Genomic DNA, 116499 nt, shown 5'->3' on the forward strand with positions numbered 1-116499 from the left:
ATTGAAAATAAACATTATAGTGGACTTTAAGAAAATTTTAATGGTGAGTATTCTATAACCACTTTTTCCTATGGTGTGGTCCACCTAAGATTTGGATATTACTAATTTTTTGAATCCTGACCTAAAATGACGTGGCAAAATGGATGGACGATATGGATAAAAAATATACATCATAGTGGGGCCCACTCGGGTTTGATCAGATTGGATGGAGAATAAACGTTACCATGCGCCCTACGAATAACCGTGAAAATCATTATCTCTGTTGCTATTTTTGGTGTGGTCCAGATGATCTCTGGATATAATTCATTTTTTGGGTGGTGCTATAAAATGATCTCTGAAAATAGATGAACGGTGTAGATGTAATAAATACATCACTGTGGAGCCCATATAACTTTGTTCTCCTTTGAACCGTTCATACAACTCGGAGCTCAAGGAGTGGCAGGCTCGTCTTTGCGTGACACGTACCTACAGCAGTAAGCAGCTAGCTGCTGCAAATTAAAAAAAAAATGGGGAGAGAGGGAAACGAAAAGAAAAAAAGAGGGAAAGGGGGAAAGAAGAGATTGAGAGAGAGAGAGAGAGAGTGAGAGAGAGAGAGAGGAAGAAGAAGAAGAAGAAGAACAGGAAGAAGAGCTGCAGCCGCAGCAGGGCACAGCCGCAGCCGCAGCTGCTCGAGAAGAAGAAGAAGAAGAAGAAGAAGAAGAAGAAAGAGAAGAAGAAGAAGAAAAAAAAGGAAAAAAAGGTACATTGTTTTTGGGCCCGTCACAGCCGTTACGGGTCTGTAACGGCCGTTATGGCCCGTAACGTCCCCGTAACGGCCGTTACGGTCACAGAATTCCATAACGGCCGTTTCGACCCCGTATCGCGTAACGGGTCCCACCGTTACCGTTACGTATCGGCCGTTACGGCCGATACGTAACCGATTTGGGATACCCTGGCTCGCGCTGAAGATCCGCACAAAGGCCCGTCTTAAAACGCGAGAGCGTTACTAGAGGGTCTTCTCGGATATCACATCGCATCACATACTCTTCAAATTTAGCGATGTAGTCAGCGACAGGCATTGACCCTTGGCGTAAGGATTGCCATTGGTCAAGGAGCTTCTGACGGTATGAGAGAGGAAGGTACTTCTCCTTCAACTTCTCTTTCATCTCATACCAATGTGTGATAGGGGCTTTACCAACTCTATCTATCCTACGCTCGGTGTTAGTCTAGAAGAGCTTAGCTTGACCCACAAGCTTCATCTTAGCAAACCGCATTTGACGGTTTTCTGACATGCCATACCACTCAAAGTAGTGGTCCATGTCAGCAACCCAGTCAAGGAATGCCTTGGGATCCAAGCGCCCATCAAAACTTGGGGCCTCAACTCTCACACTCTTCATTGCACGCTCATCTGGATCATAGCGGTCTTGATGACCACATGTGGCTTGTGCCTCTCGCACCACACCACGACCGTTACCACGATCTCTATCCTCACTACCACCACGTGTGGCAGCGCGTTCTTCCATGATTCCTTCCACTTGGGAGTGCGCATCTTCCCCTACAGCGGGGTTTTCCTTTTGGGACGCCTCTAGTTGCTCCACCTTAGTCATGGTAATGGTAATTTAGTTCTCAAGGCGGGCAAACTCACGCCTTTGACCCGCTTCTAGGGCGGTTATCTTTTGTATCAATTGAACAAGTTGCTCAGATAACTGCTCGTTATTCAATTGAACAAGTCCGAAACCTCTACCTCTTCTCGTGGGCATACAATGAAGACTTGAACCAAACTCTACCAAACTAGACTACTAGGTGTTATGACTTTCAAGATGAATGCGATGAATGCAAAACTACTATGAACTGACACAATTAAGTTGAAACAGGAAACAACTCAAATCTGAAAATTTTCCAGATTAGGAACTTTCTAAAATTGGAAAGTTTCTAAAATTGAAAACTTTCTAAACCTGGAACTTTCCTAAGTTAAACGTAAAAATCAAAACCCTAATTTGATAACTCGATCTAAACAAAAACCATGCAAGCCTAGGCTTTGATACCAAATTTGATGCAGGACAGCCCTAATTACAATGCATGCTCATGGACATAATTAAACAGCGGAAATAAAAGGAATAAATGATCTAAAATTCTAACAGTAATCATCATAACTGAGAAAATCATAAATGAAACATACAATGGAGTGGGCCATCACTACAACCATGGATTATGGAATTCAATTACTACTTAGGTTGGATCCGGCGAGGGATGAGACCTCCCGATCTTGCATGGTCACACCCAATCGATCAATAAAGATCACTAGTTCGAAGAACCAAGAAGTTTCTCGGATTAGAGATTTGAGAATTTGGGGGTTTAGGGTTTAGATCGATTCTCAAGATTTTGATCGAAGAAGGATTAGCAAAAACTGGAAAATAGAAGGAAAAAAATTATTACCTTGAAGAAGTTGGAGGGGCACAAGAAGAAATTAGAAGAAGAAGATCAAGGGAAGAGAAGAAGCACCATTAGAGAGAAGAGAGGAAGGAGGCAACCAAAGGGTTTGCTTTTCATTATTCAATAGTTGAAATTCGAGTTTAAGGCTTTAGCCCACTTAAATAAGCAAATAAAGACATAAAATTACTAAAATACCCCTAGAATAAGCAAATAAAGTATAAAATTACTAAAAGACCCCTAACTAAGTCAAAAACGCGCAAATAACATAAGTACGAGAAAGTTTGGGTGCTCGGTCTTCTTTCTCCAATCTTCCTTCACATGTGTCTTCCCTGAGTGGGGTCTTCTATATGTCCAATCACATGTGAAAGGTCATCAGCTCCTCAATAGTCGCCTATCCATAAGGACGACACTTGTGGTTGGCGCTTTCTTCGTTGGTACACCTTGAATGCACTTGTGTCCGCATCAAATATGCTCCCTTTCATGATGTTTTTGGGCTTGGCTTATATGCACATTGATACCATTATCCAAATCCTTGACCAATAGAGCATAATTCAACTTGAAAAGACTCTCATCCCTGATCATGCAAGTGATAAGAGGTGGTAGCCAATAAATGTAAAAGGTGATCACGCCTCATCATGTAATCACATCCTGAAAATACCTTGGCACATGATTGGACTTAGGGTGCGAGTAGACTGGCATGTCGGCAAATAAAGGGAGTCAGAGCATCTTGATGAACAAAAGGGTTTGTCAATAAATCTCTAACATCCCTCTAGTGGGTATTTAACTTAACACAATGCACATGTCTCACTTAATCTCCATATAGTGGTACTATATTTCATCATGCTTTAATTCATTATTGAATGTTGGAATCTCATGTAATGTGAAAGGACAACATCTATTCCTTGACAAAACCTCCAAATTCAAATTTTGCTCCGAATTACTACACAATGAGCAATATCACTACCTTCTATGGATGAAAGAGCAGTAAAAGTTTGTTCCTAGCTAGACTAGGAGATAATCTCTCCATTCCATAAGGAAACAAAACTCATGGAAGGTTTCCCTCACTCCGATCATCTCCCCAGATAGGCTTGTTAAATGTCAGCACCTTCAACTAAATGTGTCAAAAACATTTCTTTCTTCTCTCTTAGAGTATTAACAACTTAGTTTGAAAACCTACCAATCGCTTAAGTTAGTGTTACTCGAGAATTATTTTGCATGTACACGATATATGGTGATGAAGTGCAAACTCAACAATCAAGAGACTAAATGTGTCAATTGCAAACTACAAAACAGACTATACCACTCAGCAAGGAACCTTTAACTTAATCAGCAAGGACTTCCGTAATTAGGGTGAAGCACGCACCAGCGAACCTTTAACTTACTCAACAAAGGCTTCCATACATAGGGATTTATATTAGCATGGAGTTTTGTAACCAAAATTACGCAAGAACTCTTAGATATCTTCGCCCTATGAGAGGTTTAAGAATTTCCTATAATAGTTGATAACACCTGAATATTGATGGGATTTTTCCTCCCAGGCTCGACCGGTTGAGAGCCTGGCTCGACTCGAACTCCAGCGACTTCGGGTTTAATTTTCTCCACGTTGCTCGACCGGTCGAGGGTCTACTCGACCAGTCGAGGACCCTGCTCGACCAGTCGAGGTTATGCAGATTCACTTCCACGATTTTGTGCGGATTGCGGAATTTTGAGGCGGTTTTCGCACTCATGCGAAAGAGAGTTTCCTAAACTATAAATAGGAGGTACCTAGGGCTTTCTAGGTAATGCAAGAGGGTTTCCTAAAGCTTTACAAGGATTTGTTAAAGGGTTTAGGGCTATCAAAGGTGTGTGTGTGTGTGAGAGAGAGAGACAGAGAGAGAGAGAGAGAGAGAGAGAGAGAGGAAGCTTGTGGAAAGGAGGTTATGCTCATATAGGTGATCTATTGTGCACTCGATATCTCAGCTCTTCTACGTCCTCATAATCGGTTAGATCTCTCCATTTTTCTTTATTCTCTTATTGTTTATCCACTCCTGCGTGAGTGAAAAAGGTTTGATCCAAACAGTGTGTGCTTTTAATGGGTTGTAACGTTCTACTTCATAATGGATTATTGCTCTGGACTAGGTCCCATGGTTTTTACCTCTTTAAGGGTTTTCCACATAAAAATATCTTGTGTTGTGTGGTTTGTGCTTTGATTTATTTCATTGCTCTATTATCCCATAATTCTAGTGTTTTTAGGAGGCTAGATCCTAAAGTTTTATGCAACGGCCCCCAACAAAGTGGTATCAGAGCGTCTAGGTTTATTGAACAAAGTGGGATCAGTTCTGAATTATGAAAGGTGGCTCATCAAGGATGATCAATTTCAATGGTTTAAACTGGACCATATGGAAGGCTAAGATGGAGGACTTGCTTTATTGCAAGGACTTGTATTCTCCAATTCAAAGCATATCAGCAAAGTCAAAGGATATGACAGATGATGATTGGAAGAAATTGGACTGGAAGGCGATGGGGTTTATTAGACAATGGTTGGACGATTCCATATTTCACCATATGTCTACGGAGACCTCAGCCGCTAACCTATGGCTGAAACTACAAGGGCTGCATGAGAGGAAGACAGCCGGCAATAAAATTTTCCTGATAAGATGACTTGTGAATCTCAAGTTCAAAGATGGTGGTTCTGTGGCTGAGCACATGAATGAGGTCAGCAATATTTTGAACCAACTCTCCGTTATGAAGATGGTCTTGGATGATGAATTACAAGCTTTACTATTGCTTAGCTCATTGCCTGATAGTTGGGAGACATTGGTGGTGTCTCTAAGTAACCCCGCGCCAGACGGAAAGGTATCCATGAAACAAGTAACTAGTTGTTTCTTCAATGAGGAGACAAGGAGGAAGTCTCAGGGGTCTACTCAGCAAGAGGCCCTTGTGACACAAGAACGGGGGAGAGGAAAGAACAGAAAGGGCGGGAAGGCCCGAGATAAATCAAGAGGCAAGTCAAGTACCAGGAAGGATGTTGAATGCTGGAATTGTAGCAAGAAGGGCCTCTATAAGCATGAATGTCGTAAGAATAAGAACGACAAGAAAGGAAAAGGAAAGGAGAAGGAAGATTAATCAGATTCCACTACGGTCGCTTCAGATGGCGACGTTGTAGTTATATTTTCTGCAGATCATGATGTTTGTCTCATGGCTACGAGTCAGGACACCGACCGGGTAATAGACTCGGGAGCTTCGTTTCATGCGACTCTACGTAGGGACTTCTTCACAAGCTAGAAGTCAGGTGACTATGGGACCGTGAAGATGGAAAATTCTGGCATATTGAAGATCATAGGGGTCGGTGATATTTATGTGAAGACCGATGTGGGCTGCACATTGGTTCTCAGGGATGTGAGGCATATCCCAAACCTTCGCCTCAACTTGATGTCAACGGGAAGGTTGGATGATGATGACTATGAAAGCTGATTTGTTGGTGGGCGCTGGAAGCTCATCAAGGGATCATTGATTGCGACCAGAGAAAAGAAGTGTTGCACCCTTTACAAGGCAAGTGTCAGTATGTGCAAGGGTGGGTTGAATGCAACGGAAGATTCAGCTATTGACATGTGGCACAGCCGTCTAGGTCATATGAGTGAAAAAGGGCTTCAGGTACTAGCGAGGAAGCGGCTCCTTCCAGACGTGACAGGTATACCTCTCAAAACCTGTATTGATGGTTTATCAGGGAAAGAGCATAGAGTTTCATTTGTTAAAACTGCTTCTCATGTTAATAAAGTGGGGCATTGTATTTTGTCACTTTTATAGATGATGCATCTAGGAGGGTTTGGGTTTATACTTTGAAATCCAAAGACGAGGTCTTTGGTATGTTTAAATGGTTTCATGATATGGTCGAAAGAGAGACAAGTAGATCATTAAAGTGCATTCGTACTGACAATGGTGGTGAATACATCGGTGACTTTCATAAGTATTGTAAGTCCTTGGGTATACGGCATGAACAGACGGTTCCTAAGACCCCCCAACATAATGGTATGGCTGAGCGAATGAATCGCACCATTATTGGGAGAATCAGATGCATGTTATCCCATGCGAAGTTGCCCAAGACGTTCTGGGGAAAAGCAATGCACACGGCAGTATATTTGATAAACAGGTCACCATCAACCCCGTTAAATGGAGAAGTACCCGAGAAGGTGTGGACTGGATAGGATCCATCTTACAGTCATCTCAAGGTGTTTAGATGCAGGGCATCCGTTCACGTACCAAAAGATGAGAGGTCCAAGCTCGATATGAAGATCAGGCAGTGTGTGTTCTTTGGGTACGATGATGAAAAGTTCGGTTACAGATTGTGAGATCCAACTGAGAAGAAGCTCGTCAGGAGCAGAGATGTGATTTTCTTTGAAGATCAGTGTATAAAAGACATTGGTAAGTCAGAGAAGAACTAGCCTAGTTCAGGTGAGCTAGAGGACATGGATCCAGTTATTCCTCCCGTGGTGCCTGATGACGGAGGAGTACAGCAAGGTGCAGAGGACGAGGGAGTTCCTACAGAAGATGGACCGGGGAGCAGCCTCTACTTGATCCACCTGTTGAGTCACAGGTGAGGAGGTCATCTAGTGACAAACAGCCGTCCAAGAGGTACTCACCGCATGAGTACATTATGCTTACTAATGGGGGAGAGCCAGAAGACTATTCTGAGGTCCTAGCCGACGAGCATAAGGGGGACTGGTTAAAAGCTATGCAAGAGGAGATGGAATCCTTGCATAAGAACCACACCTATAATATAGTGAAATTGCCTAAGGGCAAGAAAGCTCTGAGCAACAAGGGGGTGTTCAGAAAGAAGATTGAGCAGAAGAATTTACAGACGAGGTTCAAGACCAGACTTGTAGTGAAAGGGTTCGGTAAGAGGAAAGGTATAGACTTCGAGGAGATATTCTCACCAGTGGTGAAGATGACATCCATACGGGTGTTGCTTGGGTTGGCAGCTAGCATGGATCTGGAGATAAAGCAGTTAGATGTTAAAACTACTTTTCTCCATACTGACCTGGAAGAAGAGATCTACATGCACCAACCAGAGGGGTTCGAAGTCAAGGGCAAAGAGCATATGGTGTGTACATTGAGGAAGAGCTTGTATAGGCTGAAACAAGCTCCAAGGCAATGGTACAAGAAGTTCGACTCGTTCATGTTAAAGCATGGGTATGACAAAACAGATTCAGACCACTGTGTATTCACGCGTAAGTTTTCAGATGGTGATTTCTTAGTTCTGCTGTTATACATTGATGACATGCCCATCATGGGAAAAGACATCAAGAAGATCGACAGGCTGAAACAAGAGTTAGGTAAGTCGTTTACGATGAAAGACTTGGGCCAGGCTAAGCAGATCCTAGGAATGAAGATAACACGTGACAGCAACAGGAAGCTTTGGTTGTCACAAGAGCGGTATATTGAGAAAGTCCTAGAGTGGTTCAATATGAATGCAGCGAAGCCGGTTAGTACTCCACTGGATGGTCACTTCAGATTGAGTGACAGACTATCCCAAGACAAAGACAGAGGTGGATGAGATGTAGAAGATACCCTACGCATTAGTAGTAGGAAGTTTGATGTATGCTATGGTGTGTACACGCCCAGACATAACATATGCGGTTGGTGTTGTCAGCCGATACCTTGCCAATCCTGGCAAAGAGCATTGGGCAGCGGTGAACTGGATACTGCGGTATCTAAGAGGCCTATCCAGATTGAGCCTATGCTATGGTGATGGAAAACCTGCGTTAGAGGGCTACACAAATGCAGATATGGTAGGTGACATAGACTCCAAGAAGTCTACATCGGGGTTCATGTTCATGTTTGTAGGGGGAGTGATCTCTTGGCAGAGCAAGCTAGAGAAGGTCGTAGCATTGTTGACGACAGAGGCCGAGTACATTGTGGTCACAGAGGCATGTAAAGAGATGCTTTGGATGAAGAGGTTCCGACAGGAACTTAGCCTGAAGCAGGAATAGCACGTGGTCTATTGCGATAGTCAAAGTGCTATTAACTTGAGCAAGAATCCAAGTCAGCACTCCAAATCGAAGCACATAGAGATTTGGTATCATTGGATCAGAGATACTTTGGAACAGAGGGTGTTACAACTTGAGAAGGTCCACACGGACGATAATGGGTCAGATATGATGACCAAGGCATTGCTCAAGGGTAAGTTTGAGGTTTGTAGAAACGTGGCTGGCTTGAAGAAGGCGGATCTCTCCTAAGTTGGAAAGGGGGAGATTTGATGAGATTTTTCCTCCCAGGCTCGACCAGTCGAGAGCCTAGCTCGATTGGTGGAGGGTGAGGCTCGACTAGTTGAGGCCTGGTTCGACTTGAACTCCAGTGACTTCGGGTTTAATTTTCTCCGCACTGCTCTACCAGTCGAGGGGTCTGCTCGACCGGTCGAGGGTCCGCTCAACCAATCGATGTTATGCAGATTCACTTTCACGATTTTGTGTGGATTGCAGAATTTTGGGGCGGTTTTCACACCCATGCGAAAGGGAGTTTCCTAAACTATAAATAGGAGGTACCTAGGGCTTTCTGGATAAGGCAAGAGGGTTTCCTAAAGCTTTACAAAGGTTTGCTAAAAGGTTTAGGGCTATCAAAGGTGTGTGTGTGTGTGTGTGTGAGAGAGAGGAAGCTTGTGAAAGGGAGGTTATGCTCATATAGGTGATCTATTGTGCACTCAATATATCAACGCTTCTACGTCCTCGTAATCGGTTAGATCTCTTTGTTTTTCTTTATTCTCTTATCGTTTATCCGCACCTGCGTGAGTGAAAACCGTTTGATCCAAGTGGTATGTGCTTGTGATCGGTTGTAACGTTCTACTTCATAGTGGATTGTTACTCTGGACTAGATCCAGTGGTTTTTACCTCTTTGAGGGTTTTTCACGTAAAAATCTCTTATGTCGTGTGATTTGTGCTTTGATTTATTTCATTGCTTTATTATCCCATAATTCTGGTGCTTTTTGGGAGGCTAGATCCTAAGGTTTTGTGCAACGGCCCCCAACAAATATTCCATATTTATCTTCTCAATTACATTAGCTTTCCTGGTATTTAAGTGCTAAATTGATTCATTAACATATGTTTTCTATATATGAGGAGATTTTGAACCTAAAAAAGAATACATGCTTAAAAAGATAGATTAAAGCTAAAAATGAGATCAAGCTAAAGGTGATGAAGAATTAAAGAACAATATTGAAGATTTTAAGTGCCAAAGATCCAAGAAAATCGAGTACAAAGGATGGAGACAAGATTAAAAAATCACGCAGTGCATTAACAAAAGTAATAGATTGTTCAGGCTCACTTGAGGTTGGCTTAGGTGATGAAGAATTAAAGAACAATATTAAAGATTTTAAGTGCCAAAGATCTAAGAAAATCGAGTACAAAGGATGGGAGACAAGACTAAAAAAATCATGCAATGCATTAACAGAAATAATAGACTATTCAGCCTCACTAGAGGTTGGCTCTGTCCAACCGAATGTGCATAGAACAGTCTAATGATAAATTATGATTTTCGGAGTTAACTCAGCTCGACACTTAGGGCTGACCAAAGGTGCTTTCGGTGTCATCGAAGGGAGGTTCGGTGTGACCAAAAGAAGACAGACTTGAGAAGAAATTTGAGGAAATTTGGCTGCAACCGAGAGACCCATTCGATGCGACTGAAGGCTACAGTCGGTGCGACCGAAGTGTAACAAAAGTGCGGAATTCTAAAGTCGATTCCAAGTCGGTGCAAGTTTTTCCTATTTAAAGAGGTGTTTTAGACTTTCCTAAGTACGAATTATGGCTTGAAAGAGAGACTTAGGGGTGGCGGAGCTTCTACTGAGTTGTTCTTCTTCTTCAATCCTTCGGTTCTAGTTTGTCATTTATGTTTTTCTTTTGTTTTTGTTATAGGATATTAGTCATGCTAGGCAAATCTCTTAGCTAAGGCTAAGGGATGAAGCTTCTAGTTCAATTGCAGTATTTAGTTTCTTTGACTTAATAACATTGATTTGAATGATGATAATAGATTGAAATAGATTTGGATTTACTTTGAAGTCTTTTAGTTATTTATTTATGGATTTGTTGTGCACTAAAGGTATAATGAATGCTTTGATTTAACAATTGTTTAACATAAATTAAAGAATGATTCAATCTATATAATTGATTGATCTATTATCGCCTAAGGGTGCCTTAGATGCTTTTGATTTCCTGCGATTGAGATCTGCGTGCTTCATGAGAGAATCGTTCAATCAAAATCATATCTTATTGGTGTTGATGATTGGTTTAATAGAATTATCTTCCAATTGGATAGGATAAGACTTCGATTTGAATTGAGTTATAAAAATTGAATGAGTGAATGAGATATTGTGATTGCTATGAGTGGATTCTTGGATTCTTAGTCTTTTATTTATTATTAAATTTTTTTTTTTTACCTGTTTGCTGGATTAAAACCTAAACAACTCATTACCTTTAAATTAGTTCTAAGTTGTGTTCCCCATATCCTAAGGATTCGATCTTGGTCTCACCGAGTAAAACTACATCGCAACCCTGCACTTGGGGTTGTCAACCCTTGGGTTCAATCACGTTTTTGGCATCGTTTCCTGGGAGTGGTGTAAACACAATTAGGATTAGGTTTTCTATTTCGATTTCTATTTTAGGTTAGGTTTACCTATTTTTATGAATTTCTCTAACATAGGGTTTTTTAGTTCTAATTTCAAATTTTTTATAAGGTTTGTGCTATTTCAGATTTTCTAACACCACTAACATCTATTACTTATCTTTGTTTATAGGATCTTCAAGTCTACCTCTTCCCTACTAATTACATCTTTCCTTACTCCCTCTCCTTGCGGAATCACACAGATCTAGATTTAGGATAGTAATCCAAGAGCAACAAGCAATCACAAGAGAACATAAAGAATTAACATGGAAAACCCTTGCAGGAAAAAATCACGGCACAAAGCTACCGAATTCCACTATGAAAGCATATATTACTAAGAGAAAGGACTTACCCGATTCGAACAACCTCGAATCTCACCCTTGCTACACCCTTTAGAAACCCTAAAACCCTTTTAGGAACCCCTAGCCCTAGGAACCCTTATTTATAGTTTAGGAAACTCCCCTTCCGCATCTCTGGGAAACCGCCTTAAATTTATGCAATCCGCACAAAATCCATGCAGAATCTGCGTAACCCTCTCCTAGTCGAAGGAGGGCTTCGACCGGTCGAGCAGCGCGGAATAGCAAAATCAATAGCCTCTGGACTTCGAGTCGAGCGGTCGAGCAGCACATTTACAGATTTAAGACATCAATTTTCGACAATCTCCACCATATCTTCAATCTTCAACTGTGTAGCTTCTTAACCTCTTCTCTTATCTCTGCATTACATCATAGCTTCTTGTGCATACTACATCCTTCTTTTCTGCCATCGCTAAGCCTAGAAAAGTTGCACAGAACTTAAACTTCTCTATAAGAACAATCTATGTGACCATGTCTGCCGGATCAGAATCCACGTGCCCAACCACCTTGGCTCCTGTCTTCTCAAAAGGAAAGACGTAGTCTTCTTACCATCTCACCGCCACCTAATATTGCTTGCCAAGGTATTTGCTCACAATACTGATAGCCTATGAAATAACCGGTCTACCACAGACCATGGCATGCACTGCCAACCGCATTCGAATAAGGCTCATGAGATATATCCTGCTTTTCCTCATCTGTTTTGGGACATGTCCTGAGGAAAACTTGAGGAGATACGCGTAGGGAACGCTCTCCAGCTTTACATGGTCCATCACCTCCTTAATCAATACCTACCCAAGGTATTCTGTCTGAGATAACTAAAGCCTACTCCTCTTTCAGTCTCAATGCCAAGAACCATCTTTGCAGCCCCCCGATCCTTCATCTTGAATATCCCACTTAACCGAGTCTTCAGTACATTGATTTCAGATATGTCATAATTGGTGAACTACATGTCATTAACATACAATACCTAACCCACCGTGAATGAATCAAACAATTGCCTAAGCGACAAGTCATACCATGACCTCCTGCAAAGTCTTTTCTCAGCCCCTTTAACTTCAAACCGCTCTGGTTACTTCATGTAGATCTGCTCTTCCAATTTCCCATATAGAAGTACAGATTCTACATCCATCCTTCCAGCTTAAGATCACATTAGCCAACCAGCGCCAATCACGGATCTAATAAACACCTGCTATATCGTCGGCGCGAATATCTATGAGAAGTCAATCCCTTCTCTCTGATGAGCATAACCCTTCGCTACCAACCTCGCTCTGTATCTATGTTGTATCCTCATGAAGATCCACCTACATCCAACCGCTTTCTAGCTCACAGGAAGCTCCACCAGCTCCCATATGTCAGTCTGATACAACGAGTCCATCACATCGCCCATAGTCACCTTCCACTTCTCAGCGTCAGGCTCACCTAGAGTCATCTGAATAGAAGATAAATCCCCTGCGATATTGGAGTTGTCCATGTACCTCGCCGATATCCTGCGATTATGCCGTGTGATTCTTCTCACAGGTGGCTCCTCCACCTGCTCTGTATCCCTGTCCGCGCATCTCAGCCTTCATGCCCTGCCCGCTCTTGTGGCCATGCACATCATGTCACACACGTGCAGAGGTGGAATCCACTACAGCCATTGCAGCTCCACCTTTTGAAGTGCTCCCAATCAACCTGTACATGTTATCGAGTCATTGCGCTTTCATGATTACCCGTGCCCCCTTAGATACCTTAAGAGCACCATCAATACCTGTGAACTTACAACCCATTGCCTCAAGTACACCAAGAGAAATCAGATTCTTCTTCAAATCAGGAATATGTCTGACATTAGTCAAGGTACGCTCCACCCCATCAACCATCTTGATGCGCACCATGCCAACAGCCACAACAATTACAAGCAATGTCATTGCCTATAAATACCTGTCCACCATCGCACTCCTTGTAACTGGTGAACCAACTCCGATGAGGAGTCATGTGAAAAGATGCCCATGTCTAGCATCCACTCGTCCTTACGATCATTGCATGGCCGTCTGATCGCAGATACAGACAAAACATCACCATCACATCCACTCGATCCATCTGATGTGGCAGCATTAGCCTCCCTGTACGAAGCCTCATAATCTTCTCTCTTAGATTTAGGATTTGTACAATCCTTCTTCACACGTCCTTCCATCCCACAATTCCAATACTTTACCTTTCCTTTGCCCTTGCCCTTTGATTTGGACCTAGAACCTGTACCTTGTTCAGAATTCCTACCCAGTGTTCAAATTGTCGACGAAATGTCGATATTATCGGCGATAATATCGGTGTCGCTAGTCTAGCGATACCGAAACCCCAATTTTTCGTTTCTCTCCCTATTATCGGCGAAAAATCGGAGATATTGTCGATAATTTTGGATTATCGCCGAGAATATCGACCGTAGCCACCAACCACGCAGCCAACAGCCCATTTTTTCGATAAATAGGTAAAAATAAGGGGAAAAAAATAAAAAAATCGCTTTGATTTCGCTGTTTTTGTAAATGCGTGAGAGTGATAGCGAACCTGGTTAATCGAAACTCACAGCTCCGAAGAATGCCTCCTGTCGATCTTCGAACATTGCAAAGAGGTAAGAAAAACCACAAAATCCCCTTTCTCTTTTCCATTTGAAGCTTGAAATTTCGGCGAAAAATCAGCGATTTTAGGAATTTCCTCGCGATTTGGGAATAATATAGGGTTTCGAAACCCTCGCTCAAAAACCCCCTTTCTTCGGCAAGAATCCCTCGCGAACGACATTTCAGGGTTTTCTTCGTCTTTTTTTTTTTTTTTTTTTCTTTATTTCGGGCTTGATATGAGGACGCGGATTGGCTGGTGTACCTTACACCAGCAGTATCCCTGCTGTATTCACGTCAGCAAGTTAAGTGGGTCTGATGACGTGGTATGTGTTATCCAGACCGTTAATCCATTTGGCGAGCTCGTCGTAAGGAGTCAGAAGAAAAATGAGACAGATCTAACTATCAAGTGGACCACACTGCAAAAAGCAGTGGGAAATTGAACGTCTACCATTAAAACACGTTTTTGGGTCACGGAAGTTTTGGATCAATATGAAATTTGTTTTTCCTCTTCATTCATGTCTTTGTGACATTATGAACAGATTGGATGGATAATAAACGTTACGGTGGTCCCTATGAAGGTTTCAACGGTGTACATCAATCTTCCCGCAGTTTTGTGTGGTGGGGTCCACTAAAGCTTTGGATCTGCCTCATTCTCTACGTAATGCCTTAAAATAATATCTCCAAATGAATGGACGTTGTGGATACAACATGTACATCTTAGTAGGGTCCACGGAACTTGATGACGTGTAGCGAGTGTCCCTACGGCAGTATCTAATCCGGGTCCGGTTTTTACGCGGAAAGCACGTTGCGTACTGAGTTATACGCTCTAACCGTATAGAGTAAACTCTAGTAGGCCCACCGTGAATGCATCTAGTCCATCCACACCGTCCATCCGTTTTTTCATATTATTTTAGGGGTTGAGACCAAAATTTAAGCATACCCAAAGATCAAGTGGACCATACCATTGGAAACAGTTGGAATAACACTTCCACCATCGAAACATTTCTTGGGCCCACAGTGATGTTTATTTGTCATCCAACCTGTTCATGAGATCACACAGACATGGATGAAGGGAAAACACAAATACAAGCTTGATCCAAAACTTCCGTGGCCCCCAAGAAATTTTCAACAGTAGATGTTCAATTCACACTATTTCCCATTATGTGTTCCACTTGAGGTTTGGATATAGTTCATTTCTATGCTCAAGCCCAAAATTTATCTATTAAAATGGTTGGACGGAGTGGATAAAATACATAAATTATGGTGGACCCACAGAGTTTACACAGCACGCTTAACCTATTGAGTTACTCGGTACGCAATCGGCTCTTCCTTTTAACATAAGTGGTGTGTGAACGTCACCAAGTTCTGTGGACCCCACCATGATGTATGTGTTATATCCACATGGTCCATCCAATTAGCGAGACCATTTTAGGTAGTGAACCCAAAAATGAGGTAGATCCAAAGCTAGGGTGGACCACACTGCCAAGGCAATGGGGACAATGATTCCTACCGTTGAAACCTTCCTAGGCGCCATGGCCCACAGTGGTGCTTATTTGTCATCCAAGTCGTTCATAAGATCACACGGGGATGGATGAAAGTAAGATACAAAAATGACGTGGATCCAAAACTTTTGTGGCCCTAATAATTTTTCAATGGTAGGCATGTTCAATTCACATTGTTTCCTGTGGTGTGGTCCATTAAAGCATTGGATATGCTTCATCTTTGGGATCAAGCCTTAAAATTATCTTGTAAAATGGATGGATGGGGTGGATAAAATACATAAATCACAATGGGCTCCACACAGTGATAAGCGTACTGATTTATAGGGTGCGCGCGTGTCACTTGTTTGTATCCGTGGATTGATGGGTCAATGTTATGTGGGGCCATCATAATGATAAATATTTTATCAATGTTGTCCATTTATTTTGATAGATAATTTTAAGGCACGAGTCTAAAATGAGACAGATCTGCATGACTGCATCTCAGGTGGACCACACTAAAGGAAACAGTGGCGATTAAATGCTCACCATTAAAAACTTCATAGGCCATTGTAATGGTTTTTTTTTTCTTGCCATCCAACCTCATGATTAGGTTACACAGATCTTGATGAAGCGAAAACATTGTTTAGATTATGTTAAAATTTGCCACATGTACCATTTTCAAATGTTAGGTATCAAGCGTCATACACAGCCAAAGTATCAAATACCACACTGATTGGATAATCTAATCCATCCTTGATTTGGCATCTTTGAGTTCATTTACTTTTACATGTCTTAATTACTGTATACCAGCTGCATTTGTATTATATAAACTAATTTTGGTTACTATTTAAGTGATTTCTTATGACAACGCATACTTTTTGGCCCCCATTAAATGAAAATTTCTAATTTAATGCATTCTTTTTGCAAAATTTTCATTCCTAAATATGTAAATATGTGTATTTAGGCATGTCCTGAAGTTTCACTGAAAAATTCCATCATTTTCCCCATATTTCCCCCTTTTTCCCTGCATTTCCGATTATCGGCGATATTATCAGCGATAACGATATTATATCTTTATCTCCGGCCAGCGAAACTTGTAGCGATACCGACAACTCGAACACTGTTCCTACCCTTTATAAGCAGTGCCTCAGAAGATATCCCCGTGTCGACGTTAAGCTATCTCATAGCCTTCCCTTGAAGGGCTGAGATAACGGTGTCGACACTCAAGGTTTTATTCGTGGAGCACATTGTGTCCATGAATGACTTATACGACGCCAGAAGAGAATTCAGCAACATACAAGCTTATTCTTCATCTTTCATCACTTCATCCATATCCAGTAATTTGCAAACCAATTTATTAAAGTTGCTGTTATGAGCCTCCAGATCTCCACCCTCTGCCATCTTGAAGTTATACCACTGCCGCTTCAGTGTAGGTGATTTTTAGAAGATTTTTTCGCATAGACATCCTCTAACTTTGCCCATAACTTAGCTCCAGTTTTCTCCCTCATGACATTGTAGAGAACCTCATCCGTAAGACATAAATGGATCGATGATAAAGCCTTCTTATCAAGAGTATTCCATTCATCATTAGTCATAGTAGACTTTCGCTCTTCAAGAGCACCATCTTCGCCTTGCTTGATTAAGGAACTAATCATCTTGATGTTCCATAACTCAAAATTATTTTTCCTCGAGTACTTCTCAATATCATACCTAGTGCTTCACATTGATGCTAATCCCTCAAATTTAGATGTGTGCCCCAACGAATGCTTTGATACCACTTGTTGGGATTTGTGTTGCGGAATCACACAGATCTAGATCTAGGATAGTAATCCAAGAGCAACAAGCAATCACAAGAGAACACAAAGATTTAATGTGGAAAACCCTTGCGGGAAAAAACCATGGCACAAAGCGACAAAATTCCACTATGAAAGCATAAATTACAAAGCGAAATGACTTAACCGATTCGAACAACCTCGAATCTCACCCTTGCTACACCCTTTAGAAACCCTAAAACCCTTTAGGAACCTTTGGAACCCCTTTAGGAAGCTTTAGCATACCTTAGAATAGCCTTAGGGACCCTTATTTATAGCTTAGGAAACTCCCCTTCCGCATCGTTGCGAAACTCCCTCAAATTTACAGTCCTGACAAAATCTGCGCAGAATCTACGTAACCCTCGACTAGTTGAAGGAGGGCTTCGCTGGTCAAGCGGACCCTCGACCGGTCGATCAAGCCCCTTGACTGATCGAGCAGCGCGGAATAGTAAAATCAATGGCCTCTGGACTTCGAGTCGAGCGGGCCTCGACTGGTCGAGCAGCCCCCTCGACCGGTCGAGCAGTCCACTCGACCGATCGAGTAACACATTTACAAATTTAAGACATCAATTTTCAACACTTTCTTAATTGCTATAGGAGTTAGGACTTAGGGTGAGAATTAGGTTTTATGTGGTTCATGCCTAAGTGGGTAAGGGACCATACATTGAGACTTCTGAGCAAAGGAGGTTTGGTCGACAGGCTCGCAATCCATCGATTAGTTAGAAAACACCTAAAATACTCCTAAAACATCATATGAAAATACGGTTAAAACTGAACAATACTTTGATGAGAATCCTATGCATAACACACCATCAGTTATGATAGTGCGTGATGAGAATGAGGCACACCAAGTTCCACCTGTTCGGACCTTGCGTGATTATACACAACCAGCAACAACAAGTACCCCTCCTGCATGATTTACCCAACCAATGAAGGAAATGTGGACTTTAAACCAGGGGTGATCCAATTACTCCCTAAATTGTGGACTTGATTCAGAAAGTCCATACTCGCATAAAAAAGAGTTCAAAGGAATTATCGCAACCACACACTTTAACAGCATTCCTCCTGGTGTGATTAGACTAAAGTTATTTCCATTCTCTCTCATAGAGAAGGCCAAAGCATGGCTTCACTCCTTAAGACTGAGATCTATTGGCACATGGGTCGAGATAACCCAGGAGTTCCTTAAAAAGTTCTTCCCAGCTCATAAAACCAACACTCTCAGGGGTGAGATTATGAAATTCTCCCAAAAAGGAGATGAAAACTTTTTTCCAGTGTTGGGAATGGTTTAAGGATTTACTTCTCACTTGCCTACACCATAGCTATGAGATTTGGTAGGTGATTAGCTTTTTTATGATGGACTAAGCTCAAAGATGCATTAATTCATAAAGATGATGTGTAAGGAAGAATTTATGAGCAAGGATCCAGATGATGCTTGTGATTACCTTGACATGCTAGCTGAAAACACCCAATCATGGGACACATCCAACCAAGCTAGTAATCCCATGGTAATACCAAAAGGGAAGGGAATAAACATGCTCAAAGAGGAGGATAATGTTAGTGCAAGGTTGGCAGATCTCACAATGAAGATTGAGGCCTTGTAACTTAGGAAGGAAGCAATTCAACCCATTGAGGCCATTCAAACCGTATATGGTATTTGCGAGAGCGATGCTCAAATAACTTAGGATTGTCCTATAATCCCTACTTTTCAGAAGGTGTTGCATACTCAAGTGAATGCTATGAACGTGTATTAACACCCCTTCAGTGCACCAAATTCTAACACGTACACTCCCGATTGGCGGAATTATCCGAATTTCAATTTGAGGAATGGACTAATTGCAAATGCACCCAATAATATTCAAGGGCTATGTACTGGACCCCCACCGAAGAGAATCCTTGAGGATACATTGAATGCATTCATACAAAGGAAAACACAAGCTATCAATGAACTTAAAACTTCGGTTGCAAGAATTGAGACACAACTAAATTTTAGGGAGAAATGGACCTTTTCAACCCAAACCTCAGCCTAAGGGACAATTCAAGATAAGTGATCCCAATTCTTCAGCCCAATATGTGGAACATATTAAATCCATCATCACCCTGAGAAGTGGCAAAGAAATTAACAAGGAGATTCCTAAGAAGGTTGAGAAACCTGAGGAATCCAAAGATTCAAATGATGATGGTGAAACTAGCTATGCTCCATATGACAAAGAGCCAGAGCATGAGCCTATGCCTATGACCCCATTTCCCCAACGTCTTGCCTCATCAAAACGACTAAGTGGAAATATCTTCATTTGTGTTGAATTTTTGAACTTTTGACCTAAAAAAATTTCAAATTTTTTTAATTTTTTTTTAAAAAATTTTCTAAGAATTTAAGTGATTTAGAAGATAATCTAGATATTATAATGATAAGATACTTAATGCTGAAGATTTTTTAAGCCTAAATTTTAGTTATTTGATACATTTCAAAGTTAAGTCCGAAGTTATTAATCTTTAATTGAAAATTTAAACATTTATTAAGCCATGTAACTCACATGTCATATCTAGCTCACATTATTAAAGTCTTAAGTTTGATACTGAATTGTTAACTTGATTATTATTGATAATGATATGAACCAAACTTGGGGAATTTGTTCATCATGTTCAATAAAAAGAAGTGGAAAAAAATAAAAATAAAAAAATAATACCAATCTAAAAAAAATAGTTGTCGTCGAAAAGGGCTACCGATTAAAATTACATGAAAATTCAAAGAAAGAGAATTTTGAATGGATAGAAAGAAGAAAAAGCTTGATAATAGTGTGAAAGTCGTCGATGTAAAAATTGAAAGATGGATGAGTAGAGTGTTGAACTTTAAGACAAGTTTTGGTTTAAGCTTTGATTTTCCTAAATACTCTTTTGATTATCAATGTTATTATGAAAGTAGATAAATGAACTTTTGTTTGTGATAAGTCTAGATTTTATTGTGCACCCATGGAACTTAATGTTTAGAAATTTTCTAATTATAAATTAATGTTTTGAACTTAATTAGGATATTTACCATGTACTAGAGTTTAGGTGGAAGTGCTCTCCATTAATGTGCTTTGGATTTATATAATTTGGATTATTTTTAGAATTATTTGAATTTATAGGAAATTATTCATTTGATTTTGAGATATCATTCGCGTGTTTTGCTTAGGACTAGCAAAATGCTAGTTGGGGTGTGTGACAACTCCTAAATATTGAATATTTATCCTCTCAATTACATTAGCTTTCCTTATATTTAAGTGCTAAATTAATTCATTAATATATGTTTTCTACATGCGAGGAGATTTTAGACCTAAAGAAAAATATATACTTAAAAGGATAAATTAAAGCTCAAAAAGAGATCAAGCTGAAGGTGATGAAGAATTGGAGATTTGGAGAACAATATAGAAGATTTCAAGTGCTAAATATCCAAGAAAATCAAGCACAAAGGATGGAGAAAAGACCGGAAAAATTATGCAGTGCATTAACAGAAATAACAGACTACTCAGTCCCACCTGAGGTTGGCTCGGTCCAACCAAATGTGCACAGAACAGTCCAACAATGACTGTGATTTTCAGAGTTAATTCGGCCTGACACTTGGGTCCTACCGAATGTACATTCAATGCCACCGAAGGGAGGTTTAGTGTGACCTAAAGGAGATAGACTTCAAAAGAAATTTAAGAAAATTCGGTTATGACCGAGAGACCCATTCGGTGTCACCGAAGTGATGTTCGGTGTGACTAAAGGCTACAGTCAGTGCAACTGAAGCGTAACAAAAGTTTGGAATTTTGAAGTTAGTTCCAAGTCGGTATGAGTTTTTCCTATTCAAATGGGTGTTTTAGGCTTTCCTAAGTATGAATTAAGGCTTGGAAGAAAGAACTAGGGGTGGAGGAGCTTCCACGGAGTCGTCCTTCTTTTTCAATCCTTCAATTCTATAGTTTGTCGTTTATGTTTTACTTTTGTTTTTTGTTATAAGATATTAGCCATGCTAAGCTAATCTCTTAGCTAAGGCTAAGGAATAAAGCTTATAGTTGAATTACAATATTTAGTTTCTTTAATTCAATAACATTGGTTTGAATGATGATAGTAGATTGAAATAGATTTGGTTTACTTTGAAGTTTTTGAGTTGTTTATTTCTAAATTCGTTATGCACTGTGGGTACAATGAATGCTTTGATTTAACAATTGTTTAACCTGGATTAAAGACTGATTCAATCTGTATAATTGATTGGTCCATTGTCGCCTAAGGGTGCCTTGAATGCTTTTAATTCCTTGCAATTGAGATTCGAGTGCTTCATGAGAGAATTGTTTAATCGAAATTATATCTTTTTGGTGTTGATGATTGGTTTAATAGAATTATCTTCTGATTGGATAAGATGGGACTTCGATTCTAATTAAGTTATAAGAATTGAATCAATAAATAAGATATTATGATTGTTATGAGTGGATTCCTGGTTCTATAGTCTTTTATTTATTATTTTAAACCCTTTTTACCTATTAGTTGGATTAAAACCCATACAACCCATTACCTTTAGATTAATTCTAGGCTGTGTTCCCCATTCCCCGAGTATTTGATCTCAATCTCACTGAGTAAAACTACATCGTAACCCCACACTTGGGGTTGTCAACCCTTGGGTTTGATTAATAGTCCCTCGTGGTTTTAACTCTCAACTAAAAATTGACCTCTTGTACCTTTCGACTCAAGGTTTGACAAAAGTCAACTCCATCAGCTACGCCAATAATCCTATGTCATTTCCCTTGAATAAACCATTAGCAACATATAGGATAGAATTAGACAATGATTATTAAACCACTTAACTTATACTTAATTGCCCTAATTGTTAGACACATATGATTGCCCATGTCACACGTGCCATACATTGTTGGGCCCAATGGTTGGATGGTCGTGGTGTAGGGGTCCATCCCCTCATCTGTTTATATTAAGTCTTAATTATTGTTTGTAATATATTTTTTCTCTTTTAACCCTTGTCCCATGTTGGGTAGCTAGGTTTATATAGGGGTGTTCTTGTACATTGTTCCCTTTCTAAAGTTGATATGTATATATATATATATATATATATATATTGTTGCTTTATTTGAGAGTTTTGCATTAGGGAAAACATCACCAATCTAGAGTTTTGTTCTATGTGGTGATTTCTTCTTGTTTTCTCTGCAACCTATCACTAACTAGCTATTGGTCTACCTATCACTAACTAGCTACTGAAAAGACCAAATGAGGCGACTGTTAAGTAAGAAACACCGTATAGGATTGCTCTAGCCTATAGAAGTCCTAACTCGACATTACTGTGAGGTTAATGCATATTCATACCCTCCTCAAGATCAATAATGGTAAGAAAAGCATCCTTAGTTTTCATCTAGTGTAACTTTTAGTCCAAGTACACGGTTATGGACAATATGTATTATGTTGATATAGGATAATCACATCTTAAGAAAGAGCATATCTTCGTAACCCATACCCTGAATTTGAATGAACCTATTGCTATTAATCAGGCCTTGAATTTTGTCAACTAAACCATCTACCTTCTTTTTTTATCTTCAACAAGTTATTATTTTGTTTACACAGGGAAGGTGATTGACTGACTGCCGAACTGAATTTTCTACTTGGATGCAATCTAATAGTTTGTTGCGAATACTCATTGGAATTTTGAGTTTTAATGTAACACATTGAGAACGGTTCATTACTTACATGCATACGTACATATGTATAGATAGATAGGGAATGCTAATCTTCCCACTTTTATAAGGAGGTTAGCAACACCCTCAAAACTTTTAAATGATACGTGAGATGAGATGTCTGATTGTCAATTTGAACTTTCCTTCATACAACTAGGGGCATGGAGCAAAATTCCAGCCAATCGGATATCCTAACCATCTAACCAATAATACGATAAACATTAATGACATGAAAAATGAACGGTCAAGATTCAAGGAAGAGGTCCAATCATCCATCTTTATACATTAGGGCCCCACCATGGATAGCTTAGGCCTCTAAAGAAGCACTTTAATTTAATGATGCTAATCATTTGATCTATGGCTTATAAAAATCATGGATTAGAAATGCGAGTAAACTTGATAAAATCAATATTTCAAACCCATAGATCCTATCTCCATGCAGTGTTCGAAATATCGGTATCGCGCAATGTATCGCAACCTTGGGATACAGATACGTATCGGTTATCGCATGGGATATATCGTTTGTATCGCGTAGTTTATCGCACTTTTTGGGAAACATGGGGAAACATTGGCAAAACAGTTGATTTTTTTTTATGAAACTTCAGGAATTATTTTAAAAGACCTTAATACACACTTTTAAATCATAAAATCTCAAGAAAGAAGTGCACATAATAAATTTACCTTGTATAAGGTCCTAAGTTATGCGTTATCTGATTAAACTAAGGTAAATATATTCAAATATGATGCATAACATTTATAATTGTATAAAGATGTGTATGAAAACATAACCAATGCATTTAAAAGCAAAAGATACATTAGAAATTAGAAAACATACTTATCAATGATGTGTGTATTCAATATCCACCCCGTCCATCCGTTTTTCCATGTCATTTTAGGACATCATCCAAAAAATGAAGCAGATCCAATAATCAGGGGGACCATACCATAAGAAACAATGGTGATTGACCATTAGTGACCACAAAAGTTTTGGATCAAGCTGATAATTGTTTTTTACCTTCATTCAAACTTATGTGGACCACGCAAGTGAAAATAGTTGGAATTGATGCTATCGTCGAAAACAATAAGGCCCACCTTGATGCATGCACGACATATCTACATCGTCCATTGGTTTTGCAACCTAATTTTAAGGGTTGGCCTAAAAAATGAGACAGTTACAAATTTCAGGTAGATGTGTTCTACTCCACACAAAATAGTAGTTATTGACCATTAAAAATTGTGGGCCAAAAAATTTTCTCGATCAATCTGATATTTGTGTTTTCCTTTCATCCAAGTATGTGTGAACTTATCAATGGGTTGGATGGTCACAATGGACCTTAGGAAGTTTTCGATGGTGGGGCACACCTAAGTTTCCAGCGCGGGAACTTCCTGCAGAGACTTTTGCAGGAAATCCGCGTCCGTGAAGGAAACGGATTGGCTACTCCCCTGGTGGTCGGTGCTCTGTGGGCCCCACCATGATGTATGTGTTTCATCCATTCCGTTCATCCATTTTTAAATATCATTTTAGGTCTTTACCCCAAAAATGAGAGGGATATAAATCTCAGGTGGACCACACCACACGAAAACAATAGTGATTGGATATCCATCATTTAAATCCTCCTAAGGCCTACTATACTGTTTATTTGACATCCAATCTATTGATTAGGTCATAAAGACCCAGTTGAAGGGCAAAAACAAAGATCAACTTGATCCAATACTTTTATGGTCCCCAAAAAAATTTAATAGTCGAAGTTCATTCAGAACTGTTTCCTGTAATGTGGTCCACTTGAGACTGGGATATACCTCATTTTCTGTGTAACAACATAAATTGATCTAGAAAAATAGATGGACAGAATGGATGAAACACATACATCAAGATGGGGCCCACAGAGCGGCAGGGGGAGTAGCCAATCCGTTTCCGTCCATAAAGATGGTGCTGAGGATCCTCGAGCTGAGTTGTACAAATAGTTCAAAGGAGATCAAAGTTACATTGGCCCCAAAATAATGTACTTATTATATCCACACTGTTCATCCATTTGGAGAGATCATTTTAGATCATGAGCCCGAAAATGAGTCATATCCAAATCTCAGGTGGACCACACCACAAATAGCAGTGAAGGCAATGATTCTCACCGTTATAACATTCGTAGGGCCCACCATAACGTTTATTTTCCATCCAATCTTTTCACGAGGTCACAAAGACCTTGATGAAGAGGAAAAAAAATCCATATCGATCTAAAACTTCTGTGACCCTAAAAGGGTTTCAATGGTAGACGTTTAATGTCCCACAACTATTTTCAGTGTGGTCCACATGATCTTTGGATCTGTCTTATTTTTTGGGTAAAGACTTAATACGAGCTCGTAAAATGGACGAACGGTTTGGATATAACATATAACTTACGATGGGACCCACAGAACTTGGTGACATCAACACACCATTCAGGTCGGTGGTGTGCAGTACACCAGCCCATCCGCTTCCTGTAAATAAGGGCTCGAGGCCCTTTTTTTCGAAGCAGAGAGGGTTCCGGAATGCCGGAACCCTAAAATCTCTCCCAAATGTCGGGATTTGGAGGATTTCTCTCGATTTCGCGTCCAAATCTCTCCAAATCAGAGACTTGGATTCGAATGGCCCATCAAACGTAGCTTCCGATCAGGACAATCTTCTTTACAGGTACCGAAATCTACCGTTGAAAGTTTTTATTTTTTATTTTTTTATTTTTTCATTTTTTTCGGATAATGATGCTCTCCCAGGTGCGATATCGACGATAATATCGGCCTATATTTGAAGTTTTGGATTTTCGGTATCTTCCGGGAGTTATCGGAGGAGTTTCGTCTCGCTAGGGCCCGATACTGATAATATCGGCCGATATATCGGCCGATAGTATCGATATTTCGAACACTGTCTCCATGTATATGTGATCAAGTTTCTAAAAGGATCTAAACAAATGGTTGAGATTATTACTTTGCATGTTTATAAGATATTTATGATGGGCCATTGCAGTTCCTTCACATGAAGGTTTCTCCATGATCCATCTCCATTGAGGGACAGTACAGAGGCCTCTTCTTACAATGCTGTAAGGTTGTAGAAAAAGAGGAGATCAAGAACCATCCATAAGGTGAATTACACAATAAATAGTATTAAAGGGAGCATATCTCTCTTTTCTCTTTCTTTCTTTTTCTTTTTTTTTTTTTTTTTTCGGGCATCCAAGCAAGGAGGGGGCGTGTGACTCTTTGACTTTGACTATCCATTTGGGGATAGGATCTTATATAGAAGGTAACCGGGTATCTTAGCAAGGAGTACCGTTAGGAAACTGTAAGGTACTCCTAACCCCTAGACTTTGATATGCCCCTACAACATTAAAAGTCAATGTTCTTGCCTATCCCATGCACCCAAATGAACCTAAACCCTTCCATTATCAGTATCATCCACTCTTGGCCCAAAGTCCGATTCTAGCACGAGGTGGACTACAAAAATACGTGGCTTTTAGAATTCCATCAAGCTTGATAAGAACACTTTGACAATGAAATTAAAAGATCTAATGATTGACATTGCTCATAAAACCTTTTGAAAACATTTGGAGATGCTGGCTAGTTGTATATAAAATGGAGTGCCTAATAAGAAAGATCATCCACAAACTAAGTCTCGAGCGACTAATGAACCACAACTAGAATACATCTGGCTTCAACCAAACCTTAATGCATGTACCCTATAACACTTCTGTCAACCACTTCTGTAGCATTGAAAAGGTTTGTCAACACCAAGACCATGAAGTTCCTCCATAACCTTAAGCTAAGTCCAAGCTGGTGCATGATCAAATCAACCATACCAAGCACGATGGTCCTCTTGGTAACTGATCTAATGTGATCCATCCAATGCAGATAAGATTCACACTCCCGCTTGGTGAACAACATAGCCGATTATGTGCTCGATGGTGGATATCAAGCCAACTAAAGTCCTCGTCAGTTCACTTCACACAAGATAATCACAAACTAATCATCGGTAGCCCAAACCTGATAGAGTGATTATGGACTTAAGGGTATTCAACAACTGTGGTATCACAACTCTCCCTTAGCCATGGGTATTGTGTCCACTTCATTATTTTACTAGGGGCTTACTAGAGAAACCCTGTAAAGGAATCTACTGTAACCTGCTAAACATACTTCCAAGTTTCCATAAACAATTGACAAAAAAAATAAGCCATTCATCACCTTATGTCAGTTAGATGACCCAGTTCCAATAAACAAGATCAAATTACATTTACAAAGCACACACATTCAATAAAAAAATATAGTTGTCACAATGGACCACATTTAGAGGGTTAGTATCTTCCAATCAATGTGATAATTTTATAGAAAGATTGTGAGCAGTGGCATGAATGAATGGAGAATTTGGATCAACGGTTGGTGTCCCTTGTATCATTTAAAATATTGGGCCATTAACATTTCCCATGCATATACACAAATATGAATACATATATACATGTGTGTGCACATATCGACCACATGTACACACATACGTAGCTTATACATAATTTTCATTTAAAAAAAAAAAAAAAAGACAAATGAATAATGGTTTATGCTCAGATTGGTGCAATAACAATCAATTCAAACGACGTATAAGAGTTCATCCTTACTGCAAAATCATTTGAAAAAGATGAACTCACAAGTTCAGGAAGCAGTTCAGGAAGCAAGGACTTCATTGAAGAAAGCAGCTCCTCTTTAGCTTCAACTGCCACACTGAGAGAGAGAGCAAGAAATATCAAACAAAGGATGCTGAACTCAAGTGTCTAAGCAAAATCAGATAATGTTTTTGATGTCAAAGAAAATGTGCTTTAGGATGCATTGCGATGCTCAGTCAAGTTGAATTGAGATCATTTAACTGAATAAAGGGGTGAAATGACTAAATTTGGGCTGGCACTCCCAAGTTCCAATTACTATAAATTGCAAGTCAACTCAAGTAAGCATTCACAAGCAGCTTGAGGAAGTTGAGCACATCCCACTTCAATGCACCTGATAAGGAACCTACCTATTTCATTATTTTACAACTTGTTTTGGGGGAGCCATGGTCTAGAATGGTGTACCAAATCCCTTTTTGGAGTCTCAAACTGCTATCTGTATTGTTGCTGTATATTTTCAATACAAAATTAATGGTTTTTGGACCCATTTGTTCGATACTGAGTTAGTCGAGACTTGGCCGAGTTGTCCGAGTTAGGTGCATGAATAGTGATCATGAATAAACATTTGAAAAATTTGTTGCTTTTTTTAACTTCGTCTTGATAATATTTGTATGTATAATAATTATATTTATTTGTTTATATTTTGAGCTAGTGAAGGGCTTGATTCTTCGTTTTAAAGGCTTTGGAGTCATGTAAGACTTTTGTTTACACTTTACACACTAGTGTTCTTTAGACTAATAGGGAGTAGCAAGAAAATGGCCTGCTAATTAGGATTTGGAAATAGAATTGGAAGCGAGGATATTGGATAGCAACGAGGATATTGGATAGCAACATTGAGAAAGGATGGGTGGTATACACTAAATGAAGTGTAGCTATTGTGGTAGAATGATAATTGGTGAATCACGCAACTTAAACAACATTTGGCACATAGAAAAAGTTACTTTGTCATGCAACAACATGCCAAGAGAGATAATGCACATGATGCAACAAAATTTAGGAGAGTTAAAGGGGAAAATGTTGTCATATAGAAAAAGTAGGATGCTCTTGAGGGGCTAAACAAGATGTGTTTGGTCCTAATTATACAGGCATTGTTGAACACAAAAATGTTGAGTGCAGAGAGTATTTAGATTGGGAGGTCACGATGGCTAGAAAAGAGAACGTGTGCACCACTCCTGAAGATGAAAAACATTGGCACATGTTTGGTGAGAGGAGGTCCGTACTCGATGTAGGGGTAGTGAGAGTGATACTGGGAATGCAAGTGGGGCTAGAGTGCGATTAAGTGTGGGGGTATGTTGAGTGGATTACAACATGCCTTCATTCAAAAGGAGACTTCTTCATGTGTTCTCCCCGTAGCTGATGATGTGGATATGGTGGAGCCCAAGAGACCCTTGGGTGATATAATTCTTTTAAGAAAGGAGACAACAAAATAGTAAGAACAAAAAAAATATGGACTAGAACTGCCGTTGAGAAACTTGATATGCAACAACCAAGCTATTTGAATATGGTAACATAGCTCCAAATGTTGTCAGCTTCTTGTACTAACCAATGGCAATTGATGCAATGACAGAAGCAAGCAAAGGAGTGAAGGCACTCACAACTAAAAAGATAGAGGGAAAATGGACAAGCATAATATCAAGATATAAGAGCATACATGGCTACATTTAGACCCATGCGGCAAATAGAGGATGCACTATTATATGCGATGGTTGGACTGGTCCAACGAGACATAGCATGATCAAATTCATGATATATTATCACTTGGAATGGTGTTCCACTAATGAATCAATGCATTGTAAGAAACAAAAAATGTTGGCAGTGTTTTTTCCCTAATAGTTAAGATGGTAGATGAGTTTTAGAGAGGAGAATGAGGTGCAGATTGTGACAGACAACAAAACAACATACAAGCCAATTATTGTATATGTCCAAATTAACCTATTTTATACACACACACACACACACACACACACACACACACACACACGCATGCACGCACGCACGCACATTCCATGTATTAAAATAATAGATTCTTTGGATAAAACCTACCATCTATTTTGACATAGACATGCGGCTCACGAAGCTATAAAAGAGCCTATGGTACAAATGTTAGCATGTGGGACCCATATAGAATATTTAAATACCATATCAAAATTTTCCTTGTAGAATTTACATACTAAATCAATAGTCATAGTAAAATGAGAAATTATTTCATACTCAGGCTATGCAAGACATGCTTGATACACAAGCACTCATAAATTGTACACGTGGTAAACAATAACTCAAATAAACCAAGTAAATTGTAGAAATCACTAACTCTAAGTAACAGATCATATAATCAGATTGGTTGAATGATCCTAAGCTTTGATTTGTAAACACTTCTTCGCTGAAATAGGGCATAAAATATTTTTCACTTTTATAACCATCTAAAAAATGTTCACCAATCCAATAAGCAGATGTTCAACCTTAAATTTTCGTTCAACATCTAATCTTTGGACGGTTTATATTGAAACTCTTGTACTCCAAGTATGCAATTTCACTGTAAACGTTTCTAACTTTTAATCATGTGATGGATTAAAAACAACATAAAACAGGGTCAACAATTTTTTATTTTCAATACAAAATAACATGTTATCATGCTATATTCTATGTTTTTATTTCTATTATAAAATGAATTTTTTAAGTGAATGTCATGCGTGTGTTTTGTCTCTAATTATAAATGAGTAACTGATATCCTAATGGGTACGCCAACATCTTAAAGGGCACGCGTATGAATGACTCGCCCTCGGTGTAAGTGGTATTGGTACGGGTGCTCTTATGCCCGGCCCCGAACCCCAGCCCATTGATAGCCCTACATGAGCTACCTTGCACACGCATGTCGGCTTGCCAAAGCTCTTTAGAACAATGGACAATCAAACCCCTTCAATTCAGCAAGATAATGAGCCAGTCCATTTGATTTTCATCATGGCCACCAAACCCATTTTACTGGCATAAATTTTGGGTGGCGCCAAAGAGGAGCCCAACGCATCGGAGCCCACCTTGGTTTGTACAGGGCCCTGGAATCTCCCCTGCAGGAGATCATAAGGGATCTCACCGTCCATTTTGAAAGCCTTTGTCCTGGTTGACTGCTATCATCCGGCGAGGGTGATTTCGGGTTGAGAAAAGGCCTAAGATTAACGGCTACAATCTTCCAATCCGGGGGATGCTTTTGGGGCTTTATCCATCTACTCTGATTCCGAGCAGATCAACGGTCCGGATCACCCTACAATGGGACCTAGTTGTACAAAATGAAGACGCGAAAAAAGACAGACGCGGATTTCCTGCGCAAGTGTGCTGGGTGGGGCCCACTGCCATGTTTTTGGGAAATCTACCCCGTTCATACGTTTGGCAAGATCATTTTAGGACAATCTACCATAAAATGTGGTGGATCCAAAACTCATGTAGGCCACACGAGAGGGAACAGTGGGGATTCAGTGAGAACCGTTGAAACATTCTCATGGCCATAAAAGCTTTGTTTCAGGCTAACTTGTTTGTATGTTCACTTCATCCCAGTATAAATGACATTATAAAAGGTTTGGATGGCATATAAACATCAAGGTGGAGCCCAGTAAGGTTTGAACGGTAGGTATTTCTTTCCCCAAATTTCCCTCTCGTGTGGCCCACTTGATTCTTGGATCCACTACATTTTTGGTTGATTGTACTAAAAAGAGCTTGCCAAACGTATGAACGGGATAGATTTCCCACAAACATGTCCAAAAAAGACCGATGCATAACCTCGGCCCTTGGTTTGGAATTCCGCCCAAAGAGTAATCCATGAACCTTGAGCCTGAGATTGTGAAAGTAGGGTCCACAGAGTAGTGATCAGGACCGTTGCTCAATAGCCCCAGTATGAGGGAATTCGCAAATAGAATTCCAGACGAACAAATTCTAACCCTTGGATTTAGATGCTGCAAATAGATGGTCAAGAAGAAAATAGAGGAGTGTCACAATATCAGCAAACTAAAGGAACGGCGGCGGCGTTCAAATCCGGGGAATTCGCCGCTCACGCCGTGCCTCATCATATCAACGGTCCTAACCACCGATAAATGGACCCCACGGGTACAAACTCACATCAACGGTCCTAACCACCCATAAATGGGCCACACTGGTACAAACTCACATCAACGGTCCTAACCACCGATCGACAACAAGCAGAAGAGGTGACAAAAGAAAAAATCGGTGCTCTCACCTTCCACGAATACGGCCCTTCTTTTGCTTGCGAACGAGTAGGTTGTTGCCGTCCGATCGAGCCTGCTCATCGTCGTGACGTGGCCGCTTCCCGGACATGTTTCACGGTGACTAAATGAACTCGGAGCTTCTGACGGTTGCAGGAAAGACGGTGCTTTTAACTGAAAACAGCCCATCTTATATGCACATCCAACCCGAGCAACACGCCCAATGGAAATTTCCATACTAAATTTAGAAAAAACGAGTGGAAAATTCCGACCGGATTAGGTCCTTACGCCACAATGGGCCCACAATTTGAGGGCAGCAAGGATATAATCTACATACAGCACGGTGGGCCACCTTGGACGGTCAGCCCAGCTGCATGTTGGACCTGATGGGCGTAAACAGGTGGACAACCTGGATAAAATATACATCTATGGTGGGCCTCACTCATCACCAAACGGGCCCCACCATGGATTGGCCATATGAAGATACAACACAAGCTGCCAGGTGGACCAGCAGCTGGGCGTCCAGCCCATCTACATGCTGAGCTTGCTGGACGTCCAGCAGCTAGGTGGCCTGGATAGGACACATGCATAGTGGGCCTCATCAGTGGCTTCATAGCCCCTAGGTGGGCTTCTTCACAACATCGCAGTGGGCCTAAGACTATTTCAACGCCGGACATCAGCCCCACTGTTTCCTGAGGTGTGGATCAAAGGAGCTTTGGATCTGCCTCATTTCCAGGTCCATGGTTTAAAACAATATGGAAAATTGGCTGGACGGTCTGGATAAAATGCATATTACGGTGGATCACTGCTGGACGATTAAAATACATTAAGGTGGGCCACAATTTGAATGGCAGAGAGGATAAAATACATAAAGCGACGTGGGCGACTACTGACCGGTCGGCCCACCAACGTCCCTGCTTGCTGGGCAGTCCAGCAGCTAGATGATGTGGATACTGCACACATCACGGTGGTTCCCACTCACACGTGGGTCACCCAGGAGTTGGCTGACCCCATACATCACCCAGTCAGGTGGGCTAGCCCCCAAACACCCACCCACTCACGCGGGCTGGGTGGTAAAAATAGATATATCAAGGTGGCCAGCAGCGGCTGGGCAGATCCCTGCCGACTGACCCATCTTGGATCACGCCCAAAAATGATCTCTCTAAATGGACGGATGGTGCAGATATAACACACAACAAACTGGGTCCCACAGCCCTCAGGTGGAGTGGCAATTAAAACCGTAATGGCCTAAAAAGTGCCGCAGCATTATCATCGTTGCTGCCTCATTATGGTGTGGCCCATCTGAACTTCATCAGGGTTGGGTGACTTGAGATGAACGGTGTGGATTGAAGGTACACACACCAAGGTGGGGTCCAAATGAGTGGGCCACCCTACTCCAACAAATCAAACTGGTATGCGTCTTCCCACCAGACGGTCCTGCATGATCGACAGGTCATGCGGGCCCCATCATAGCAGCCACATAGTCCACCTGCTGGACTGCCTGTACATGTAATACATACATCAAAGTGGGGCCCACGCAGGTGGGCCACACAGCTTGGGAAATCAAGCTGGCCAGTGGGTTTATCCCTTCCACTTGGGCCTGTGTGACCGGTTGGTCATGCAGGCCCAAAGTGGACAGCGTGAATCAAAAATACATTCATCAGGGGTCCACAAACAGGGAAAGGAGAGAGAAAAAATACATTCATCAGGGTGGTCCACAGACAGGAGAGAGAGAGAGAGAGAGAGAGAGAGAGAGAGAGAGAGAGAGAGAGAGGCAAGGGAGCTCCACCACTATGAGCTCCCCTAGATATTGCAATACATACATCAAGATGGGTCCCAAAATAGGTGGGCCCTAAATAAAAAATCTAGGGTGGAAATCCCATTCCCACTAGAAATTTCAAGGTCTACATGACCTAATACAAGATGGATAACAAATAACATCATGGACCCCTCATGGGTCACACATGCATATCATGGTGGGCCATAGGCCACACCTTGGGTCCAAAATGGGATCCCTACCATTGACCGGTAGGCCGTACTTGCCCCACGAACAAAGATCATCATCTACACCTAAGATCACCCACCTATGGTTCTCTTCTTTAGCTCCTTGGAATGCTAAGCTCCTAAGCTCACTCTTTGATGGAGGATGATGAAGATTGAAGGGTTGGATGGTGAGATGAGAGGGGAAGAAAGTAGGCCACACTTGGCTCTCTTCTCTCCTTGAGAATAGCTTAGACGGTTGCTTCTCTTGATGCTTGGGGAATGCGTGGAGAATGTGTGTGTGTGTGTGTGTGTGTGTGTGAGAGAGAGAGAGAGAGAGAGTGGTTGTAAGAGAGAGGTGATGGGTGGGTGATGGATGTACTTGACTTGAGAGTTGACTTAGGTGAGTTGCTTGTCTTGGGGAGAAAGAAATCATGGGCTAGAGATGGGATGTGTACTTGACTTGATTGATTGATGGAATGGGTTGGGGAGATTCTCTCAGGATTTGCAAATATACAACGTTTCTTCGAGATAAATGTGGGCCCACATCTCTTGGCCTAGGTATCGCATCGGTGCATATGACGTGGCGTTGGAACTGCGGCGACAGTGCGGTCGCAATGGTACAAGTCTCGGGGTCGAGTCAACTTACTTCTACGAGATACGACTTAGGGTCGTGCGCAAATGCCGATTACACATCGCTGGTTACCTGAATTCGATAGGGAGGATCGCGGAAGTCTAAGGAATGGTATGGTTTAAGATACAGGCCTTACAGAAAGAGAAAGAGAGAGGAAGAGAGAGGGGGAGAGAGAGAGAGAGAGGAAGCCTAGACGCCATCATTCTCTTCCTTCTCCACACGTATAGTGTCTCTCTCTTACTCAAGCGATGTCGTGATTCATGTAAAAACTTTCCTACATCGATATCTACCTAGGGTTTCGATCTAAGGCTAAGGTAATGGATTCCTTTAAGTTTACATTAATTTGAGTTGATATAATTTATCTTATTCTTACATACTTTCATATTACTGTGATTTTCCATGAAATTGATTGATTTACTATTATCAATTATTTATTCTTTTGAGAATTATGGTTAAGGTATGATTTAATTATGCGTGACTTTTATGAATTTATATGAGATGATGGATACAAACCTTACCCTTTGCCAAGTTTGAGAACGACGCGAGCTTTTACTATATATTGAGTTGACCTTTTGTTCATATCCCCTTATTCTTGTTGAGTTAGCCTATTTGCTATTCTTCTCTTTTATTGAGATAACTGAATGTTACTTTTCTCCTTCATTTATAACTTGGGAATGTGTCTTGGAATTCCAAAACCCTCATGGTTCGACTTATTTCTCTATTGATGCAAGTAATGTGTTCTAAGCCTCATATATAGTGGTTCATAATTTTATTGTGGACGTAATACGATTTGGGTAGTGACCCTCTTGGTTGACATGTAATTCCATAGATTTTGGATAGCGATGCATAAATCAATATAGGTAATTCCTAATGCGTGTTATATCACTTCTGGAATTGGATGTCGTAAATAGTCACTCTATGAACAAATCGTGTCATGTAATTAATCTTATCTATATGTTGTGCTATCTTGAGATATTCACGTAAATCCACGGTAGCGTTGGATACGCCAACGAATCTCCATAGTATGAGATGTGGGGCGAGCCGGGTTTTCTATGAATTATATTTCACATTGTGATAATCACTACGTATGATGGACTGCACACATTTTGATAGGCATGTATTCATAAATATATTGGTTACCCGTAATAATACCACTTGTAGTGGTGGAGTACGAGACGTATCAGAACCCTCATATTATTCTTATGAATCACTTAAATTATTATTAATCTTAAAGGATAAATATCACTATGAGTAGGGCATTGACCCTCTCCAACGATACAGATGTTGTAGGTCAATTATAAGTTGATGATACGGACGATAATCATTTTGTGGAAGATACATTTGAATTGAGAAGAACACTGAAATTTATTTGTTTATATGTTTTTCATTGTTTACTTTAATATGATATAATAGGCTCTCATGGAGAGGGCGTTTGAAGATTAGTCAGACGCTTTTTACTCTAATAATAAATACGGTTAATTTTGCTCTCATGAATGTTTATCTTCGTGAATGTAATTGGATGTGATATAAATGGGAAAAAAAAAAAAAAACAACGTGCGATTTTGAGGCATCCAATTTTTACATTATTAACACCTAGAATTCTTGGGCACGAGTATATATTTGGGCCACGAAAATTTGGATGTCACAGTTGGTATCAAAACATGAGAATGAGATTAACTGCACCTGAGGGAATGGACCATTATAAGCTTTACGTGACTAAGATAGGATCATGAATTAGATAAATATACTCAATTAAATTCCCCAAAGAACTAGGAAGTTGAGGAATTAGAAGCCCATATTTAGGTTCCCCATTATAAATAGTAAGTTAGACGTGAAATTTATTAACTATGAATCTAGGTATCTTCGGAATAAACTTCCAAACTCCCAAATAAATGTATTATGGACTAAAATTCATCATTAAATAATTTTTTTTTTTTAAAGGAATCATTAAATGGAATTTCAAGCAAGAAAAACAAGTTTCCCAAATCGGAATTGGATATTTTTCAGTTTTCCTAAATTTCTTTTGTCGTTTCGGTGAAAATTGACACGTTAGGAAACTTCCACTGGTCTCGGTAGGTAGACTTAACAGAAAATTTTGAAACTTTTCTAGTATCTCAAATAAGTCTCCAGAAACTTCACTCTAAATTTTCAACTTCATTGAATATATGCAAAATTCTAAAAAAATTTAATTGTGTCAAAATTTGGGAAAAAATACTGTTGGACATGTAGCTAGTCTTTTAGCCGCTCACAGGGATGAAAGACTTACCAAAATGTAGAATCTTACTTCGAAATTTTTTTCTGGAGTCCTAGGAATAAGTCAGGGACTTGGGTTTAAAATTTCAGGTAATTCAAATATATGGCTTAGAAATTAAAATTCGAAGAGTGATAGGCTATCAATATAAAACGATTTTGGGAATTTACAAGAACACTAAAGGTTAGGTTTAATATAAGATGGACCATTGGGTCTTATCCTTTAAGAAACCTAGGGTACTTTTATGGTGGAAAAAAAAAGTATATGATATTTCTCAAGGATCTAGAGCGATCGGGTCCACGAACTTATGAAATCATATTCAAGGAAGTTTTAAGCACTACACCAAAATCGCAATTTTGGAACGCCTACATTTTTGCTTCCCGAACGGCTTAAAGCTATTTCAAATTTGGAATGGTTTTTCAACTATCACTTCCCACGAATTGTTTCATTCTCTCTGGGAAACCCTAACAAATGGCATTCTCCTTTTTTCCCTCCTCTAGCAGACTAGCAAACGCCATTCCTTTGAACTCTGCATTTTGGAAAAATCCCCAAAATCCCCTATCTTTCTTGCTCATTCTCCCCTATCTTTTCTTTTTCAATCCTCACTACAGCTATAGCAGCTGTATGTAGAGAAAGAGATAGAGAAGGATGCGGAGGCGGCCTCCCTCCTCACGCGATCGAGATGGATATGCCCGACTGTAGCCAGATCGCCACTCCCCTCTCTAAATTCGAGGTTTTCTCTCTCACACGCACATTTCTTCGTTTCTGCCTTCCGATTTCTAGGGTTTTGTTTCGATCTCTGCCATCTGGCTTATCTGCATTTTATTTTTAATCAGGGTTTTTAGTTGTTCATGTTTCTATTTTTTTTCTGTGATTTGTGATTGAAGAGATGTTTCGCTCATTTTAAAGTTGTTTGGAAGCTCGGCTTCATTTGAGAGAGAGAGAGAGAGAGAGAGAGAGAGAGAGAGAGAGAGAGCCGTGAATCAGCCTAGCCGCAATCCGGGGGTTTTGAAAGGAGTGGTGGGCCTGCTGGCGATCTGCCTGGCTGTATACATCGTAGGGCCTCTCCACTGGCACTTCACAGAGGGTTTGGCTGCTGTGGGCCGTGCCTCCTCTTGCCCTCCCTGCTTCTGTGACTGCTCTTCTCAGCCCCTGCTTTCCATGCCCGAGGGATTAAGCAACACATCATTTGCAGATTGTGGTAAACGTGATGTGGAGGTGAATGATGAAATGGACAGGAACTTCACGACCTTCTGTCAGAAGAATTGAAGTTACATGAAGCCGAATCTCTGGAAAATCAACGGCGTGCTGATATGCAACTGCTTGAGGCTAAGAAGATGGCATCTCAATATCAAAAAGAGGCGGACAAATGCAATTCAGGGATGGAAACCTGTGAGGAAGCCCGAGAAAAGAGCTGAATCTGCATTACAAGCCCAGAAGAGACTCTCTGAGATGTGGGAGATGTGGGATTGACAACGAGGATGGAAAGAAGGGACTGCTAGAATCTCGATGTTGAGAAGAGAACTTCAGGAAATGTAAGGATCAGATTCCAAGAAAAAATATAATTGCAAATGGTCTTCATGTTCCAGCACTACGTGCTTTGGCAGTCATTGAAAAGGAGTCGGGCCGACCAAATTCTTGTTGAGCCATGCTTCAAAAAAGGCTTGAGGTTGTTTACGCATATGTTTTTGGTCGTGGATCCGTCCTGTTGCTACATCATTTGGATTGATCGACTGGGTCATCGTCGCATTTGTCCTGTTGGAATCTGATTCATTGTTATTCAGTTAGAAGCTTGATGCAGCTTATTTATGCATATGAGTTTCAGATTCTAAGATCTTTCTGCTTGTTCCTCTGTAAGGAGTAAGGACACTCATTTCGTGCAATGGTTGCATCTAGGTAGCTCGATTTTACAGTAGAATATGGAACAGAATATTTGCCTTTTGATCGACTGGTTTTTATTTTATTCCATGAACAATGTATCTGCTAGATGCATCTAAATGTGAACTAGTTGAAAATAATAATTAAAAAAAAAAAAAAATACACAAAAAAAAAGAAGTTGTTTGGAAGCTGATATTTAAACCCAGCCTGATTGATTTGCATACACCTGTTCTCCATTTTGGGAATTGGAAGGCTACTCGTGTTTATTTTCTTGCTGTTTAGTCCCAATTCCTCTCTCTCTCTCTCTCTCTCTCTCTCTCTCTCTCTCTCTCTCTCTCTCTCTCTCTCTCTCTCAAATTCTATTTTTTTAATTACTGTTTTGCATTGTATGAGGGATGATGATTCGGAGGAGCTAGAGAAAAGCAATGTATTGTTGATGGGTCCAACTGGGTCAGGTATGACCTCTGCTTTATAAAGGCATGGAAGTGTTGGTTGTCTGCTAATTCATTTATCTATCACATTATTCTTGGTGCTTGCCTTAAGGATCTGTGGATTTTTGCCTTCACGTGGACTGAGGTTCATGATCTTGCTTACATATTGTAATATTAATTGTAAGGACATGGAAGACATTACTTGCAAAAACATTAGCTCGCTTTGTGAATGTGCCATTTGTCATTGCAGATGCAACAACGTTAACACAGGCAATTTCATTTCTCATTTTCTCATTAGCTTCGTACATCTACAAAATCACTCTTTCAACTGTTTGTTGGCATTCTGATTTTTGTAGGATTGCATTTTATATGGTTTGACTCATTGTTGTGAACTCAGCTGGTTGACTTGGGACTCACCCAATCAACTCAGAACAGCCATATTCTGAGTTAACTTTCATTTGCATTGACTTGTTATTACTTGGCTGGCTCATGTCAACAGAACTCAGCTGTCATTCAGTTTTCTACTTGAATATCCAGGGTTGAGGCACAACACGTTGCACGACTTGCCCTGGTATTTTAGTGACTAGGCCTGGTTAGTTTGGTGACTTGGCCACATTGCAGCTCTCTCTCTCTCTCTCTCTCTCTCTCTCTCTCTCTCTCTATTTATCTCCCTGCCTTGTGCATTCTTGTGGGACCTTCTTTGTGTACACATGCCAGATCCTTTCGGTTCGTCAGGCAGGTCCCATTATGCATACATGTAAGCCTATTTGGACCATCAATATGATGTGCTCTTTGTTGATGGCTGACGCATATAAATGCTACCGGATTGGAAGATCATAGTCCACTCTTTTGGTCAATAGTCTAAATCACAAAAGTCATGGGCCGTATATTTATGGAATCCAAGAGGCTTATGCTTTATCCTTTTTGCATTAATGTGTAGCCCACCATATGATTTGATCGGATTGATTTTTGGGCTAGAACATCTTTACAGTGTGCCAATACTGATGTGTAGCTCAGATCATGTACATTCTCTGCATCTCACATTCAAGGGTTCATTTGGTAGGTAATATTGATGAAGCTACTGTGACGGCTATGAACTTAGAAGTGGAGAGAAAATTGAAGAAATGACTTTAAATCTTTGTATACTGACCCCTAATTGAATTATTTGGGATTCAGAAGTGAAAGAATTATCTTATCTACTAATAGTGGCCAAATTGGCGTATTACCGAATCACACCCCTAATATCTATGGCCATTAGTATTTCTGTAGATGGATATAAAATATGATGATCAACTTAGGCATTTCTTTCATTTTTACAATTATGTTGTGAGTGCTTCTTACGAATGATGCATCTTTGTTTGAATTTGATATGTCGTCATGTATACTGACTGTAAGTTTGTAAGATTGCATGTTGGTAGTATCTTTATTAGTTCTTACTCGAAATTTTATTGTTTATCCTATTTTGTTTAGACCTAGTCAAAGTTACTCAAGTTAGAAAGTAAGGGCATGCCAAGTCTGACCAGAGTCATGATTATTCCAACAATTATCTGGCTTCCTTACGAATATTAAGCATGAAGCATGGAACAAGTTTTGTTGGAGCAAAGGGATGCAAGATCTCAAAATTATAGGGCAAATGTCAAGTTTTTCCATCACCAATATCCATGTGTGTGAAGTAGCTGGGAACCAACAACTTCTCAATTTGTAACAACAACATCCAAAGCTTCGTGTACTATACAGTGAGCATAAAGTTCCATGAATGATTGTAGGAACTTCATACAGCGAAAGGCTGGAAGGTGATGGGTATTTTAAGAAGTGTCAATCCATCTAAATGGCAACCAATAAAGAGGAACCTCCTTCATGCACTCAACTGCAAAAAGCTTTATCCGTCATTCATGTCATCTAGCTGCTTGTTTCTTTTGTTAGCAATGTTATATAGACATTTCTATATTCACAGCAGGCATGGGTTCCTTGCACAATGAGCTGCTTTTAAGAATCATTTGACAAAATAAAATAATTCCTTACTCCTTGACACAACACAACGTAGGTCTATAGGTGGGCCCTGCAGAGTATCAAGTCAGCGTACTTAAGTCACAATCTCAGCTTTGAGCTTCTTTTCAACTGGGCCTCATGAGATCTCAATTTCGTCTTTCATAAGTTGTTTCTTACGTGATATCACTTGAGTCTTTCAGGAGTTGTTTCTTGACAGCAAGACTCTATCTTCAACAATATGCAGTTCATTGTCAAACAGGTGCTCCTAGAACAATAATTCTTTTAGCTTGTATCAAAGTTAATCAACCATGTCCCCTCTCTCTCAATTCAAGTGAATGATTTTATTTTATTTTATTTCTAATTTTGTTTATTATTTATTATTATTTTTTTCCTTGTGGGCTATTTGGGCCGAAAGGAATAATGGATGTAGCGTATGACTGCCACATCTGTGTCAAACCGAACTGTGGATTGAACTAATAAATTACTATTTTGCAAGCTAAAGCTCCCAATGTTTGTAATTTAAATAAAGCTTCCATTCGTCAACACTCAGAGCCCAATGATCTTACTAAATTGTATTTAGCCACAATTGAATTTGATCGCTCCAATTTACACGCGGCTTATCGATTTATATATTTGCTTCCAATATCCATTAATAGATCTTCCTTTAGATTTATGCCATCTGGCGCATGCTACATGATTGGATCGGTTTGCATTAATGGGAACCATGATGGGAAAGCCGTGTTTAGTAAAGAGTAGGAAGCAGTTGCTCAGCCAACTAATTCTCGAGTCATTTGATACTTACGTTAACATGGTTGTATTGTATCAGGAAATGAAGCTACTTGCAGAGGTGGACCAACCGGCCAGCCTGATTGATAATTATGTGACCCAGCTGAGCTTTGTGCTCTCGCGCAAGGCTGCAGGTTTGGTGAGCCTCCAGGCTCGCCTGGCAAGGTTCCAGCACCGTCTGAAGGAACAAGTAGGTTCATCCAAATGAACCCTTGCTATTATCAAGTAGGTTCATCCAAATGAACTCTTGCTATTATCAAGTAGGTTCCACCATATTTTCTGATATTTTATTTCATTTTGGTAGTGGGATTTTAAACCCCTCTTGCTACTTATGTATCTGTTGGTTTTCTTTGTTAGAAAGGGAAAGATTTGTGGAGTGGTCATTAATAGGCTGTAGTATGTCATTATTGTAGAAAGGGGTTTTCTATCATTGTGCTTTGTTTATGTTTGTGTTGTGTTTGCTTATTTGTTGTATCCATTTGATATGCTTTCTTAGTGGGTGTAATTTGGAGCTCATGATTGGAAAGTTCAATCTGTTAGTGAGTACAAGATTGGCAATGTGGTTTTCTATCATTGTGCTTTGTTTACTGCTTGTTCAATCTCATGATTCCAGGTTCCCATCTTACCCTTATGTTAGTCATACTCAACGTTTCATAAACTTGACATGCAATGGTCCATGGCCATGGTTCAAATTATTAATTGGTTGAATGTGACATGGGCAAAGTACTTTAATGAGGTTTTATTGGAAGTGTCCAAGATAATTAATTGGTTGAATGTGACATGCAATGGTCTATGGCCATAGAATTCAAAGGTGTGCAAATTTCAGAATGTAGAGGTGTTCATGTTATATATCTTGGCATACTGTATAGAATTTAGATCACACGTGATGCATTTTTTCTTCATTCTATATTACCAAGTTAGTTGTAACTGTAGGTTTGTGCCATCAAAGTTCCTGGTTTTGGAGAAGACAGGAGCAAACTTGCAAGATCTAGCCATTCTTACAATAGGAGAGGTGAGATGCAACTCTTTATTCTTGAATTCTGTTGCATTAGACATCTCAAGAAATATAATGCCACATTTGATGTGCAGGTTATCTCTGAAGATCATGGCATGAACATGCTTACCTCCAAACCAAGGTTATCATTTTTAGTAGATTAACTTAGTATTTTCTTTCTTTTCTTTCAATTTTGTTCAGGTCTATAATGTCAAATCTGTAATAATTGATAGCCCTATTAGGAATCCAGAGATCCCAGACCATATGAAGCCGTTCAGTTAGCATATCAGATCTTGTCCTTTCTCATTTTAGTTTTAAAAATTCAGTCTCTCAGTTAAGCATGCTCAGTTTGAAAATAATTGTTTGTTGAAAGGTGTAACCAGACAATATAGTCTGTTTGCATGTGACCAAACTAAGTCTACTTATCCCTTGTTTTGTTTCCTATCTCCCAAGCTCCCTCAAATGCATCCATTAATTCTATCCTTCCCTGTCTTGCCACTCATCCACACAAGATTCTCATTTTAGCTGCACTTATCCTCAAACATGTTCCTCAACCACCCAACAGTTTGTCCCACAACTCCAAAAACAAGGACTATATTATCTTGTTTTGAATCCAATATATGCTGAGCCCTTGCACTTCTGCAGGCGACCGCTGTTCCATCCTCAACTCATCATGCATCAGTCGGGCTTCATGTGCACAGAGACTGGATGGTTCATAAAGATGTGGCCTGCCTGATTTGTGGTCCAAATTGCCGACAATCCACATTCAACATACATGTGGCCTGCCTGATTTGTGGTCCAAATCATCTATGGAGCAGGGCCCACATGATGTGCTGGTTAGGTGTCCTCTCACGCCTGCAGAGGCGCATGCAAGCTTAGCATGAATGCTCACTTGGACAAAAATCTTATTCTGGTCTTGACTGTTGTTCAGCACAGTGTGTGGGTCAACATGGGATCTGATCTGTTACATAGAGAATTTCTGTGTCGGCAATCTTCTGAAGATGGTTGTGGTGTTGGCTCTCTTTTACATTGGTCAGTTTTAAACGGTTGATAAGAAGTAAACTGCTGCTAATCATGCAAGTTTTAGAAAATTCTGATGCATAATGTTGGGTGTTATCCACTGCTAATCATACATTGCTGTTGGCTCTCTTTTACTGCTCAAACTGCCAACCTATTGGAAGGATTGGGTGTCACAAGCACTTAATAGGTTGGACGTTATCCACTGTAAATCTCATGTTCTTGACAGCCTACACTTGAAGTTTGAGAAGTAACAGTAACAGTAGCAGTAACAACTCCACCAGAGATTTCCGAGTAAAGCCCTTCTCTACATGTGCTAGTGCTAGTGCTAATAGCAGTAGCAGTAACAACTCCACTAGAGATTTCCTTTCGTTAACAGACAAGCAGCTGATGGCCCAGTGTGATATATTGGGATAATATTGGGATATATTTTCAGTGATTCTTGATTCTTCAATTCTGTTGAACTCCTGCATAGTGTGTTATTTTTTACTCTCAAGAATGCAAACATGCTGCACTTATGCATGTACAAAGTGTATTTTGATTTCTTTTGTTTCTACTGTAGGTCCAAGCCAGAGTCCATGAAACTTTGAGGAAGCGCGATCTTACAAAAGCTCTTGTAATGAAAGAGCTGGTGTGGTTTGTGGTATGTACTGATTCTATATTCTCTGTATATACCTTGACCTTTTTTTTTTCCTTTTTCCCCCTAAACTTTTTTCCCTCTAAACTTGTAGTTTTAGTCAGTGAACAATTGTTTTGTTTTCATTTGACCAGCCATGATTAGAAGCTTACAATAGCATTCAAAAATGACATTTCTGCATAGTAAGCAAATGAAGAAACATATTACAATCTGATCTTTCTTCTATCAATTCTATTAATTGATAATGCATACATAAACTCCAATACTTCTATCTTCAATGCATGTAGACCGTTACAGTCTAAAGCTGCTGAAATTTAATGTCATCTCAGGCCTCACCATTGCAAGCCTGTCAATCCCACAGGTACTTTCTTTTATTTACTACAGGGCCTCATGCTGGCATTCTGTTGCATAATGTTGCATCATTTTCATTGATATATAATTGTCCCTAGGGACCTCGCATCATTTTCATTGATGAAACAGATGTTGTGGGATTCACTCGAAGGCAATGGGAATGTCATACAAAGAAGACATTACATCAATTGTTTGTCCTTTTCATTTGGTTTTCAAATTGAGATAATCTCTGTTGTAGTTTCCAAAAGCAATTTGAACTTTGAATTGAACTACACGCTGAATTTCCTTTGCAATGCGTTACCGTTGACTCCTCTCATGAACTGTTCTGTGTCAGAGTCAGCCTCACACCCAACATCTAAAATGGAGATTTTAGCTTTGCTGCCTACACAGTGACTTCCTCTTTAGATGCTGCGGCATTTGCTTGCAGGATGAGATTTGAGGAGTCTCATTCAAATGGTGAAGGACCATCCAGAGAATTCTAGAAGATTCTTTAGACTCAAACAAAGGACTTGGAAGGAAATAGATATTAATTCATCTTAATTCTATTTATTAATATTCTATTGATTTGTTCCATTTATCTTTTCTTATTTCTTATGTAATCTGGTTTTAATGGATATTTTTCTTTAATTTATAGGGAAGTAACATGGGATGTTTCCACAGGTCTGGGTTTTTAATATGCCAATATTTTCTGCAGATTCTGAAGCCATGCCAAAGTAATCTTGCTTATCAGCCTTCTAATCCCCGGACTATGGGCATCCTTGGTTTGCTTGCTGAGATCTATGCACTACCAAACCTTAAAATGAACCTGAACTTTGACATTGAGGTATACAAATGCAAATACATGTAGATAGGTAGAGGAGATTGATACAGTCATGTTTATTTGTTTCCCAGTTACTATTCTTTATTTCTTAATTGTTGAGTAAATATTGTTGTCTAATCCATTTGATTCTTCTTCCTTTTTGACATTTTAGGTCCTATTTAAGAATCGAGCCCCAAAGCCCAAGATATTACTTTTCCCCATGCCTAAATGAAATCACAATTTGTTCTTGAATCCTTGGATGGTTTCCATTTTGATTATGGCCAAAATCAGTCTTTCTTTGTAATTTAAGTTCAAGGCTCAGGAACCTACCAGTCAATTTGGAATTTCATCTAGTTGACCCAATTTATCCAACATTCAGTATGGAAATCCAAATGCTGATTTAAATAAAACAGGACGATCAGTCGAATTAGGGGACTGAAATACCAAGTTTATATCATATTCCAACTTTTTTAAAATATGATTTGATCCATAAAATGTATGAGATTTCTTAAAACTACACTGTTTAGCCACTGCAAAAACCTACACATAACAAATTTTGTTTTTGTTTTTGTTTTTGTTTCAGGCAAGCATTCAACATTCCATGATTAAGACTTTTGGCATGCAACTAGATGATTAAGAGCATGAATGTAACTTGGAACCAACAATGTGAGTGAGACTCTAATAAGGCTCACCTTTGATTTACCGCAATATGATATGTCTAGACTTCAGCCTTTGAATCCGGGTCATCTTTCAATTATCCAAACTGTAGGTTTGGACCCCTGACAATAGAAACATCAATTTTGGGAAGAGATCCGTTAAATACTAGTCTCTAGAGTTTTCAAGTTACCAATAAGTTTTATTTATTACTGATACACATATATATGCTCTTTTAGAAGTTAATGAAATTCTTTATCAAACACATACTATCCAAAATTTTCAAATTGTGGTTTTTTGGACCCTTATTTAGTCTACTCATTTGTCAATTATCTTTGTTTTAATTTTATTAGGTGTTTTCATCTAATGCAGCATGTAACTGAAGGTGGTCTGTCCTTGGGTCTAATGTGCAGATGATGTAATGAGCCAAAAGGTTTGTTTTCCAAAATGCTTTATACAGTTTTCAGTTCACCCAAACGGGTCATCTTTATTCATTTACTCTTTATTGAACTGAACTTTTCAATCCATTTCCGTTGGACATCCAAATGAGCCTTAGTATTCGAAATGCATTTCTTATTAGGCAATAGACAAACTCTGAACGTTGATGGTTTGATTTTGCAGCCGGACGTTAAGTTGGTTAAGAGACGGTCAAAGATCTTATACACAGGGAGTACTTAGAGAGGGAGAAAGATAATCCTAGTGGAATTAGATACATTGCTTGAATTGTTGTCCAAAATGGGCTCCACATAAGTGTACATAGTGATTTTATCAAGTGTTTTCATCTCAAGATTTAGGATTTTGTGGAGATCCCCAGGAGTTACATTATTATCTACTTAGAGAGGATCTAGGATTTGGGGTGAAATACATTGGAGGACAGAGGTTCTTAAATAGGATTGTGGCTAAAAGACTTTCCTTAAAGATCTAGAAGATAAAAAGAGTGGTAAGTTGATGTTTAGATTCATACTTCTATTTTAATGCAGGGGCATTTTCACACTGGGCTTGAGTGGGGTCGCCTGTTGGATGCAGGGGCACACTCGAGGTGGGTGACCCATGCGATTTGGGGCCTACGGGGGAGGTCTCGTGTTCGAGACTCCTTACCAGGGGTGATTAATTCGCATTTCACACCGGGCTCGATTGGGGTAGCCCGTGGGATGTGGGGACACACTCGAGGTGGCGGCCCATGTAATTTGGGGCCCACGAAGGGGGTTCGGCCAAGGTCCTAACCCATGAGATGTGGGGCTTGGGCTATGAGATAAAAGGATTAATTTGCCATAATTTAACAGTTCGAGCTTTTAGAGCAAGTGGTTAATTGTCCTGCATCAAATTGGTATCAGAGCAGGAGGTCTCGTGTTCGAGACTCCTCACCGGGGGTGATTAATGCAGGGGCATTTTCACACTGGGCTTGAGTGGGGTCGCCTGTTGGATGCAGGGGCGCACTCGAGGTGGGTGACCCATGCGATTTGGGGCCCACGGGGGAGGTCTCGTGTTCGAGACTCCTTACCAGGGGTGATTAATGCGCATTTCATACCGGGCTCGATTGGGGTAGCCCGTGGGATGTGGGGACACACTCGAGGTGGGCGGCCCATGTAATTTGGGGCCCACGAAGGGGGTTCGGCCGAGGTCCTAACCCATGAGATGTGGGGCTTGGGCTATGAGATAAAGGGATTAATTTGCCATAATTTAACAGTTCGAGCTTTTAGAGCAAGTGGTTAATTGTCCTGCATCAAATAATTGATGGGGACATCACGCGCACACGCGCACTCACGCCGCCACCCCTACGCACGCACGTACGTAGATGGAGGACCCCACCATCGATCTGCCTCAATGACGACGTTCAGGGAGGGCCTCCTAGCTAGAAGTCAAGTTTTGGTTCAGAAAAATGGCCTGATAGTCAAGAAAAGCCCACAATGGGATCTCATGATCATGGTCCACTCGTCGGATTGGTTTTATATTTTAGGTTTTGCTTATTGTTATTATTTAGAACATCGTGAACGCTTTAGATTTCCTTGTTTAGTTTTATTTTAGTTTACTTCATCGCTAAGTAATAGGTGTTGCACATGGTGCAAGTTTTTGAGTATAAGGTTCTCCCTATAAATAGGCACCCCTTGTAGTTCTTTTCATTCATTGAAGTTCATAAAAAATTCTTGTCTTATTTTTCTGCTCTCTTCGTGAGTTGTGGAAGAATTCAAAAGTGGGTGCGAAACCCTCCCTTTTCGAAGGGCTAACTACCGTGGTGCGAAGCCACATCGATCCCAATTCACCCCCATCTTCCATCATCTTTTTTTCCATCTTCCCCCACCATCCGTACTTCAAATTTGTCCTTTTGTTGCATCAGATTTCTTCATTACAGCAGGTTTCCAGATTTCGGCCCGCAGGCGAGCTGAAACTTCGGCGGAGCACCACGCACAAACCGTACATCGGATCGAGCTGAGATTTGGAGGTTTTGGAGTCCATCCCTGGCCGACCAGGGCCAAGGTGGCTTTTTTTTGAATAGTGGGCCCCACACACGTGCAGCTGGGATCACACGCACATCCGTCTGGGCAATTGTTGCTGTCCACACGCGGGATCATCTTTTGGTTCAGGGTTCCTTGAATTGAAATTAGGGAATCCCTTGGATTAGGGACTGATTTTTATGCCTGAGTAGTTAATTTTATTTCCCTTTGACATCGTTTGGTTTATAATTTTTATTGGTCCAGTCCTAGCCTGTGTTGGCTTAGACCCGCATAGATTCCCCTTTTTAATTGAATGTTTGGATTTTCATGTGGGATGTGGAATTTGTGTGATTGTTTCTGAATTGGTAGGATCTAAGCCTGAAATCTTGCATATCATATTTAATTTTCCATGTCCAGCATCATATTTCCTTTTGTAGTAAATCTTAAATTGCCATTGATTTACATTTTATTTACACTCACCATGGGAAATAGGTGAAATCATTTTATGCCTATGTTGTGTGAATCTTCTTAAGATAGATGGACACATAGATAAGAATTCTTTGTCAGGTGCTCTTTGCCAGTATTATTTTGCTTATTATGTAGTGGTACATAAGAATGGTCTAAATTTGGAGACCATCTCTTTTTTTTTATTAATAAAATAAAAAAGAAAAGAGAATGGTTCACTTCAAGGGGAACCAGCCTCATTGGGGTTTAGAAGTGTGTCGAAATTGAAAATTTGCGACAGTTTTTTGGTTTTAAACCGTTCCTAAATAAGAAAAAATATTGTTCCCAAAAATTGAGGATTTAGAAATGGGTTGGAATTTGAAAATTTGCGACGGTTTTCAATTGTCCCTAATTTTTTGCGACGCCCTATTTAACCACGGTTTAAAACCGTTCCTGAAGAGGGATTTTGGTGTAGTGAAGTAGTTTGATCTAAATACCAAATCTTAGGTACTTACCAATAAACTCAATGCCCTAATCAAGCAGAAGTTCGAGACTCACCCAAAATGGATTATACAAAAGAACTCACCTCTCGGACCATTTAAGAGTTCAGTATATCAGGATTAGGCAAACTATAACCATTTTTTTGTGTTGCTCTGAAACATTAAGAACAAAAAAAAAAAATTACTCTGGATGTGGAGGAAAATAATATGTGAATTGCTATAAAATTTAATACTTAAATAGATAAAACAAATATATGCATATAAATTTTGGAGTCAAGATTTTTATTCAAGTGTGGTAGATTATATCGTCCTGATTTCATGTAGCTAATTATATGCTTACCTAGACATATATATCTATCTTACGAGGAATACATTGAAAACTTAAGCATAATAAATCAGTGAAAATAATATAAGAAATAAAATTTCGGAGACGAAATTTTCTTTAAGGGAGGTAGATTGTAACACCCCGAACTTTTCAATTCCCGAGTATTGAAAGTTCTCGAGTGTTACCATGAAATCTAACTTAGTATATACATGTGTACAATACCTATTTAACTATCCTAGCCTTATGCCTATTCTCTAACATGAATATAATCGTTGAGAATGATCTGCATCTATGGATCAAGCCATCTGACCATTGATTTTAAGACAGGACCATCATATATCTAAGTATCATCGTCTATTCATCATAACTGACCACTCAATCAAATATGCACTGCTAGACAGAGACATCTGACAGTCCACTTTGATTTTAAACCACCCAATTGTAGTAAACTAGGTACTTGATCACTACATTTGCTCATACACATATCAAGTTGAGATTCTAATCTGTTCATCTTATCCATCACCAATGAATATGCTTAACCCACCATCAAAACTACTACATAAGAAACTTACACATGTGAACAAGTCACTTGAATCTAACAGTATACATGTTTTACCTCTTGATTACTCCAAAAACACACTTGTGTTCATCCGTTCACAAAACCGATTGTACAATCACGTACATACATGATCAGAGTATTAACCATTAAGTTTTCCTATTTTTAACATGTCATCTGACCGTCTATCATATTTGGATCTGCCAAATGGGCCGCCTAAATATTAAATTAAACTGCTCAGTTCGAAGATCGTTAGGAATATGCCACAACTACCAGCTGACTTCTTCATTAGATATATGAAAGTTTTGATTTAGACATTGGGGCAGTATAGCACTTTAAAAATGTATCTTGGTCATCTGTAAGTGATGAAGGCCCAAAATGGGGCGATGGAAAGAGAATGAAAAATAAAGAATGTTTGTCAAATTTCAATATATTTGGATGGTGTAGATCGACATTATGGATGGTGGAAGTTGGAGAAATAAAAGATGACAACATCATAAATACCTAATGCTATTAACCTATACCCCTAAATTCTAAATCATATAGTTCTCATGATCCGTGTCATGTGAAATTTTATACCATACCTATTTATCATAAATTAATCATACACGTTAAATTTTAACCTTTAGATCATTGTAAAAGTGACCCAATTGACAAATTAGCCCCTTAACCATTGATTTTGGTATCCGTCGAGTGAAGAGAGGTCATGGGTAGTCGTAGTAGGATATTTCTCTTTGTATGAACAACTTGAATTTTTCATCATATATATCAAGTGTAAAATATGAGAACCCCAACTTGGTAGACTTTTACTTAGCAGCGAAGTTATCCGTTTTAGTCTTACCAACTCTTCCAAAATCTAGAGCTTGCAACTGACTCACTTTATACCATCCATCATAACTTAAATTTGGACTATACTTTGGCCTCATATGACTACAATATCATACAAAATTTAAGCCCCGATCTATGATCATATACTGTTGAATGTTAACCGCCTTAAAGCTAATTCTTTCTTTTTGGCATAACAGATGAAATTTTAGATTTAGGCATTTTCCACCATCCATCAACCATAAAAATTTGTCCAATTGTTTTCCTATCATGACTACATATTTCTCCCAAAATTGGGCCCTGATGATTAAGTGTAGACCGTTAATTGAGATTAAGTTCATTTTAGCACCCGTTCAGAAAATTTTCAAGATAGGATTACCAAGAAAATCATATAATCTGACTCTATTCGACGACCTTGACATAATGGATGAATTGGATTTAAAGAAAGATAGTCAAAAAATAAAAAATTAGAGAAACTCAATCCAAGTGGGATATGAAACACACACCTCTCACACGCCCACTCATTTTATAAAAGGAGTGTGCGTTTCCCTCTCCACTCTCACACCCAATCTCCCAACGCCCAAGGAAGAGAGAGAAAGAAAAAGAGAAAGAGAAAGAGATAGAGAGAGAAAGAGAGAGAGAGGAAGCCTAGACGCCATCATCATCTTCCTTATCCACATGTATGGTGTCTCCCTCTTGCTCAAGTAATGTCGTGATTAATGTAGAAGCTTTCCTACACTGATATCTACCTAAGGTTTACATCTAAGGCTAAAGTGATGGATTCTTTTAAGCTTATGCTAATTTGAGTCGATATGATTTATCTTGTTCTTGCATACTTTCATATAACTGTGATTTTCCATGCAATTGATTGATTTACCATTATCAATTATTTATCCTTTTAAAAATTATGATTAAGGTATGATTTTAATTATGCATGATTTTTATGAATTTATATGGGGTGATAGATACAAGCCTTGCCCTTTATCGATTTTGAGAGCGATGCATGCTTCCACTTTATATTGAGTTGGTCTTTTACTTCTCTCCTTATGCTACCTCCCTTTTTGCCTTGGGTATGTATTTTGGAATTCCAAAACTCTCATAGTTTGATTTATTTCTCTATTGATACAAGTGATGTGTTATATGCCTCATATATAGTGGGTCATATATTTTATCGTAGACGTAATGCACTCTGGGTAGTGACCCTCTTGGTTGATGTGTAATTCCATGGATTTTGGGAAATAGTGCACAAATCGATGTAGGTAATTCTTAATATGTGTTACATCACTTTTAGGATTAGATATTGTAAACAGTCACTCAATGAACAAATCGTGTCACGTAATTCATTTAATCTGTATGTTGTGTTGTCTTGAGGTATTCACGTAAATCCACGGTACCGTTGGACATGCCGATAAATCTGCGTAATATGGGATGCAGGACGAGCGGGGTTTTTTATGAATTATATTTCATATCGTGATTATCACTACGTATGATGGACCGCGCACACTTTGATAGGCATGCATATATATATATAATATAAATTGGTTGCGCATACTGATACCACTCGTAGTGGTAGAGTACGAGACGTATCAGAACCCTCGCATTATTCTTATGAATCTCTTGAACTATTGTTAATCTTAAGGGATAACCATCACTATGAGTAGGGCATTGACCTTTTCCAACCATACAAATGTTGTAAGTGAATTACAGGTTAACAATATGGACGATAATCATTCTGTGGAAGATATGTTTTAATAAGAAGAAGAATGGCACTGAAATTTATTTGTTTATATGTTTTCCACTATTTACTTTAATATGATGTAACAAGCTCCCATGGAGAAGGCGTTTGAAGATTAGTCTGATGCTTTTTACTCTAATAATAAATACAGTTGATTTTACTCTCATGAATGTTTACCTTCGGGAATGTAATTAGATGTGATATAAATGAAAAAAAAAGGGGCGATTTTGAAGCATCTAATTTTTACATTATTAACACTCAGAATTCTTAGGCACGAGTATATATTCGGGCCACGAAAATTTGAGATGTTACATTCGATTGAAACCATCGACTGCATCTTCGCCTTGGGAGCCACGATTTCTCGGGTTTGGGAGCATTTTTGGTAGCCACTTCAACATCCAGGGGCATTCCCCCTCTTCAGCTGTTGGAAGGGCCACACCATGGTGGGCCACCCCTTCTTTGTCGAGATCTATGTTCCTCATGAGGGGCCTTCTCCCTGTATTCATATTCTGGGAACTTTGGAAGGTGAGGAACGTTGCCTAGTTTGACAGCTCCGTGACCAGAAGCGCCAGAATCATATTAAACATCCTCCATTGGATCACCCTGATTGCCCCTTCCCTCCAATTGCCCAACTCTCCTCATCTATCCACAACAATCACCCTTAATGCCTTGGGAATTGTTAATCATGTGCCCACCTTGGCCAGGTGCCAGGTGCTCAAGTCGATTAAGCTCCTTCACAATTTGATCAAAATCAACGTCGATGGGTCAGCGTTAGGCAATCCGTGTCCATCAAGAGGCAGTGGAATTGGAAGGAATTCTTCCGGTGACTTCCTCTTTGCATTTTCTTACTGCTTATAGGTTTGGGTCCAATATGAGGGCAAAGATTAAAGCTATGTTGGATGGCCTAAAGGAGTGCGTGAGGCGGGGATTCACTAAGGTGGAGGTGGCGAGTGACTCGAAAGTTGTGGTCGCTACCATCATAAACCATGCTTTGTTCTCGTGGCCCATATGGTACTGGAAGGCGAGGATATGTGCTATCATGAGAAATATGGACGTCCGAATCACGCACACTCATAGGGAGGCCAACTTAGTTGCAGACGCCCTGGCCTATTTGGGGAGCGAGGGTCAACTAGACAGACGCTTCCAATCTTTAGGAGATCTCCCCACTCACATTGTGATGTTCCTGGATAGAGTGGGCCTAGGTAACCTAAGGGCAGCCTAATTACAACGCCCTTTTTAGTTCTTTCCATCTTACGGTAGGCGGGCCCACTCCATTTTGTCATTGGGCTTGCCTGAAAAATCTTATGATGTAAAGTGTTCAATTTCATTTTAATGAAATTTACATGGTTTTTTTTTTTTTTTGTTTTTTTTTTTTTAAAATAGTAAAAAAGTGGGCCCGCTCAACCCCTAGGGTGTTTAGCGCATGGAATTAGATGGTATTGAGTGAGATGGAACTTTAAATCTCTTCGTTTGAAAAATCATCACTGTTTGGTTCATTATATGTTTCCAACATTGGATCTTGTGCATAGAGTAGGGAGGGTTAGGGAAGGCTTTTCGCAATTCAACCAAGATTTGTGAAATTCATAGAATTTGCGAAATCCAAAAGATTTTCTCCTAAAAGCATGAGATAGGAAGTTCTTAGAAGGGAGGTGGGGCCCACCTTGATATTTGTGAGGAATCCACCCCATCTGTTTTACAAGATCATTTTAGGGTAAGCAACCAAAAATGAGGTAGATTTAAAACTCAAGTGGGCCATGCAAGAGAAAACAATGGGGATTGAGCGACAACCATTGAAACATTCGTATGGCCACAAAAGTTTTGTATCACGATAAAGTTTTCTATGGTGTCTATTCATCCCGGTAGAAATGAACTTATAAACAGTTGTGATCACATATAAACATCAAGGTGGAGCTCAGGAAGGTTTCAACAGTAGGAAATTCTTTCCTCACTCTTTCCTCTCGTATGGCCTACTTGAGTTTTGGATCTGCTTGAATTTTGGTAGCATGTCCTAAAATGATCTCACAAAATGGATGGATGGGGTGGATTACTCACAAACATCAAGGTGGCCCCCACTTTATGTCTCATTGTAGTTTTCAAACACGATTTTCGAGATCAGTAGTTGTTTTTCCATGTACAATCAAACACTACATGAATCAAAACATGTATTTAAGCCCTACATCCTACATGATCCAAACACCAAAGTGAATAGCTCACTCCCATGATATTACGAGACAATCCAATGATAGGTACATTTACTGCGAAAAAGCAATTCCATCCCACTTACTACCATCTAATTCCAACAAACTAACAGCACAGCCACACACACAAAATAATAATAATAATAATAATAATAATAATAATAATAATAATAATAATAACACTTCATCAAATTCATCCAAAGTCGATCACCTTAGCTGAGAACCTGCACTACCTGATTGAGGCTGAGCTGAATTGGGTGAAACACCCACAGCTCATTCAAAAAACTAACCACAGAATCATCTGGGATCCAGCACAACTCACCTGACCTTTAGCACCCCAAACAAGATCAGCTACAGCAAAAGCAATCCACCACAGAACTTCTAGCCATCTCTAGCTAATGATGCAGTGCCTCACCGAATCGCCCTCAGCATCAAGGAGTGGGAAACTGGCAAGAAAATAATCAAGATATTGTAGAAGATGTATCATCTTGTTGCGTTTATTTGAGGAATTGACAATAAGTTCTTTGACTCTTCCAAAAGGACTTACCCTTTACTCAACCTTACAGTAATTTCTTCATCTCCCACATCCTTTACAGCATGTTTTTTTGTTATGTGCACTCACCATTGCATGGTTTCCCTCATACGGTCAAATCTGTATAAACACTCGTTTGTTGTCAGTTATGTATTTTGAACACCCCAAATCATTGACCAATCTATCTTAGCACTCGTGCTATTTGTGCAAAGATCTAATGCCATATTTGCTTGAAAAGGACATTTCCTATCATTCATGATGACACAAGAGGTCAACATACTAGCACCATTCTATTGCTCTTATGAGATCTGGTCAACATAATCTAATAGCGCCATTTCTATTCTCTTTAGCAACGTCCAATGAGTCGTCCTTCTCTGAGTCACTTGCTTCCTCCTATGAATCCTCTGTAGCAGCATTGTTTTTTGAAAGGACTAATTTCACTTCATAGTTCCTTGCAAAGTGTATGGTGTTCCTCTTTTCGCCAACAATGACAACCCTTTTTCTTTAGTTGTTAGGTTGGCCACTTATCAATGATTTATTATCATCCATTTTTTAAGATTTTAAAGATAGCTGCCTTTCCTTGCCTATTTCGTCACATCAACAGTTTGAATAGCCAAACATGACACAAGACCCAAGACCCAACAACATATAAAATTGGAATTTTGACTGTCCTGGCTTTGTTGGTCAAATTCTCCAAAGAGGTTCCACCTTCCAAATATTTCAAGGGTGGTCTTCTGACACGCTTTGAATTTTTTTTTGAACAAAATGCACTTGTGCTTGTTTCACTAGTTGCACTGTTTTTTAGTGAATAAAAAGTTACATCATATTTAATGCTGAGAGAAGTGATGTGGACAGAAGCTTTTTGGCCATGGGCAAGGCCCAACTCATGAGGCCCAAATTGATGCATGTGTTTTTTTTTTTCCCCAAGAGAACTCTTTTTTCCATTAATCATCAAGATGTACAGTCATTCGGGCAAGCCCAACAAAAGGAAAGGCAACCTCACCTATCTTGTGATAGGAAAAAAGAAAAGACATATATACGCACGGACATTCAGACAAGCTCCAACAATAAACGGGCCCGCCTATCGTATAAAACCACAAAAGAATCCCATCAGTTGTCAGTTTGGATGGGACTACTTGAGAGCTCCAAGCCCTGCTTTATCCAGTAGCACTCCGCCCCGAACAGACCGAGGGAGGATAGAGTCTGCTGACCAAACAGAGTGGACCTGAGACGCAGTGGTCCACTTGGCCAAGCCATCCGCGACACATTTGCTTCTCTAAAAATGTGGTTGAGAGGAAAGTAGGCCCTCCTACGCAGTGATTGGATGCGATCCAACCCGTATATCCAAGTCACGCTCGCTTAGCTATGACCATTCACCAGATCGACAATGAGTTTTGAATCTAATTCAAGCTACACCTTCCGCAAGCCCTTCTGCAGGCAAAGGTGAAGCCCATCCCAGATGGCTCTTAGCTCAGCAATGTTGTTGGTACCAAGGCCATATCCAATGGCGTAGGCGAAAATGACGTTGCCATCCGGCCCTCTACAGATCCCGCCGCCCCCTGCGTTTCCCGGGTTCCCTCCACTAGACCCATCTACATTTAGCTTGAACCAGTCCTTCATCAGGGGGATCCATTTGACCAGCTACGGAGCCTGTCTAGGAAGTGGCATCAAAGGGAAACCCAAGATCTCCAACACCTTGGCATCAGCTGATGACTTATTGGGCCTCGCAGGGTAGGTGAGAGCCAGAGATTTAATCCCACAAACCACCTTGTAAATAACATCTATAGGGCGAGCCTCTCTATTCTCAAATCTAGCCTTATTCCTTACTTTCCAGACTTCCCAGAGGATAAATAAAGGGATCAGCCCCTGAATGGTTGACCGCCTACCCGAAGTCGAGGATGCACTCCACCAGGCATTCAATCTTGTTTCCACATCTTGGTTGGACCTAATCGCCACACCGAGAATAGCCCCAAAGTGATTCCAAACCGATTCAGACAGACTGCTATGGAGGAAGAGATGAGGAATTGTCTCCATCGCATTCGACAGCAGGCCCGTCGAGGGGCAGCAGACGCACTTAGAGACCATGGAGACCCCTCTCGCCTGCACTCTGGAATCGACTGGAATGGCTTCAAGAAGCGTTCTCCACATGAAACACGAAAATTTTAGGGGCATCATCGAGTGCCAGACCCACCTAGACCAGCTCTTCCTCACCCCGCCGCACGAAGCGCATGCCAAGCCGATCTAACAGAAAATGTGCTCGACGGCTCTAATGGCCAAATATACGAGTGCGGAGATTCAGATGTAAAAAAACCAGCTTGGAAAATATGCTCCGTGACATCCTGAAGGAGTAGAGGGAGAGCGGCCGAGGGTGGTAGAGGCCTATTTGGGCCTAAGAAATCCCTTACCTGTAGGTTGATCAGCCCCTCTGGAATTGGACATGTCATTCAGCATTGGAGCGGGTCTAAATTGGACCAATTTTCCGTCCAAAGATTACAGGTACCTTGACCAATGCGACATTGCACAATACTATCAACGAAGGAGAAGCAATCCCGGACAGCTTTCCACATTGGAGAACTAGGTGAACCCCACACTGCTCTAGCGCTAATTTCTCGCAAGTCCCTCTGATACTTGGCCCTCATCAGCTTGACCCAGGGGCTAGCGGAAGTGCCAAACCAGACAGCCCACGTTAGCTTCATTCTTAAGGCCTTCATTACTTCTTGAAGCAAGCGAATTCCTTGACCGCCTTCTGCCCTGGGTGTAAGACCCGTGTCCTAGTCCGTACTATTCTGTTGGTTTCCGCGGTCCTTCCGGTCGAATTTCGGTAATCCTCGACCCGTATCTGACGTTTACGCACGATCCTAAGCCGATACCTGCATGCCAAAGTCAGCTCGAACTGAAACCTGTACTTTGGTGACCGCGCCGTCGCAGCGGTTTCAACGCCGCAACTTGCGCACTAAACCGATACCCAGGTCAGAAGATGTGAGCCTGCGTTCAATTCGAAGAAAACACCGTGTGTTGTGAATATCGAGGGAATTTCTACGATATGTCCCATCAATCAATCAGTCAATCAATGTCAAGTACAACCATACCTTAAGTACAATACCCATCCCTCCTTTTCCATAAGTCAACTCTCTCTCTCCCCTCACCATTCCTCTTTAACCAAAATTTCAACCCAACCCATACCTCTCCTTACAACCACCACTCCACCCATCCCTTCATCCATCAATTCTCCATTTCTCTTATTTCTTAAAAACTCTCTCCCAAGCAACAACATTCCATACGTCCAAGCTTTCCCCTCCCAAATGCCAAGTGTGGCCCACTTTCCATACTCTCTCATCTCCTATCTCAACCGTTGATCCATCATCTACCACTATCAAAAGTAAAGGCAAGGAGCTAAGGAGGCTAAGGGACCAAGAAGAAGACCGATAGGTGGGTGATCCATCATTTATTTCAACTTTAAGGGTCCACTTGTTAGTGGGACCCATTTCGATGTATGTGATGTATCAATGGAGGGCCCATAGTGGCGGGGTCCCTCCTCTCTATCACCGTATCTCTCTCTCTCTCTCTCTCTCTCTCTCTCCTTTCCTTAGAATGAAGTGGGCCCCACCAAATTATGTTAAATCTACTCCATTCATCAATGGTGTGGCCCACCACATTTTAGGCAAAATCCACCGTCCGCTGGGAAGTCCCACCTGCAAATATATATATATATATATATATATATATATTAGAATATACACACTTATATATATATAGTTGGTGGGCCACGTCCATGTGGGACCCACCACAATACATGTGTTTATCCATGCCATCTAGCGTCCCTGGACGCTGGACGGGTGTGGTTGCATGGAGTGCATGTACTGGCAGGGTGTGTACTTACAAGAAAAAAAAAGAAAGAAAAATTGCTTTTAGGGTGGGCCGCTCATGTAGGCCTCACCTTGATGTATGTATACAATCCAAGCCGTCCATTCTTCTCCTCAGATCATTTTAGGCGTTGAGCCAAATTTTGGGACCAATCTGATTCTCGGGCGGGCCATACCATAGGAAATAGCGGTAATACCGTTAAAACCCACCTTGAATCTTTTATTCGCCGAGAATATGTCGCATATTAGCCTCATTTGGTGATCATGGACCATAGAACCCAGTGGTTGGGTTGGATTTTTCATACAAGGGCCCCACCTAGGAAAATCTGTAGAAAAACAGATTTTTTTAAAAAAAAATACGAAGCAAGGCAGCAGCACCTGCTGCTGCCGCTGTCAGTGGGCGGGCGGGCGGACGGACGAGCTGGGCCTCATGGCCCTAGCTGTGGGCCTCACCGTGATGCGTTTCGAACATCAACACCATGCATTTGATGGGTCCCCTCGGACCAGGAGGCCACCCCAAAAATCAGCCGTATACGGAACTCAGGTGGGCCACACCATCTAAAATCATGTGAAGACATGCCTAAAACATATAAAATCACTTGGTGGGGCCTACCTGAAATTTAGATGCGGTTGAAACTTGGTTTGAACCCTTAGCCAGTGGGACGCACCTAATGAGTGGGTTGGATTTGTGAACCACATCACGGTGGGCTCCCTGTCCACGTGGCCCAATCAACAGGTTGGCTAGTAAATAAACATCACCATGGGCCCCCAGGTCCGCATGATCTCATGAATAGTTTGGATGGCAATGAACATCACCATGGGTCCCTGCTCCACGTGACCTTATGAACTGTTGGATGACAGATAAACAGTACAGTGGGCCCCCTAGTCCACGTGACCTTATGAACTGTTGGATGGCAGATAAATACTATAGTGGGCCCCCTGGTCCACGTGACCTTATGCACAGATTGGATGTAAATAAACATTACAGTGGGCCCAGTTTCTCCCCTGGTCCACGTGGCCTTGTGAACAGATTGGATGTAAATAAACATTATGGTGGGCCCTGGTCCACGTGACCTTATGCACAGATTAGATGTAAATAAACATTACAGTGGGCCCAGGTTGGGTGGAAAATAAACACTACTGTGGGCCGTAGGTCTGAGTGACCTTATTAATGGGTTGGATGGAAAATAAACATTATGGTAGGCCCTACATGGGACCCACTTATGTATGTATTGTAATCCACACCCTCCGTTAGTGTGGGCTCCATCATGATGCATGTGTTCCATCCAAACCGTCCAACTATTTTGGAGATAATTTAAGGCCCATTGTTGAGGCCCATCTTGATGTATTGGTGGTCCTTGTTGAGGCCCAACTTGATTTGTATAAGGCCCATATTATGAGGCCCATTGCGATGTATGCAAGGCCCATGGGTTATGGCCCATTGCAATGTATGTAAGGCCCGTTGGTGCGGCCCATTGATACGGCCCACTTGATGAATATAAGGCCCCTATGATACAACCCAATTGATGTATTTAAGGCCCAGTGGGGCACAATTATATAATGATGTTTATAACGGGTAGTGCCTCGGAAACAATGATGGTTAGAGGCCCACATTATAAGGATGATGTCGATTAAATGTCCGAATTGTTACTCTCCCTAGGGCCCATTAATAAGCCCATACTTGTAGTGTGTAGGCCGTCCAGGCCCACTTCGTTTTGATCAGAGCCCATCACCACATAACATGTATAGCATAGATCTATGATTCATGATCATATGCATCATATGTATGCCTGATATGAGAAGTGACTGATCATAGCATATGCCTTCAGGCAGATCATTTATGGGCTCCCTGATAGTTGGAGTTGCCTTACATGAGTGCGCGGTGCGCGTAAGATTGTTGCATGTCTGATAGTATGATTCATGCACTTGCATTTGTGTGATTGTGATTATTATATGCCCTAGTAACATCAGGGCCATAGCCTCCATAGACACACATGGGTGGCTGGATTAGATACCGAAAATATTATTACTAAGCATCGGGGCACCATAGATGTCCCTGGGTGAAAATCCCTAAAGCCGATGGTACCAGAGGATGACTCCAATGTCGAGACCGAGTGGGTATATGAGCGCACGAGGGCCGAATACCAGGAGGCCATGTCTCCTACTGTGTCATGGTCGGTTGGAAAGGGGTGTGGCCTTACTCGCCAGAGGGTAGGGGGCAATACTAGGCTGAGTTTAACTAGCTCATGAATGGGTCCACTATCGACGTGCCAGATAGGTATTGGCAGACTATTGGCCAGGCGGATAGTGAGGTTTCTCACGCTCACTTGGACTGTGCAGCTAGGAGAGCGGCAGTGCCATTTGGAGTCTACTGAACCCCGGTGATTATCCAGAATAAGAACTGTACTGATACATGATGAGGATTAGCATGCTTGAGTTGCATCTCGCATCGCATGGCCGTGTTATGGCCGATAGCATTCATATCTTGCACTGCATAGCCTTGGTACGACTAATTGCATTCATGTACTCATCACCATGATTCTGCATTACTCTGACCTTGCATTCTAAGCACGCTTATATTGCGCACACACTTACACCACCCTCTAAGCTTTCTATAAGCTTATGCATGATTGATGCGTACATGTGACACCAGGACGCAGCCATAGCCTTGTCGCTGTTGGAGTATGCAGTCGAGCTTTTGGAGTTCCTGTTATTATCGTCATCTTGTATTTTCCTTTTTCACGCATTGTACTCAAAAGTTTTTGATCATAGTAGATTTTGTGATGGTGTTCTTGTGGTTATTGTTCGTGGGTTATGCTTGGTTATGCTCATTACAAATCAAATTGATGATTAGAAATCCTCCTTGTAGCATCCCAGGATCAGACCTAGCGTATGTGTGCCGGGAGCCGAGAATGGGGTATTACGGAGGTTGTCGACGCTGGGTTCAGCGATCGGGAGTTTTGTGAGCCCGGTTTCGGAGTTCGGGGCGTGACACTGGGCATGGAAATCCTTCTCTAACCCACCCAATGTAATTTCTTTTTTCCATCCGACCAACCCCAGAAGAAAGCAGCGAGGCTATGCTGAATGGATTCGATGACATTGGCTGGAGCGTTGGAGGCCGCTAACGTGTGCACTAAGATGTTACATAAAACATGATGAATCAAGTTAGCCCTTCCTGCCTGACACAGGAAGTAAGCCTTCCAACCATTAATACGCGTATCAATTTTGTTAATCAGGGGCTGAAACCATAGCCGATTGATCCTACCCCTGACTATCGGGACCCCAAGATACACGGGGTCTGCTGCCGCAAGCTTGATCCACTACAAGAAAAGGGGGTTTTAGCCTCCATTCAAAATGGTGGCTAAAAAGGTTAAAAACTGCAGTTTTGCGTTAGTTATCCAAACCGAGGTTGAAACCCCTGTGGCTAAAGTCTTTAGCCTCAGTTTTAGCAACCGATGCTAAAATGACTTTTATAGCCTCGGTTCTTCAAGTGAGGCTAAAAACCTTTTCAGCTTCAATTTTCTCGAAATGAGGCTAAATCAAAATTTTAGCTTCCATTGTTTTCAACTGAGAATAAATCTGAATTTTAGCCTCAATTGCCTCCAACCGAAGCTAAATCTATTTTTAACCTCGGTTCTCAACAACCGAGGCTAGAGCTTTTAGCCACGGGAATTTCAGCCTTGGTTATCAACAACCGAGGCTAAATTCAAGCCTTAGTTACAAATTGGGCTAAAAATGTTTTTTTTATTATAAATATTTATTTAAACTACTAATCCATTCATTCAATCCACTCATGAAACAATCAATCATGAAAGCCACAATACTAACAAAACAATTAACAATAGTCTATTTAAAGTTTAACTCACTCAAATTGTTACACAACATTAGGTTCCATAAATAATACAAAGTCATGGTCACGTCCGTAATCACCGGTGCCGTCGTGCTTGGCAGACCCTGAGATAACACTGCTCGTCCATCTTCTTCTACTGTTAACATTAAAGAATAGCTTTAAGATGAAGGAATAACAAACTAGGAAATAAATGTAAGCAAAACTAAGAAAAAGGGATGATTGGAGGAAGGAAAGATGAACAGAAAATCACGTAACATCATTTCTACTAGTCACTGGAAACAGGCATATGATTTGTGACTCCATAACATGTCAGTGGGTTCTCTATGAACTCTAATCACAGAGTGATACCCAAAAACCTGACACACTTGGTGGTCAAACTACAACTCAATGCCAACACGGACTGGCACATCAGCCACTTTTGTTGTAACAGGAATTGTTTGATAACCATGATGAAGAAGAATACTTTCCAACAAAGATCTACTAGTTAACAGCCAAGAAACTCACCTCCATCATGACGTGGCAAGCCAAAAGTTGATAAGGCATGTACTTATAGCCACTGCAAAAAGAAAACTGAGTTGTGGCTTTTGGGTTTTCTCAATTACATCAGATCTTTTATTCAAGTCATAGTACAAAATAAAATTCAAATCTTTTAAGGCTTGATTGAGTTTCATCGACTTAATGCAAAGATAATCTATAAGCTTAAAACAGAGCTAATCACAGGTTCACCAAGCTAGAAATAATCCATTGATCTAAATGCATCTTTTATGCTGCATTTTGAAATACACCTGAGTTGGATTGCAATTGTTCAGTTCAATTAGGTGGCAATGATCGAATTGTATCGACGGTTAGTGTATTCATAATGGAGTACAAATTGCAATTACATTCCTTTCTAGTTGAACATGGAGTAATGATCACACAATACAAATACTATGATAGTTTCAAATTGGTCATTTCAGCTTCACTGAAATGATTATTGCATTTCTAGATGATAGCATGTCCAAACACAACCATAGCCTTGCATATACTCTCATCTTGAGCTGTCCTCAAACTATCCATACATATTAACTTTGGAATTATCTATAAGTCGAAGAAATTGAATGTTAATCTATATGTAAATAGAGATCATCATAGTTCCAACACTTATGTTCCTTAAATGAAAAGAAAAAACTATTGAATATCATTCAAAATATAGAACATGAAAGCAGTGAAACACAAGTTCTTCTACAATATTTGGTGGTAATGTCAATTGTATTAACAACATGCCTGCACTGCAAAAGTTCAATACAAACATTCTACAACAGAAATAACTTTTGTTTTTAAGTTGAGACTATGAGAAACTCTGATATGACTGTGGTACTATCAACATGATCAAGAGATAGGGGAGCCAATGGAATTTAAAAGATATACCGTAGTTACTAGAAACCATATCATTAATGAAGTATATAACATAAGTGTTTGTTTTTCACAATAGCAAAACTTCATAAGGTTGCTAACATTACTGAGAACAGAAGTTCTTAAAAGTTTAAGAAAGCTCCAATAAAGAAAAGCTCGAAGACATGCCAAACTCAATCTTCCTTCAATGAGCAGATAAGCAACAATTGCGATTCCTTTATCTTAGTGATAGATTGCACCACCGAACTACGAAGAATTATGATAAGATCTACATGTAAGAATTTTTCTTTCTTCCTCTTTCTACAAGAGTGTTTCGTAGTGACCATAAGTTTTGCATTAAAACCATATCATTAATGAAGTATATAAGCCACCAAGTTTCAATAGGCTTTAAGCCAGGATTGACTTTACTTCATTGGATATTGCATCTTTACTTCCAAATAAATGAATTCATTGTAATATAAATTAATTGGGCACAAATCAAACCCTATAGTGATCAAGAATTCCATTGGGCGGCTAGTAGAATTTCACTTCTATGATGCCATACATGATTACTAGATGCATGGACTTAAATAACAGGTTAACTCTACCTGCCTTCAAACAGGCTATAAGAGATTCTCCCTATCTTCCTAGTCCTATCCTTCCTACCAACTTCACATCATTGCCTAAAACACAATGAACATTTAGTTTAATATAACCAACAGGAGGATAACTTATCTTTCATTGCCTAAGACAATCACATCATTGCCTAACACACAATCAACATTTCTGACTGTTCGCCACTTACATCAATGTATGTACTTTGTCCCAGTTGAGATTTTTAAAAAAAAGAAAGTAGTCACTCTATCATCCGGATTCCAAACTTTTGACTTGGACAAAAAGTTATTTGTGATGTTCGCAATTGTGTAGCATATATTCAAATTATTATTAGACAAATGAGGTTCTTAATGTGCCCAATTCTCAGCCTTACGGTTCTTTAAAGATTCAATTAGAAAAAGAAAACCTCTAGAGAGAACCTAGAATAATTGTGACACACATCATAGAGGTTGCTTACTCTTCTAGAATAATTGTGAAAACAAGAACCAAAACACCCTGCCAAAGTTTGCTCTCCTAGATTACCGCCATTACAATTTGTGAGGCAGCAAACTGTCCAAACTTCATCATTTATTATCCTTCAAATTTTGCCATTGTTCCTTTTAATAGAACAATTTGTGGAAAACATTAAGGCCCTTCCAATCTAAACCTCACATCATTTGCAAAGAATAAAGGCAATAGATTTCAACCTAAGGAATCTTGCAAGAGTTGCCTAAGTTTGCTGTTTCTATAGGGTATGTAGGTATTTTTCTGAGCCAAGGCTGCAATCACATCTCCCAAACAGGAAAGGGACAGATTGATATGCTGTGCTTATTTTAGCCTATCTCCTGTTACTTTCTGATTTATGCACCCTCTCACTTCCTGCATTTTCTAACCATTTAGTGTCACCATGCTGATAAAGTTCTTCACTAAACAGTAAATTTCACAACAATCATCATCAGGACAGGAACAAAACAAATTCATAGAGAAGTTACTTATTGAAATTACCAACCTTCATAGAGAAGAAGTATGGGAACAATCGTTGCAATAACAAATTCATAGAGAAGTTACTTCCGAAGCTGACTATTGTTGCATTAACAAATGCCAATTTCAATACATATAATACAAAGCATGCACCAAGAATATAAAAAATGAAAAATGTTTCTAACTTTTCAAGAATTTGGTTGCATTAGGAAATGCTTTCAACACCTGGAAAAGAGACCAAATAAAGAAAAAGAAAAAAAGGTTTAAAAAAATCAGCATATATTGCAATATAATTTGCAAAGTTTACAAAATTAAAAATGATAATGGATGACACTTCAAGCAAATAAACATTTGTCAAAATATTTATGGAGAGAAATTAAAAAAAAAAAAAACATAAACACGTCAAGCATTTATGATGCAAAATCCTGCACCAATTGAACTTCATTTATGATTACTGAAAATCAGTCCATGCACAAGTGAATCCAGTGAGAAGTTGTGATATGCATACCAAGGGTATCATATAATGGAGCACAATAAATCCCATGAGCATTGCAGACCTGCAGAAGTTATGCAACATTAATAAGAAACACAAAAATTTAAAAAGGAGGCTCACATATAGAGTTTAGAGGTGTGTTGAGCATACACATGTATAACCTAGCCCATCTAAATGCCACCACATGTGCTAGCCAGGCAAGGTGTGAAATCCTATATATGTGAACATAGGTTCATACCCAATTGATCTCATTTTAGCAAAGATAATGACAAGAGCTCCCAAACTCATACATAAAAGCAAAAGAAGAGGAAAGGAGTTCCTACCAAGTGAATTTGGAGGTTTTTCCCGTTTATCAATTGGTATTCCTTAATACGTAAATACATACATATATACATGCATAGAGAGACATGTACACACGCTCTCTTTCCCCCACCCCATGCATGTGTGGGCACACACACAAGAAATGTCCATGAGTGAGTTTCAACTCATGGGGAAATGCTTGCTTGTCTCAAAATACACATTTGTTGGTGGACTCAACAAAAGCACAAAGACTTTCTCAAGAGAAAGAAACACCCGAGGGACATGCTAGATGGTTCTTTGCAAAAACTTGGAATCTGTGGTAATATAGACAGAAGAAGATGGAAACTATCTTGACTATGCGACAGGGTACAATTGACCTTAGAAATTAGAATATAAAACTTGCATCCAGAAACCTTAAATAAAAAATAAAATAAAAAATAAAAACATCTATCAACTGAAATAAATTCTGCAAGCCATATATTGAAGTTCCTGAGGATGAACATTCAATTGCATGTAGCCTGTTAAGTAAAAAATTAAAACCAAAGCAATACAAACAAGGGACAAAAGGAGATTTGGTTAAAATTTCATTATAAACAAGCCTAGATATGGTGAACCTAGCTATATGGTCAAAATGGGTAGTTGCAAGCAATGGTCCACGTACAACCTTGCCCAATTGGATGGTTAGGATCATCTAAAGTGAACATTTTTTTAATTTTTTTTTTTACAAATCTACAACAAGTGAACATTTCAGTCATGTTTAGCCATCAATTAGAGAGGGGAAATCATTTTGATGAAATGCATTTATGTTACATAAAAGCAAACAAGTGAATGTAATTAAAGGTAAATATGTAGAATCTCTATTTTGTACATCCTCTGTTCATAAATACAAAAATATAGGGGTGGATGCATCCACATCACCAACATGCAACTCCAATGCCAAAAGCTTTAACAACCATGCTCTTTAGAAAGGTATTGCAACAAAAAATAAGTAAATTTTGCTAACTGTGCCCGCCCTAACAAGTGCACCAATATATGAACAAAGAAAAAGGCAATAGATCAAGTTCACGTATCAAAATTATTTGAAGACAAAGTACTAGAAGAATAACCATTTGTTAGTTTGATTCTGTTGGGGAAAAATATGACAAGTCTGGAGACTCGGTTATGGAATAGACCAACTCTACTAAAACTGTCCGAGGGATCTAAGCCAATAGTTCGGATTGAGATAAGATAAAGCCTAAAGGAGAGACTTGCTCGGATTTGTGGGAAATGAATCCCGACCGAAGCTGAGAGAGTCGAGAGCCTTAGGCAAGTATAAGACACATCAAGTTGACTCGGTTAACGAGGTAGCAATGTCTAAAGGGACCTATTAAAGGCCCTAAATCGAAAAGCCACCTGACCGATTATGAAACCGACCTATGTATGGTTGGTTGTGGTATCGGCTATCGGATAGAAGAAAAACATCGGTCCTGAACTGACTCGATTTCGTCAAGCAGTAGGCAAAAAACCTCCTCTGTAAGCCAGCCGAGATTACGAATCTATTGAGGTCAAGCAAAACAAAGGAGAGACGGTGTAATCTTAAACACCATCCCGAGAATCTTGTAAAATGATTCCCGATATTTTCGGGATCGGGAAGTATCCATAAATAAAACATCACCTAAATCAGATCTTCTGAAAAAATAGGAAGAAAATCCCCTTACGCTGGGACTTCCCACTCCTATAAAAAGAGGGCTCTCCAGGATTAAAGGTACGCAAGAAAAATCCTAAGAGATTCCTCTTCCTGAGCCCTTACTAACTTAAGCATCGGAGGATCCCTGGCTCAAGCCAGGGTCTTCTTTCTCCCTGATTATGTTGCAGGTCAAAGTACAGGAAGAGGTCAACCCAGTTTTTCACTTCAATAGTTTGGTGCCCTCTATGGGAAACGATACAAAAAGTCATTTCCTACGCTCTATCCAGAGGCTATAAAATGTGCTTTAATGGTGATTACTAGAAGAACGGTTTAAGAAGATCTGAATGAGGCCGAGGGAATCAAGGTTAGAATTTCGCTGCTCGTCTAGGGACCTCGGCTCCGACGAGAAATGCCCAGCGGAACTGAGGTAATGTGCAACTGGATAAAGAAGTCTAGGAACTCAGATTCGACATAAACGTCATGAAATAGCTGTTGGAACAGATAAACCGGCAGCAAGTTCCACCGGGTGTTCAAACAACTAACGTCCCACAACAAGTTGCTGATCCCGAGCCTATCGCCCCGCAACCGACATTCCCTCAGCAAAGTCAACCCCAAGGTCCGTCCGAGCCAGACCCCGCTCATTCTGCTACTGCGATGCTGCCCCCCACTGATCTCTGACATGAAATCGATTGGTGGAGGCGCAGTCGGCCTCCGGTCGAGGGAATGGCTGAAAGTGAAACCTTGAAAAGTCGACCTTCAAGATTTCAGGAGGCAAGTGAGGGAAGAGATTGAGAACATGAAACATGGTCAGGATTTGCATCAGAATCGACCCAAAACAAAAGCGTCCCCGTTTGTGGAGGAAGTAATGCAGGCTCGGCTACCAGAACAGTTCCGTCTTCCGTAAATTATACCTTTCACTGGTAAAACTGACCCAACTAAGCACGTCGAATGCTTTTAGACGTACATGGAACTATATGATGCCTTAGACGTCATGATTTGCCGAGCTTTCTCCCTCACCTTAGCCGACGTAACCTGACTTTAGTTCAAACAATTGAAACCGAAGTCCATCCGAACTTTCTTAGAACTTAGTGATGCCTTCCTTACTAATTTTATTGGCGGGAAGAAGAAGTTGAAGCCCCCAGCGCATCTGAATAATATAGTTCAGAAGGAGGGAGAGTTGCTGAAAGATTACATCAAATAATTTAACTTCGAATCGCTCCAAGTTCGGAAACATTCGGAAGAGACAACACTTAACTCCATCATTCAAGGTGTGAGGGATAAGCCATTTCTGGCGTCCCTGGACAAGAATCCTCCCGAAACTTTGGTGGAGTTCATAACTCGGTCAGACAAGTACGCAAACACTGAAAAAATGCGGAACTTGCGTGAGGCCGTCTAGACCGCAAAAACCACGGCCAAAGAGTCAGCCAAAAAGGAAGTTGACTCAGCCAGAGGAAAAAAGCGTAAGGACAACCGAGCGCGCGATGAACACAAGTCAGGCATGCGACCTAACCAAATGTTTTCTACATACACTCCGCTTAATAAACCTCGAGAATATGTGTTGACGGAAATCAAAAGTGAAGGATTCGAAAGTTGGCCGAATAAGCTTCGGAGTAATCCGAATCGACGAAATAAGGACAAGTATTGTCACTACCATCATGATCATGGCTATAGTACAAGTGATTGCTATCACTTGAAGGAGGAGATCAAAAGGCTTATCCGAGAAGGCCGACTCAAAGAACATGTCGAGAGAACAGGAGTAACGAAAGAATACCAGAGCGTCAACCAAGCCACGGAAGAAATCCGGATGATAGTCGGAGGACCTTTGTGCGGAGGTGACTCAAATAATGCCTAGAAAAACCATGCTAGAAGCCTCAGCCAACCTGAGTCTAAAATTCTAATCATAGCTCGGCCTTCAAAAGAAAAAAAGAAAGAAAAGTACTGTACCTCGTTCACTGATGAAGATGCCCAAGGCATCCATCATCCACATGACAATGCATTGGTCGTTACTTTCACCATCGCAAACCGAAGGGTGTTCCACATACTGTTGACACAGGATCATCGGCTGACGTATTGTTCACTCAGGCGTTCGATAAGATGGGTGTTGAACGATTGGCATTACAACCGGTTCGTACCCCATTGGTGGGATTCTTAGGGGGACAAATACTCCCAGAAGAGATCATCTCACTGCCACTCACAGCCAGGAACCCTCCGAACTAAGCGACGACAATGGTCGATTTCCTGATAGTCGACCAATCGTCCGTGTACAATGCTATACTTGGTCGACCCTCTCTGAGTCTCCTTTAGGCCGTGGTATCTACATACCACCTCTCCATGAAATTTTCAATTGAGTCGGGAATAGGAGTCATCAAAGGAGATCAGCAGGATGTGAGGCGTTGCTACATGACAGCTATAAAAATTTCCACCGAGAAAGCTCCAACTAAAGTATCGATGATTGAGTCGCTAGACCCCCAGGTCGAGACGCATGAACGAGGGCAACTAGTTGAAGGTCTTATCTCGGTACCTTTGGTCGAGACAGACAGATCTAAAATAGTGCAAATTGGCTCATCTCTGCGATCACCCTTAAAAGATAATTTGATAGCTCTGCTCTGACGATATGCTGACATATTTATGTGGAACTATGAAGATATACAAGGAATCAACCCGTCAGTAATCACTCATCGACTCAATATCGATCCGACCTACCGACCAATCTGACAGAAGCGACGACCACTTGGCCCCGAAAGTTATGCTGTCATTGAAGAAGAGGATAGCAAGCTCCTTAAGGCAAAATTCATAGAAGAGATACACTACACGGAATGGGTATCTAATGTCATACTTGTGAAGAAAGTCAATGGGATATGGCGAGCCTGTATTGACTATTTCGACCTAAATAAAGCCTACTCGAAGGATAGCTTTCCTCTTCTATGGATAGACCATTTGGTAGACAGTACTGCGGGGCATGAACTTCTTAGCTTTATGGATATGTATTCAGGATATAATCAAATTGTAATGCATCAGTCCGATAAATCTAAAACTACCTTTGCCACTGACAAAGGCCTTTATAGTTACCATGTGATGTCATTTGGTTTGAAAAATGCTGGTGTGACTTATCAAAGATTGGTAAACAAAATCTTTGCTCGACTGATCGGCTGAACCATGGAAGTGTACATTGACGACATGCTCGTCAAAAGTGTACACGTGGCTGACCATATAGCCGACCTAGAAGAAATGTTCCTTATCTTACCCAAGTTCCGAATGAAACTAAACCCGAGTAAGTGTGCCTTTGGCGTATGCTCGGGAAAGTTCCTCGGTTTCTTGGTCAGTCGCGAGGAATAGAGGCAAACCCGAAAAAGAGAAAAGCCCTACTCAACATGGAATCTCCTAAAATAATTAAAGATATACAAAGACTAACTAGATGGATAGTGGCACTTAATCGTTTCCTATCCAGAGCCACGGATAAATGTCTCCCGTTCGTTAAACAATTGAAGGGACGACAAACGATGGATTGGACGGAAGAGTGCGAAGGAGCGTTCCAGCAATTAAAGTCTCAGATCTCCACAACTCTTATCAAAACCCGAGCCAGGAGAAGCCCTGCTGTTGTACCTAGCGGTGTCCAAGGCAGCAGTTAGCTCGGCCCTGATACGTGAGCACGAAGGAAAGTAGCTGCCGGTTTACTACGTCAGCAAAGCACTATTACCGGCAGAGACGAGATACCCACTCTTAGAAAAAGTGACCCTAGTTCTAGTAGTCTCCTCGCGTTGACTTCGGCCATATTTCCAAGCCCATACCATTGTCATTATGGCCGATCTCCCACTGTGTTAGATTCTATAAAAATTGGATGTATCCGGCCGACTTACGAAATGGGCGATCGAACTCAGCGGGTTCGACATTCAATATAAGCCGAGAATAATAATCAAAGGGCAAGCCGTGGCCAACTTCATTGCTGAAGTAACACCACAAACCAACCCGATGATTAAGCATATGACCAAGCCTGTTGAAGAGTCGACTACTGCTTCCCCCGCGTCATTGCTCGACCCAATACCCTGGAAGCTGTATGTCGACAGTTCCTCCAACTCTAAGGAAAGCGGGGCAGGAGTAGTTCTGGAAACTCTAGATTAAACCTACATTCAGTATGCCTTAAGACTTGGATTTCAAGCTTCGAACAATACAACAGAATATGAAGCGTTATTGCTCGGCCTTCGACTCGTGGCCAGCTTGGGTGTTACGCATATAATTGTTTTCAGTGATTCTTAGCTGGTTGTTAACCAAGTTACCGGTGTATATCAAACACGGAAAGAGCAATTAAAAGCATTCATGGAGAAAGCTAAAGAACTGATTAACGGCTTTCAGTGTTGTGTCATCACTCGGATCCCTCGGACAGAGAATGCCAAAGCCGACTTATTAGCAAAACTCGCCTCCGCCGATGAAGACGATATAACCAGGTCTGTTCTAGTCGAGTACGTTGCTAAACCGAGTATTAATGAACCAGTTAGCTAGGCCATACATACGATTGACTCGGAACCTTCTTGGATTGATCCGATCGTCCGATATCTCGACAAGGGTGAGTTGCCTGAAGACCATACCGAGGCCCGACGATTAAAGATCCGAGCCTCCTGTTATACCATACTCAATGGGACTTTATACAAGAAAGGTTATTATGCTCCACTGCTGCGATGCCTAAACCCAGTGAAGTAGACTATGTACTACGGGAAATCCACGAAGGGATTTGTGAAAGCCATTCAGGAGGACGGTCACTCACGCATAAGGTATTACGTCAAGGATACTACTGGCCGACTATCCAACACGACACTCATAAGCTCGCTCAGAGATGCGACAGATGTCAGAGATTCGCAGTTATCCTGAGACAACCTCCTGAAGCGCTGACACCTATGACTGGTCTTTGGCCCTTCGTACAATGGGGAATTGACATCATAGGGCTACTCACTATAGGAAGAGGCCAGAACAAGTTCGTTGTTATAGCCGTGGATTACGTCACGAAATGGGCTGAGGCTGGGCCACTGGTAAAAATAACCGAACAGAAGATCACTGATTTTGTGTGGAAAAACATTGTCTATCGGTTCGGAGTACCTCGAACCATTGTTACCGACAATGGAAAGCAGTTCGACAATAGGAGCTTTCGTAAAATGTGTGACAACCTCAGGATCAGAAATGTGTACTCATCGCCCCACCATCCTCAGACGAACGGACAGGTTGAGGTAGTCAACAAGATCGTCAAATAGCATCTCCGGCCCAAGCTCGATCGAGCCAAAGGAGCATGGGCTGAAAAACTCCTGAAAATATTGTGGGCCTATCGAACTACAGCTCGAACCGCCATAGGAGAAACTCTTTTCTCCCTTGCTTATGGCTCGAAAACCGTCACTCCGGTCGAGATCGGATTGCCTTCAGCCCGAGTCAGTTCGTTTAACGAAGAGGATAATGAACAACTCTTAGCACTCGGACTCGATCTTGTGGACGAACAAAGGGAAAGAGCTTGGCTACTTATGGGAGCTCGACAACAGTAGGTAACTCGGTTCTATAACGCCCGAGTCAAGGTCAGATGTTTTCGAGTTGGAGACATGGTTCTTCAAAAGACGTTCCTCATTACAAAGGAAGTTGGCTCAAGCACACTGGGACCCAATTGGGAAGGACCCTATATCGTCTCAGCCATCATTCGACAAGGGACATATCGGTTGGAAGACCTAACCGGATGACTACTACCTCATCCGTGGAATGCCAAGCATCTAAAAATCTATTACCCCTAAAGTCGGCACGACAAAGCAATGAAAAAGGCTTGAAAATAACAGGCATGTAAACTGAGTTAAAAATGAATAAAATAAAACTGAGCATATTCATTTATCAGTATGTTACATCGAGTTATATCTTGCTTCATCATTACATTGTTAGACTAGAAAGGGTTAAGGGCAAAAGAAAGATCGGCCACAACGTGCGAATTTCTTCTTCGGTTAATACTATTCTCGAGCTTGCCTGGAGCTGGTGTGAGTGCTAAAAATGGAACCGATGATGGTACCAAAAACTGAGCTCCGAGACTATCAAGGGTCACTCGGAATGACTTCTGGAGCCTAAGACGCTTCAAACTCGGCCCCAGTACCACCCGCATCATCATCAGACTCGACCGTTTCAGTCATCGGATCCTCGGGAGGCCCTTCCTTGAATCTCGAGAGATCAAGGTCAGGAAAAAACTGCTTCACCACTTAAATGCAAGCTTTGTACCCGCTCGCGTATAAGCGATCCCTCTCGTTTTCAAACTCCAGAGATTCATGGAAGTCTTTTACGGCTTTCTCTCCTGACTCTTTCTTGGCCACCTCGAGCACTGCTTTTGTATTGGCCTTTAGCCGAGCCAGCTTCTCCTTAGAGGCGTCACGAGCCAGGCGAAGTTGTCAACTCTCATCAAGGGCTCCCTTCAGCAGCTGAGCCATCTGAGTACATTCAGCTCTAGCATCTTTAGTCGCCTTCCGAGCCAAGCTCAACTCGCCAGTCAAATGGTCGACCCGAGTTGAGGTAATCTCAAGTTGAACCTCTGCCTCTGCTGTCCGTTTTCGAGCCACTTCGACGTCCGCCACATGCTTTTGGGCCTTCTCACCCTCTGTCAAATCTACGCTGGCTCTCAGCAGGCAAGGAGCGAGCTGCACAAAAAAAAAATGAAGTCCGATTAAAGTCGAAAGAGACAAGGAGCTAAAAAATAAATTTGAAATCCTACCTGAAGTAAGACCTTCGTAGCATGGGAGAGTATCTGACTCCCGAGAGCTTCAAAGATGGAAGCAAATTCCTTTTCACTCCCGGCAGAAACAGCCCAAGGAACCATGTCTGCCACGGCCCGAAAGAAGGATGATTGCTCTTATGGAGCTGACTCCTCCCTTTAACTCTCTCCTCTTTGCTCCTCTCTTCACCCCGAGACCCATTCTACAATAGGTCCTAGCTCAAGAGTTGCCTGGGACTAGACCGGAACGTCCTCCTCCCTCTCTTCGGGGTCAGAAAGATCGATGACAGTCAGGATGGCCGAAGTAGTGGCAACTGGGGCAGAAGTCTCCATGATGGAGGGGGCAGTTTTCACCTTCTTTAGAGGCTGAGGCTCCAATAGAAGCACTGACATAGGAGGAGCCTTCAACTTCGACGATGGCCTCAGAAGGGGTCGAGCTTCAGCCATTTCTGTGTCGAATAAAATGCAGAGTCAGAAAAATTCAAGAAGGATGTGCCTGAATAATTCAAGGATACTTGTCATGGATGAACCCAGGCCCAAAAGAAGAAGATGCTCCGTTTGTAAAATAGACTTTTAAGACCTATCTTCCGGGCTCAACGTCCACAGGTCTCTGATCCGAGCTAAAGCGTTGGCTGCTAGCTTCGGTTTTTTCTTTAAGATATCTGCAGAATACGTTCAGTCAGACTCAAGAGGATTTTATCAAGACAAAGTGAGGGAAAAGGCGTGCCGAGTCCCCTGCTTTAGAGAATACCCGGGAAACGCAAGGTTTAAACAGCCCAGGCAGTTTTCCAGCGACCGCATGCCCAGAACCACCTCTCTCTCCAGTGCTTCTTAGAGGTAGGAAGGTCGGTTATCAAAGAGCCACCCTTGTTCCGCCAACTGCTTAAAAAATACCAGCCGGGTTACGAAGTGTTCGACCGAACTTGGTATAAATAGAGGAACTCGTCCATGGTCAGTGGGGGCTGCTCTGTCTCAACCTACAACATTGCACATCCAAACAAGTTCCTCCACTCATTTGGGACTATCTGTCCGGGAGCAATTCTGAGCTGGGAAAGAAAATTCCGAACAATGGGTTGTAAGGGCAGACGCAAGCCACATTGCATGGTAACTTGAAAAATTACGACCATCCCAGGAGAGGGATGGTCAGGCAATTCATTCGGAAGCGGAAGTTGAAGAATTACTAAGTCGGGAACATGATACCCTACTCGGATCCTATCCAAATCCGTGTCAGTCAAAACTAAGGGAATAGGCCCCTTCTGCTCGTCTCCGACCTCCTCACTCTTGGCAGCCTCCGTTTCTTCAGCTGCCGACTCAGCAAACCGAGCCGATCTCCGTAGGGGAACCGACTCAGTGGTTTCCCCAAACTCGATCCTCACCGATCTCCTGGGAAGAGCCGATTCAGAGGTTCCTAATTCTTCTTCCTCTTCTTCTAAGTCATCCCCAGGGAAAAAAGGGGTAGGCCTGCCCAGGGCATGTCTCAAGACTGGGGAACCCCCTAGAGCAGGGCGTTCCGCTGGAATCCCACTGGGCATCCTAGCGGTGAGCTGGAAAGCCTCATTGAAGCTCATCGCCATCTCCACCAGTAAGGAAGGCGATTCCGAAATATTCTAAAAATGCTCCATTTCACCCTCATCACCGGAAATTCCCTCCCGGGGACTTGAAGGTTGCATTGTACTGAACGTCGAAAAGAAAAGGGAGGAAGAGAGGACTCACCAAAAAGATGAAAAACACACAGTTGAGGAGGAAGAAAGAAAGCAAGGATGGAAAAGAATGGCAGATCGCAAGCACAGTAAAGAAGGAAGAAGAGAGAAAAGAAGAAAAGGAAATCAAGTGGGCAAACGAAAGTGTGAAAGTCGATCCTGCTCCTCCTTTTATAGCCGAGCCACGTGGCAATAATATTTAAGGAGGAGTCGAATCGACGCCTGCTTCTACTCTCCCGCCCGACGCGTGGCCCACGCCAATTGACGCAAGTAACGTTTTCGCCACGTGTCCGAAACTTATAAGCAGACGAAATAACTTGACAGATGTCCACTCGTGCGACCTCGAGTAATGATCTGTCACACGTCAAGAACGATACAAGAAGCAATAAATGCCCCATCATAACCTCGGTGTGCAATGCATTACTCCTTAGTGCCGATATAACTGACACAATGAGTAGGGGGCTTACTGTTGGGGAAAAATATGACAAGTCCAGAGACTCGGTTATGGATAGACCAACTCTACTGAAACTGTCCGAGCCAATAGTTCGGATCAAGATAAGATAAAGCCTAAAGGAGAGATTTGCTCGGATTTGTGGGAAATGAATCCGAACCAAAGCTGAGAGAGTCGAGAGCCTTAGGTAAGTATAAGACACATCAAGTTGACTTGGTTAACGAGGCAGCAATGTCTAAAGGGACCTATTAAAGGCCCTAAATCAGAAAGCCACCTGACTGATTATGAAACCGACCTATGTATGGTTGGTTGTGGTATCGGCTATCGGATAGAAGAAAAACATCGGTCCTAAACCAACTCAGTTTCGTCTGATAGTAGGCAAAAAGTCTCCTCTGTAAGCCATCTAAGATTACGAATCTATTGAGGCCGAGCCAAACAAAGGAGAGACGGTGTAATCTTAAACACCATCCCGAGAATCTTGTAAAAGGATTCCCGATCCCGAAAACCTCGGGATCAGGAAGTATCCATAAACAAAACATCAACTAAATCAAATCTCCCCAAAAATCAGGAGAAAATCCCTTTACGCTGGGACCTCCCACTCCTATAAAAAGAGGGCTCTCTAGGATTAAAGGTACGCAACAAAAACCCTAAGAGACTCCTCTTCCTGAGCCCTTACTAACTTAAGCATCAGAGGATCCCCGACTCAAGCTAGGGTCTCTCTTTCTCCCTCATTATGTTGCAGGTCAAAATACAGGAAGAGGTCGACCCAGTTTTTTGCTTCAACAGATTCCAACAATAAATAAGTTCATGGAAGTTAGTAATGCTGGACTGTGGTCTTTAGTTCCCATGTTAACTAAATGTAAAGCTGATTAGAGGTAAGACCCATCAGAAAATTCCTCGTCATCTTCTCATCACTCATAATCCGTTTGATTTATTAGAGCATGCCACCTAGATGTCTATACTAACTGCAAATTTTGAGATTCATTTGAATATTGGTAAGTTCAAAACAAATGAGAGAAACAGACTAAAATCTACTTGGCATGACTGCTACAACTTTACAGGGTTGCTATATCATCCATCATCATCAGATATGTGAAAATTGTTGGAAATACCTAAGAGGAAACATATAATGCTTGGCCAAGTACACAAAAATGGTTTTGGTTCAACCAAAAACCTAAAGGTGGCCCACTTCCATGATCCAGGCCGTTCATCTGGTGGGCCCTATTATAAACGAATCATGCCCCAAAAACTCCCCACTAATAGAATCTTACCACAGGATCAGTCGAATTTTGCAGTCGAACACAGATGATTGGGCAAACCATCCATTTGTAGGCCACAAATCAAACAGTGATGATCATCTAATGGAGTTTTTTTTTTCCAACATGGTCCATCTAAGAGAACCCACTATATGGACCATCTGGATCACTGAAAGGTAGAATCCAGCTCTAAATGTGTGGGGTGAACAAAAGACATGCATTAAGCACGAAAAGTGAGAAATTTGGGGAGAAATCTGATACTGGAATGGTACCTGAGACATGGGAGCTGCAAGGATGCCAGGATGGTAGAGTTGTTGCTTCTGTAGCAACGCCTGTTGCATCAGGGCTTGTTGCTGTTGCTGCTGCTTCAATCTCTGCTGCATTCTCCCAACCTTCTTGAATGTATTGTCCAGGAACCCAATGGACAAAACAGCAAATCTCAGGCAGGAACCCTAGAAAGGAGTGGCGAAGAAGGATTCTAGTTCTGTTACAGAGATTGAAGCTGAGAAAATGAGAAAAAAGGAGTAAAATCTACGAATCACGAGCACAAACCCTAGGCAAAAAAAGCGAAGAAAGAGATCATGGTCATGACAGGTTCTTCAAAGATCGAAGAAATCAAAGAGATTTGTAGAAAATGAAATGAAAAAAAAAGGAAGCACGATTGAGGTGTGAAAATCCTGGGGTAAAACCCTAGAAAGAAAACGAAGATCTCTCTCGCTCGCTCGCACAGCGAGTGAGAAAAGGAGTTAGGGAAAAAGCATCATGCGTGCCCGACGAATTTATATTTCATATTTCAGAGAGACTTTTAGCCTTAGATCCTATTCAACCAAGGCTAAAAAGTAGTCATTTGGCCTTTATGTGAAATCTTTCATCCGTCCATCCGATTTCATTTGAAATTTCTTAATTTTTTTTTCAGAATTTTCAATTATTTGAAATTTCATCATTTTTTAAATTTTTTTAATTTTTTTCAAGATTTTCAAATTCAAAATTCTTTTTTTTTTAAAAACTTTCAAAATTTTTCAAAATTATTAATTTTTTTAAAATTCTCAATTAAAAAAAATCATACTTTTTCATAATTATCATTTTTTTTATTCTTAATTTTTTAAAAAAAAATTCTTAATTTTTTAAAAGTTCAGAAAATTTTAAAAAATTCTTAGTTCTTAAAAAAATTCAAAATTCAAATCTTTTTCAAAACTCTCAATTTTTTTTTCAAAATTCTTAATTTTTTCCCAATTGTCTCCATTTTTTTTTTCAAAAATCTTAATTTTTTCACAATTGTCAAATTTTTAAAAATTATTAATTCTTTCAATATTCTCATTTTTTTTCAATATTCCTAAATATAGACTTTTGGCCTCGGTTCTTATGCAACGGAGGCTAAAAAGTAGACTTTTGGCCTTGGTTCCTATGCAACTGAGGCTAAAAAGTAGATTTTTTGCCTCGGTTCCTATGCAAGTGAGGCTAAAAAGTAGACCTTTCACCTCGATTCCTATGCAACTAAGGCTAAAAGGTAGACCTTTCGCCTCGGTTTCTATACAACTGAGGCTAAAAGGTACACCTTTCGCCTTGGTTCCTATGCAATTGAGGCTAAAAAAATAGACTTTTTGCCTTAGTTCCTATGCAGTTGAGGCTAAAAGGTGACTTTTGGCCTCGGTTCCTATGCAACTGAGGCTAAAAGGTAGACTTTTCGTCTCGGTACCTATGTAACTGAGGCTAAGAGGTAGACTTTTCGCCTCTGTTCCCAAGCAACTGAGGCTAGAAGGTAGACTTTTCGCCTCAATTCCTATACAACTGAGGCTAAAAGGTAGACTTTTCGCCTCGCTTCTTATGCAACTGAGGCTAAAAGGTAGACTTTTCGCCTCGGTTCCTATGCAACTAAGGCTAAAAGGTAGACTTTTCGCCTCGGTTCCTATACAATTGAGGCGAAAGATGAACTTTTAGCCTCATTTCCTTAAAAACCGAGGCTAAAAGACACATTTAGCCTCCATTTTTTCAACTGAGGCTAAAAATTGTGGCTAATGGCCTATTTTCTTATAGTGATCCCTAAATAGTCTTCCATAGCTCTGATTCTCGACGTGGACAGGGTAGTTGAGTCGAAGAAAGAACTTTTCCCCATGTTTATACGTTGGCCAGAGACCTCTTGAAAATCTCCTAGGAACTTCTTCAGCACTCTCAATGACCTTAAGCTGCCATTAAGTAACAAGAGGATGTCATCTGCAAACAGCAGGTGAGTCAGAATTGGGCACCCTTGTATAATCTTAAATGGCTTACACTCCCCTTTATTGACTAAGGCTTTGAACCCTCTGCTTAACACCTCAGCCGTGAGGATAAATAGAGTTGGAGATAGAGGATCTCCCTGCCATAGTCCTCTGGTTGATTTAAAGAAGCCAGATGCTTCCCCATTAACTAGGAGCAAGAACCAACAATTATCCCAGCACTTTTCAACCATCTCAATCTAAGGAACGCTGAAGCCGAACTTCGCAAGGATACGCTTAAGGAAATTCCACTCAACTCTATCATAAGCTTTTTCTAGATCTAGCTTTAACACGACATTGCCTCCTCTCGTCTTTCGATTTAAATCCCTAAACATCTCTTAAGCTAGAGCTATGCTCTCTGCCATGGACCTCCCCTTCACAAACCCCGCTTGCTCCGGAGAGATGATAGATGGGATAAGCTGGTTCAGCCTAGAAGCAATTACCTTGGCCATGATCTTGTAGACACAGTTGCATAAGCTAATGGGCCGATAGTCACAGAACGTGGATGGATTTGGGACTTTAGGAATAAGGCAAATCAAAGAAGATGTGAAGGCCCTAGGAATGTCCCCTCCACCGAATAGGTGCATGACTGCTCTATGGAGGTCAGCCCCAATAATGCTCAACAGGCCTTGAAAAAGCTACCTGAAAATCTGTCCGGGCCTGGCACCCCGTCCGACGGAATGGAAGAAACAGCCTGATGCACTTCCTCCAGCGAAGGGCAAATCATCAGACTTGTGTTGTCTGCAGAAGAGAACACGGAGTCATGGACTGGAGGAGGTCGACAGAGCTATGCGGCTCCTCAGATGTGAAGGCTTGGTGGAAGAATTCCACCCCTGCCAGTTTAATCTGATTGGTATCTGTGAGAAGTTCCCCTCAAGAGGACTTAATTGCTGAAATTTCTGCCCTTCTGGCTCTCTTGATAGCAGCTGCGTGAAAGAACCTAGTGTTTTTGTCACCCTCATTCAACCAGGAAATTCTGGACTTTTGCTTCTAAAAAATTTCCTCCCTGATTTCTAATTTTTGGAGATGAGTTTTAGCCTCTAAGTACCGTCTTTGGATGTCACCATCAGAGGAATTCTGCATATGAACTTCTATCTGTTCTAAGTCCCGTTCTGCATCTTTAATTTACACATCAATTTGCCTAAAAGTACTTTTGTTCCACAGTTTCAGAAGTTGTTTGACCTTCTTCAATTTATGCTGTACATTGATCATGGGATCTGTGGCCGCCTACCCTTGCCAAGCTCTTTCAAACACCTCTAGAAAGGACTCATGGAGAGTCCACATTCATTGGAACCAGAATGGCCTCACCTTGACCGAAATGTCCCTAGGGAAAGAGAGAAGTAAAGGAGCATGGTCAGAGGAAGTATGAGGCAGGTGGGTGACCTTGAACAGTGGGAAGATGGCCGCTCACTGAACATTGATGAGGGCTTGATCAAGTCTTGCCCACGCTCTAGATGTACCCTGTTGATTGTTACACTAAGTAAATCGATTGCCAGCATAACCGCCATCCTGCAGGGCTGCTGCATTAACCGCTTCGGCAAATTCACGGGAGCTGAGCAGATCCGGGTTTCTACTGCCTCTTCTCTTAGACACACTGATCACAGCATTGAAATCCCCACAAATGGCTCACGGGTCAGGCACTGTGTCAGAAATGGACACCATTTCCTGCCATAGCTGTTCACTCCCCAAGTATAGGGTTGTGACGCAGTAATAAACTCGGTGAGACCAAGGTCGAATCCACAGGGACTGAAACCTATAGGTAATCTGAAACTAACTAGAACTAGAACTAGACTAAGATGAAATCTAAATCAAGTGAATATGAGGGAATTATGGTGAAGTATTACTCTAAAACTTGTGAAAATAAAAGTGGGAACTAGGGTGCCAAGGATCCACTTGTAATAATTGGAAAGCTACCTTGTATTGATTCAGGGATATAACTGGAATCAGAGTCCTATCCTATCCAGTTGATAAGAAGAGATTTGTCAGATCTCTGAACTTTTCATGGATCTAATCATCAATAGATAAGAGTGGTGAAGATTTGGAAGTGATTCCGTCACCTAACCATGCCCAGGAGACTATGACAAACAATAGCAATTTACCAATCTCATAGCCAATCATAAGAAAATTGTGAAAGTTAAGAAGGATTCCGTCACCTTACCATGCCCATGGGACAATGGTGAACAACAGGTCTTACTAATTTCACAATCTCAATAATGGAAAAAGCATACTTAAAGCTATCGCAGATCCATTGTAATTCGAGTCACAACAAACCATTAAAAACTAAAAATATACCTTCATAAATAACTAGAATCTATAAGAGTTTAACAAAACATGAATCAAAGCCAAGCAAACGTCCCAATTATGCTACAAGCTTCACCTCTTAGCCCTAGCTAAGAGGTTTAGCCCAACATGATTGGGCCAGAACTCAAACAAAAACAAAACAGAAAATATGAAACAAATTCTAACTACTCTACTCTCTCTCTCTTGTATCCACGTTGAAGCCCCCAGTTGAGATGCCCCCAGGATCGGCTCTCCAAGTCCTTTTATAGCTGCTGGAGTCAGTGGAGGAGTCGGTTAGTGCAGTTGTTGCAGCAGCTTTGCATGCGCAGCGAAAGCTTTTTCGCAGCAACTTCGGTGCCTTCAAACTCGCCATTTTCCTCGCTCAATTTCCAAAGAAACATCGTCCCTTAGGACATTTTTGAGTGCTCTACATGATGGATGGATCAGATCTGCCATATGATCAAAGATGGTGGGCCACAACTGTTTGGAAGTCTGAATTTCTCGGACGTGCGTAAGCCTACGCACATGATTGCGCTGACGTGATCAGTAGACCCCACAGAAGTGTTTTCTGGGAAATCCACCACATCCAGTGAATTTCTCTTGAGATTTCGGTCAAGAATAGTAGGTTTTAAATGTCTGTTGATGCGGCCAAAAGAAGAAATCACGCTGAGATCGTTTTGAACGTCGCAGGGCAGTCTGCTTGTGGCCTCTGCATCGTACACATATGTCCCCATGGGTGAAAAGTATCAGCATGATTTTGAAGTGTTCGAGGCCTTCTACAAGATGGATGGCTTGGATCGGTCGTATAGGTGATGTATGGGGCCCACTAACTATGAAGACGGACAGAGTCCGTCCGTTACACGAACGCTGGAAACGGAAGTTTCCGTTTGTGAAGGAGATGTGGGCTCGGTGCTCGTCCGTGCGAATATGCACCGTGTACGCACACTCCACGGTGTGGGGTCCACTGTAATGTTTTTCAGATATCCAATCTGTCCATTCTGTTTCTCATCTTATTTAAACTGTTGATGCCAATTTTGAAGCATATCTAGATAGTATGTGGGCCCCACTCAATGAATTACAGAGTTGATCCATCTGTTGGCCCACTTCTAAAGATATTCAATGGCTGAAATTTTACATGTATGGTTAATTTATGGTCCCCAGGCCATGTATGAATTTTCATGTCAATCTGATGGCGGAAACCCTGTGACCTTGCATTCTGGACCAATTTTAGGCCTCTTAAACATAAACGGCTTAATCTTCTCGGATCCCTGGCATGTAAATCCATTGATTTTGGTCCCATGGAGTCCGTCCCTTGCCTTAGTGAATTCTGAGCATTAATTTCATGCTTTTAGTACCCTGTTTCCATCTGAGCTCCTAAACTCACCTTGCAACACAAACACGATTAAAATAGTCCGTTAAACAATATCATGTCCATAAATTCAGGTAATAACTGGGGTCTAATATGCAATATTTGACCCTCAACAATAGCTCCCTTCTGTTAATCTTGTTATAACTAGCATAAACAAAAGATAGCCTGATAGGGGACTAATAGGCTTGAACAGATAAGAGCAGAGAAAACATTTAGTTAAATTCACCAAAAACAGAGATGTTAAGAGAGCTATTGAAGAATACCCAAATCTTCCCTCCTACGCTTGCATTGGAACATGATGAATGAAATCCTAATTTCAGGCCAACCTGCACCTTCGACCTTCGCTGATCATGGGCTCCAGGATGGCGATGATCCAAGGATTATGCTTGCAAATGATCCTTACTGTTGATCGGATCATGGGCTCATTTCCCACCCATGGGCGTTCCACACAAGGATGCTATCCATCAGTGACACACCCCGTGTTAACAGCCCTCCGCTTGAGCCTTCTAAGCCTTCCATACCAGTCTCCTGCTCCTTTGTAGCTCTTTCGCCTTCTTCTTCTGGTTCCAAATTGCACAATACCTTGATGGCTTCCTATACATGTTGGTCCCAAGCTTTGATCGTTAGTCTGCTCACCTGTTTGCTCAATTGGTAGATCTTGGTCCATTGCTGGAACTTTCCCTCTGGAGGAATGGTCCAGGCTCATAGTCAGGTTGCAGGGTGGCCTCTACTCCTCAGAACATCCTGGAATTTGAGGAGTAGACTAGTCCCCTACATTGAAGTAAGGGGATAAATCTATCTGGAGGTCTAATTTGTTAGATTCTCCCTTAGGATTACAAGTCTCCTGATCCTTCTGTGCCCTATTTATTCGCCCCAAGCTGTGCCAATCTTCGCGTCCCCTGAAGTAAGGTGATACGCTTTCCCCTCCTGATTTGCTGTCTGGAGAAGATGATGGAGAGTTTCCTTCTGAGGCAGATTTTTGAACCCAAACAGGTCTTCGTTGTAGGCTCTGCTCCTTTAGATTTTCCTAAACCTGCTGCATTATAGTCCTCTTGGCACTCAGGCTTCTACGTTTATAATATCTGTTCCCCGGGCTAGAGCTCCCCAGGCCAGGGCCATGAACAGCTTGGTAGATTCCTTCTCTATCAGGAGCTATGGCCTCTCCTTGTAGCATACTGGGAGTGCTTACTGGTGGATTGGTGAGATCCACATCTGCTCGTTCGGGATTAGGAATTTGACAGGGAGTTTGCTGGGCTCCCGGGGCCTGCTTTGCCACGAAATTGCCACCCCCAGGTGGAGAAGAACTAAGCTCCGATAGTATTATGCCTCCCTACCTTGTTGTTGCTCCTCTTTGGATTTTCTTGATACGCACAGCCTGAATTGTTGCACAAGCAAGAGGAGAACTAGCTTGTAAAGCCAGCAACGAAATCCCTATAGTCGCCACCGTGGCATTTTCAAGAACATCTGTAGACAATGCCCTATCCGCGGTGAGCGTGTCACGAGGGGCATTAGCCATATGAGTTGTTACCTCCATTGAGGCAGTTCAACAAGCATCTGTTAGGGGCTTGCCTAGCATCCCCTTTGTAGCAATTTGACATCCCTCGACCGAGCACCCACTGGGTACATTCGATGAGGCAAATTGATAATCAACATCCGTGCACTCGTACTTGGCCTGATGGTGGTGACCAAATGTTCTTTCAACCCAAACTTTGGTGGGCTCTACAGCATGAGCGGTTGGTGCTGATGGTCCTTTTGGCTTCTCAATCTCCGCTTTAATTCGAAAAATTCAACTTGCTACGTTAATTCGAAAAATTGATGTATGTGTATAATCCATGCAACCCATCCTTTTTACTGTGTCATTTTAGGGCCAGGGCCCAATTATTAGCTAATCTAGAGCTCGAGTGGGCCACATAATAGAAAATAATGATGACATAGTACCCACTATTGAAACTTTCTAAGCTCACTGTGGTGTTTGTTAGAAGTGGTCACTACCCAAGTCAGGACTTTTTAGGCCCACAACGAGCTGGTTGATAAGGTGGGCGGAACAGATCACCCCATTATGGGCTTCAACTCCTATTATTTAAAAATAATCAAGTTATTAATTATATCAACCTAACAACCATGACCCTTACTACATTACAACCACGATCCTTACCACATTACAACAACGACCCTTACTATGTTATATGGGTATAGGTCGTAGTTGTTATGTTATATGGGTTGTGGTTGTAAAGTGGTAAGGGTCAAGGTTGTTATGTTATATGGGTCGTAGTTGTCATGTTATATGGGTATCAGGGGTCGTGGTTGTCATGTTATACAGGTCATGGTTGTAAAGTGGTAAGGGTCGAGGTTATTATGTTATATGGGTCATGTTTCTCATGTTATATGGGTCGTAGTTGTCATGTTATATGGGTCGTGGTTGTAAAGTGGTAAGGGTCGAGGTTGTTACGTTATATGGGTCGTGGTTGTCATGTTATATGGGTCATGGTTGTAAAGTGGTAAGGGTTGAGGTTGTCATGTTATATGGGTCATGGTTGTCATGTTATATGGGTTGTGATTGTCATGGGTTGTGGTTATCATGTTATATGGGTCGTGGTTGATATGGGTTGTGGTTGTCATCGGTCATTGTCATATTATATGAGTCGCGGTTATATGGGTCGAGGTTGTTACGTGACATGTGGAGTTTGTGTTGTAACATAATAAAGATTGAGTTGTCATGATATAAGGGTAGTGTGTCCCATCGTGATTTATGTGTTGAATCCAATTTGTACATCAGATTTATAATTTAATTTAACGTCATGGGCCAAAAAACGAGTTGCATCTAAAAAATTTATACCCTCGAAAAAGGTTTTTAATGGTAGGTTTTCAATTTCACTGCTTTCTATGGTGTGGTCCACATGAGCCCTTGATATGCCTCATTTTTTGTTTCATTCCTTAAAATAAACATCATGGTGGACCTTTGGATGATTTCATCGATGGGTATCACTCTTTCCACTGCTTTCTGTGGTGTGGTCCACTCCAGCCTTGGATCTACACGAATGATCTCTTCAAATGTATGAACGGTATGGATACAAGGCATATATTATGTTAGGGCTCAATAGAACTTGGTGACGTCACTTCAGCGAGTCTCACTACTCAACTTGTCGGTAGCTAATCCACTTCTCTCAGTTCGTTGTATGAAATTCGAACGGGCTTCGTGGATCCTAGATCGAACTAGGTCAGTGTATCAGGGACAGACACGAATTGCATCCTACCCCCATCCATCTCCAGCTGGAACAGGCATGAGCTTTGAGTGGCCACTGTGATGTATGGATCTTGTTACGGGAAGATTAAAGACACCTTAGCTCCGAGGCCCATGGTTATTCAAAGTCGACTTGAGGTGCAAGAATAAGCTCGGAGTTATATGAATAGGCAAAGGCATGACATCTAACCCGACATTCCTTATGCCTTCAACCCGAGGCCGAGGAGGCCAACTCGGAGCTTGGAGTGATCCGGGGTCGATGCAATTGGCTCAGAGTAGTCCAAGGCCGAAGTAGTCGGTTCAGGGCTCAGATCGAAATCTACTAATAAGGGGGACCATGAGGTGTCCCACTACTGCACGACTAGGGACAGTTGCACAACTACCCCCATCTACACGTCCGCTAAATAATCGCCCATGCCAACTCATACGCAGTATGCAGTTAGTGGCTAAGGGCACGCTGAGTATCGCGGACACACCCATCCTAGGTGAATGGTATAAATAGTCTCCATATGCGAGGAAACAAGTACGCAATATCTTGCACTCTCCTTCTATAACTGAACCTAGACCCAGATTCCCTTGACTTGACTTAGGCATCGGAGGGTCCCCTATTTAAGCCAAGGTCTCCTTTGCTCACCGTTTCAGTGTAAGCTAAGGGCTCAGTAGGAGGTTGGAGCTCTGAGTGGAGAGTAGTCCAGATTTTGACAACAACATTTTTGGTGTCATTTGTGGGAAACTGATACAAAAAGTCAGTTCCTTATTTTTTAGTACAATGGTAAGAGGAAAAGAAATCTGTAGCTGTGGAGGTGGAGCTGAATGATCAGACTCGTTCTTCCTCGTTACTTCATGCCGAGTTGGCTCTAGGACCATCCCAACATTCTCGTAATTGGGCAAGTACGTATCAAGCCATGCAAAACAAGATTCAAGCCTTATGCGATGAAATCAATCAGATGAAGCAACGGCAGGAGCAGCAGTCACACCCCATCCGAAAAACCATCGGACCAGTGGTGGAAGTTGAGTCCACACCGTGGAGTGTGAGACCTGAAGGATCACAGCATCAATCCACTCAAGTTCCAGCTTCGGTCCAGAATCCCCCTCCAACCCAAAACTAAGTCCCGGTTCGAAATCTAATGACTCGGGTTCTAATGAATGCTTTGGTCACTTCGGCCCTGGCACCGACGGACCTTTGTCATGAGCTGGAGGGGAGGAGGGAGGGAGAACCCCTAAAGTAGAGGCTCCGTGGTAGAAAATAGCTGAAAACGAAGATCCGTGGGAGGCGCGGTTCGTAGAACTCAACAATCGGGTTCTAACGCTACATCGGAATCAACAGCTTTCATCCGTCCCTGCCACCATTCAGGCGATGATGAAAGAGACCAAACCTCCCTTCACTTCTGCAATCATGAGCGAGGTGATGCCACAGAGATTTTAAATACCTCCCGCCATCTAGTACTCCGGGTATGGAGACCCGTCTGAGCATGTAGAAGCCTATCACTCATAGATGCAAATTCAGACAGCAACAGATGCGATGATGTGTAGGGGCTTTTTGATCACCCTTACTGGATCCGCTCGAATTTGGTACCAGCAACTCAAACCCAATTCGGTCAACTCCTTTACAGAGCTTAGCAAATTGTTCCTTACCCAATTCATAAGTGGTAAGAAGAGTCGAAAACCGACTACTCATTTGTTCACCATTAAGTAGGGCCTAAAGAGTCATTGAAGGACTTCATCGCCCGCTCCAACGAGGAGGCATTATAGGTGGAGGATTATGATGATAAAATGATGATTTCTGCCATGTTCAGCGGACTGAAAGAGGGAAAGTTCACCTTCTCCATTGTGAAGAATCCACCGAAGATGTTGGTTGAGCTTATCACCAGAGCTCAAAAATACACTAATGCCGAGGAGTTCTCTAACTCCAGCAACAATGTCCAAGTAGCAGAGCCGTTAACCAAAGGGAAGAGGCTGAGGAATGAGGAGCCCCAGCCATCCAACAAGAAATCAGACGACTATGTTCCTCGTGATCATCACCTGAGTAGGAAGCCTGAGGGCAAGTTCTGTTCCTACACTCCCCTCAACACGTCTACAGAGCAGATACCACTAGACATCAGGGGTCAGACGCTCCTAAATTGGCCCGTTTGCATGAAGGCCAACACGGAATGCCGAGACAAGCGTAAATATTGTCGGTTCCATTGTAACCACGGTCACAACACGAGTGACTGTGTGGATCTCAGGATGAGATTGAGACCCTCATCCGTAAGGGTCATCTTCACCGATACACCGAGGAGAAAACAACCCAGAGAGAAGAGCAGCCGAGCAAAGCTGTAAAAGAAACGGTTGAAACCTGTACCATCTTTGGTGGTTCGTCTGGCGAAGGAGACTCAAACAGGGCCCGTAAAGCCCACTCTCAGAAGTCTATCCCGGAGCATTACGTCCACTTGACTGAGAGGTCAAGGAAAGAGCTTCGAGTTAGTCCTTACAGCCTGACCTTCACAGAAGATGATGCATGTGGAATCTATCATCCACACGACGATGGCTTAGTGGTAATGATGACCATAGCCAATCACAAGGTGTACTGTATCCTGGTCGACACCGAGAGCTCGACCGTTGTCATCTACTCCGAGGCCTTCGAAAAAATAGGAATTCCAAGGTCATGCTTCAGACATGTGAAAACCCTCCTACACGGCTTTGCCGGAGAAAGGGTGATCTCCGAAGGAGCTATCTTCCTCCCTGTGACCGTGGGAGAATGACGTCATCAAGTCATCCTTCTAGTGGACTTCCTTGTCGTTAACATGCCGTCAATGCACAACGTCATCTTGGGTAGACCCTCCCTCAATGCAATGATGGCAGTCATGTCCACATACCACCTAATGATGAAGTTTCTCGCCAAGGGCGGAATAGGCCATCTCCGAGGCTATTAGCGTGAAGCTTGGAAATGCTATGCGATAGCAGTGAGGAAGGGGTCAGTGAAGCAGGCCATTACCATTAATGTCCTTGATCTCAGGGGCCCTACCGCATGGTCTGATCAACCACGCTAGGGTCCTACTACTTGGAGGATCTCGAAGGGCGTCAGCTCCCTCACCCCTGGAACGTGTGGCACCTGAGAATCTATTACCCATGATGTATTGGCTGATGAGGGCCCCCAATAAATGTACAAATCTGAGCGGCTAGCCTCTTAAGGCTTTCAATAAAATCTCTGTTTCTACATATTCTGCTTGCACGACTTGCCGACAAACGAAAAATAAGTTACCTCTCACAAGTGGGGGCTAACTCAACGAACCAATCCCTTAAAGAAGGGGTTAGTACGTTAACCCACGAAAATTTACCAAGAGATCCCTTCATATGTAGGGGAAAAGCCCATGGATGACCTGATCCCGTGATGAAGGGGTCGACTCATCATACGACTAACGGATCTACACGAATGACTGTCGCTTGCCATTCGTGGGGGAGAGGAGCAGGTGACCCTTCAAAGGGTCGCTCTTTAAAATTTTAACACTATAAGATTCTACAAAATATCCAAGGGGCCCCCTAGGCGTGGGAAGACAGCCCTAGGATGAACCGACCCGCTAAGGAGTCGGCTCGTCAAATCAATAGCTTAGCATCTAAGAATCATCATTCAACAAGAATCATCAATTGACAAACCAACCATACTATATCATGCCCTCTTCCGAAGGTTAAGAGATTATCTACAAGAATTATCCATCAATCCATCAAAAAATTATTTAAAGGGTTAAAAGAGGAGGGGAGTATCAAAAGCTAGTTAGATAGAGGGAGCTGATGGCCAACTACCGGGCCTGGGGAAACATCCTCAACCGTTCTCTCCCCTGCGTCCTCTAAGGTGAAGGACTTAAGGGTAAGATCTGGGTAAAGCTCCTGGACCACGTTGATGCAGGCGTCAAGGCTGCAGTTGCAGAATTTGTTATCAGCGATCCTCTCCTCCGAGGTCTTGAACGCCTTCACTGCAGCGGCCACTGCCAATGCAAGGGAAGCTTTGTCTTCAACCCGTTGAGCCTCCTTTGCCCTAGTTACTGCTTGGCTCAGTTCTTCTGCCGCCTCAGCCTTGGCTTGCTCTAGTGAGTCCCCCAGTCTGGTATTATCCTTCGTGAGTGAGTTGGCGTGAGCCCTAGCTCCCGTCAGCTCAGCTACAGCAGCAGCGCAACAGGCCTGAAGGTTGTTGACAACCCCCTTAAGCTACAACTCTCTTGCCTTTACGTCGTCTATCAGCCCATGCAGTTCTGCCTGCTCTACGCGGAGAACAACAGCCTCGTCTCAAAGAGTCTCAACTTCTCCCTTGAGAGCAGCGATCTCCTTATCCTTCTATGTAATCTCTCTCAACCTCTCTTGAGTCATCAGGAGCTTTGGGATGGACTGAATTGAAACAAGTATGTGAGCATATGGATGTGACTAAGAGGATCAAAATGAGGAAAGTTCAATAAAGATACCCTATAGAAGACAGATGCTATATCGTTCACGAAGGTCTATCCAACTTGTTAAGGAGGGTGGCAATTTGCTCCTATGGAGCATGCTTCGCAGCTTAGCGAACCAAGCCTGACATATGATAGCCCGGCTGAAGTCTGCCCCCACTGGTTCCGACCCAGGCAGATCTCGATGTTGATCCTGCCCCAGTTCCCCTACCTGCTAAAGCTTGGGCCTCGATCCTGTGATCATCCCTGACTTCGGGTGGAGAGAGCATCGTGTTGGCCATCCGAATGGCCTCCTCCTGTTCGGAGGAAGATGGGATGGCTATGCAGGATTCGGGGGCTGGTGGAGGTACCACGGAGGTGTGAGAAGCGACGACAGGGGGAGGAATCAGAGCTGAGACATTCTTTGCCACAGCCTCGACCACGGTGTTGGTTGGAGGTGCTAGAGCTGCAACAAAAGAAATTGGAGCTGCAGCAACATAAATTGAAGCCGCGATAGCAGGGGCTGGAGTTACGGTAACAAAAGTCGAGGTCGAGGGGTCCTCCCTGCGAGGAGTCACCTGCTTCTTCATAGCCATCATCTTCGTCTGAGGCTCGGACCTCAGCTTTTCTTCAATTGATGGGAGGCCTTCCTCTCACAAGATCCAGAGGTCTCAGCCATGCCTGTGTAATCGAAAGTAAGTCAATTTCTGAGCTATAAGATCTCTAACATCAATAAAGAAAAGCGAAGCGGTGCTTACTGAATGAGGTGGGGAGCGGCTTAACCCTACAAAGCCCAGACCTATAAAGATCTGCTATGATCAAGACCGACCAGGAGCGCAGATCCTCTAAATGCACCCTGCTTTAGCGATCTGATTCTTTTGATCTAAGGAGAGAAGAGGCTGGCCCCTCGGGAAGTCTACAAAAATAAAGATTAAATCACTAATCATATTGCATCAAGCATGGGAGTGTTATTAAAAGATTGTTCGGGGTCCGACCTGGAACTGCAAACTAGGTAAGGACCCGAGTCCTTTGATTCCTAAGCTCCACCACCTTTGCCTCCCACTCGCCTGATGCCTGGAACCACTTGTTCTTCCAATTCTTATTAGAGGATAGAAGTTGCAGGACCAGGCCTGAGCCCTTACTGCCGCGGGTCACGAAGTAGTACCATGGCTCTTGACTATCATGCTTGATTAAGTATAGACTCCTCAGCTCTTTCAGTGTTAGCTCCGAGTTCTTAGCTTGACGTCAGATGATGTACAAGGATATTAAGGCCCTCCAAGCATTGGGAGTAAATTGGCCGGGGGCTAGCCCTAAATAAGCTGTCAGAGTGCGAACGAAGCGGTGCATCAGAAGGCGAAACCCACATTGTAATGTGCAGAGGAAAATTGTAACTTTCCCATCAGCAGGATCTCCAGGAGTGTCAAGGGACTTGGGAGCCCATATCTGGATGGAGTCTGGGATTTAGAACTCTGATCGGACCTAGTCCATCTAGGACTCCACCAGCACGAAGCCTCTTGGGACAATCTCCACGGACCGCCCACATACGGGCATCTCCGTAATTCATCCCATCGGATCTCAAGAGGCCTTCTTTTCGCCCTTACGGCGCGTCCGAGTCCCTACCTCTCTACCCCTCCTGGGCGGAGGGTAGAGGGGCATTGCATCAAGAGGGCCCTCGGAGGCCTCCTTCCTATCATCCGAGCTCTCTGACCCGGAATCATCTTCAAAAGCATAGTCTTCTCGAACCATCTTCAAGTTGTTTGACATTTTGAGAGAAAATAGAAGAGATAAGAGTAAGCCAAAAGCGAGAGGGGGACTCACCGGAGTAATCTGGAATGGTCACCAAAAATTGCCTCTACCGGAAACTAGTGATCGATCGAAATCATCTCTTGCTGGTCACACTCGCCAGAAATCGCCTCCTCAGGCAGCTCACAACAACGAGAACTTAGAAAATAGAAATGGGGGCATCTCCGAGCGCTAGAGTTTATATAACCCATGAGTGATTCTCACATTCATGGTGAGACATGATGACTGTAGTTGAACCGTCACAAGCCAATTACGAAAGACACGTGGAGAAGAGCAACTGGCCTAAACACTGTTGAGTCGCATGCTTCTGATATTTGGCGACGAGCTCTGAGTAGTGAAAGCGTCACTTAGTTGTCCTTATAGACTTATGTGGTGGCTCCTCATTTTATCTTGACAATTCAAAATCCTAACCATTGCCACACATCCACCTGAGGTGAACCCGCGGATAGTAAACCCTGAGTATGCATCTTCTTGAATATGAGAGTCATGATTGTGGCTGCACGCATTTGACTCGACGCTGGAGGCTATTGATTTTCCTTACATATTTACTCTCTAAGTCCATGCCCGAGCTCAAAGAGTAGGGGGCTTCTATTACGGGAAGATTAGAGACACCTCAGCTCCAAGGCCCATGGTTATTCGAAGCTGACTTGAGGTGTAAGAATCAGCTCAGAGTTATATGAATAGGCAAAGGCATGACATCCAACCCGACATTCCTTATGCCTTCGACCTGAGGCCGGGGAGGCCAACTTGGAGCTTGGAGCGATCCGGGGCCGAGGCAGTCGGCTCGGAGTAGTCCTAGGTCAAGGCAGTCGGTTCGGGGCTCAGATCGAAATCTACTAATGAGGAGGATCATGAGGTGTCCCACTACTGCATTACTAACGACAGTTACACAACCACCCACGTCTACATGTCCGCTAAATAATCGCCCATGCCAACTCATCTGCAGTATGCGGTTAGTGGCTAAGGGTGCGCCGAGTATCGCGGACAAAACCATCCCTGGTGAATGGTATAAATAGTCTCCATATGTGAGGAAATAGGTACGTAATATCTTACACTCTTCCTCTACAACTGAACCTAGACCTAGATTCCCTTGACTTGATTTAGGCATCGGAAGGTCCCCTGTTTAAGCCAGGGTCTCCTTTGCTCACCGTTTCTGTGTAGGCTAGGGGCTGAGTGGGAGGTTAGAGCTCCAAGCAAAGAGTAGAGATTTTGACAGCAACAGATCTTATCCACACCATCCAATTATTTTGTATCATTTTAGGGTATAAGCCCATAAATGAGGCAGATCCAAGGCTAAAGTGGACTACAAAATAAATATTAAACTGTTACTGTTGAAAACTTCATTGGAACCATGGAAGTTTTGGATGGAGATGATATTTGTGTTTTCTATTCATCCCAGTCTATGTAACTTTATTAATAGGTTGGATGGCAAATAAACATCATAGTGGGCCTTAGAAAAGTTTCAACAGTGAGAATCATTATCACTGCTGCTTCTTATGGTGTTCCCTTGAGCATGGGATCTACCTCATTTTTGATCTTATACTCTAAAATGATACAAAAAAAATGGATGGACGGTGTGGATCGGTGTGGATAAGACCCATACATCACAGTGGCCATTCAAAGCTCTTGCTTGTTCTTAGCTGGAGACGTGGGGTAGGACGCAATCCGCATCCCTAGCTGAGTAGTTGGGCCACTTATGTTCTGTTCACATCCATCCCATTCGCGTTAGAGGCGGATTGCGTTCTACCACTGCCAAGACCGTCCACCGTGATGCATGTGTTTTATCCAATCCATCCATCCATTTTAATAGATCATTCCATTGCATGAGCTGAAAAAGGAGGCAGATCCAAGCTCAAGTGGGCCACACCACATGAATCAGTGGTAAGAATGACACCACCATTGAAACCTTCCTATCGGCAACCTTGATACTTATGAGTTATTGGTTGTACAAAGTCAGGATCCATGAAGCCGCGACCATGAAATTCTCACGTGTATATGCAAGAATCCGAAATCTTTAACAAGACCTTGGGAACACCGTGATCCATAGCTCAAGTGGTAGACGGAGTGAAAGATACTTGGTTTCAACACATAAGTCTTGGCATTGATTCCCTAGTGGGGGTGGCTAGCATTAATGTGTGAGCTGACAGTGGGGTTCACTCTAGCTAACTAACTAACTAACTAATCATATATATATATATATATATATATATATATATATATATATATATATATGGAAAAGGTTCTATACGCTCGACCTTACCATAGCATTCTGTAAGGTTAGATTGCTGGCCGTCAGATGAAGGCAGTTGCATCCAACAGCTGATGTTTTAACGCCACTTGAAAGAGGGAAACGAGTGATACCGGTTTCATTATGGCCAAGCGTGTACACAGCCATCTAAATAGGAATTTTTACCCCTTTAAAGCCCTAGCCATGCAATCATCTCTCTCTCTCTCTCTCTTCCTAGATTTGGTCCGGCATCTACATCCCTGTGCAGCCCTTCTCTCTCCCTTAATCCCTACCACCAGCCACACCCCTGTGCAGCCGCCTCCATCTCTCTCTCTCTCTCTCTTACTAGATTTGGTCCGGCATCTACATCCCTGTGCAGCCCTTCTCTCTCCCTTAATCCCTACCACCAGCCACACCCCTGTGCAGCCGCCTCCACCTCTCTCTCTCTCTCTCTCTCCCTCATTCCCTACCACCACGCAATTAGGTAAGGCCTCTGTTTTTTTGATATGGTTTCTATTTTACATCATGAGCAATTGCATCCGAATAACACATCATCATCTTCAGTTTTTTATTTTTATTTTTTTATTTTTTTGTATCGGTCTTTGCTTTTGTTTTTGTTGTTTTTTTAGAAACAAAAACAAAAACAAATGGGTTTGCAGGTGGGGTATTGTATTTTAACGCAGATGAAACAAATGGGTTTTCGGATCATTGGATTGAGGTTGTTTTTTAGATGTCGGAAAATCAAATGTGGGCCCTATCTTCATGTTTGGTCAGGTTATCTGATTGAAGTGATTTTTGAGAGGGGTAGGCAACTCAGGTTATTTTCTGAAATTCATTGATTTTTGGAGGTTTCTTGGTGGTTGTCAATTGTTTCAAGCGATGTAACCAACCTAATTATTGGATTGGCCTGAGATGTCATGGCAGACCCCACACGAAGTTATTTGCATGAACTTCTCACATACAACTACTTGCGCATGAGATATTCTCTCTGATAAAAACCTATATTTTGCTAATTAATCTCATCTTTCTTTTACCACAGCTTGGTGGGCCATCTTACTCAGTCCCATTGGGGAGGAGGGATTCAAGAACTGCAAGCAGAGATGGAGCAAACAGCAATCTTCAGGCGTTCTTCGATGACCTTAATAGACTCATTCAGCTATTTAGCAACAAGGGCTTTACTGCAAGGGAGATGGTCGCATTGTCTAGCACACACACCATCGGCCAGGCTAGGTGTGACAAATTCAATCATGTGGATCCTAAGTCCTAAACTAGTGTTGATAAAACACATTCTTCATAAGGATGTCCACAAATAAAGTAGAAGCATGAATGATGGTCCTGTTGCTAAGGTTTATTAACTTGAGATTCTCTTTCGATGACAGAAGAATGATGGTGGTTCCCTTGAAATGTTGATTCGGAATATGGGATGACAGCCAATGTTGACTAACTAGGGCAATATGTAGAGACTTTGTTTATTATTATTATTAATTTTCCTTGTTTTAAAAGATCATTGTAATTAGCTACTTCTTGAATGTGTCCTTGATACATTGAATTGTATGACAATAAATGTAAATTTTAATTCCTTAATCATGTATTTCTTATTGTGGATGTTGCATTTGTGGGTTGGATGTAGCCCCCAAATTTGGCAAAGTAACCTTCTATTATTCCTGTGCATATGATTCAAAAACCACAAGGTGAATCTTGCAAAATGTAATTCTCAGCCCATTTAGTAAAACAGGTCATGCTTGCGCTGATCTAACTTGACTCATGCCACTAATAGTCATAATTGGAAGTGGGCCTGAGCTTAGTCTGAGAATCAGGTTAAAAGCTTTCATACTTGGGCTAGTCCAAGCCTACTACTTAATTGGAATTAAACTGATTACCTGAATCACTGGCAGATAAAATGGCTCAGAGCCCAGATAAAGCCTCATGGAATTTTCATGATTTTAGTAATCCTTCTTGATGTGCTTGTAGGGTGAACTGCTGGATGGGCGGGAAATAGCGGTGAAAAGGCTTTCGAGAAATTCGGGACAAGGAATGGATGAGTTGAAGAATGAGATTGTACTGATTGCCAAACTTCAACACAGGAATCTGGTTAGGCTCTTGGGTTGTTGCTTGGAAGGAGAAGAGAAGCTGCTAGTGTCTGAGTATGTTCCTAACAGGAGCCTTGACACATTTCTGTTTGGTGAGTCCAATTACACTAATATAATTCAGTAGGAGGTTGCATTTGGATGTTCAACTGAATGAAATTGCAATGAGGTCGGATCCAATGCATGCAAATGTTTTATAGGAAAAGCTTAACATACAAATCGACATGTAGGGCCCATCATGATGTTTTAGTGACATCCAATTCCTCCATCAAGTGCGTTTGCTAGTGTTCTCCTTCATAAAAAATAATTAAAAAAAAAAAGATCTGGTTGATCTAGCGCTTAGCTGACTGACACCACATCATAGAGTTGGGATGGTGACATGTGATTTTTGTGTTTTTGTCTACAAATTATACCAAAAGCCAAAACATGGGCTCATGGAGAAACTGTGTTGGAAGTGCAGTGAATCTTGAAATTTCTACACAACTTCAACTTCTCCCGTTTTGGGATATGATTCTTGATCACATAGATCCCATTTTGGCCAAAGTAAAATATCATTTCTAAAATATTATTTTTCTAGAAATATGTATAGTTTAGAAATTTAAAGTGGTGGCCTCCAACATATCATGTACGTGGGGCCCACCACGGATGCCTAAAGGTGCCCCAAAAATATGAAATCAAAGGCGAGTTCGTTGCACGTCCGTGGCAATCGATCTAGCCACAGATCAAATCCATAGCCATGTTTTTCGTAACTAAAAGATACAAATAGCACGGTTTCTAGATAAATAGCTATGGTTAATAGCCACAGCTATAGCCTATTTTTTAAAAAAGGAATTATAATAATGGTATTTCTTACCATCGTAGTACATGCCCTGATAGAAATTATAATAATGTTTCTCATATACATTATCATCATTCATGCTCGGCATTGCAAAAATGGATGGCATCTCCTAACTGTGCACACAATAGGATCAGTGACAAGGGGGCAAAAAGCTTGTTACGAGAAAACAACAGAGCAATGTTACCTGCTGCTTTGTGATGCAACCCTTGCTTTTGTCATCACCAACAGTAAAGGCTGCTATGCAAGCTTGCTTAAACAATGGCTACTTCATTATATGGGCTGATCCGAGCAAGAACTGTGGGGTAATCAATTGGAAACAATCTCGAAATTTCATTAATGGGTCATGCTGTGAACTTGAATCTCAATTTGGCAAGAACTACTTGAAAAATGGGAGACCTAGCCTGTACACAAAGTATACCAGGTTTCCTTGAATGTGAACTGCACTCAAATTGGACATCAGCACAGTGACCTGGAGAGATCATTTGGTGGGGTCGTGGTTGGGAATTCCTGCTGATGCATCCAATCAGCGTAATGGTTGGTTTTTGAGGAATTTTGGCAAAATGGTCTACAATAGTGCAAATGATCCATCATCTTGGTGGCTAGGATCTCCCAATCCATGCAATTTACAGAAAGTGATCTATCAAAGATATCCAACCAACAAAATGGCTAGTGTTTTGCCATGTCCAATAGAAGTGCAGCTCATCATGTAGGCAATTTTGTTAAGCTTTCCTCTTCGTGTGGTACGCCTGTTGTCACAGGAATAGCTGACGAAAGCACACAAGTAATGCTCATCACAAATGATTTGATACCATTTTCACAATAAAAGATTCTTGCCTGCAGTTCATGTCAAGCTTCTTTGAAAACTTTACAAATAGATGTAGTGATTTGTGTGAAGCATTTTTTTTTTTCAAATTCTAAAAAGTTACAAAAAATAAAAAAGACCAAAAAGTGGATTTTGTAGAACTCATTTGAGGAACCACTACAAGAAATAACATATATCAAATGGCACAAAATCAAGTAGATTACCCGTGTAAATGTGATGGATCCAAGTTTCTCAACATCAATGAAAGTAAAGACTTGTTTCTGCATTCTCCACTTCTCTTCTTTCCCATAATCATCAATCTGATTGTATATAGTCAACCCATAACCAGTAACTTCCAGAAAATCAGTTCGAACTGGATATGTAAAACCCTGAAAACAGAACAGAAAGCCTCAGTTGAACTCACATTCCACAGCACCATCACTAGGTTCATATTGACAAAACTTTTTTTTTTTTTGGAATGATCTGAAGTCATACTGACAAAACTCTAGATCCAAGAAGTAAAATTTAAAATAACATAAAGACTTCTGATATGCAAATAACTGATGAAAGCATTAATTACTTCTGCCATGAATAGGGGAGAATCCTATATTAAGATTCCTGACCAATGAACTGCTGCTGCCTTGGTATGTACTAGTTCTAGTCATTAGTAACTCCATTTGAATTATAGTTGCACAAGGCATGAAGTGAAGTGGCAACAGATTTGGTGCAGGAGCAAGGAAGCGTCTGTTTTAAAAATGTTAGCAGGTATAAACAGCTATGAAGTTGGAGCAGTAACACAATTTCAAAGCATGATTCGAAGCAAGAATGGAACCTTGTTGGAAGGATCACAACTAAGATTTGGATATTGCATTTTGGATAGTCTTGAAAACCCAACTAATACTCCAAATTCTAATGATTAACTTTCCTTATAATGTTGATGTTAATGTTATCATATATAAATTGCACCAGTAGATACTAAAATCACTCTCCTAGGTTAAAGGTAATCAATATTCAAGATATTCACATCATCCATAGTATCATATATATGGCCTGCAACCCATATATAGGCTTCAATCCATAGTAACCAAAATAAGCTACTTGAGGCATAAGTAGCTGATGTAAATTAACTTGCAATCCAAACACCCGCTTGTTGTCTATTGCCGATCTATCTTGCCAGATTAGAGTAGTCTGATTGGATTGAATAACACAATTAATATAGATTTGTTGCTGGATTAGAGTAGTCTCATTGGATTGAGTAGCACAATTAGTAAAGATATGCTACTGGATTAGAGTAGTCTGATTGGATTGAGTAGCACAATTAGCACAGATCACAGACTAAGAACAATTCTCCTAGGGGTTTTTATTATAGGAAGGATACAAGCTTAGGATTTCGGATGAAAATGACATGAGGAGAACAGCATGAGGATAGAAAATTGAGTGTCCCACCCTATCATGGATGGGACCTACCCCATTGCAGCACAATTAATACAAGCTTAGGATAGCTAGATTCCATCACCTTTTCTAACCTGATATGGAAAGATATGACTGCCAAAAAATCAAGGTACTAGTTAATCATTTGAAGCATAAAGAAAAACACAAAAAAAAATAATAATAAAAATCCATTTTTATAGCAATAACTATTCTATTTCAATTAAAAACAAAACAATAACAACAATAGTAACAGAACTTAACATCATACCAATAGGAATGTCTAAGATGTTGTTGAAACTCTAGATTCCATCAAATTTTCCAATCTGGCCATTAAGACACTAAACACTTTTCAACTATTTGAGAACATAAATATCCATTTCAAAAAAAAAAAAACATAAAAACCAATTTTAAAAAATATGATTACATTGCTCAAATGCTGCTCGCATAATGTTACCAATCCAACACTGAAAATCATAATCTTCACAAAAAAAAAGAGACCCGGATCCGCATCCAAATCTAGACCTAGACCCATATCTGTACCCTGAGCCAGATCCTGAACCCTTACCATAGCCTGACCTATTACTGCTTCTTGATCCTGAACCATGTCCTAATCCCGAGCCAGAACCGTTGAATCCAGATCCAGATTTGGACCCATGCTATGGTTGCTTCCTTGAAGGAGGGATTGAAGAAGGGAGAGAGAGGGCTACACGGCCAAGGTTAGATTGAGAGAGAGAGAGAGAGAGAGAGAGAGAGAGAGAGAGAGAGGCTGCACAGGGCATTTGGTGGCAGGGATGGAGGGAGACGGCTGCTTGTAGAAGTTTAGGGAGGGAAAGAGGGCTGGACGGCTAGGGAAAAACACCCTTTTAAATGGCCGTGTACACATTCGGCCATAATGAAACCGGTATCACCGGTTTCCCTCTTTTAAGTGACGTTAAAACATCAGCCGTTGGATGCAACCGCCTCCATTCGACGGCCAGCAATCTGATAGCGCTTGACCTTACGAAATGCTATGGTAAGGTTGAGCGTATAGAACCTTTCCCCCCCCCCCCCCCCCACACACACACACACACACATATATATATATAAATAAGACCTTATGAAGGCTATTTTAGTAAGTCATGTTATTCGACTTATGCCGATGGGGTAACTGAACCTATGTAGTGATAGATGATCTTATTGGGCCCATTGTAATGTATATATTTAATCTATGTTGTCCATTCATTTTGAAAGATCGTTTTAAGGAATGAGCCCAAAAAAGAGGCATATCAAAGGCTCATGTGCACCACACCATAGAAAGCAGTGAAATTGAAAACTTACCAACTAAAACTTTTTGGGGGCCATAAAATTTTTATATGTAATTTATTTTTTGGCCCATAACATTAAATTAAATTCTAAATCCAATGGACGGATTGGATTTGACACATAAATCATGACCAGACCCAAACCATAAACTTTGCACATCACATGACAATCTCGACCCATATAACATGATAACCATGCCACATGTAACATAACAACCATGACCCATGACAACCATGACCCATATAATATGACAACCGTGACCTATATAACATGACAACCACAATCCATGTCAACCACAGCCCATATAACATGACAACCACAACCCATGTAGTAAGGGTCATGTTTCTTATGTTGATGTCATTAATAACTTGATTATTTTTAAATAATAGGAGTTGAGGCCCATAATGGGGTGATCCGTTTCGTCCACCTTGTCGGCCAGCTCACCGTAGGCCCAAAAAGTCTTGACTTGGGTAGTGTCTACTTCTAACAAATATCACAATGAGCCTGGAAAGTTTCAATAGTGGATGTCATTGAACACCGTCCATTCATTTTGAAAGATTATTTTAAGGAATGAGGCATATCAAAGGCTCATGTGGACCACACCATAGAAACCACTGAAATTGAAAACCTTTTGGGGGACATAAAATTTTTAGATGTAACCCATTTTTTGGCCCATGACATTAAATAAAATTCTAAATCCATGGACGGATTAGATTCGACTCATAAATCATGACAACACCCTTATAACATGACAACCACGACCCCTATGTATTCCACACGTTACATGACAATTACGATCCCATATAACATGATAACCATGACCGATGTAAAATGACAACCACGACCCATGACAACCATGACCCATATAACATGATAACCTCGACCCATGACAACCACGACCCATATAACATGATAACCCACGACCTTTACTACATTACAACCAGGACCCCATATAACATGGTAAGGGTCATGGTTGTAATTTAGTAAGGGTCATGGTCATAATGTTGTAAGGGTCGTGGTTGTCAGGTTGATGTAATTAATAATTTGATTATTTTTAAATAATAGGAGTCCGAGCCCATAATGGTGTGATCCATTCTATTCACCTTATCGGCTAGCTCACCGTGGGGCAAAAAAGTCCTGGCTTGTGTAGTGTCCAATTCTAAAAAACATCACAATGAGCATAGAAAGTTTCAACAGTGGGTGTCATTGTCACCATTATTTTCTATTATATGGCCCACATGAGCACTGGATCAGGCTGATATTTGGGTCCTATCTCGAAAATGACACAGCAAAAAGGATGGGCAGCATGGATTATACACATATATCAATATCGGCCCCACAAGTTGGGCCTTGCCCACGTCGAAAAAAGACTTCCATACACATCACTTTCTTACCATTAAATACGACGTAACTTCTTGTTCACTCAAAAATTGTACAATTACTTAACCAAGGACAAGGACATTTTGGTCCGAATAATTTTCAAAAGCATGTTAGAAGGCCACCCTCTAAATATTTGGAAGGTAGAACCTTTGTGGGGAATTTAACCATACATTGAGGCTAGTACAGTCAAAATCCCTATAAATTTCATGGAGAATCTTTTCTACTCCGTAAGAGATGCATGAGCACTACTCATGCATTCCGCTACTGTATGCGTATCAATTGTTTATATCAATTCGAAATTTCTAAATAATGATACCCACCATGGGCTGGATCAAAATCTAAAATAAATGGATAGACATACGAGCCTAATCGAGTGGCCGGCGGCCTCAAAATGGAGACCGATACACTACAAACGTTTGTAAGATAAGCTTATCTTACAAACATCTGTATATGTCACATTTTGAGTCATTCTTCAGATCCAATTCGTTCATCACATGCGTTTGTCAAGGTTTTCCCTAGTGGACGGAAATTACTCAAACCCAGTTCTCATGTGGGCCACCCCATGGCAGAAAACTTCCCCACCATTATATAATCTTAATGGGGCTACTCTCAACATCCACTACTGGTGAACTCATACACGCACGATGCGAATTCAGATTTTTTGCTGAAGAACCTTTGCTGTTGTTATGGGTAAAACCAAAATGACCTTAAGTATGAAAATGTGTGGTGAAAAGACCATCAAAACGCACCCTTTGAGTTGTAAAAGGGCTAGAAGAGATGAGCCGAACAAAGTGACCTCCTACCAAGCTGAGATAAATTGGAGCTTGGACTCATTAGCAGACCCAACCTCAGGGACCGACCTCAGATCTTGACCTCGACCTTAACACTGAACCTGACCTTAACCTCGGCTTCGGATGCCGACCTTTAGCTTGGGAGAAAAGAATATGAGAGAATATTGTACCACACATAGCCAGGACTTCCTAGCGGGATTGTAGCTGAAGATCACACCAATCAAAGTATAATTGGAGAAATATTTGGTGGTAGACTTAAACTCTAATATGGGACCCCTTCAGCGTATCCTACAGATCTACTCAAATGTGATGGCAAACTAAGAACACCTTTAAATATTACACCCTCACCTCGAAGAGAAAGGTATGCATAACTATCCTGATTCTACTACGCCTACTATGAGTCCATACACCTAACTTGGGCATCGGAGGGTCCCTGACCACAGTCAGCACTCCCAGTGCGTCCTTGTTCCCCATTAACTTGCAGGTAAGTGGCTCGTAAGAGGTGGAATAGGATCAATCGGATTTGAGCAATAATAGTTTGATGCCGTCTATGGGAATGACAACAAAGCCAGTTAGAAGTTCCCTTTATATCATGGCTAAAAGGAAAAAAAAGGACCTTAGCCACAATTATTGAACCAATCCCCGTGCTGGAAGAACAACCCAAAGATCCTTAACCCCTAAACTTGGTTCACCACGCCGACCCCCCTCTCGTAATGGTCACACAAAGATCCTACGACAAGGGTAATCTGCTCGTCTCTTTAGAAAACCAAGTCGAGGCCTTGGCCGGCAATATGGATCGAATAATATAGATATTGGAAAGACAACTATGCCCTAATCAAGGCATGGAAGTGGGAGCAACAATTGAGCAATCTTGACCCCACAGGTACCTCATGATCCATATGTAATGAAAGATCGGTCGGTACAATTCGAGTAGGCTCCCACATAGATGGTGGGAATGACCATGCTTGCCAAATCTGACTTACGCCACACCCTAGAAAAAGGAAATTGTGGTTAAGGAATTACCTCCTTAATCGAGCTCAAAAGTATTCGAATGTAGTTGAACTATTCAGTTCATGAAGAGCTACTCATGGCATCAGTAGCTTGGCTAAGGATAAGAAGCGAAAGGAAGAAGGGGAGCCCCCCACAATTAACAACAAAAAGGAAAAAGAGGATTACCAGAGTAGATGTCAGCATGAAAGATGACGACCGGAGAGCCAATTTCACTCATATACTCCCTTGAACACCAAGCCTGAGCAAGTGCTCATAAAGATACGCAACAAAAGAATCCTCAAGTGAGCAAAATGAAGGCTGATTCCAAGAAGAGGGACAAGCGAAAATACTGTCATTTCCACTAGGACCATGGCCATAACAGTACAAAGTGTTTTGACCTCAAAGAAGAAATTGAGTCCTTCATCCAGAATGGGCACCTACGAGAGTTTGCTAACAAGAGAAGGGACAATCGACCAGACATGCAAGATGAGCAACACACATTGACCAGAATAACAATAACATGATAGGTTAAATAAGTATTATATTCAGTGAACCAGCCGGTAATGGAGACTCGAACAGAACACGCATAGCACACGCTCGGAATGCGAGTAATAACAACATAGAGCATCATGTAAATCTCACCAACATGACCACGAAAGAACAAAGATTAAACCCGTACAGCTTGACCTTCACAGAAGAAGACGCCTAAGAGATACATCACCCACATGACTATGCCTTGGTAGTCACTATAACTGTAGTCAACCACAAGGTGTATCGGATACTGATTGACATCAACAGCTCGGTCAAAAAAAATTTCAACACCGCCTTCAACAAGGTGGGAGTCGGGACGTCTAGATTACGACCCATCCACACTCCCCTACTCGGATTTGCAGGAGAAAAGATCACCTTTGAAGGAAGCATAATGCTACTAGTAACTGCTGGAGAATGTGCTAACCAGATGACTATCATGATTGACTTTCTTGTGGTTAATTGTCCATCAATTTACAATGTAATCTTAGGCAGGCCGTCCCTTAATATCCTGAGAGCAATGGTGTCCACATATCACCTCACGATGAAGTTCCCGATCGAGTATGACATTGGCCAGATTAGGGGTGACCAACACAAAGCCTGAAAATGCTACTTGACAGCGCTCTGAGTAACATCATAGCGATAGAGTACAATGACTATCACCTCCTTGGATCAATGAGAAGAGTCCACTAAGAAGGGGTAACCAGTAGAGGACCTCGTGCTTGTACCCCTTTGCGAAGCCCATCCAACCTACATGATTCAGGTCGGCTCGTTACTGGAACCAGATCGATGAGGCAAAATCATTGGCATGTTAAGGCAACATGCTGACATCTTCACCTAGACTCACCTAGATATGCCTAGCATAGATTCGAGGGTGATGGTACATAGGCTGAATTTCGACCCCGACCACAAACCTGTAAGGAAAAAAGCGACATGTATTTGATCCATAATAGTACGCGGCCATTGGTGAGGAGGTCGACAAGCTCCTAGAGGCCGAATTTATTGAAGAAGTCTACTATCTCGACTGGCTAGCAAACATCGTATTGGTGAAGAAGTCAAATGGCAAATGGTGAGTATGCATCAATTACACTAACTTGAACAAAGCATAACTGAAACATAGCTTTCCCATCCCAAGGATCTACCAGCTGGTCGACAACGTGACTAGGCACGAGCTCCTCAGCTTTATTGATGCATACTCAGGCCATAATTAGATCACCATGCATAAGCACAATAGTAGATGACAGCCTTCGTCGCCGATAAGAGACTCTACTGCTACAAGGTTATGCCCTTCCGATTGAAAAACGCTGGAGCAACTTACCAATGCCTCGTTAACAAAATACTCGCTAAACAAATCGACAACATGATGGTAGTTTGCGTTGACGATATGATGGTCAATAGCACTAAGATGACAGATCATGCGGTTGACCTGGAGGAGATGTTCACGATCTTGTAGAAGTATCAAATGAAATTGAACCGAAACAAGTGTGCCTTCGGCGTCAGCTCAGAAAAATTCATTGGCTTCCTATCAATCAAAGAGGAATCGAAGCAAACCCTGATAAGATTTGATCACTTCTAGGTATGAAGTTCCTAAGTACCATGAAGGAGATACGGAGCCTGACAAGCAAGGTAATAGCCCTTAATAGATTTGTCTCCAGAGCCACATATAGATGTTTGTTGATGGGTAAGTGGAAGGAATTGGTAGTGGGGCACCAATATTTGAGAAAGCCCTTAAAGACAGTGGTATCTTTACAGAAGTGATTGGACGTCACCTTGATTGTGTTTAAAAGATCACATTTGATCAAAATATCAAAATGCTTCTTGATTATGGCCCAGCCCAGGCACCATAATAATTCTGAGAGGATAAAAAGCTGCGAGTTCGAAATTCTTCAGCGGCCCATTAAGAATTTCTTATACGAAAGCGTTGTTGGACTGTCTCCAAAAAGTGGGTGGGGTATAAAGTATGCATGTTGTAACATGGTAATAGAAATCTCATGACAGAGATTCTGCCAGTCCTTTGCTTCGAGCCTTTCTCTAACAGAAAACCTTTCAAAATTTGTTGCTCCTTCATGGCCCAATTTGCAGTATAAAGTATTCTGTTGTGTGTTATTTGGTCTGTAGGCTTACTATGAAGAATTAAGAGATGCTGGCATAGGTTCATTGGAATGGTGATCATTTTATCTTGAAGGGCTTGTTGAATTTAATTAATCATATCCTGATGCATCTTCACACAATCCCAAGTATTTTAGAGGCACTTTTTATTAAACTCTTTTATCTTCTCTTAGAGTTGTTGCTATTTATTTGTCAATTGTTTCTTCTTTGAAAAGGAGGGAGGTGAAGTTGATTCTTTAGCAAGCGGCCAGAAGCTATCTGTCCGAATATTTGTAGTAACTTTTAGCCAGTCCTCTTATTCTGACCCTTGCCCTTTTCGTGGAGGTCTCTTTATGTTCCCCATTATGATGGCTCTATGAATGGGACTGCCTAGACTGGATATTCTATCAAAAATTTTTATCGTTGGAAGGACATGTTCCTTGAAAAAGAGGGGCGCTTGGTTGTAATCTTCATTCTCTTACAGAGGCGATCTTCAACTTGAAAAGGATGCGAGCTCTCGGGAGTAGGGTGTTGTAAAGGGGTTGAATGCTCTTGAGAAGCGCTGGAGGCTCTCTTACTTCTGGCCATTATGGTTTGGGAATTTCAACAGAGTTTGTGTACTTGATGAAGTTTTTTATCGAGACAAGCTATTGCATGACACTCAAAGGGTGTCCATTACATGATTGCGCAATGAAGATCTGTTACATAGTTGCGGAATGGAAAAGCATAATCCAGAGGTAGTTAAGTGCAGAATGGTTTGAATAAAGGGAAATCCAACTTTTATAAGTCAGCAGGGACCCTAGAGGTGTTGCGCAGGACCTAATCACACAACATGGATTACATGATCGTGCAATGAACTAAAATTAGATTTTTCAAGCAAAACTAAGAGTTGATCCTTAATTGATTCTATGGCAAATCAAAGAAGGATCGATGGAGCATCTGTTGGAGCTAAAAAAATGTGAAAACCATATGAAGGCGATCTTGTTGCATGACCATGTAATAGAGATGAGTTGTGCAGCCGCGCAATGAATAAAGATGCCAGAAAGCTAGCTTGTGAGACATATCATTCAGAATGGGCATGTAGCCTATTGCATGACTGCATAATAGAAATAAGGTGCGCGACTGCATAACATTATTAGGTTGTACAGATTTGGTTCTTCACACATGTGGAAGCTTATAAATATCCCCTCCTCCTCTCATTTAATTTGTTCACAATTGAGGAGTGCAAAAGAGGTCAGAGAAATTCTAAAGATTCTTCGAGATATTCTTCAGGTATCTTGTAGCACGATACAAAGATAAGCATAGAAGAAGAATAATAATAATAATAAGAAGAAGCCTTCAACATAGAGGAGAGACCTATTGTGCGATCAGGCAACAATCATGTTCATATGTGTATATCAAGCATTTTGGTGGTATTCTTCTGTAAGAGCCAGAATCTCCTACGAGTTGGTCTTTTGCATCTATATTCCAAGTGTATTAGTGGGGAACAAGGGGTCTTCGAACCCAGGCAACTCTTTTGTCACAATGGATGAAGCTTCGCAAGCTGAAATGCTTTCGAAATCAATATTGAATTGTTCTCCTCTCTTCCAGTATATTGATTATAATGTACTTTTTTTAATCAAGGGAAATACGAATGACATAATACGAAATCAGAATTAATAAAATGAATAATGATGTTTGTTCTTCAGTTTTCCCTTGTTAACATTGAATATAGATATTCCAACCGACGATACTTTGTTTCTTGTTGAAACACATGGTCTATACAAGACCATCTATTTCACATGCAATGGATATTGTTAGAAGATATATTTCTAATCCCAGCAAACAACAATAGGAGGCAGTGAAATGTCTACTTTGATATATTTGAGGTATGTAGGACTACTGTTAGTGCACTGATTTGAGCGTCATGTTTGTCAATCAAGTGAGTCTTTATGTCATGTAGTTAATTAAGCCTTTAAAAACTAAATACTGAAAACACAAGAGGATAAGAATATCAAGGAGAAAAGAATAGCTAAAAGAGGTGCCTTAGTAACCCTAACCCTTAACCCAAAACAACTCTTGAACATTTATATGATATCAGCTTAATAGGTAAACATTATTGATCATTCTTTAGCTTTAGGGATCTAATTAGAATATGATAAGTAAGGATAGAAGATGTGCGAAGCTACTGTGAAATCATATGCCCAAAATAAAAGATTTTAAGAGGTGCTTGATTCCATCAAGTAGACCTTGAGAGGTCTTTGATGGCATCAAACATCCCCTCTATGGCATCGAACGAAAAAATCAGATATGTCTAGTAAGAATAGATCATTTTATTTGATTTTCTCGGTGAAATCGAAGGTTCCCTTCGATAGTATCCAAGACCACTCAATGACATCGAATAGGTAAATCAAATATGTTCAATAAGAGTTAAACATAAGATCTGATTTTTTCAATGGCATCGAGGTACCCTTCAATGTCATCGAAGGTCACCTCAATGGAATCAAAGACTGTTCGATGGTATCGACAAAGCTGTTATCCACCTTTCTTTTTTTTTAACCATTGAAACTCGAACTTCTTTAAAATGACATTCAGTTCTTGACCATTTATATAGATTTTTGGTGTAATAGAAGCTTAAGTAAATCTATGATCATATCCCTCACCCCAAGCCTCTAAACCAATGAGTTGTAAGTCATATTCCTTAAGATTAACACTCTAATGAGGATTCCAATCTTTATCTTAAAAATGTACTTGAATTCCTCCATTTTTTAAAGATTAGATTCAACTTCTATAGGCATACCATTGTCTAAATCATATAAGTGAATCTCTTAGAAAATGAAACTTTTCATTAGTTGTATGAAATTTAACAGACCTCCCATCACCTTGGTTACTTCAGAGGAGTATTATATGTAAGGTGTTTGATCTTAAAGCTGAAGCCTTGATAAAGTATCGACATTATGATCACGAGAGCAAATGAAAGATGATTGAAGTACGGGAGAGCATCGATCAAGTAACCTGAGATGACTCTACAAAAGATGTTCAATCCGACAAGTTGTCAAGTGTAAGAGTCTGTATACTTTCTTTTCTTGTGTAGAATTGAGGATAAGATTTTGTGAGCAAAACTTGACTAGTTTCCTGTGTAGGGCCTTGACTCTTGTGTAGGGCCTAAATATAGGTTCTTATGTAGGACTTTGGCTCTTGTGTAGGGCCTAAATCAAGTCCTTGTGCAGGGTACCGAAAACGAGTGTATATCTGTTACTCTTCGTGGGAGCCTCTGATGGGAATAAATGTAGGTCATTGGATTAAGACCATGATTGTCAGTTAGCATAAGGAAAATCAACTAAAGTTTATTACGAGAACATCCAATGGGAGTGTACTTCAGTAGGTTCTTGTGTAGGAGTGAGGTTTGTGGCGAGCCTATGAAAAATCATATAAAATCTCTTATGAGAGATATTTCTTTTATAATATTGTAAAAATTAAAGGTTAAATTGATTTAAAACTTTCAATAGTGAAAACTAATACACTCATGGGTTGAGTATATTCACCGGAAGTGGAGTAGAGAAACAAAACCACTATATATGCTTGTATTTGGGATTGTCATTAATTTGCGCCCTTGTTTAATTATACTTATATGATTGAATTTTTAATTATATGTATGGTTGATTATATGAATGTTAGGAATTGATAGTTAGCACATACCATAAACACACGTATACTATCACATTTACAAGACTAATTGCTTATTTTACATATTATTAGTAGTCTATGTGATTAGACCCTTTATTAGCTTGAAAGTCTTAAAGTTAATTGTTTACTTAACTTAATTTACAAATTAACTTAAGTAGGCAATTGGGTTTAAAAGATAAAAATTTTCAATTAGCCCTAATTACCCCCCTTCTAGGACATAGCCTTTATTCTTTAGCTCTGCCAAGCTATGGTGGCTTTTTCTACAACTAAAGCTGAGTATATGGTGGTGATAAAAGTGTTCAAGGAAAGTGTTTGGTTGATAGGAATGATAAATTAGCTTAGGCTTCGTCAGGAGGCCATATCAGTTAATTGTGATAGCGAAAGTGTGATGAATTTGGTTAAAAATTATGTTTATCACTTACGTATTAAAAATATTGATGTGTGTCATTATTTTATCTGATAGGTGCTTAAGAAAGGAGTCGTGACTCTAAAGAAGATCCACACAAGCATGAATCCAACTAACATGCTTACGAGGATGGTACCTATGGAGAAGTTTAAGCTTTGTACAACTTATCTAAGCTTGGCGAAGGCTTAATGAAAGACAGTATACACAAGAAGCGATGATGAAGCATGATGGAAGGCAAATTAGAGATAGTAAAGGCTTACGAGCTATATACAATGAAGATTAAAGACATGGTAGAGATTGTTGTTGATGTCTTAATTAAATTTGTCAGTAACAAAGTCTATCGATGCCATCGACAGATGCTCGATCCCATCAAGAAAATCTAAAAAATCTATGTTTGTTGCTAGATTATTTTAGAGATGCTACTTGATGGCATTGAAGGAGGCTTCAATGCCATTCACAGGACTTCGAAGGATGACAATGCCATTGAAGGTCCCATCGAACTTGCGCGTAAAATTGCGCAAGTGTGCGATTTGTTTTCTATTCCGATTGTAATAGTATATATATCGGGTGTAATCGGGATTAGGGTAAAATTAAGGTGCATTAGGGCTTTCTAAAATGTTCCTAAGGGTTCAAGGGTATAGCTAGGTTTTAAAGGTGATTTTAGGCATATTTGAATTGGTGAGATTATCTCTTTTGTAATTCTGCTTTCATAGTACATTACGTGTTGCTTTGTGCCATGTTGTTTTTTCTAAAAAGATTTTTCCACATAAAAGTCAGATATCTTGTTTTGGCTTATTTGTACGATTGTGTATAGTTTGCTTGATTCCATTCTGTATACTTCCACAGTTCTCAATAGAGTTCATAATTCAAACTCACGTAGGTTCTTGTGTACGATTGTATTGCTACTGACACGGGTGACTACGTGTGCAAGTCCGTATGTAGGCTATCAACATGGGTGTGTACATGGTAAGTCCTTGTGTAGGCCATCGACATGGGTGTGTATGTGGAAAGTCCTTGTGTGGGCCTTGACATGGGTGAGTATGTGAGTAAGTCCACGTGTAGGCCTCTAGTGAGAGTGTACACTTGTAAAGGTTAGAGGTGAACCAAATTTAATACATCTGATAGTGAATATTAGTTCATTTAGGGAGAGCATATATGTCAAGAGAAGAGTAAGGAAACCAAACTACTATACATGCTTGTGTTTGTAATTATAAATTGTGTACATTCTTATTCATGCTCATGTGTTTAATTAGAAAAATCATATGAATGCTTGAATTGAATTATATATTAGACACTTAACTTGTAACATACACACAAGCTCACTTTCAATTATAAACTAGTTGCATAATTGAAAAATCTTTAATAGTTTTTGTGATTGGAGGCATTATTGGCTTAAAAGTCTTAGTATTATATCATATTACTTAGTTTAATTGTCATATTAGTTTAAGTAAGCAATTGGATTTAAAAGTTATAAATTTTATTTCATCCTAATCACCCCCATAGGACATAGCCTTCATTTTATAACTTCGCCAAGCTTCTGCACACATATAGTATATGGGCTCTTCATGTATAATTTCAATTACATTCGACTTCTCTCTAGCATCACAATTCTCTTCCCATTGATAATTTGAAATTTAATAGAAAATCGAAAGCGGTATAGCAGAGATAAAATCATGTGGGACAAACCCACCAGTGGTTGGCAACAACCGGGCTTCATGGGCCCATATATTACATGACACAAATCACTGCAACGTAATCTTCAAAGATAACAGGGCTAACTTAACTCATGATCAGTACCTTGGTTGAACCAAAACAAGGAGAGATTGGCTGGCAGGTCGGTTGGATTTTAGGCCTTTGATGGGCACGTCCGTTTACAATGGAGCCTTCGTATCAACGGTCTGCATCCTCGGTCCATGATTCCATTTAAGGAAACTAAATCTCCATGATACATTAGCATACACGCTGAGTTAAATGATAAGTGTAGCCTAAATCTTTGGACGGGATACAAGGGTTTTCAACTTCCTGTCAATTGGTATAAATTCCACCCCATATAGATAGAGCATTGAAAAAAACAGAAAAAGGTCATGTTATAAGATCCATCGACCAATATATTAAGGACCTTTTTTGTATTTTTCTAATTGATTGTACGTGGGTTAGACGTTGAAAGGTCATAATCAGTTTCATTGAGGATTTGCTGAGGCATACGCAATCAAAATTAGACGGCACGGCAATCACCTGGAATACCAAAGTCGCCGCAGTAGTATGGAGCCAACGACGTTGTAAATGTTAAATCCACTCCATCCATCAGATTTTATCCTTGATATTAGGCCCTAAGGCCTACGCTCGGCTACATCCACAACTCATATGGTCCACACCATATGGAACAATAGGGATGCGATGCCAAACAGGTGCATGCATGTGTGGGGCCACGGTGGTCTGTTTCCTTCAACAAACGTATTAATCAACTCATCAGGATGAAGAGAAGATGCAAAAATCAGCCTGATACAAACCTCCGGCGGGCCACATCGTGTGAACTTAGCATTGAAAGCTTACATTGTTCTCATTGGCGTGGCCTATATAAATTTTTAGTCGGTCTAATCTTCCGTATTTATAGTCTAAATAATGTTTCTCACCTGATGGACAGAGCAGATTGTATGTACAACGTGGTAGATGGCCCATAGACCTTGGGTATTTTACACGCCGTGTAAAACCGGTGTTGTAAAGGATTCCAATCCAACAAAGGACGGGGAAATGGAGTCAAGATTCATAGACTATTTCATCAATTATTGCCAGCTACGGACGTGGAAATGAACGTTCTTTTGGACCTGAGTTGACTAGTCAACATTCGGCAGTCCTCCTCTGCTCTTCTATGACATTTCGATCCTATAAATCTCCGTAAGACAACGGACTGAATCGATAGAGTAGTCTGCAAGAAAAAATGGTTCTGCTATTCTGGTTGTTGGTATTATTAGTAGGCTCAGGTAAGTTGTTTTTTTATGAAATGTTAAGACAACGATTTTTTTATTTTCTTTTATGCTATTGTGTCACTTTTTTTTTTTTTTTTTTGACATCAATGTATATTGTGTGAAGGGTGGACCATCTTTGTAGACACCCTGCCAAAGATGAAAAAATATTTTACAGGAACTGACTTGAAATTCAAAATAAAATACCAGAATTATTTAGAAAACTCTTGGAAACTTTTAATCAGGCAATCAAAGAACTCTCTCATAATCTTTTGGAACAAAGCTAGTGAAAAAAAAAAAAGTAGGAAAAAGCTGTCAACCAAAATCGAATTCCCACCGGCCACCAACTACCAATCAAGGGCTAACCTATGCATAGCATTTTGACCTCTTGTATCATAAAAATATCTTGAAAAGTGTTCTTTGTACGTTGGGGGGTAATTAATCGAATTTCTGTGATGTTTAAAGTCAGCCACTGTCAGCACGATAACTCCTAGAAACTGAAAGCGGTCTTGGGTGTCATGATCAGTCATTTAGGTAGTCAGAAGGAATTTGATTGAGGGCATTGCCTCTGCCATCCTAATTAAATGTTTTAAAGCTTTGTTAATTAGAAATAAAAAATA

General features: G+C 41.1%; 1 protein-coding gene, 1 non-coding gene and 1 pseudogene across 3 annotated transcripts; 2 read left to right on the forward strand and 1 right to left on the reverse strand.

Annotated features, from left to right (window-relative positions):
- Window positions 1-18490: 18490 nt before the first annotated feature.
- Window positions 18491-18598, reverse strand: LOC131236024 (small nucleolar RNA R71). The gene has a single exon (XR_009166493.1). It is a non-coding gene; the product is annotated as a small nucleolar RNA R71 (small nucleolar RNA).
- Window positions 18599-35953: 17355 nt separating this feature from the next.
- On the forward strand, window positions 35954-38659 carry LOC131236017 (uncharacterized; annotated as a pseudogene).
- Window positions 38660-42344: 3685 nt separating this feature from the next.
- Window positions 42345-45687, forward strand: LOC131236020 (uncharacterized). 2 transcript variants are annotated; one of them, XM_058233109.1, is made up of 4 exons: window positions 42345-42811; window positions 42889-42935; window positions 44384-44453; window positions 45493-45687. In XM_058233109.1, the coding sequence occupies exons 1-4, from the start codon at window positions 42641-42643 to the stop codon at window positions 45643-45645; spliced, it is 441 nt and encodes a 146-aa protein (XP_058089092.1). In that variant the 5' UTR covers window positions 42345-42640; the 3' UTR covers window positions 45646-45687. The 2 variants fall into 2 exon arrangements, with proteins under 2 accessions (XP_058089092.1, XP_058089093.1); XM_058233110.1 differs by lacking the exon at window positions 45493-45687 and adding an exon at window positions 44582-44820.
- Window positions 45688-116499: the final 70812 nt, after the last annotated feature.

The sequence above is a fragment of the Magnolia sinica genome, unplaced genomic scaffold (genome assembly GCF_029962835.1).
Source record: "Magnolia sinica isolate HGM2019 unplaced genomic scaffold, MsV1 ctg119, whole genome shotgun sequence".
Taxonomy (NCBI): domain Eukaryota; kingdom Viridiplantae; phylum Streptophyta; class Magnoliopsida; order Magnoliales; family Magnoliaceae; genus Magnolia; species Magnolia sinica.

Excerpts from the sequence above, each read along its gene's own strand:
- LOC131236020 (XM_058233109.1), top strand. The coding sequence starts at position 42,641 with ATGTTATATATCTTGGCATACTGTATAGAATTTAGATCACACGTGATG. Across the intron at positions 42,812-42,888 it reads CCATTCTTACAATAGGAGAG|GTTATCTCTGAAGATCATGG; the intron begins GTGAGATGCAAC and ends TTTGATGTGCAG. Across the intron at positions 44,454-45,492 it reads AAGAGCTGGTGTGGTTTGTG|ATTCTGAAGCCATGCCAAAG; the intron begins GTATGTACTGAT and ends TATTTTCTGCAG.